This window comes from Nesoenas mayeri (assembly GCF_963082525.1).
Source record: "Nesoenas mayeri genome assembly, chromosome: 3".
Classification (NCBI taxonomy): Eukaryota; Metazoa; Chordata; class Aves; order Columbiformes; family Columbidae; genus Nesoenas; species Nesoenas mayeri.
This window is the reverse complement of record NC_137544.1, coordinates 85458447-85602236: the sequence shown is the minus strand read 5'-3', so window position 1 is coordinate 85602236 and position 143790 is coordinate 85458447. Positions and strand designations below refer to the sequence as shown.

At 39.3% G+C, this 143790-nt stretch overlaps 4 protein-coding genes across 10 annotated transcripts; 2 read left to right on the top strand and 2 right to left on the bottom strand.

The window, feature by feature from the left end:
- Positions 1-54690: 54690 nt before the first annotated feature.
- On the bottom strand, positions 54691-57182 carry NANP (N-acetylneuraminic acid phosphatase). Its single transcript, XM_080341725.1, has 2 exons — positions 56856-57182; positions 54691-56599 (listed from the first exon to the last, which is right to left on the bottom strand). Exons 1-2 carry the CDS (start codon positions 56943-56945, stop codon positions 55904-55906), a joined length of 786 nt encoding a protein of 261 aa, XP_080197851.1. The 5' UTR covers positions 56946-57182; the 3' UTR covers positions 54691-55903.
- Positions 57183-65006: 7824 nt separating this feature from the next.
- EIF2AK2 (eukaryotic translation initiation factor 2 alpha kinase 2) lies at positions 65007-78245 on the top strand. The gene is made up of 15 exons (XM_080341142.1): positions 65007-65038; positions 65805-65919; positions 67077-67243; positions 68048-68174; positions 69003-69085; positions 69971-70055; positions 70525-70553; positions 70728-70859; positions 71312-71431; positions 72588-72725; positions 74284-74500; positions 76443-76568; positions 77129-77224; positions 77974-78036; positions 78120-78245. Exons 2-15 carry the CDS (start codon positions 65905-65907, stop codon positions 78237-78239), a joined length of 1518 nt encoding a protein of 505 aa, XP_080197268.1. The 5' UTR covers positions 65007-65038; positions 65805-65904; the 3' UTR covers positions 78240-78245.
- Positions 78246-79352: 1107 nt separating this feature from the next.
- GPATCH11 (G-patch domain containing 11) lies at positions 79353-85330 on the bottom strand. 6 transcript variants are annotated; one of them, XM_080340780.1, is made up of 9 exons: positions 85199-85330; positions 84677-84823; positions 84365-84591; positions 83572-83613; positions 83372-83492; positions 82556-82646; positions 81338-81442; positions 80450-80531; positions 79353-79904 (listed from the first exon to the last, which is right to left on the bottom strand). In XM_080340780.1, the coding sequence occupies exons 2-9, from the start codon at positions 84721-84723 to the stop codon at positions 79849-79851; spliced, it is 771 nt and encodes a 256-aa protein (XP_080196906.1). In that variant the 5' UTR covers positions 84724-84823; positions 85199-85330; the 3' UTR covers positions 79353-79848. The 6 variants fall into 6 exon arrangements, with proteins under 6 accessions (XP_080196906.1, XP_080196904.1, XP_080196903.1 ...); XM_080340778.1 differs by lacking the exon at positions 85199-85330 and adding an exon at positions 85101-85153; XM_080340777.1 differs by lacking the exon at positions 85199-85330 and adding an exon at positions 84976-85109.
- On the top strand, positions 85170-143361 carry HEATR5B (HEAT repeat containing 5B). 2 transcript variants are annotated; one of them, XM_080340775.1, is made up of 36 exons: positions 85170-85194; positions 87992-88159; positions 88692-88903; positions 90505-90613; positions 91589-91738; positions 92236-92407; positions 92730-92887; positions 93841-94090; positions 95705-95860; positions 97287-97537; positions 97987-98098; positions 99308-99460; positions 99742-99841; positions 100548-100657; positions 101493-101656; positions 103519-103694; positions 104921-105026; positions 106847-107037; positions 108546-108705; positions 111502-111691; positions 112575-112744; positions 115097-115241; positions 116076-116315; positions 118110-118361; positions 120324-120505; positions 121573-121641; positions 123939-124118; positions 125133-125370; positions 126009-126269; positions 127228-127355; positions 127523-127667; positions 132520-132789; positions 134891-135115; positions 137569-137720; positions 140686-140899; positions 142432-143361. In XM_080340775.1, exons 2-36 carry the CDS (start codon positions 88034-88036, stop codon positions 142734-142736), a joined length of 6222 nt encoding a protein of 2073 aa, XP_080196901.1. In that variant the 5' UTR covers positions 85170-85194; positions 87992-88033; the 3' UTR covers positions 142737-143361. The 2 variants fall into 2 exon arrangements, with proteins under 2 accessions (XP_080196901.1, XP_080196902.1); XM_080340776.1 differs by lacking the exons at positions 134891-135115; positions 137569-137720; positions 140686-140899; positions 142432-143361 and having other exon boundaries at positions 127523-127621; positions 132520-132705.
- The last annotated feature ends 429 nt before the right edge of the window (positions 143362-143790 follow it).

The window sequence follows — 143790 nt, the reverse complement described above, 5'->3', positions numbered from 1 at the left end:
AGTCAGTATTTCCACACTGATTCAAATTAGAGAGGAAGGCTTCACTAGGCTCCAGGTGCAGGGAACAGGCTTAGTACCCCCAGAGCTTTGGGTGTGCTGCAAGGAAGGCTGGGCACCAACAAGATGAAGTAATGAAAGTGCAGAGGTCTAGACACAAATGAGATGGTCAGTATTTTCAGCGTTCATGACCCTAAGTGGCAACCGTGCCTGAGAAGGCAGCCCCTGCATAAGCATCAGGGAGGCTGGTGTCATGATAGGTCACACATTAAACAGAAAGTGTGTGGACGTTGCAAAAAAGCAGATGTCTGTAATGGATAAGAAGCAGAATAATATGTAAGATGAGACTTTTCCTGCCTTGATGAAGTCACAGCAGGAGAACTCTGTCGTATTCAGTTTAAGCACTGTATAAAAGAGACATGCGGACAGACTGGAAGGAGATAAGATTAGAGCAGCAAGAAATATAACAAAGTTTAAGAGATGGAAATTCTTTGGCCTGCTTAGGCTGATAAGGACTTCAGTATTTAGGTGTATGTTATAAAAAGTATTGAGGACCAAGGCTTTTTTCTATCTCTAATGGATGTATGGTCAAAACTTACCTGTGCATTACACAAGATTTAAACACCAGAAAAAATTTTATACCAAGACAACAGAGCACTGGAAAAGGTCACCCACTGCTGGCTTTGACACTGGAGATTTTGGCAAGTTAGGAAAGTGTTTGTCTGCCGTGATTGGTGTGTACATGGCTTTACATTGTTTTGGTGGGGGTGAATGGGTTTGACTGTGGCCTCTTTCAGGATTGTTGTGGCCTGAGATGGCTTTGTGGAGCAGGCATGATGGTGGCCCTGGTGCACTTTTATGGACTTTAATGAACTTTCACCAGGCAGTGCAGGTGGAAGGCAGCTAGGGAGCTGCCTGCTCTTTGCAAGCCCATACACCTCTTTTCTTGCATGGGTCTAAAGTTGACTCTTCTTAGTCCTAGCAGTGTCACTCATATCCAAGCGTTTTTTCAACCCTGCTAGTTTGTAGTCTTGTTAGATTATTTTCCTGTGATTTTTAATGTTCACGTTGATGAGCATTCCTCCTTTCTGGTAATGGTAACGACTACAACCCCTTCATTTAACTCCCTTTTAAACTTCTATTTCTAGGAAGCCAAAGAAGAGGTGCAGCATGCACACACCTCTCTGGCCAGTCATCTCCCAGCATGCTGAGCTGCAGGATCTGTGGGTGCACACTAATGCCGCCTCAGTGCACTGCCAGATCGTCTGGCAGGACAAATATAATCTGACCATTCTCATGGTTTATGCCACATGTGTAAGGAGATACGATACCAGTAAGAGCAACATGAAAAGAAAAAATCCTGTCTAGTCTGACATGGACTCCGGATAGGTGACGATATCTCTTCAGAGTATTCTGGATTTACCTGAACTGACAGAGTGAGCTTGTACTTCTACAGTTTGACATAGTCCAGGCATTTTAGATCTATATGCCAAATGTACTTGCCTTGTCGAGTTGTCTTACTGAGTTGTAGCCTGAGTTATTCTGTATGGTGTATAATTCTTTCTCGTCCAGCAAGGTCAGCTGAAATTATTATTTCAGCAGGTAAGTACACAAATTCTCTTTACTAAGCCCACATCAGGCATTTTGAAATGGGTTCTTTAATGTGGTTACTCCTTGACATATTTTGGTCTACAGCATCCTTGTTACATATTACAAGATTAATTTTGAATAGGCTCTTCAGTATTTGCTCTTGATTTAAGATCTAGGCAACTGGCCAGATTATACAGAAAAACAGTTTGTAATCTGGAATAAGTATCTGTCAATCAATTGTACTAAGATATGGAAGAACAATCTAAGTGTAAGTAGCTAACTTACCTCTAAATTCCAGCCAACATTTGAAATAGATCACTTGGGGACACAGATGTATTTGCATAAATGTACACAGATCATAGTGATAATAACGCGAATAACATCTTTGTGTTTTGCAGATCCTTTCGCAATCACTCCTAATCATAGCAGTACAGCACACTTGTGAGGTCAGTAATTATTAAAATTCCATTGTAGAGAGGAAAACACTGAAATAACATGATTAGGGACTTTCCAGAGGCCATCCCTAACATTTTTTTCTTGCTTGGCAGGAAAATCAAATTTAATTACTTCTTTCCTGTACTTTATCTACAGCTTCATTATCCTTTTTTACACTTCTGCTTGGCATTGCCTGTTATACCTAACACCTTTTTACATTCAAGTAGACCCTTGCTAAGTGCTCTGACTGAAAGAGAACCTCTGAAAGACATTTTCCATGTTATTAAGAAAATGTGAGACTAAAAATAAGCATCTTCTATATCAGGAGAAATAAATACATTCACCCACTTCCGTTTTTTTCCCAAGGCTGGTTCTGACAAGCCAGACCTGTATTAAAATCAGCTAGGCACCACACACACTTCCATATTAATGCCAGGTGAGGAAGCTGACTGATGACACTGGTGCACCTTACTTGAAACATTTTCTTGGCGTCTCTTATAAACTCTTTCAGGAAATCCAGAAACAAAACAAAGGTTTGAATACTTGTGGAAAAAATAGTCAACTTCACATTGGGTGAGGGAGTGCATCTTTTATTACGTCGGTTAGGTATCATCTGAGACAAACGAGTCTGGCTCCTTTGTGGACACAGTCATGCTCTGACTCATGGAGGAAGAAACATGCACACAGATCACATGCAGAGACCTGGAGCTATGGTTCTGTGATTCTATGCACTGCTCACAGTACCAGCAACGCATGTGTGAACACCTAGAGAACACAGAGCTCCCCACTGCCACCCTTTGTTCCTTGACTTTGAGTCCCCACACACAAGGTGGAGCAGGTCAACTGGCTGAAAACTACAGCTGGAAATTGCAAAGTGCGAATGTGGAGCTGGAGCCATGCAGGACTCGGGGTTCTCCAGGCATAACACAGTCCACCCTTGCTGGTGCCAAGCCCAGATCAAATATGCCTGTAACACTTGCAATAGATGTGTGTCTGGGCTCTCCTGAGGATCCTTCTCAATGGAGATCCCACTTTGTCCTGTGACAGTGTGTCTGGGGCTTTGTTGCCCTTTCACAAATGTCATACTTCAGATTTCCTTCTTGCAGTTCAGACACATAAATTTTATCCATCATGGACTTGGCGAATAGATTCTTCCATCCAAAGCCTTTTTTATATTTGAAGTCTGCTGTCATGTCTCCCCTCAGTCTTCTCTAGATGGAGAACTCATCCTTCTTGTAGACTGTAGTTCCTAGATGCATGGTGATTCTTCTTAGTTTTTTTTCCCAGGCACCCTGCTATTGCTCTGTGTTATAGCCAGAGCCTAAAACTGGAGAGAGTATCCAAAAGAGTACAAGTGAGCAGAACACAAAGGAGGTTTTGGTGTGTTGTTGTTATTTTTTAAAGGTAAATCTTGTGGCACACAACCCCAGGATTGCTATTTGTATTTATTGTCTTGTGGTTCTCTTTTCAGTGCATGAAGCAATGTCTTGTCAATGTTTTGTATTGTGCAGCAAGATTTTGTGAGGTAATGAAAAAGGTTGAACAAATGCAGTCTGAAGAAGTTATAATAGTTAAATATGTGGATGTGTAGCTACCTTTGAATCTCAGTGCTTTTGTTAATTTATTATCATAACAGTGTTATGATAATTAAGAGTATTTCCTGTTCCTGTGGGAAAGACGCAGGGGTTTACCTGTCCCCAAGAGTGGCTACTTTTACTTTATGGGGAGCTATTTTTATGATCTGCCTAGAAAACACTTTCATTATTCTTGATTTCTTCTCCTCCTCTCCCTGCCAGTCTGTTTTCATGCTCAAAAACATACAGCAGTCTGTGAGTATTTGGATAGAGTATATAGGTAGGACCATCTTCATCAAAATTATTTTTCATTTCTTTCCTTCAGTAATTGTCCATGTCACGTCTTCAGAAATGATCTCTGGTCACCGTGGAACTAAGATATTTCAATAGCATATCTTTTGTCATTTAAAAAATCTGCTCTGTTTTGTACAGAAAACAGACAGAGAAAACTGGGCAGTCATGCAAGACCCTGATGCAGAAACCACTTCCTATGAGGATAATTTTCCTCTCTGAAGTTGAAGTACAGTTGCTCCCTGGCCATAGTACTTTTCTCTGCCCATAGCTGATGAAGAGGACTCAATAATTACTGCACTCAATTAGCAGGCACTTTCCCTATTAGCTGCATGAAATGCAGAATGGCTATGGGATTTGGTGGAAGTTACAAGGCATTTCTGTATACCAGCAAGGTTCTTCATGTGTTCAGTCTCCACAAATCTTCTCTATCTTAGCACATTCAGTAGCATTTCCTTTGACTTGGATCTTCTTCAGAGAAGATGGGAGGATTCAGGCTAAACCTGTGTGTTGGCAGTAGACTAGTTTTTCCATTGTCTATGCAGCTGATTGCTTTATTTTCACTAAAAATGTCTTCTATGACAAAGCCCGTGTCTTCTAGCATGACAGGCATATGCCGTGATGAGAACACCAGCTTGAAAAGATTGTGAGTGAGAATGAAGACAGGAATCATTGGTAAAGAAGCTCATACTGAAAATACACTACAAAAAAAAAACTTGGCTATGCCACAGAAAGTTGAAATAATTAAAAAGTGAGATGTGTCATTTTTTTTCTTCTACAAACAGCATGTGTTTCCCATGTCTCGTATTACAAGCAAATGTGAACTAAGGGTTTATGGTAATGCCACCAAGGAAGTATGATATCATCTCCCCCACGGGTGGTAAGTCAGCTTTCCAAGGTGTGTTTACACGGTGCATTTCAGAGCACTAGCACACATATGAGATGCTTAAGCAATATCTGTAATTATGGAAGAGTTTGAGGAATAAATACTGTCTAGCCAAGTATGAGTTGTAAAACACCTTATAGCAAAATACGTGATGTCATTAATCTTATCTTGATAAATATTTGTTAGGGCATGAATTTGACTGAAGTTAAATGAAGCTGATAAAGTGGTTTATAAATGCACAGCACGTAGATCTTATGTAATAAGACTAGTTGTTAATAAGATAAATACCCTGATAGTGCAGGAGCAAATTTGCTTGTATTTTGACATTTATAACTCTGTATTTCTTGATACTGGTCTGTTTTTATCTAAGTTGTAAACCACAAACATAATACATAGTACCAGATTACTGGAGGAAAAGTGACAAAAATAAGCATCAGTTGCACGGCCAGCTTGACATATTTATTTTTCTTTTGGGTCATCGAAGGACTGAATAACCAAAGAATGTTAATATTATTGAAGTTTTAGATGCAATTTATGTTCTTTGTGTTTATGTTTATTGAAACAATTTCATAGAGCTAAACAGGCTGGAAATGGCACTTGCCTGCTAAGTCTGTTTGCTATTTGCTATCTTTTACATTGGAAGCACAGATATAAAATACGTGCTTAGAAGATGTGAAATGGAGTAAAATGTAGTAACTGGTTCTCTGTATGTCACTTCAGTTCCTGTGCCTGGCTCCAGGACAGAGTCCCAGCTGTCTTTCTCTAGGACCTGGAATATTTTGGTTGGAAAATGGTACAAATAGGACACAGAGAAGGCTCTGTGTCCTACTGCCATTGCGGTGCTGGTTCCTCACTTTGTTTTTCATTGTTGTTTTTCACCATCTGATCCTGTTAAAGTGCCTTAGCAGATGTGCTTGACCACCTACAGCCTTTTTGGACTGTTCTTCTTCCGGGCTTTTCATGCTCAGCTATTCATGAAATCTGAACTATGTGTTGATCTCTGAGGCTGTTCCAACTTCCCTTAATGCAGCAATTATTTAAAGGAAGAAGTAGGCAGCAGTTCTGCAAAATATTTGTCCACATTTCTCTTGAATGCTTTCCTTTAATAAGCAGATGAGGAGGGCATCTGTTTTTAGCTAGTTTCCTGGGGAGGCAAGGCAAGCACAGTACTTGCTGACTGCACATATGTGGGTGTCCTGGTGCTCTGCAAAAAGCCTTTGAACCCATTGGCCACTCAGAACTATGGAGACAGAGATCCCGGTGGTCCTGGACATTCCTATAAACTTCAGCCAAACTGGACAGAAGAGAGGTGGATTATCTAGAGTTTGTTGATGGCCTAACAGGCACAATTCAACCAAAAGGCACAAATCCATAGGGGAAGGTTCATTAGTTTCACTGCTCACATCACTCCTTGTAGGGCAAATGAAACGGTCCATGGTGAGTGGCTTGTGTTTCTTGGCTAGGAGTAAGACAGTGCTTTTGTGGGTGCTAAAGTCTTATGAAAGATCTTGCCAGAGCATATTTCTCCTGTCTTCCACTTCAGTCTCTTGATGAATTTGTTTTCTAGTTAGTTTATGCATCATGGAGCCCCACGGGGCTTAATACTGCATGTACTTTTTATGCATATATGTTGTTTCTCAGTCCAGCTTTTTACTGAAGAGCCATGAGGCATCACTACATCAATCATTCTTCAGCACTCCTTCTTTCCTGATGTGTCATGTTCTTCTCTTTCATGCTGTGCTGGAGTGTGAGCATTAATAGCACACAAGCTTTTGATCAAAAAACAATACTCAGCAAAGCCAAAGTGATCTTTTGCCAATTTTATTGTTTATGTGACAACCCTTTCAGCCTCTATTTATAATCTCTTTTTAACCTATAGAATTGTAACATTACTGATATTTCTTTTCCTTCTTCTCATTTCCAAGAAGTCTCTGATAGTCAGTCATGTCTTTAGACATGGCTTTTCCAATAGGCAGCATCAGGCCCAATTGGATCCCCAGAGGGCTGAGGATGGCAGGTCTCCTCTGTCCCCATTCCCTCTCAGTGGTGTGTGTGGGGCTTCATCAAAGCTGCTGGAGCACCCAGTGCCAGAAGGAACTGCACAGGGTACACAGGGTACACAGTGGGTACGTGCCCATCTCAGCACGCTCATAAAAGTTGGTATCCGGTAATACTCGGGCAGTGACCGCACCTCGCAGCAGTGCAGGGGCAGACTGCTGCCAGGATCATTTGAGCCTTTTCTAAACTATTTAGTCTGCATACTTCGGTTACGGTGAATATGTGCACTCAGGACTTGGGCCATTGGCTTGGGTTTCCAAAGCAGGTGGTTTATTCAAAGCCTGTTGCAGTCAGCTCAGTTCTTTTTCCTCATGGCCTCAGACTAGTCAATCCCAGGTCATATTTTTCACAGTTGATACAACCGGCTTCTTGCTGGGGCAGCAACAAACTCATCTGCAGCTATTAGACAGATTTGCTGCCTGAAACCCTGTTCTCTGTCTTTTCGGCCACTAACTGAGGTGAAGTTGGTAGGGATCCAGATCTAGATGCTCTCAGCTCATCTGCATTTTTTTAATGAGAAAACCCTCTGTTTCTATCCATACTGCATTATTACAGATTCAGATGTAGCTGAATTGTTTCTTGTCTCAGATTAAGTTTTTGGGTTTTGCATTAGAAAACAATAAATGAGGCCTCCCCAAGTCACTGACGTTGCTCAAAGGAATGCAGTGGCTCTAGAAGGAAAGTTAAAATAGCCTGAGCTGTGGAGAACCCAAGTATTTCAGTTTTTGTAATCTTTGACTCTCTAAAAATTAGGTTCATTACATGGATCAGATATTCAGGTTCACTTTTCTGCTAAGGTTTTTGAGATGAAGACTCTTGCTTTTTATACCGTGTAGTACAAACCATTCATGGTAGTTTTCAGTTCTTCGGTAATTTCATAGCTGTAATATGGGAAAATAGATTTTGCTGTGAAAAGTATTAAGCAAACAATGACATTTGAAATCTGAATCTATGCTTTCACTAGAACAAAGCTTGTATTCTCCTTAGCCCAGCATTGCAGTATCATCACTATTCCTCTTAGAAAACACATTTCTTAGATGGACTTGAAATGGTAGCATTGAAACCTAATAATAAATAAAGAAATGTGTTTGAAAGACAATGATTTGCACAACTCTGCAACACTTGCCGTCAGCAATTCTTTAGAAGAGGAGTGAAGTTTCTAACTTGAAAGGAAAGAAGGCAGCACTGGATTTAGAAGTGTCTTAAGGTGACTAAATGCATTACTCATGTTTCATGCACTGACATCAGAGGTGGAAGCCGCTTTTATTAGTGACTGACAGCACAGAGACAGTCACCCAGGAAAGTACCTGATAGTCTAATTTACTCATTGTCTTCCTCAACCTGAGAAACAAGAAGTCTACAAGCAGATGATTTTCTAATGATGCCTCAGGCTGACGCATGAAAAAAAAGCTTGCATTCTCTGGAACATGCTTAGTCCAGCAGTTTGATCTCTGTGTCTTCAGTTATTCCTCACCAGATCTGATGTGTCAGTCCCTTTCTGATTGCAGAGGTAGCCAAGCTTTCCCAGTTTCTTCTCCTAGCACTTGAAGAGGAGAAAGAGGCTGCTCCTGCCTCCTCCAATGCATCCAGCCTTCCACAGGGTGAAAAGATTGGAGCTTTTTCCTTTGGGAGGGCATAAGGAAAAAGGAATTGTATAAAAATAGCCAACACAGACAAGTGTTTAGAGCTGATCAATTTGTTTCTTTTATTACCTTTCTCACAATACAGGAGTAAGGGGACTGTAAGAGATGGAATATGAGCAAATTCCAAATAGATTAAAGGAAATGCATTTTATGTAATGTACAGCTGAAGTTTAAGACTCATTGCCAAAAAACAGCAACTAGGCTCAGGAGTGGGAAGATTGGAAAGAGGACTGGATACTTCTGTGAGTAGAGGGAATCTTCAGAGGCACTTTGAAAAGTCTCAAAAACAGGTTTAGAAGGGATGTAAAACCTGAAATAGTTGTGCAAGTAGCACAAATCAACCCTCTCTGCGTTAAACTTAACACTTAAATGCTCTTCATCATTTGATCTTCTGAGCCTGTAGGTAAACAAACCTGTCAAACCTCGTTGGTGTTAAGCAACGTGTTAATTTGCCTGTGTATCAAGAGTGTGCCTAGCTGCTCTGGGATGCTGCAGATTCATGGACCACGATTTTTCAGTGTCTAGTTTGTGTTTTTCTCAATCTTTGGCTTTTCAGTGTCATCTCCTAAAAAAAGTTTGTTTGGGCGATTTATTTAAGCAAATCCTGTATATTTATAACATTAAGTAAGTTTTGAACAGAGTAGGATTTTTGTGGCTGGTCATTATTGGTACGAGTGCTTGTTGGTCACTTCCAGATCTAAGTGCTCCTGCTTCAAAAAGGAGGATTTTGGTACTTGCTGGATCATTGCAGAAGAGATTTATTGATATGTTATTTTGTTCCTGTAAAGATGTCAGCCTGTGAGATTCTCCCTCCCTATTTTTCACCCTCTGGGCAATTGCATGGTCACTGCTTGCTCCTTTCTTCCAATATTTATCCACTCAGGGCATGCCTCTTTCAAAGGCAGGGGTGGTGTCAAGAGGTTAAGAAGGAATCTACAGGTAAGAAAAGGTGAAGCTCTTACTGTAGGAGAGGAAGGACCTGGCTGTGGTCGCCATGCCCCTCTGGTAAGACCAAGAGATATAGACCCACACTTTTGTCACCTGTGTCACCTGCATTGTGAAATCTAGACAAACAAGCCATAAAGCAGGATGAAAGCTTGCTTTGTCACCTGGGAAAAAATACTTAGCAAACCATAGTGAGACGTTTCCGACCATCTTCTTATTGATTTTAAACAGTTTTATTTCCTTCTAGTATTAGCCATCAAACAAAATGTTTGATGTTTTTAAAAAGCACAGTTATTTTTTTCTTTGTAAATGAGAAAATAAGTCATTAAACTGTAGCTGTCTTTGAGATCTGCTTTGTGATTCAATGGAAAAGAGATGACAGGTGTTTTCACACAGAAATTAATTCTTTCAGCATAATTGTCCAGGTTCTTGAATGATTTATTCCATGTAAAATATTTGGCAAAAAATGAAATCTACTTAACCTGTTTAAACAACAAGGGAAAATTGTTAAGCTAAACTTTCTGTGCCTGGGCGACGCGGGTTAGAAGGCGGCACCCTCACCATTCCAGCGAGCGGTGCAGAGGCTATTAAACTGATACTGGACAAGGTCTCATAATGGGGGGTTTTCTCAATGAGAAGAATGCCAGCTCTTGTTTTAGGCCAGCACCAAAATCGTTGTTCTTGTTGTTGTTGGTTTTCACTGCATTAGAATGGATTACAGCCTTAAAAACAAAGGCCTTCATTCCCCATATCCATTACTTTGTTCTCATGAGAAGAAACCCGTGTCTGCCTGTTATAATAAACTGGTGTACCAGATTATGGTGAAGTTAATCAGAACTGACAGTATAATAGAAGTGATTGCAGCTTAAGTTGCAATAAATTTGTTTGTTTATAGATGGGATTTTGCAACAAAGAAAGTGTTTTATAAGTCAAAGAGATCTCTCACCAAACTTACCTTACTGCAGACTAAAACATTATCTAATAACTACAAAACAGAGCTGTTCTGAGAAGGTAATTTATCTTAATTTCTTTTGAAATAGTTGGTATGTGAACTTTTTGTTTATTTCAGCCAATGGTCATTGCCATTGTTTAATTCAGTCGTACAGTCCCATAATATTCCTGCTCCCTCCTGATTACAGATGAATGACCTTTTGCTTTTGATGAGGCTCGATTTTGCTGGTTTCAAGAAAAACCTGGAGACTGATGCATTTTCTAAATTCTATTATGCACATAAAAATGTCATAAAATTCAATCATTATTGTGACTTGGGGCCAACTCATGTTTTTCTTCCTTCTTGGGTTGGCAGTTTTGTTTTATCAGTCCCACCAAGATAGATCGTGTCAGGACCACTGTCCCGTCTCCATATGTCCCAGTCTTGATCTCTAATTTGCAACTTGATCATAGGAATGATTCAGTAGTTATCACCTCTTGGTCACTGTTACCGTGCGAACCACCTTGGCACTCTTCTTAGCAAGATATTTGGGTTGTGAGCAAATTTGGAGATATATTTGGAAAATACTACCAAGAATTTTCACACCAGTTTATTTGTTACTTCCATAAAGTTAATATTTTGGTTTTTGACGGCGGGACTGTGAGTCCAGGCTTCCAATATAATTGCATTTTAAACCTTCTCTAAATCTACTGATATTGATTAATGAATACTTTAAATTCTTTTAACAACTAAAAATCTTAAATGTGTACAGCAGAAAGCAGTGCTTTTCTCCCTGATGGCTTAAGAAATATGGAGCTATATTAACACAGCATCACAGCATTCTTTCAGTGTCATAGACTGCAGATCAGTAATTTGCAACTTGATCACAGGCAAGTTCTCATCTCCTGCCTGTTGCTACTGCACCAGTCCCCTTGGCTAACCACATTAGCAGAAGCTAGAGGATTTTGCATTTTGATAATGTGCAATACACAAGGCAGCATGGCAGAGCTGAGAAATGCTGCTGACATTGTGTAATAATTTGCAAAACATAAGAACTGAGAAAGGGAAGGTTCTTTTTGATTTTTGCGCAGCAACTCCCTCCCCTCCCCTCCTCCCCACCTCGCTCCCCGGCCCCCTCCCCCCCCCCCCCGCCCCCAATTTCATTTAAAACCTGTAAAAACCTGAAAATAAGGTTAATTCTTAGATTTGGTTGCTTGCCTTCACTGCTCATGCAGACAATCTGGTCTGGAACACTCTCCCGATTGTGAACTTGGCAGGATCTTCTCTTGCCATGGTGCTAGCCCCCAGGTATTAAATAGCAGCAACACCATACCTCAGTTTTTCTTTTGTCAGGATAAATTCCTTCAGTTTTCTCTTGCATCATGCACTGCCCTTCTCTTACTGTCATGGTGGCACTTCCTTGACTGTCTCAGACTGAATTAATCTTCCCTGAAACAGACAGATAGCAAGAACTTTATATACCGTTCTAACTGAGATTTTACTCATCTATGACATCAGCAATAATATTGCTGTTGCTGGAAACACTCTTATTGTTTCTCAGCAGGTAATAATGAGAAACACCACATCACACTCAGTGTAATGCAGTCTAGTTGGCAGGATCCAGTGTAACATGTGCCAGTTTCATAGAGCACACTGTCATTGCCTCTAAGAATCACTAGCAATAACTCACCTAGTCTTTGTTTTTAAGTAATTTTAATTTGATGGTTAAGATTTGTGGTTAGAGACTGGACAAGCCCTGTGCCAACAGGCCTGGTAGCTGCCAGGCCGGATAGATGGAGATAAGGTATAGGCTATGCCTTTCTGAAAATCAACAGCAAGGTTTCCCTGGGAAGCTGATTCTCAAGCTTACCCTAGGTTAGCACACTACATTTTTATTGCTGTGGTGTTTTGTGCTTGTTAAAAATCTCCGTTAGAGGCACCCTGTTAAAACTTGCCAGCAGCTACTTCCCTTTAGCAGCTTCTGAGCCTGGGATGATCTTGGTTTGCGTCTCTGTGACTTTGTAGTGTGTGCGACCTGTCCTGGCTTTGATGTAAGCCTGCCAGGAAAGTGACACTTTGAAAAATACTTTAAAATAATTTTTAAAATTCTAAATACCTGCATTAAAAGCAGAGTTTTGGACTAAAAGCCTGCCAGCAGCAAGGTTTCCTTGGTCTTCTGGAGTGAGGCTCACTGTTGCAAAGTGTCCCAGGATGTGGCTTGTGGCCCATCTGTACTGCAGCGGGTGGCTGCAGCCCCCACCTCCTGCAAAATGTCGGCCTCTCCTCCTCCCAGGACTCTCAGTTGAATTTACTTGGGTTTGCTGACACTGGTTGAGCTCATGAGGACTGAAAGGGACAGGAGGGCTCTCACGAGCCAGGAGGTGGCAGCCCAGACAAGAGAGGGCAGGGACATCTTGTCCCCACACCCCTGTATCGCTCTGGGATGTCTGTCTGCAGCCAAATGTTGTTCCTTGCCACATGCCAGCACTGTCGGGAGTCTCCCATCCATATTCATTCAGGGCCTGCCCTCTCTTCCATGAAACTGTAAGGTTTGAAATTAAACATTGTGTTCTCTGTAAATAATCTTAATTGGCTGCAAGCTTACTGAATGTGGTCTTTTGCATACAAATTAAAACCTACTGTAGTGAACCTGAGACTGTCCTGAAACACTGTCGCAGAGAGACTTTCAGTTTGCGCCACTTCATGTGAATTTGTTTAAAACTGGTTTAGCAGAGCACTGCCTTTCTTCAGGGCAGACCTCTCTTGGGCTCTTCATAAGGGTAGCTGTTCCACAGCCAACACTGAATACATATTTTCCATCCTACAGGGTGTTTGGCCATAGCTTTAATAAGAATCATTTAACTGTGCTTGCAGCAAGAAATTCTGAAGAGCATGTCCCATCATTAGCTGCCTCCAGGATGCATCCACACTCATACCTCCCCAGTTATACCAAGCTTATCTGTTGGCTGTGGAAGTTTAATTATGTACCTGACCATAGGCACTTGCCTCTATCCTGTACATTGGTGTTTCATCCCATTGGCTTCAGTGAGATCACTTCTGCCTGTGCATCCATCTGTACAAAAATATTTGTAGAAGTAGAGTCTAATCTACACTTGGCTTCCGTTTTTTTTTCCTGCATCATGGTCAGTGAACCTTACGGTAAAGTCATCACAGCAATTTCAACCACAGCAGAAATGGAATCACCTTAATAAAATCAGTGCAGTTAGTGCTGGAACAAATGTTTAAAAAGTGGGATATCTACTGCATGGAAATGTAGAGGACTGGGGGATTTGAACAGCTATGAAAGATAATGAGAGCACTACAGTTCAATTTATTTTACAGATGTTTTAGTCTTTTGAACAAAACTTGATTTGATTTTATTTAATAACACAGAGATATCAATTTATCATTTGAATCTGTAGAAATGTGGATAATGCTAGAAGCTGTTGGCAACCCTTGAATTTTCTCCAAATGGCACTTTAAACTGACCTGGAGAGTATATTAACACAGTACAAGTCTGTAGGTAGTTTTTTCATTAAGAGCTTGCACTGCCCTCGTGTTGGTCCAGCATGAAGCCAGCCTGTTTCTGTCAGCATTTTTCAACCATGGTTTCTAATATGTTGACAGAAGATCTTTCATTATACTTCATTCGAAGTGCACTGAACCCAGCAGGAGTCTCTCCGGTGATTTCAGTTGGCTTTAAATCACACTTTTAGACCATGCTTTCCCATGCCAAGATCTCAGTTAAAATAATATAGATTAAAGATTCTACCTTCTCCTGTAGAGCCAGCCTTACCAGTTGGTCTTTGGAAGTGAAATACTACTGAGGTGAGCTGAGAAGAAAGCCACGGCTCATACTGGTTTTGAGGAGAAGCTTTCCTGAGCCACCTCTGTGCAAGGGAGCAGCAAGGAGCCCACCCTGCATGCGGAGCAGCGCTGCCCTCTCCCCATCCCACCAGCCAGCCCCTGCTCCTCCAGCACAGCCCAGCACCCCCATGTGGCTGCACAGGCCTGTGGTTTGGCACTTTGTCCCCAGGAAATGCAGGCAATAGTTCGCTCTCACTAATCTGAAACAGGAAGACATTGGGGTTCCTCGTGTCCTTGTCCTTCTCACCTGGGTGCCAGAGCATGTTTGTGTGCAGTGGAAGCTGCTTCAGCCTGGGGAGGGTGAGCAAGGCACTTCTTGAGTCCCTTATTTTGAATTATTTCAAATAACTGTTCTCAGTCTGCTGAACGTAAATGGAGGATTCAGGCTGAAAGACTGAAGCTTACATAGATACTTTACTGTAGCCTACCTTTCTGTGTTGTTTTTTTTCCCCTGTTGTCTCCCTTTATGAAGAATTTATTTATAGAGAGCAGGAAAAAAAAACCATCAGCACCTACTTATTAAGCATGAAGCACCTTTCCAGCTTAGAACACACGGCGTTATTGCAATACAAGCTTAGTCATATATGGGGAGAAAAGTAAATATTTGGAAAAGAGGGAATATAATTTTTAAAACCTCTCTATTTCAGTTGATTTCCAAACCAAAACCATATAAAGATCTAACGAAAAACAGCATAAAAGAAAGTGCAAGAAATATTATTAGTGAGATTGTATCTACTGAAATTGGCCACGTACTTACACAGTTTGCTGAAAGAAATTTGATGCTTAATTCTTTCAGACAATCAGGCTGTTGCCAGAGGTGGTGTTCCACCTGCCTACAGGAAACTATCTGCAACTTGACATCTCAAAAAAAAAAAAAAGTTTTAAAATTTATATTAATCATCTCATTTACAAGCTACTGGTACTATACATGTTGCTGCAGATTAAATTACTCATTGGCTGGGTTTCAAATAGTAGAAAACAAGGCTCCTCTCCCACATCTTCCCTTTCTATCACACTGATTAGGCTGCTATTTGCATTCTTTTTATCCCATCTGGACCCCTCAGAAGAAGGGATTGTTTAGCCCTGAAAGATTATGATTAAAATCGGTCTGATGACAACCTGATGAAAATGTATCTTGTTTTCATGGTGGCATTTTAGCATGCGCTAGGTTTCCATTAGGTCTATGTGGGTAAACAAGTTACTGTGGTGGTAGGTCAGCTAGCCAGAAATAACAGGTCATGATGATGCTACTGCTCTGTGCTGTGTTGCGTCAGCTCCTGGGAGGGATAAATCCCCTGCATTTCCTATGGGTACTGCAGAGCAAGACCATGTAACCACAGGCAATTGCTGAGGAGTAGCTGATATGCTACTAATTCAAGCCTGGTATCTCCTTCATTTGATGACCTCCTGAGGGAGGAAAGGTGCTTTTGGAGTTAAGACACTGAAGAGGTGTACCCCCGTGTGAGGTAGGTTCTCCATCACTTCGTGCACTGTATGCAGTTCCCTGTTTGCAAACGGGGACATTCCCAGGGGGAGGGGATGGTGCATAGGCAGGGATCCTTCTCAGCCTTGTGGCAGGACTCATGGTGACCAAATTGTTTTGAGCGTTCTTTCCACGCTCTCCTTGTTTGCTGACAGAACTGGACTACCACCTGCTGAAGGAGATGTCTCTTCATGTTGTGATGACTTTCATAGCCTGATTATGAGCAGGCCTCTGAGCCAGTGGGGTATTGCCCTGCAAACTCTTTGGCTGTTAGATGCTCTGGGAATTTGCAAGTCCATTCTTGGATGATTAATTTCTTGTACATATGGACAGGAGACATCTGTGCAGGACAGACAAACATGACACAGGAACTACAAGAGTCACATAATCTTCTGGGTGGCACCTGGGGGCAGAGACACACAGGACATCTCAGACATCTCAGATGTCTCTAAACACCAATGTTTAAGCTACTGCATTGAGATCTAGGCTATGTCTGCCCCACTGAAAAACCTACAACAGAGTAAATAATCTATGAAAGGCACAGGAGGCCTAATAATTACCCATAAATACTGCTTTTGTTTATCTTACACAGCATAAAGTCAGGTTTCTGACAGCAGTTGTTGTTCAGCCTGATACTTGTTTTACATCTTTTTGCAGTTGCATAAGTTTTTGTACCACTAACCACATATCTGCATCTTGAGGTCAATTCTTTGTGGATTTAGAACCACGCAGCATTTGTGTGCCCTCATAGATGGAGAGATGGAGATGGCTGGCAGCGTGCAAGGATACACCAGGCTCCTGGAAGCAGAGCTGCCTTTATCACATCTCTGGGAGCTTCCAGGAAACAGAGAGAAAGGACGTCTCACAGATTAGTTGCTTCCCAAATAACTGGGATGAGTGGACTGGTTATTGACAACCTGCCATTAACTTGTCACTGAAAACACTAAATTGTATTGCTTAAGCTGGTTCTACAGAACAGTTACCATGATGCTGAGAATCAGCAGTCTGAGATGTTTCAGCTCAAATAAGCACGAGAGATATTGCTATCTTAGCTGCCTAAAACATTACCTCCTGCTTTTACTGCAAGTCCTCTGAAGGGGCTTCCTATGAAGCCTTTTGAAAAGAGAAGACCAAGACCTGATTAGAACATTTGGGTTAAATTTGGTCTCTTTCTAGATGCCTGTACTTCCGTCAGTTCCAAAAGTTAATATCCCGTATCACAAAGTACAGGAAAAGTGACATCTTTGGGGGACGTTCACAGCAAAATCTTTGTGTTTCATTAATGGTTTTTGTGCGATACTTCAGGATCATAAAACATACACAAATCTTCAGTCTTATATGCAAATACAGCCTTTTTTGATACAAATACTACTGGAGAAGCCCTTTGGAAAGCATCAGCTACTATTTGCATTTAGTTCTCATTGCTTAGGACTGGCTATTCAACCTCTTTTCCTTACCTCACATTTTTTGGTGCAACAGTACATTTCATTTGTCTGTTCTGAATTGCATTGTTTGCATAAGAAAAACATAGTGTTTAACCCACAATAACATTTTTGTCTGACAGGAAAGGGATTTACTGTTGTTGAAATTCCTTTTTCAAATGTGCATAAGCTACTCCTATTTTATGGAACAGTGACCATACTGACTCCATCTGAGCGCACAAGTTGTAAAGATGAAAACCCACAGGAAAATACAGATAAATATCATGAAGCATGTGATTACTGTTGTGTTTAAAGATCATATTTTATAAGATTTATATGGGAGCACAAAAAGTAAAGGGAGAAACCTAGAAGCCAGTCTGCCTGGGAGAGCAGATTGTTCGTGCAGTTCAAAAAAAACCTCCATGTGAAAGAGTGGTTATGGAAAATACTAACAGAAAAGCCATTGCTGGTGTCTACTGTAAACTGTAAACAGGTAATACAGAGTAAAACAGGTATGTTAGGTAGACATCAAGAAGGAAATGAGGAAAATGGTTACCAAATGCACAGGACTATTTACATTCAAACTCAAGGCTCTTCCTGGTGATGTGAATATGATCTCAGTGGTGCTGCCTAACTTTTTTCAGGTTTTATTAATTTGGGTGGGAATCTATAGGAAGACAGAGGAGTCCATGCAGACAGTGGGCAGCTGAGAAAGTCTGGACTGGAGAGTTTTCCTCTCCTTACTCAGGCCGTTTGTGGCCTCATGAACCTTTTCTATTTGCTTTGAAAAGGCCATTGTACACATCAAGAGAGCATTGGAAAAGGAAGGTTAAAAATGAAGGTAAGAAATCTTATGTTCAATTTACAGCAGAAGAAAAATGAAAGCAGTTGGAATATAGAATGTGATCAGAATATAGTTTTGTACCTCCAAGTGTGAGATCAATCTCTCCTGTCCTACTCTCTCCTTCCTAACCTTCACCATTGCCTGGCCCAGCCTCAGGTATGGTAATCTTTGACAATTTGCTCCTCATTTGCACCACTCCCATCCAGGCCTTTTTTTTAAATCTCTTCCCTATTTTACTGCTACTTTTGGTTCACTCCTGGGGCTGCCCTTGCTTTTTGAATTATATTCCAAGTTTTGTTATCTTTTAAGGCCCTGCAGATAAATATTCCTTGGCATCTCTTCTTACTTCATCATGCTGCATCCATCTGCTATCAGTGCTTCACCAGTTCTCCTTTTCTACCCATGTTCTTCGCACAAAACTGAGAAAACAACAGCAGCCAAAAAAGACCTGAATAAGGACTGTGGATATTACCCACTTTCACCTTAAGAAGCAGTGTTTTTCAGCCCAACGAATTCTGAATACAGACATGGGAGTTCTTAGAAAAGAAAATAGCATTATAACATCCTCTGTAAAGGGGGGCTCATTAGTGCGATAAAGACCTAGCATGTAGGCAAGTGCTGATGAACCTGCTATATCTCTTTCAAGTGCATAAAACTGTAAGAAATTGTAATAAACACCAATTTACCCATTCAGAGCTAGCAGACTTGAAAAATCTTAAATCTCATTTTCGTACAACGTCATGCATAGCGTGTTTCATGTGAAGCAATAGACTATGCTATACCTTCTCTGTTAATTGAAGGTACAAAGCCAGAGAGATAATAAGAATTCCCATTAGCATGCAGCTCCATTATTCACTATTACTTTTCAGGCATAGTCTCTGTTACACATTCCATCATTAAGATAGCAGAAAAAGCATTTATTCTTGGAAAATGCCCTTCACTGTTCCGAATGGCTGTGATCAACAGCTTGGAGATCCTAATTGCAGCCTATTAGGAATAATGAGATTTGCATGGTAGAAGCCAGAGAATTACACGGATAAAGGAAAAAATTCACAACATGAAAGGTTAATATAAACATATACTGCCCGAGAGTGCAAAGGACACATAAATTGGTGGCTCATTACTGCAAACTGACCCATGGGTAAGAATGTCACCCAGCTCAGAGGCTTTCCCAGGAAGTTTGGCTGCAAAAGTTACAAAAGATAAGGACATGCTTGTGGAAACCGCTAAACTAATGAGAGCTGAAAGTTGTTTGAAATATCCCGATGACCTCACAGATGGGATGCTTATTAAGGTATCTGCATCAGTCTCTTTTTTGTCTAACAGACTGTTGTAAAGCTTTGCCGAGGCGTAGCCAACAGTCCGTGAAGGTGTCTCCATGCTTTTGACATACCAAGGGCATTTTTTTTGAATGAATTCAAAATGAAACCAACATGCATATCCAATTTTTGTTTGTGGGCATATTTGTGGAATAGCACAGGCGAGGCAGTCAACTATGATTACTTCATCAACACGGGGTCTGCCCGCTACCTACGTGCCTATCTGCTCGAGTGCGCTGGTCAGGAGCCAACTGCAAATTTAGGTCTTGAAAGTCTGAAGAAAAGTGCTTTATGTGTGAGGGTCCCATGAAGGCTCCGTCACGCAATTAAGCCCCATTTTAACAAAAGGCTAGCCATTTTACTGAGGCATGACATGAGTAATTAAAATATCATTTTTAAAAAGACAAATGAGTGTTCTTTTCTAGTCTCGGATATTGTTTGAGGAAGATGGAAGGACAGGATTATGATTTTTGTTTGTTCCAGGGTCCTCTGAGTGGACAATTCAATGCAACCATGGGCAATGCAATAAGCCTGCCGCAGAACATATCTACCCAGGCTCCTACAGGGACCCTATCACTGTAGCAGTGAATATAACTGAAAGGGCAACAAAAGCTATTTCCTTCCTCTCTGGAAATAAATAGTTTTTCCAAGTGTTTTCCTAGTTTGTTGTAGATGACTGTGTAAGTATTTTAGGAAAATCTAGGCAAGGAGGAGCAATATGAATTGGTACTTGGATTTTGCTTGTAGCAAAATGATGCTGGAATGGCATGAGGTCATGGTGAGTTAACTGAAAGAGTGAGAAATGGCTGTAGGTTAGAAGAGGGGAGCTATAATTCTAGTGATTCCTAAAGATGAGAAAAGAAAGTTAGATTTAGGAAGACAAAGGTTGTATAAGATGTGTTGAAGGAAGCAGATTTCAGCTGCTTAATTTCAGGAACTCTTGTTTGATTGCTTTTGCTGAATCACAATGAGATGTGACTATTGCAGTACTTTTGGCCAGATTGTGATAGATATCTCGTGTGAGACAGAGGTCCAGTGGAAACTGGCTTAGGCTCATTCCTTGGGCTCTGATGGAATTAATGGATGCTATGAAGTCCATTGTGTTAAGAATACACGGTTGTATTGCAGTGAGATGCTGCCTGCAATAAGGAATTCAGTAATAGCCCAGGCACTGCCAAATCCCACTAAAATCTTTGGGAACCTTTATTTAAGGGCTTACATTCATATTTACAAGCCTAATTTTAGTTTCTCAGATGCAAAAGGGTACCTCTCTCTTCAAGAAAACAGCAAACAAAAACAAATTAGAGAGCTGCTGCCTACAGCACCAACTAGGTCTCTCTGGGACCACACAAGCCAACAGACCCCTTCAGTACACGACTTCTGGCCTTCTGGAAGTTTTGTTAGATTGCTGTCAGCAAGGAGCCCAGCAGCAAGGCACAGCAACAAAACTACCTTTTTGCTAAATTCCTTCACTGGATCCCTTTGCCTTTCCTTTCAGGAATGTTCCTTTGCTGAAGTCCCACAAAATTCCCTGTGGTTTCAGCTGTGGCAGGCAGGAACATTTTGAGAAAATGCATAGGGGACCCTTGCCCTCTTCCCATGTCTTCTTCCTACTCTGGACACTGTTCTGAATTAAACCAGCAAAGAAACACATGAACAGCCATTAAAACAAAAATCAGGGAAGGCTGCTGTTATGGCTTCGCTTGCTCTGAATCGCTGAGTATGGATGAAGAGAGGGTGGGCAGGCATCATAACCAGGAATCTCCATTCCCTAAAATTACACTTAGTGGTGTTTAAACCCCAACAAAGCCTTACCCTGGCTGAGGTGGTGTTTTTGAGATGGTCAGCTAGCCAGCCAGTGAAGGTAAGTTTGCAGGAGGTGCTCAACCCCACGCATTCTTCTCAGCTCTTTTCTCCTCCCCTCCTCTCCCAGCCACCCCAGCAGCCATTCGGGGTTAGGAGTGGTGCTTCCATCCAAATCTGATGAGCACCCTGGGTTAAAGGTTGATTTTTCACATCCTGAGGCATTAAAATCCAATAGGTTTTTACTCTACGTACACTGAGAGGTTATGTCCATTTTGTGGATTTTTCTATTCCTGCAAAGCTATTATTATGTATGAATGCATCATGCTATTGCCATTACATTTCTATTATGCTAAAAAATAGGACTGAAAATTATTGAAAGGCTGGTATGCAAATCTTTTGCAATTCCCATTATTAGGAAGGAAAGAGTAAGTTCGTCATTATTCTGAGCAGTTACCAAAAATAGCAAGGAAAGGGCAGAAATTGTCACAATTGAAGCCTGTCATTTCTAAGCACCTCAGTAATACTGCTATTGTACACAAGGTACTGTGTGTGTGGCAGGGCGGGGGCAGGGGAGGAAGGGGGTAGTTGCTACAAGGATTTGAGTCCAGCAAAGGTTGTAATCCAGCTTCTATAACCCTGTGCTGGATCTGAACTTCTGAACTCAGTATTGTCTTGGGTTTGTCCTCTTGCTAGTGTGCCCATGCGCAGCTGCGATACCATTATGTTTCCATTCTCCCCAGCGTGCTGTCACGCAATTGCATATTGAAATGAAATGGAAAATGATTTATTGTGTGGGATCAGGGTTTTTTTTTTCCTCTGCAGTGTATGGATGTAAATCTAGGGCGATTTCCCATGCTCCTGGAACTAGGTTTTGCTTGAAAAAAAGTCTAGAGTCAACAAATGGGAAAACCACTCCAGAGCGCTAGAAAAATAGGAGTGTTTCTCTCTGCCTTCCTGTGTTGGTCCAATGGGGCTTTTCTGAGGTTACTAATGACTGTGAAATGTCTTACACATAAATTCTCTAAACCCCTTCTCAAAATTACATTTCATAATTCTGTGCAACTGAATACACAAATGATGTTAAAATAACAGTCATGTAATACCTCAGAATTCTCGATGTGAAGCTATTGTAAGTTCAAGATAACTGCCACAAAGAGCTGTTTTACAGAATGAAAGTGCTTGAGAAACAGGAATTCAAAAGGAATTGATGATAACACTCATTGTGAATATTACCAGCAGTATAGCAGAAATGCAGCCAGTCAAGAAGTCATCCAGCCATTGAAATAGATGAGCTATTATGATGCTAAATGAGGCACAGATTAAGTATGTGTCATTTAAATTATTAAATATGTGGTAATTGATGTTGTTCTAAGCTTGTATTTTATATTGATATTCTCAGGGGATGAATTTCTGCCGATCTTATCCACAGACCCAAGCAAATCTTTCTCCCACTGGGACTGTTTAATTTAATGATATGTGAGTTTCTTTGTCTGCAATAACATCTGAGTTGTTTATCTTTTTATTTCAGACTATAAACTTGCGGGGTGTGTAGCTGTAACTTATGGACAGCCCATATCATCCCAGGGCCCATGTCTCCACTGGGGCTTTCAGGAGCTGTTGTGGCACAAATCATAGTAAATAAATACTCCTGAGAAGAAAATAAGTATCTACAGCTGGATTTTCACTTTGCCTCACTCACCTACTGAGAACATACTCCATTCTTGACACAGGAAAGTTACTGAGAGGTGAATGATGAGGAGTTTATCCTCAGTAGAGGATCACAGAAGGTGTGGCTAACATACTAAGACTGGAACAGATTTTGTCCCTGATGTTGGCAGACACAATGCTCTTGAAGCCAGAAAGATGTCCAAGGGCTCACGTAGGTGGGACTGATGAGCAAAAAGGCCAAGTATATGGCATTTCTGGTGAGTTTCAAAGGTTTAAGAAGTCTCCTCCATTGATTGCTACCAATGTTGACAGCTGATTTTTGCTTCAATATTTTTTATTTCCAGTAAAAACAGGAAAGGACAGTAAGAGCTTTCTAAATTGTTAAATCTTCTTTTCTATAAGCCAAAAAAAACCTAAGAAATTGAACCAAAAAAAAGGACGATAATTTATTTGTGACTTTTTCTATCTAGGACTGTTCAAAGTGTCCATCTGCACTAGTCAGTGTATCCCTCCAGGGGCTGATTAGGGCGTATAGGGAAGAGGCAAATATGGACCCTGCTGAAACAACTTGCTTTTTCTCACTCGGAAAAAACTGTAGTTTGATAGGCGAGGAGGGATCCTGCAAGTGGGATGAGATGGCAGAAGTGACAGTAATCAGTCTCCAATCTGGCAGGTAGCAGCAAGTTTTGCATCTCAGCTTAGCATCACCTGGCTGTTGCTGTAGCTCTGAATGATTAATTTTGAGGGTAATGACCTCCTTCACAATGCTGTGACCTGTAGCAGCCAGGGCAATGGGCTTCCCTTCAGATCCAATCACAGCACCATGGCTGAGTTGTTTTTTTAACCCTAACAAGAGCTGTCATTAAAAGTTACTGGAGCCTGACTTTTCCTCACTCTTTGTCAGCCCCCCTCAGCCTGGGCCATGGGTCCCACGTCCTTTGAAGCCAACTGAGCTCCCTTTGTTGTTTTTTGGTGCATAATGATGCCGGGCAGCTCTGCAGCCGAGAGTGCCCAGCGAGACCCAATGAACCGTGACTGGAGGAAAGTGCAATAGCAAAGTAAGCCGGGAATTGATCCCCTGCAGTATTTCCTGAGCTCTGCCTCTTGGGATTAAAGGTGGCTGTGAAAAACGTAGTGCTTTTGTCAGTCCTCTGCCAAGGGGAAAGGACCTGAATTCTGTGTTTGGTGTCATGCAGCTTACCGGATGAAGGAAGGGTTTTAGTTCTTTGCATTTAAGGTTATTCACATTATATAACTCCATTAATGACACGATGCTTTTGGCTAGTGAAGACAGTCTTGTTAGCTAGGATGTTCTCTTATTATATTGGTTCAAAATCACAGAACATATAATTTCAGAAAAGGCTGCTTACTGTTAGGAGCACTACTTTCTTAGGTATTTACTATCCCATTTTGCCACACCACAAGTATCAATAATTAGTTCTTTTACATATGTATCAGCAAGAAGCTGACAATGGGATGAGAATACAGAGGATACCAAAGAGCAATGATGCCAATGGAAAGAGTTCCTGTGGGCATTCAAACGGACCCGTATTTGGTATTATACTCTAAACACAGCACAGAGAGAATGGTTTCTGTCTAGAAAATGTCAGCCTCTGAGGGATTAAAAAAATAATAATTTAAAAAGAAACTAAGAGTGTGGAGTCACATGGCACAGACCCCTCCCATGCGACACCTGCTCTCCCTCTTTCTCCCTCGGCTCTGCAGCTGTGCAGTTGTTCGCACCTTGGGATTGCCACTCACAGCTGTGTTCTTACTGCTCTGTTTTCCTCTTACACAAGTAAAGCTGATGCTGTTTGTTGAAGGGGAGAAGACAGATGAATTCTGCTAGTGATTAGTTCAAAGTTCATTTCTTGCAAGAGTCTTTGTACTTTGTAAAACCTGGGTACAGCAAAGAGATGGCCATATCAAGCAACCTCTCTCTGTAACTGGGAGCTGGGCAGTAGTTGCCTGCGTCTCTAGGGCTTTTGGCAGTTTCACCTACTCAGTGCTAATGGGGGATCCACTGACTCTCTATAGACTTCTGGGTGGTTGTTGCCAGGCAATGAGCTCCACCTAAAAATGAAACTGTGGGCCCTAAACAAAGGCCGTCTGTCATAAAAGACATGTTGGGACCCTAAACATGAGGATTTGGGCTCCAAGAACAAGACTCTGGGCACTCAAAAGGACGGGCAAATGCTACAGATGGTGCTTTGGGCCCTGAACATGAGTGGACCCTCTTTGTTCCGACCCGAGCTGGGTTTGGTGCCCATGACCCCACATACCAGCTGTTTGATGTGCTTTCTGACCCCATGGACCCTTTTGTTCTGCCTCCCTTCCACTGCTAAATCCTGCTGTAGGAGCCCGGGCAGGACCTCTCAGCAAAGCATATTTTATTAACGATTTTGCAAGACTGGGTGTTCTACCCAAAGGTAGGCACACAGAATAGGACAAAACCCCCCTGCTTATATCCCACCAAACCTCAGCTGCAAATTCCCTCCCCTCCTCTCCATTGGTTGAGTACTGCAGGGTTTACAGACTACTCAACACCTGCCTCAGTTTACTTGTCTCAGTCATCTAAGTCTAACAACCCTCTAACCTTATTGATTTATTTGAAATATGGATTCCTGGCTCTTTGGTTACCCTTCTCCCTATCTTAATTTTTTTAAATACAGTAATCAGTTTGGATTCTGGGATTATTTCAGAGAGACTTTGTTTTACATTAAGGATTCATAGTCTGATGTCTCTCAGTCCTCCCCCTGCTGCGGTCAGGTGCCAGATCGGTTGTAAAAACAACATTCCCCCTTCAATGGCTCCTTACAACTCCATATTGAAGGAGACGGGAAGATGGGCACACACAGCACACAGCTCTCAAAACCCCATCACAGACACTTCTCCGAATGGGGATTTCACCAATTGCCTCAAAACCCTCAGAGAAGCAAACACCCTGTAAACAACACACACGAGGCCAACAAGAGTTTGGTTTTAATTGTGGCTTTGGCTTTTCTGCCTGCTGGTGCCCAGTGAGTGCTTCCGAGAAGTGATCCCAGCCATGGGACACAGTTTGCAGCTCTTCCTCGGGGGGCCTGTGGGCAGGGGGGCCAGCAGAGCTGCCCATGGCTCTGGAAGGGTTCTCTGAGCTCTTCCTGCCAGAGGCAGCACTGGCTCCTGCTGCCCTTGGCGCAGCTCAGTCCCTGCTGGGGCAGCTTTGGTGCTTCCTGGACTCTTCGTCCTTGTCCTCTCCAGCATCGCAGGCATCAGACGCTGTGTCCTCCCTCATCCAGGCTGCAATCTGCCCCTGTCACCACTGACTATTCTGATCTGTATCTCCAGGGCACTGAAGCCTTCCTGCTCCTCCTCCTCCTCTGTGCTGAGGGGTCACAGTCCATGATCTCCACAAACCAGCTGCAGAGATCATAGCCCCGCTGCTGGGATCTGCTCTGTTCCCTCTGCCCCAGCCAAGTTTGCTCCTGAGCAGCTTTGCATGTGGAAGGACACAGGGAGCTGCCATTGGAGGGCCCTGGTGCTGCATCATCCCTTAGGGCTCAGTGACTCCATGGAGGGCTTGTTCTTCAGCTCCTTGTCCTTCTCGCTGACTGATACTAGTCCATGATCTCCACAAACCAGCTGTGGATATCATAGCCCTGGCACAAGGATCTGCTCTGCCCTCTCTGCCTTGGCTGGGTTTGCTCCTGAGCAGCTCTGGGGGCAGGAACAGACTGGGAGCTGCTGCTGGATGGCACTGGAGGTGCTGATGCAAACTGGGAGATGCTGCTGGAAGGTCTTGGAGCTGCCTCATCCTTGTGACTGCGGTCACAGCTCAGGGAACTGGTTCTCCTCCTGTCTGAGTATTCGTAGTCTGCCGTCTCTACAACCCAGATGCGGAGATTGTTGTCCCACTGTAGGGATCTGCTCTGGGCCCTCTCCCTGGCACCATTCTCCTGGAAGTGGGTAGAAGGGCTGAATCCCTGCTCCTCTTTGCTGCTGTCCTCTCACACAGTGTGGAGCACACGGTCACAGGGTGACAGCACAGCGGGAATGCAATTTTCCTTCTGGACACCAGCCTGATGCATCGTGGAAGAAGCGATGCAAGCAGGAACCCATGGAGGAGCTGGTGTTGATCCCGCCTGGCCAGATGGGGCACAGCTGGCCCACAGCTGCCTCCCTGGCACCTGCCCGGCTTTGCTGGCTGGTGTGGAGCAGGGTTAGTGTTAGGTTAAGATTAGGTTAAGGTTAGGGTTAGGTTTAAGGTTAGGGTTAGGTTTAAGGTTAGGGTTAGGTTAGGGTTAGGTTAGGGTTAGGTTAGGGTTAGGGGTTAGGGTTAGGGTGCTTTGTTCTGTTTTCCTCCTGATTTCCACTCCTTCCTCCTCTGGACATCCCTCAAGTAAGCCAAGCTCTGGAAGCAATGATGACTCCAAGGTGCTCCTGCTGACATGAGTTAAATTAAGCCAATAATTTACAAATCAGAAACATCTCTCTTTTTTAATGGATTAAAACATTGGCTATAAATTCCTTAGTCCTTCTGGTCTGTGCCCAATTAATTTGGTAAGTAAGATCTTGCTCTTTTCCCAAATTTACAGTTGTGCATGACGACCTGCAGAGTACATCTGTCTATAGCTTTATTATTCAGTAAACGTCATCTGCATGGTTCATTGGTAATTAAAGTAATAAACACTATGGAGTCACCAGTTCACCCAAATAATTTCAGAGAGAGAAGGTGAACAGTCCAAAGGAGATCCAAGGTAAACAAGTACAACCACTGAAGTCCCTTTTGCTTATTCTTTTACTGCTTCTTAATTTCTTTGCTTGTTCATGTACTCCTGCATCCATACAAGCCCCAGATTTCTTACTAATTGTATCACTGGCACCATTCATTGTAGAAAGCTTTTCAGCATTGGAAAGAACAAGTGCAGACACAGCGACGGATGGTCCCTACCTCTGATCTGCACTGCCAACAGGTGACCTGTGGTGATCTTCTCCTACCTATTCAACCCCAACCAACAGCTTAAAGATTTGCCCTTGGAAATGAAGTTTAGAGGACAAAAATCATAACCATTAGTATATGAGTATTTTAATACATTTCTTAACAAAACTGTGCCATATGACAAATTGCCAGGACTAGTCCATAGCTGTAGCATCAGGCATCTGCAAGGCTTTTCCAGTTAAAAGGGAGCAGCTGAGGCTGGTCATCTCGTGTAAGGTATTTCCAGGTTAAGAAAAGTTGCCATTATGGGATCAGAATTGACAAACACCTGGCTGAGTCAAAATAATGTAATATAATCAGGAACCTACCACATTAAAACAGACTAAGTAGGACTATAAACTTCCAGTCACTGCAGAAATGAAATGTTGCTGCCTTTCTGCCCAGGGTACAGTCCCCTCTCTAAGCCCAGCAAAACACAGGAGTATCCATCATCTACTCTGCTACAAGGTCTCCCCCACTGTGGCAGCCTGACGGTAATTTAATATTCAGCTTGGACCTCTACACCAGTCCTTGTTTTTCACATCTCTTCCATCATATTCCCAGATTTCTTCATTTTGTGAACCATGTGTGTGAATGATATTCTCCCAACAAAAAGCCAGCATTTTTCTTAGTCATGTCAATTAGGTATTTATCCCACAAATGTAAATATTTACATTTGAGTAAGAGAGTAAGCCTGTTGATATATTTTCTACCCATTTCTTATCTCTGCTCCCATTTTACTGTTTCTCAGTTCTCAGAGGTTATTGGTACAGATGCTAAATAAAACTATTTTCTAGTATCCTACATGAAGAATATGTTTAAATCTAAGTCAGCACATAATTGAATACTTTGTCCACTATGAGAAACAGAATCAGATTACTATGGGGATACATTTCTGCCATTATTGGCTGTTCAGAAAGACAGCACTCGTCTTACCCCAGTCATCTGATAAGATCTACATATTGCTTTGCAATACAGTTATGTGCAGTGGGCCAAAATACCTTCACAGTGGTATTACCCAGAAACTGAAGAATGTACAGGTTTGTGCTTTGGTTGAGGGGAACACAGATACATAAAATGGATCTAATAGCTTTGGAAATGAAGAGGGATGGCACTGCAGATCAGCAATTAAGATGGCAAGGAGGGATCATCTAATGAGCTCTCCCAGGCCTGGCCATGGAAAGCATACCAGAAGCAGGGCTGCCTTTGGAAGGTGGGAAAATCATGTGGTGGCACTCCTGTCCAGAAACATTGCTCTTCGCAAAAGGGGTGTTTTATGGCAACTTGCAGTGCCTAGGAGGATTTACTTGGACTGCTAGAGCAGCACTGTATCCAGGGGCTATAAGGACAGGTCAAAGCCATCTCTGCTTATCTTCTCACCTTTTTGAGTGATTTCTCTATATCTGTAGGACACATAGCAGATTCCCACACTGTGCGTTTCTTAAAATGTTATATTCAGAGACAGAATGTCCTAACACATTAAAATTATTTCAGACATTTTCAAGTGGGAAAAAAAACCAAACCACAAACCATATCCATAAAGACACTTACTATTTTATCACTGGATTAATTCAGGACTTGGCATGAGTAGCACATCTCTGCAGACTTTTAATGGGCAGAAGTCTATTTGCACAACTGCTGAATTGGCGAACAGCCTCTGTGTTGAACAGTGCACAATGGAACTGGAATTCAAACATAATTTCTCTCCTTTAGAAAGTGGCTGCAGACAAGGGAGCATGAGACCAGCAGGTTTTTAGCCACCTGCCTAATCTCTTAAGCCCCAAAATGTTGAAATAAAGCAGAGCTGCCCGAAATATGATAGTTCGGGTTTTCATGAAAAAACATTTTCTGTTTGGATGGTTCCTGCAGGTTCACACCCACTAATGTTGCCCTGGTTTATAGCCTGGGATTAATACAAAATCTCCAAATTGAAAGTCTAGCCAAAATGAGACGAAAGGCTTTATGCCATGAAAAACCATTGAGTTTCAGATGTGTTCCACCTAAACTCATGAATTTCACATCTGAACATATCTGGATAAAAACTAACTAGATTTTCTTAGCTGAAAATTGCAAGGGATTTCAGCTCTCCGTGTCTCCTATAGCACATTGAATCAAAGAGGAATTGGGCCATGCCTGACTGACATTATTAATACTACTCTCTGGTGACAGATTCTTGCCGTAGGACAATCAGGTGAGCAATAAATGAACTTACCATACGTTACTGGTACCTTTATTGTTATTTTTAGCCTGGTTTTATGCCCTTCTTTTGTTTCAGCATCCTCTTATTCTTGCACTCATGTCAATTTATCTCTCATAGACACTTCAAAATGTTTTCCTTTAATCTTCCAAGACTTTTTTTATTCTTTCCATTACTGTATGCTCCATGTAAGGGCAGCACTGAATTCTCTGGATGCCACCTTCTAGCAGGAGCCAATGTTTAGGGGCCCCATCTGTGAATGAGCTGATGTTGCACTTGTCACAAGACCTAACATGGGACAAGCAGAGATATTGCAGGTTCTACCTCTGTGTCTGTTCCCCAAAACCTGGACTGTGAAGAAAAACAGGAAGTCTGTGTTGAGTGAACAAAAATTGATGGCAGTAGCTGACATACAGCCTGTGTAGGGATGATTATTAGGGTAAGTAAATGTGCTATCTTAGGAAGGGGTTTTTATATGTTAAGGTTATGTTTTCACTAAACAAGAACTTCACATTTACTTTGGGGCAAAAAGAACAACACAAAATATTCTGCAGTGTTCAGTAATAAAAATAGTGTAGTTTAAAAAAGAAAATGAAAACCTAAAGAACAGATTTCTGTGAGGGAAGAGAAGTCAGCATTTAATGACTGAGATTAAAATTAATCCTTTCACTTAGAAGGCATCTGTTTCCTATTTGTATGCAGCATATGCTGTTCTGTACAGACGCCACTCACTATATCAAGAGGTTTCTTACCAGTTGTCACAAAATATTGTCAAAACTTCACATGTATGAATTAATTTTTGTTTCCCCCAGTAACTGAAAAAAAATATCTTCAAAGCTTAGAGACATTTTCTTGGCAACTGGATGTGATTCTATAGGGGTGCCTGGAACTGTAAAGGTACTGAATGCCTTGTAAGAGTGATCCACACGGACTGTGTTCATTTGGTGGATTGCCAGTTATGCCTGTGGGCAGTATCACAGCACGGACAGCAGATACTGTGGAATCATCACCTTTTGTACTCATTTCCTCATTTACTGGTGGATGGTAGAAAATTTACTGGTAGAGCATATATGGTCTGTATGCTATTTGGCTGAGCTGAGAACAGCAAATATAGTGACAGTCATGTGGAAATTAGTGAAGCATGCAACATATGGGCCAGCTATTACTGTGTGTAAAGTTGACTCAATCTCAGTGTGAATAAAAAGTGGTGAACATATATATAACTTGAGAAACAAAGATCCGCTACTTAAAAATGAAATTGCAGACTTGGAAGATGGTGTTTGGAAGAACCCTTAGAGAAGATCTATGTCAAGTCCTTTCACCAAAAGAGGATGAACTGCATTTATGCATTCCCTAAAAGGGTTTATCCAGCGGATTTCTGAAAACTTCCAACATCCCTAATTGGTGTATTCCGCTAGTTCAGGACTCCAATAAAAAAGGTTGGTTTTTTTTCCCAATATCCAAATTAAATCTTCTTTGCTGCAAATAAAGATTTGCAAATAAAATTTCTACTTATTTTTGCTGAGTGATTCTGGAGAGAAATTGATGGCAATCCTCTCTCAAATAACCTTTAGACCAATACATTGGAAGATTACTACCTAATCACCATCCCCAAACCTGCCCATGTCTAGAGTAAGCAGGACCAATCTTCTCTCATAGTCAATACTTCAACATCCTGTAACCCAGACTCTCTATTTCCAATTTCTCCATGTCTTTTATGACCAAACACAATATGGCATTTGAGATTTTTTCTAGCAAAGAGAAGAAAGCTATCATTATATCCTGTGAGATATGTATAATGCTGCCCTTAATATAGCAGAGATGAATTAACAGTGTTAAATTATTACTTAATATTCAGCTTAGAATCAGCTTCAACGCCAGCCCCACTTTTTGACTAAACGCTTACTTGTGCATTTGATTTTTCTTTCCCAAGTATTGTGCTGTGCACTGTCATTACTGAATGTCATCCTTGTTTGGGTTTTGCTCTTTCTGATTCCTCACATTCAGTTTGAATTCTAGTCCCATTCTCCAAAATTCTTTAAAAACCTTGATGCGTCACCTTTCAGCCCACTCTCCTCTGTCCTCTAAACTGTTCACCAGAGTATTAATTACAGCTGTGCTCAGGAAAGGCCCTTGCAGGAGCAAACGTAACTCCTGAGAAATGTTCCTTCAAAGTGTTTTTTTCTACTAGCTTGGCACATTATGTTTATACCAATGTCCATTAACTGGCTTTTGCGAGTATTGTGTGATGCTACTAAAAACCTTACTGAAATCAAGTATTATCTATATCTAATGCTTCCAGCTTATCCACCAAGCCAGAGAGTCTGTTCTTCAGGTACCCATGCTGATCATTTTTAGTCCTGTTGATGTCTTCTAAGTATTTGCAAATCGATTATACAGTCGCTTGTTCGACAGCTCTTGCTCCTATTGAGATTAGGATCACTGAGTTACTGTTTGCCAAGTTCTTGCCAAGACAGGCACAACATTTGATCTTCTGCCAACAGAACAGGCACTCCGACTGCTTCCCATCTTCAGTGGTGTCATCGTTTCCCTCTGAAGTTGTCACTGAAAAGGGAAAATATCTACAGTACTATCTTCTCAAGTTATAAACAGACTCTTGTTTTTCAAAGGGAGAAACAGATGAAAAAAACTGTGGCTGGTGAAAATTTTCAAGTGAGGGCTGGAAGATTTGGGTATATTTTGGATGTGGGAGAAAAGACAGTGAGAAGACGAGTATCTTTACAGCCACCACATTATTCCCACCGTTATTCATTAACTTTTAACAGCCTTTATTGATCTGAGAAGTCTCTCTATCTTGTTTTCTAGATCAGATTAATTTCTTGAAGAGCCTTCTGTGAATGAGCAACTTGAAATGCCGTTTAGAAACCCAGTTAGACAAGATCAGTGTGATCTGATTTGTTTGCATTTGTTGCCTTCAGATAACACTAGTAGATTAATTACATACAGCTTCATTTCCTAGAAACCCTACAACTTTTCATTGATATACTGTATTTATCCACATACGTGCTACATATGCTCTTCTTTTCTCACAGTTCCCTGATCTGCCTTGATTTTTTTTTAATCTCTAGTGAAACAGCCAATTTTTACATCTACCAGTATTAACCAGCGCCATTTCTTTGATACGATACGCTGTTTATGCACTGGTTTTAGCTGAAAGAGGTGAGATTCACTGTGTTATGGGAGTTTTACAGTAGATTCTTTATATTTTCTCAAGCCCTCAAAAGCTGATTTCATGTTTTCACAGCCATCATTCTTCAGAATAAGGCAAGATCCTGAAGAGGCACGAATTAACATAGCTCTGGTGCTTTTAGCATTGTGTTAGAACTAGTAAACCTATCCCAAGAGGTGACTAGTTCCCATTCTGTGCAACTAGGACAATGACTTTTTAATTTGGATATCACAGTCCATTTGTAAGAACTAATATTTGACAACTGCCTTCTGTTTGGAAATTGCTTAATCCCCTCCTAAAACCTTGAAGTTTCCCGCATCTTCTCTCCTTTGCTCTCCTCCAGCCTAGTTTCTCACTAGAAACATGCTAGTGCAGTGCCTTTTCACCAAGGGTAGAGACTTCTCTAAATCTGCCTCCAGGACCCCTGGCTGAATCTGATATCCGATATCTTAATTTGTTGGTTGATGTTTAAATAGAGGTGTGCAAGTCTTACGTTCTTTATTCGGGTCTTAGAAAACACCTACCATAGTGAATAGGCAAATAAGAGAAAAGGAGTTACAGTAAGCGCTAAGTACTTTTCTCCATTTAACACTGTTCATTCACCAGGAGTGGATTACAAGAAGGAGCATGACTTCCTAGCTCAGGGCGTTACCTTGCTTTTGAAGGCCAGCAGAGATGATGTGTTGACGACCAAAACTCGAGAATTTCTCATTGTCTTATTGCATTATGGTAAAACCAGAGCCAGCATAGCGTGACTGACTTGCTAAGCCTAAGGTGTAGCGTGCCAGGACTGTTGCCAAGTTTTTAGACTGTCTTAGTTGTCTTTCAGGATGTAGACTGCCAAGATATGTGGTTTTGGCTGAGTGGAAACACTTTTTGTTTCAGAATGTCAATATAGCAGGCTGGTAGATCAAAACATATTATTACTGGATTCCAACATGCATGGGATACTGGCAAAGAAAGTGGTTTCTTTATCTCTTCAACAACCAGGCATTACAGGATGTATTCCTGTCTGTGATGTTTGCTTTTAATTCATCATATGTTTAGGAACACTGATGTGATTGCAAGTTTATATCTCAAAGTAAGGTCATGGGCAGAGGAAAAAGTGGGTTTTGTCACTGGTGACTGGACTTGTGAGGAGGATATTGACTGCAGGTCTTCAGGTGCGAAACTTGCAGAAATGTGTGTTTTACATAACCGAATGATTATTAATTTGCCATTCACTGTCCACTTGCTCACAGGACTGAAAGGCATCTATCTGTGCACTCCAGAGAGCTTCTGGTTCAGTTATGGCTTTTTGTTGCTTTTGTTTTTCTACCAGTTATGCCACTATCACCAAATACCCTCACGTTTGCTATGTATTCATTCTTTGTACACTGCATCCTCCATGCCTATGCTGTAGTGTGATGCTGTGGTTGGGCAGTCTCATTCAAGGAGATGATGGGCAGAAGCAAAGGGAGCCTTCACCACTTGCCAATTCTGAAATTGCAAGGTATAGTGTGTGATGTTCACCTCCATGTCCCAACGGAGCTGTATTTCACTTTCTTCACTGGACTTCTAAAATGCTAGCAGGTAGAAAAGACTATGCTGACTAGAAAGTCAGTGCTCACCTTGGTCCTGTGAGGCTGGAAGCTAATCAGTCCCCTGGTGTAAATCAAGACAGCAGGGTTTTGGCATTCACCACTCTGAATATACAGGATAAGAAGATTTAATCAACTCCTGTAATTTCTAGTCTGTCCCTTCCTTTAGGTGGGTAAAGACAATGTCATCCATAAACATAAACACTTTCTTGTTGACTACTCTTTTTGATAGTTCTGAGTGGTTTTGTTCAACCAGGATTTCCTTCTGAATTCCACTGAAGGTCTGTTCACCTTTCTGCTGGGGTTGAGACTTGTTCCTGAGCAGGAAAAAGATACTATTTTTCTGTGAACTTTATTAAAATAAGAAGCAAAACTGTAGCATTGATCCTTTGAATAGTCGAGATAGTTTCTGGACCTAAGAGTTCCAGAAAATAGATAAAAAGACTGTGCACAAAGGCCGATGTGGTTTCCCTCTAAAGCACCTGGGCCTGCCTACCCTGCCCTGTGGGGGCCCTCCAGGCCACTCAAGACTTCTTTGTAGGACAGACAGCAAGGACATCCATGAGGCTGGTGCACACAAGTACAGTGGGAACCTGCCAACCCCTTGGCACTCATGTGTATGCTGTCTTCTGCTGAGAAAGATTTCCAATTAAAGACTAAATTCCAAGATTCAATTTCCAATTAAAAGGAAAAAAAATTGTTTTGGGTAAAGGAAGCCTGCTCTTTAGAAATCAGAGGCAGACTCAGGCCCTGGGGGACTGACTCTGTTCCAGTTGCAGACAGTGTCTAAAAGACAATAGTCAAGAAGTCATCTGCTGAATTAACTGGCCAGAAGGCATCGCAAAGTGTTAGCGGGGAATTACCAACCCATGGGGGATTTTGGTAAAATGTATTTCACAGGAATGAATCACATGAAAAAGCAGACTGGAATTCACCAGCAATATAAACACAAACTACTGGCTGACTGAAGACACAATTGCACGAAAATTGCGGGAACGGGAATTAACAGCTGAGAGAGGCCACAGGGAGAGAAGTGCTTAGTGGCTCCCTTGGTGCAATAGGAGCAACCAGGCAGCAGGAAGGCCCAGAACATCACTTCTGTGAGCGCTCATGGGGCTTGTACCAGACAGCATCCATGTCAGGGGTGCTTGTGCCTGAGCAGAGGCCCATGGGGGCTGTGGGGTGCTGAGCACCCCAGCACCAGGAGTGCAGGATGAAGCCGAAGGGCACAGCCGTGGCACCTCTCCCTGCCATCAGCACCTGCCCTGGGCTGGGGTTGGCTGCAAAGAGCTGGGGAGAGAGCAGTGGTTTGGGAAACGGGAGGCTGATGGGCGTAGTTCATTTAACTAATTAGAGAGAAAGCAAATGGGTAATTCAGTTGGAGTCTGAATGTGTACATGAAGGTGAGGGGAGGATACTTGAAACTATGACGCTCTTTAATCTCACAGGTAAAGGCAGAAAAATATTTAGTTTCTCAAAGCTGAAGTCTGCTAAGTTTAGGACTGGGTGCAATTAGCTGCTGAAATGGCAAGAGGTGAGAAAGTCTCTCGCACTTGGAGTCCCCATGGCAAAGCTGGATGTTGCTGCAAGAGACAGAGCATCACTTGGGCACAGATGGAAACGGAACATGTCAGATGCTGGCCAAGTGGCCACAGTTTGCGTTAAACCAGGAAGCCTGCTACACCGTCACCCAGTCTCTGTGGGTTCTGTATGTGGATTTGTGACCAACCTTTGAAACCAGGATCGAGTCTGATGGTCAGTACTGGTTAGGACGCTGTTTGCTCTCACAACTGAAAGTTATCATTAGAACTATCATCATCATCATCACCATTGTCCATATTCCTACTGTCTTTAGTATCTGAGCTACTGTAGGTCAAGACCACTTTGTAATGAGGGCTGTAGGGACACACTGTGGCCACTAAAGCAACAAAGAAAATTTCCTTGCCTGTTAGCTAATAATACGCATAAAAGAAATTGCCTAGTAATCTTCCCTCTCCTCTTTTTTTTCGTTAAAGCCTTATGAATCTTATCATATAATCAAAGAATACCAGGTTGGAAGAGACCTCAAGGATCATCTGGTCCAACCTTTCTTGGCAAAACACAGACTAGACAAGATGGCCCAGCACCGTGTCCAGCCAAATCTTTAAAGTGTCCAATGTTGGGGAATCCACCACTTCCCTGGGGAGATTATTTCAATGGCTGGTTGTTCTCATTGTGAAAATTTTGCCTCTTGTGTCTAATCAGAATCTCTCCAGGAGTAACTTGTACCCATTACATCTTCTCCATCTTCTTTGTAGCCATCCTTTAAATATAAGACCATGGTGATAAGGTCTCCCCTAAGCCTTCTTTTCTCAATACTGAACAATCCTAGTTCTCAGCCTTTCCTCATATGGCAGCTTCCAAGTCCTTTATTCATCTTTGTGGCTCCTCTCTGGACCCTCTCCTGCCTGTCCTCATCTTTTTTTTTGTACAGCAGGGCCACAAATGAACACAGTGAATCACAGTAGTCCATTATTGAAAAAAACCACCCCTGTGTCAGAAAAGTAACTTAATCTTTATATCCCTTTCCATTGCGTAGTGGGAAACATAATCTATACTGCCCAGCTGGGTGTGTTTGGCTGTTCCTCAAACTAAATCAAGACTCATAAGATTAAAGTGAAGCTTGGCTCAAGATCAGGTGAATCAGCACAGCTATAATGCCATAAAATGGCCTGCAGGATGGCCTTCTCTGTAATTATACAGGGATTTTTTTTTTTTTATGCTGTACAGGCAAAGGAAGTAATTTAATTCATCTGTTTTAATTAAATGTGTGATACTAGGAAGCAGTGATATTTCTGTTTAAAACATGCTTTAGGTTCTTTTGGAGAGTAAGTGAATGGACTGATTGTAGCTACTGTGCTCTACTGTGACTGTATCTTTCCTGTGAATGCTTATGCTCATAAATGTCATTTATGGGACAAATGCTCATGGCAGGTGTGGGCTGATACATGGGGTGAGACTTCATGCAAAGAACTGGACTTAGAATATGAGTATTTGCTCCTGCCCTTTTATACTGAGTTTATTCTGCAACCTGAAGCAAGTCAGTTGGAATAAATTCTCATACCTGTAAAAATGAAATGAAATTGTTTCTACAGAACCACGAGCACTGAAGATATTTGGGAAAATTAATTCTGATAGACTAGTGGAAGCCAGGTTTGGCCCACATGTAACTGTGGTCTCAGCTGGGAAACAGTAATGCTTCTTTAGGTGTATTTGGAGGCTGACATTCAGTATTTCTTTTCTCATCTGTTGATAAATGCCTGATCACAAGAGTCCTGCTTTTGGTTCAAAAGCCAAGGTCAGCCCCGAGCTATTACAAGAAGATGCTAATGGGAAGAACTGGAGAGGGGTAGGACTGTGGTAAGGCAAAAGTATTTGAGGTTAAATTGTCAAATACTGATCCACACAAAAAAAAATTAAATAATCAGGTTCTCTCCCATTGTGCCTGTCATATCTAGGGCCAAAACAAGCTGAAGAATTGCATGAGGGCATTCATTAAATATCAGCATTTTAAGACAACTGAGAACGTGCCATCTTAACATAGCACTATGTGTTTTGCAGATGCTTTCCCATATTTTTACGTATGATTTTCAAAAAAGGTCCAAGAATCTTAAGACCCGCCCCATCAGTGCCGAGAACAAATGCTTTTGAGGAAAAATGTTTTTCTGCTCTTAGTGCTTGTTTGCCGTTACCTGGCACTGTTATTTCATGATGCATCATTGGTTTGTAATTGTGTGAGATTTGCAGAAAGGCTCAAAGTTACAGGTGTTTAGAGGTGAGAAAATACACTGTGAATTGGACTACAGCTTTCTGCTGAGGATTAGAGCGAGGCTTTGTAGGAGGAAAGAGAGTATGTGAAAGCTTTGGTTCTGCTGACTGTGGTATCACGCCCAGGGATCCATCCCCGGCTGACAGCTTGGCCTGGAAACTTGAAATGAAGATAAAAGAGAAAGGGTGTTACCTGTACCATCCAGGAAGGCTTTGGCAACATTACCCTTGAAAGCTACCAAAGCAAAGTGATATTTCTGGGAGAAACTAATGGCTTAGCTCCTAAAGCTGGTGGTACTAATGACTTGGAGCGTGGGGCACCTTGTTTATGTAGCCAAATACTTTTTGCTGACTGTGGTCAACGGGTTCACCAGGGCAGAGCCTGTCCTGAGGCTTGCTGGCAAGCCAAGACAGGGGCGAGGCCAACATCCACCTCTGGCTTTCAGGAAGGGGGTGCACAAGCTGCCAGGGTGGAGCCCCCAGCTAGGTGTCTGCTGGCTGCAGGGTGATGCTGCCAGTACGGGGCAGGTTCGCTCCCTAGTGCCTGCTGAGAACAACACCAACTCCTGCCAGTGCCCTCCATGCCTCAGGTGCCCCAGGATAAAAGGAAAGGTACTTGTCTCTGGCTGCTGACATACAATTCATCTACCACTGCTGAAGACTGTGAAGTGCTTGGGAACTCAGCAGCACCTCCTCTGATCCCCTGGACTACCAGTGACGGGCCTTGGGGCTCAGACAGCCTATCCTTTTTATTTTGAGAGATAAATATGCAGCGATGCTTACAGTGTGAGCTGGCAACAAGAACAAGGTGTTTTCTCTTCTCCTGGGGCTCTGGAGAGGTGCAGCTGTGGGCGATGCGGGATTTTGTTGCTGCCATTTCTCCAGTGCAGCAGGGCAGTGCCACCAGTGGGAGAGGAGACTGTGAAGGTAGGAGGCAGCATGAGGAAGGGGAGAGGAAAGACGGGGCTGGGTGAGAGGACAAGGCAGGTTGGTGATAAGAAAGGAGAGCAGAGACAGGATAAAAGGATGAGAGCAGGGAGGCAGGAGATGTGTGGCTAAGAGAGATGCTTTGAAAAGCTAAAGGAGATGGGAATAGCAGCCCTGTCTCCATGCCAGGGTCTAGGGGAAGGAGTTTGGCTGCTCAGGTGGGTTCACAATCTGTAAAACTAAGACCAAGACATGAAATGATCCCTGAAATGCTTCAATGACTTGCTTGCAAAAGCAAAACCCAAATGCTGCCACTTACTTTACACAGTCAGGCACAGCAGTGAACACACACAAGTGGGTATGCTTTTGAGAAGGGTCTGCCTGTGCGTGTTTAAATACCTGTTGATAATGTTGCTCCTGCTGTTCTCAGGATAATTGTTTCTCACAAGGGCACAGCAGCAAACAGGGACATTTTTGTAACCTAGCTCAGTTCCCAACCATCCTGCAAGTTTTCCCTCGGTAAACTCTTCCCAGAGCTCCTGCCTCCTGAGATGAGTCAGTAGTGAAAGCCTGATTTTGCCAACATGGTGACTGGTGACAAGGAACATAAAACATGGAATATATTCAGTCTTCTGAAGGCTTTGAAATAGCTGCTAGCACGACAGCACTCACCTGCATGCTGTGCACTCTGCACACTCAAGGTCCCCTTTTGAAGGCTCTATTTCTGTGTCTGTGTCCTGCAGCGCCAGCTGGCCCATGGGTCATTTTTAAAGGTCACTTTCATTATCCTTATAGTGATCTTTCCCACTATTGGGAAAGTCACACAAGCCCAAGGAGAACAAGGAGCATCCTGGTGATAATGTTGGAGTGAGAACTCCTCCCTTTAGAGGAAAAGTCATTTTGTGAGAAACAGTGATACTCAAGGATTTTTTGGATTAATGGTCACTGTCATCCTCACAAAAATATTTTGGGAGTGAAAGAGGGGAACCACTTTGCCAGCACACTTTTATTTAAAAACACAAGGTGGGGACCACTTTCCACGTCCTCCAGAATCATCTGCAGTCCACAGTCTAGGAACTACGCATTTGTTTTTTGTTGCCTTAATGTAGTTTTTCTTAAATGAAGCATTTATTAGACTGGAAAAAAAGAGACCAGAAATGTGTGAATGACTGGTTTCTAAATTCTTTGACTGAGCAGGAAAAATAAAAATACAGTTGCCTTCACAGTGAATAAAATATGTTTGTTCAACACCTCTTACTTTTAAAAGATAATTTAGTCAAATTCAGCTTCAGAGTTTTCTTTGGAAAACAATTTTCAAAAATGTTTCCCAGACATAATCAGCATTCTCAACTCTTCTTCAAACTGTTAGACTTGAGATTCCTTTTTTTCTTTTTATAAACAAGGTGTTAAAAAAAATGCTCAGATGTAAAAGTGATGCAACACTTCAATAATTTCTAAGACAAAAGCTATTAAACAGTTTTGTGCTATTAAATGTGATGGCAAGGGTGGCAACATAGTATTGTACTCCAATGTAATTAAGTTCTTTCAATTTTCCCATGAAACTTGGCAGCTTCAAAGTGTATTCTCAGAAAATGCTAAAACTTCTCCAAGCAAGGTAAATCATGCCAGAGTGTAATAGTCTCTACATTATCCTCATTGTCATGTAATTAGGTATTTCAGAGTCTTTTTTTTTCAGGACTTTTCAAAAATAGAAGTAGGAAAAGTCAAGAAATAGGACTGGTAATAAGGAGTTAAATAATTAGAATCTTCATTAGAACATAATACACATGGAAAAAAAAAAGAATAATGAAAATAGCAAGGGAAATTAAGAGGGGAGGGAGGGAGGGAGGGAGGGAGGGAAGGAAGGAAGGAAGGAAGGAAGGAAGGAAGGAAGGAAGGAAGGAAGGAAGGGTGGGTTTCTCTCCAGCTGGGAATACAACGAACCTGAAGAGACATCCCTACCATGGAAGCTGGGTCAGATGCTCAGCTGACATACACCAGCAGAGCTTCCCTGTTTTCAGTGGGGCTATTCCAGCTGGCAGCAGCTAGGATCTCACCCATGACATTTACACTTCCCAAGCAAGCCAAAGTTTACTACTGCCAAGAAAGAGGAATGGTAAATGCAACTTCCATTTACTGCAGAGGAATCAGGAGTCCTGTAAACCTGTGCCTCATCTTGGGACGCAGAGCTTGGGCCGCCCTCCTCTTGACATGGGTGAGAGACATAGGAAGCCATGTGTTCTTTTCAGCCTGGTGAGACCTGAATCTGAATGATGTCTGTTAGCAGCTACTAATTAATATAGTTAGCTAGCTAACTAATTAGCTAATTAATATGCACCGTTGCTAGTCTCCAGTTAAAAACATTTGGACTTTGTCACCAATGGAACTAGCTGTTTTGCCCTAGTCTGAAGCCCAGCAGCAAACAAAGCCTATGCAATGTGACTAATACGTGATCAGAGCTCCAAAATAGGAGCTGCTTCATCTGTGACCTGAGATATGGAGAGGCAGTACCACTAGCTGCTAGTCTCTGAACACACTAAATCCACTAAATTAAACTCCTCTGCTGTTCATTTGTGCAGCTTATTTCACCAAAATTATCTGCTGTTTCAATATATTCCAGTAGTACTTCTGTCCTACCTTCTGGATCCTTAAAATAATAAATATATTCTTGGCTACAATGACAGTGGGTTATTTAAATGAATGTGGGGAGTTGCTGATAAAGGGGAAATTCCAAACGCAGGCAAAAAACATTTGGGAAGGCTTTGTGTTGAACAGGCCAGGGCAAAAAGCTTGTTAATAATATCATAATAAGTTCATAATTTTCTCAACGAATAGGTTAGGTTTTCATGACCCACAGCATTAAAGTTCTTTTTAAATAGACATCCTTATTTAAAAGATCTGTCTTTGCTTGTGGCTGGATCTGTTTGGCTGAGTTGGATAGTACATTATCAACATGTTGTGAGAGAACAAGCCGTTTAGTTTAAGATCTCAAAATATGAGATTTACTTACATACAGAATAGGGAAGTTATTTTGCTTTCTTAGCAGGAGAAGATATCCATCAGAATAAGGTACACTGTCACCAGTAGGGTCGGTTTATCACTGCTCCGTTATCAATCACAGAATTTTGCCTTTTTGTTTATTTAGAACTCCTGCTCCTTTGTGTAGGGACCATATCTTCTCAGGGCCACGTATAATTGAATGTGTACATATTTTCATTTCTGGTATATGAAACAGAAATGCCTGTCAGCTTTTGAAAGCAACTGTTTTTGCAGCTATGCTATCATGGCACAGCAGTTCCATATAATATTTTATCCAGTTCTTTTAACACAGAATGCAGATCATTTATTTGTCATTCACTGATATGTCACCCTCATTAAATTAATAGCACATTAAATTCCTGTCCAGCCATGGTTTCCAACACAGGGAGTAGCTCTCAGTGCAAACTGAGGCCTCAGTGTTCCCCAGCTCCAACCTGGTGATTTGTGGAGTTCTCCTTTGGGCCTTTCCATAGGGACTGAGGCTGCCAAAGCCCTCTCCCAAAACTGGGTTTCCCTAAGATAGGTAACATTCACCTTTGAAATTATGCTGGTTGGCTTTATAATATACATTTTGTCATATAACCTGAAGACACGCTTTATTCAAATTTAAATGTTATATATACCACTTGAAGGTGGCGATAAACTCAATTAACTAGGCTGATATAAACCGTATTTAAATCAAATTAAGTGCATTTCTGCAGCGGTTAGCATCTATTTCATTAATTGTGAATAAAAACTACTTGGGAGGTAAATTGGTATGACTTTGAATATAGATAAAGCCAAGGGAAAACGGAACTGGCAGCTGAGCCTGAACCGGAGTGGAAAGTTTGGGGTCCTTCTTTGTACACAGAACATCAGAGCTTTGTTTTAATTAAAACTGGGATCCTGCAGAATGTAATGGATGCTGTTTAGAAAAGCTGCCTGCTTGTTTATGGTAATTGGATTTTTCTAGCCCAGATTAATATCCTACCATGCCTATTCCCTCTGTCTGAGAGGATTCCTCCAAATAATTAAAAAATGAGTGCTGGAGACTGTAACCATCTCATTAAGATAAACTTACAACAACATCTTAGGTTCATATAAGGAATTCCTTTCTTATTTTCTGGAAAGAAGCCACAGTTTGTTTAGCCTGGCGGTGGCGAGGAACTGATTTTTGTGTGTGCAGAAAAAGCTTTTTAAGCTGTTACTGCTGAATCACTGTGTCCCAAGTAACACAAAATTGGACTAGAAAGCGTTGACAGGGGTCTGTGAAAACCAATTTTCAGATGAATACAGTGACCAAATAATGAAAAATAGAATAAATGTGAAAGTGTAAATATTTCCAGAGAACTTCTGGCGTATAGTCTCACACCAGAGACTGACAAACACATCTGCCGATACTTGATGCTAGAAATAACAGCTATTCATCAAAATGATATTATCTACTTGTGGTTTATGCTTAATATATTTTGGAGTAATTTATCTAGTGCTGTTTGTTAAGAAGAAGAATTGCTTACTGTGTGATCAGCTGGTATTATTATGGCAGATCTAATTCATAAGTGCCATTTTTTGTCAGTTTCTACATTTTTTGCTAAAGAATCGATACAGAAAACTTCTGATGCAATTCAGCCCTAAGAAATACACAACCCAGGAAAGCTGGTTAGCCTGTCTAGGAAAAAGCTGTTGGAAAATCTCAGTGGAAAAATATTTGTAGGCACTGGAGGAGAATGGAAGGGGCAAAAAGGTTGATGCGAGTGTTTAAAATATATATGAAGATGACCAGAGCTGTATCAATGAACAGGGCCAGGGGGTCATCTGCAGTTGCACGTGCTTGTGCTTATCACATATGCAAGTCCATGAGGCTCTGCTTAAACAGGGTACTAAGGTGAAAACCCATCTTTAAACCTGAGAGCAGGCTGATGGCACTTACACATGTTGAAATCTTTGTAGGCTCGCAGGGGCTGCCCTTGCTTTGTGAGAGCCAGTTTCAGACTGAAACTTCCGCAGAACTTCTTCCCAGGGCAAATTTCACATTAAAATCTGTAAAGTTCAGTAATGTCACATTTAGAGAGGCAAAATTTTAGCATCCACTTATTGAAATATATTATTTTAAAGCAATATTTTTAAAAGGTGCCAGCTGGCACAGTGATTGTGTCTGAAATACCTGAACTTTTTGTTTGGTATTCTGAGGTATTTGTCTGCAAGGTGTAAGAAGCCTCATATCATAATATTTGCTAAATAAGAAGTACAAGCTATATGCAAATTATATAAATTTGATCTTAATTATGGGGATACTTTTGGAGGGAAAATATTGTACATCTGTCTGGGACAACTCAGCAGCTCAGACTCAGTCCAGTGTGCTGTCTGCAGGAGTGGAAAGTGGGAAATGACTGAGGAGGAGGATGGGAAGTAAGGCATTTTCTGGGCTGCTCCTTTCTCTGGTAAGCACTTCTAGCTGCTGGCTGTAGATGAGGCAGAGACTTCCAGAGGCATAAGCTGGATCCAGACCATTCTGTTTAGCATGCTATTTTAGATGCATCCTCCACAAATTGATTTAACGTTTTTGAAGCCGTTTATACTTTATCAGTCACAACTTCCTATAGGAATTAATTCTGTATTTAATACATATGGTGTCCTGAGAAAGCACCTGACTTATTTGTGTATACCTGTTTCCTGATATTAATTCAATTCCCACTTGCCTTGTGCTCATCTGCAGAGATCACAGGGCATCACTGCCCGGCATTTCTCTATTTTCCTCCCAGCAGCGTTCAAGTTAAAGTGCTCACTACTCTACATACCATGTTCGTTTTCTGCACGCCAGACTGCCTCACGCTGACAAATACCTGCCAGCAACTACGGGTTTTGTCTTGGGAAATTCCAGGTAAACCTGATCCCTCAGCCTCTCGCAGGTAGCAGCTGCTAGTTTTGCTCAAAGGGAATTCCCACTGACTTTGATCTGTAGGAGAGGACATCACTCTGGGTTTGCTTCACTACAGTGAGGTAACAGACATTAGCTAAAATCTTTGTCAATGACATGTGACAGCAGTTACTTCACAAGCAGCAGGCCAGACTTCTCCACTGCTTACCTTAGTCATAGGCACTTTGCTCTTAACAGAGTTCTTCTCTATCCACCCCAGTGAAAGCATGGCCAGAGTCTGAGCCAAAGAGCAGCAAGAACAGGACAAATAACAGTTTTTTTCTCTGACATGACCTGTGGAAATCTGCAGGCATGTTGGATTTTGGCCTTTTTACTTTCTAAATTTGCTGTTCTCAGTGCATGGAAAAGCACTGAAGCTTTGGGAGGTCTGCTTTTCATTGCATAATGAAGAAATATTGTTCATTAAAACAAAACAACTATTAACCGTGCTTACTTTGGGCATGATGCATTGACCAGCCTCATAGGCTTATTTAATTCTAGGCACTGTAGAAATTTGTAGTAAGACTGCTTGCCCAAGGGAGCTTAACAAGCACATCCTGAAAAGTGGATGAAATGAGAGGAGCTGGATGGGCAGAAAAAGGAAAAGCAGGGTAGAAAATATAGCATGAGACATATAATTCCTAGTCAGTCTTGTGATATAGCCATTTACAATATCGGAGGCGAAAGCCGCACTGACCATTTACACTGACTCTTCCAGACTTTTGGCATCAAAACGTTAGTATTTTGCATCATTCTAGCCTGAGTAGGGCACAAAGATTCCTCAAAATCATCGCATTTTCCCACATTTGGTGTGTGTGTGTCAAACAGGCAGACATTTGGGCAACGCAGCAACCTCCCTTCTAGGTAACAAGGAAAGATCTTGGGGACTGTCTAAGAGCATTTTCTCTGTGTACATCTGATAGTATCATTTAACATGTAGAAAGGCCTCCTCTCACACTAGGCCTCTTGAGAAAGTCACAAAATTTTCCAGGCACTTTCAGGAGAAGACAGGCAGTCGGTGCAGAAATGGATTTTTCTGACTGTGTAGCCTAGTTCACAATTCCTTCTCAGAGGTGCTTCACTATAGCAATACATCTCCTGCACAGCCATGCTCTCAGGTGAGAAGAGTTGCTGAGTGCAAGTGAACATTTTGAACCACTCAAATGATGCTCTGTTTACTCTTATTATATGGGCAGGCACTGCCACTGTGTTGTTGTCCTTGGCCTGGGAGAGCTTCAGAACAGGTCTTGCCTCATGTTCAATGGCCAAGGCCACCTTTCAAGGCCAGACATAGCTGTGTGTCCATCCCAGGCTTGCTGTGTGACTATGGGCCAGTCACTCTGGTTTTCTGAGCCTCACTCCATCTCTGTGAAGATGGAGACAGCAATATTTCTGTACTGCACAGTGGGAGCACCCTTTATCTCTCTGGACATGTTCTCTTTGTCTTCTTATAAATTCTGTCAGGACAAAACATGTGAAATTCTAATACATTTTTCTATTATGGTTGACTGGAGCAGATCCAGCTGTGCTGCTGGTGATCTGGCAACCCTGGAGCTCCAGATGGCTCAACAGCAGCACACACAGAGGCCCATGGCAGGCATGTTGGGCAGTTGTCCTGCCTGCACACCCTGCACCTGATGAGTGCCAAGTATACACTGTGTAAGATGCACTGGGCGAACCCTATACGTTGTGGAACAAGTTTCTGAAAGGAAGAAGCCCACTGCAGGTGTTGATCTGTTTGTCTGTGCTCTTAGGGTCAATGGGGTTCCTGTGGTGGAGATACCCCTTGTGGGCTACTGCCGAGATGTTGTGACCTGTGGGCTGGTTGTCCTCCAAACTGATCCTCAGCTGCCACCTGCTGAGCATTGAGAAAAAAATGCAGCAGAAATTCCTGCCCATGTTCAAGGCTTCCTCATGACAGGACATGAAGCTGTCAGTCACTGAGCACCAAAATTCATGGCAGTAGCCAGGAGGAGATGCTAAACACAATGTCACTGGGCTTGTGAATGAAAATTAGCTCACCATTTCAGGTGCCGGAATAGGAATGGGGCCACTGACTTTACAGCCATGGCCTGAACTACTGGTCTGGGATGGAACTACTGGGATGCAGCCAAGAACACCATAGACTGAGGAAAATACGATACAGTAGCAGGTCATTTCTATGTCATAGAAATAAAGTGCTAGCCTGTTGCCTAATTATAGAAGGAGGAGACCATCAGGAGAATTTTGAAATCTTAAAGATCAGCTGTAGGAAAAAAACCATTTTTCTTAAATCCAATACCTACATGATAGAAATCAAAGTCAGCTCAAGCAGAGTGCACCTGTACTTTAGAAGGCTGGATTTGGTTTGGCACCATGATACTGTGACCAACTTGTTGTTGATCCTCTCAGTCATGCTCTTTTTCAACAGTCTGTTGTGCATTTTGCCACAGATCCTCATACTTAAATATAATACTTATCTGCCTAATCAAAACCTCTTCTAGGCAGGGCTATTTTGCCCCGTGTGTGTATAATACCCAGTAAAATAGGATCTCATAATTTATTATGTCTACAGGGTAGCGTGAAATGAAAACTGCTCTGACCTCATTTATAGGTACCAGTTATTTTTTATTTTTAAAACAGTGATGGAGAAAAACAATAAGGAGAATAGAAAAAAAAATCACAACAGAAACTATGCGGGTATGTACATCTAACAAACCTCTAATGCCACCTGCTGAGGAAACACTGAAAATAAGAGTTAAGCCTCCAGCAGACTACTAATTGCATTTTTCTTGTTATTGATTTATTTTAAAGTGTGTATTATATGAAAATTCTGAAAAGATTTTAAGAAGCTTTGATGAGCAACTGTGAGCATAATAAACCAGGTGTATTTTTAAATACCCAAATGATAGGAGTTCCTTTTCAACACTAGTCCAGACACTAATTCCTTGTAATCAAGAAATAGTCCTATTATTCAACTTTAATTTTGTCTTTCTTAACTCCTAAATCAGACACCCTAAAATTATCCTAAAATATATTCACATTTTTTGATGTGGAAAGGATAGCATATTAGCAGCACTGTGACTCCTTAAGGCCATCAGTTTAACACTCAGCAATACAGAAAAAACAACAAAAAGACATTTTCTTAACCAAACCCCATTATAGAGCAAACGTTTACAACCCTAAATAAACACTGGTCCTTGGTAACAGGAAATAGAAATAGAAAACCAGTGAGGCCTAATTTTTAATATCCTTAAGATGCTTTATGACAGCATGAACCTGCTGACACTGGAACAGTTGTACTGGGGCACTAAAATGGAGAATCTAGGCCAATTACAATTCCTCCTGGCAGTGTATTATAAGATTATTACACAGCACTCAAAAGCATCTTCTTTGCTCATCATTCACTGGTGATAGAACTTAAGCTACAGAAGAGGCTATTAGATCAACCTGAAAACCGGCAAGTCCTGTAAAATGCTGGGAATGCAAAACCCAACACAGGGGATATCAGAAGCCAAAGGTTTTTTTTTTCTCTGTATTTTGCATACATCCATTGTGTGCTGCTCACCCTGCAAATACACACAAACACTGCTGCTCCACAGAAAAGAGAAAAACAGATGGGAAGTGGTTTGGGTGGACAGAACATCATTAAACAGGGGGCACAGTATCCAAAATAAAACAAAAATAAATTGTTAACTAAGTAAGATTTATCTCAAAGTAAAATATCTCTGAGGTAGGGGCTTGTTTTCATTTCAAGAAACAGCATAGAAATACAGTGTGAAACTATAATAATAATATAATATTAAGATGTCCCTCTGGCTGCCGCATTAGCAGTTTTTAAAACAGACATATAACATTTCGCAAAGTAACAGGATAAAGATAACAAGTATATTGAAGTGGTTTAGATATCAAGTTATTATTACCTTTTAAAATACTTTCAAATGAGAGCAAAAAAACTATTTTTAACCAGTTACATTTACTGAAAGAAAAATAAACAAGCTGTTTGTGTGGTTTATGCATTTTCTTCCTGAAAGGAAAAAAAAAGGACTTAGAACATTCAGGACCCTTCTCATTTAAATGTCTGAAACCAAATACAATGGAAGGCATCAACAATTTGGAAAACAAAAGCTGTCAGTCCACTCATTGCAGACTTCCTGACAAATCCTAACCCCAGTGAGATTCAACAGGCCACAGCGCTAACAGCAGAGACCACCCAACCAGCAGCGCAAATGGAAACGGTTAAGCCTGACTTCATCAAACAGAATGACAAATCATCAGTGCTCTGATGAAAACTGCACAGTGACTTTGAGGACGCTTGTTGGCCTAATTCACAAAAAGAATGAAGGACAAGAATACACTGAGATTGTTAGTACTCACATAGCAAAAGAACTGATAATACATATCTTTCAGTAGCTGATAAATTTTGACACATAATGATTTCACTTCTAGTTGTACCTTTCTGTTACGTTGGTTACTGGCTTGGGAAAATGGCCTTCCCAAGTCACCTGAACGCAATACCACTGAGCAGACTCAGCAACAACACCAGTAAATAACAATGTGCTCATCTGGTGCTCACCAGGCTGAATTTTGACTGAAAAGCAAGATAAGTTGAAATGATTTCCAATTCATCTTCATTCTTCCCGTCTTCACTTCTGGGGAAACTGAGTTGTAACTATTTTAAGTGACTTCCTAGAATCACTAAGAAGTGAAAAAAAAAAATCCTAGATTCTTGATCTACAGCATACCTCTTAGATGATCACAGCTGTATACACTCTGATACATCTCTGTACCTTCCTGGCTCTGTGTTTTATTGCATTTTGCAATATTGATAGTGTAGCAAAATAAACATTTCCAGGGCAAAATACAAAAAAAAGAACAGAACAAAAAAGTGCATTAATACATTAAATACTTTAAACAAGATATATGTTAAAACAGGTGAAGCTACATACATAGTTTCTTCCATGTTGCCTAGTAATATGTTATTCCCAAAATATAAAGAGGTTGAATTTTCTCAGTGTGACAAAGTTGTTCTTGAATGTAGTTGATGGAAAAATGATAACAGACTGAACAGACACTGAGAAGCTGCTGAAATGATACGTAGTGTTTTGTTTCCCTCGCAAAATTCACTTCTTAAGTCAACTAACCATCAACATTTATGTTGAAACTTAAAGTATCTCAGATTTGGTATTTTAAACTTGCCTTATAAACCTCGATGTCTATAGGTGACTAACAGTGGATTCTGTTTGGAGGCACTTTTTTCCTCCCACATTTTTACTTTTTGTTTTGTTTTGTTTTGTTTTGTTTACAAATTGACAAATTTGCCTAGTCTGTGTGACATGAATGGAAGTTTGTTTAGAGGAAAAACTGTTTAAAACAAGCACACCCAAACACATACTTGCAGCACGCAGCTGTCAAGGAGCTAGTACTAAGTGTATGTACTAGCATGATCTTGCTACAAAAGCTGGCTCTCTTCCATTACTTTTTATTGTGGTCATCTGCAAACTTTGTCCCAAATGCTAGATACTGTTGTGATTCAGAAAGATATGGAAATGCATCGATGTATTTAGTCAATTTATGGCAGAGGTCAATTAGCTGAGGGAGAAGTGAAAGGCAGAAGCCACTTCCAGATTCTTGCAGGTGATCTTACAGAAATGAGCATACAAATCTTACATAAACTTGTGAAGTTCCACTGATGTAAATGGCAACATTTTCCTACGTTAAATTAGACCCTATGCAAAGTCATCATCTGGCCTTTGGTTAGGTGCTGGCTTGACAAACATGGCTTGTAATTCTGAAGGACTGAAATTTCATGTATTAGCACCATAATTTCATTTTGTATTTTTAAAAATGCATCTTTTTTTCTGGCATTTGAGGACTGTTCAGTAGAAGGCTTTCATGCAATCTTGTTTTTAGTAGGTGGAGTACAAGGTCAAAATATGCTATATGGAGCAGGCAATGTGATTCTCTGTGTCTAGGTCCCTTGCAACATAGGCAAAAAGTTGCAGTTTTTGCGTTAGACACAGCTGACATCATCTCTGCATTGTTATGTCTCTTGTATGTGCACAGCGTGATCTAGAAAGCGAGTTATAATGGAGACAATCCCACTGCAAGGCTGATAGTAAAAGCTGTGCACAAAAGAACAGTATACCACTATATACAGCAGAGATACATTGCATTTCTATTTGTTGTAATTCTCAGTGTGTTCAAATTATTTCCAGATGATGAGTTTTGTTAGTATACAATTAAAATAGGATTTTAAATTTCATTTAAAGGTCTCAAGATAACCTGGGGGTAAAAAATACCCACATTTTAGCACAGAAGTTGGAAAAAGAATCACTACACGTGAACAGGAGAAATTGCTCTGATGGATCGGACTACTTCAATTTAGTTCAAAACCCTATTGATGGTGTTGTAAAGTAACAGAAGCTTCAGAGGAAAAGTCAAATAGAACTGGTTGAGGTTAGCAGGGGCACAGGATGTTGTCTGTATTTCAGGAAATGCAAAACCCTTTAGTTGTTACCCCATTACCCACTATCTCTTTGAATTAACTTAGTATTCTAATGGAACGCACTTATCTCCTGCATTAAACATTCTGGTCACCTTCTAAAAACTCTAACTTTGTGTTAAAGTTTTTCAAGTGTTTGAGAACATGTCCTCATTTCTGAGGCTCTCACTGTCCAGCTTAGTGCCCTATACACGTACAAAGCTTCCTCAATGAGAAGCGAGATGCTGAGTAGTGCAGGTCTGTGACACTGCAGACAGCTGGCTGGCACAGCTGAGTGCCCACGTTGGAAGCTGAGTCCCTGAGTGTCTTTAAGTAACTTTCCACCTCTCTCCATCTACCTCCACAGGTCTGGAAGACGGGCAGTTGGTTCCATTACCTAATGGAAAGTTATCGGGGACAGTTTGCTTTTCATTAGGTAAGAGAGCCATGAGGTGAGCAACCTCCTGCTTTCCCCTCTCCCAAGTCACACAGAGGTGAGTGTAGCAATAGCTCAGAAATGGCTTTCTGCACCCATAACCTGCTGAAATAGGTCCCTGCACTTGGGCTTACTGTATTTATTTATCTGCTTTGCAGTCTGTTCTTATGCCATGATGTCAGGACATGTAGGCATATCTGAGCTGGCATTCAGCTGGGCAAGTCAGGTTCAACCAGCAATGAACTGCAGTTAGGAATTCAATAGGGTTTACACAGTCTGGCCAAGAAGCTTCATAAATACATAATTAAGTTCCAATCTCTGTTTGAAATTATGGAAACTACACTCAGTCACCACATCTAGACATGAGGTCACAGATTTTGAAGCTTAACTCTATGCTGCTTTAAAAAACAAACAACTCTTGCCCTTTGTTGTAAACCTGATCACAAACGTTGCTATCCACAGTAATACAGAGCATTAAAATAAATGTTTTATAAACAAAACACTTTTATTAGACTAGTAAACAGGTTATTTTAAATCAAGAATTAAAATACAGTTGGTATTAAACTAGTGTTTCAGATCATTTCACTAAAGTCAAAGTTACTGTAGATTAATCTCAGGAGGTAATATTTATCTGTAAAAAAAGTATTTTAAAAATATAGATTAACTTATTTTTCTCTTTTTGTTTGATCTATTTTGGCAACATAATTTAAACTAGACAGCTAATAGAGCATAACATTAAGCAAAACCAGAACTAGAACTGAATATAGACTGTTTTATTGATCTGTCCCTGCTTTTGATGTGAAAATTATCCCATCACTATATGTATTTCTCCATTTCCTTAAGTATAAGTATTTTTCACTAGACTTTCTGTAAGAGCTCCATCCAAGAAAAACAACTGGAGTATTTAGTGATACTCCAGATATCTAATCCAGCTTATTGGGTAACCGCTTCTAAAAAGACCCCTGGATAGACAAATCCTTCCTTTGCATCTTCTTGCTTTGTAGAGGTGTCATAACGCTATTGCCCTCTCTGGGCACTGGTAGTCACCTCCAGCCTGGTACAGAACTCAGCAATAGAAAAAAAAAATATATATATATATACTTGGATGTGGCCTCGACAGACCACACCATCACCTGAGTGTTCAGTTACAGTGTTTTTTTCATAGATTTAAGAAAACCACTGGCCACGTGCAAAACAGAGAGCAGTTTCTTCTAAAACAAGAGACCCTTTGTACAATAAGCAGGCTCATAATCCCACTCCAGCATGATGCAGGGGCAAGAGAATGCGAGCCTCAATTTATATTAGAAAATTATAACCTGGTGTACAAAGATCCTTCAAGCCTAAAGAGAGAATTGCAAATTATTACTATATCTGTTATTTTAAACCTCAGCTGTATCAGAAACCTCATTCTGACCTAAGTTCTGTTACCTGATGCTGCGCAAACAGCACAGTTACACTGCAGCTCCTTTGGGATGCTGTTGTAAGCAGAGTTATTGCTTTTGTATCAAACAGTACAGTTAGAACAGATTACTTCATTATATTTTCAGGGATCCATCTAACCTTTTGCATACTTTTTATTTTTACACAATATTCCTTGTATGCTTAATGATCTTTATTATTTTTCTCTCAATCCTCGGTTATAAGGAACGTTATTAACAACACTTTGCTCATCTGCTAAACCAGAGTGACTGCTCTTCTCAATGTAAAATATGCTCTTCTCAACACAAAATGCTCTTCTAGACACAAAATAAAATCTTAATTTAGGCCTCTTATTTCAGTAACAAAGGTATGTCAAGTCACTCCCAATGGCTCATGTTACACATGGCAACTTAGTAAACTGTAATTGGATCATTTTTGGCACATGCCCATTTCCTCAAAGGTATAGGTGAGGCCTGCCTCTCTTCTCTGCATTCATCCTAATGTCTCAAAGGTCTTGACTAGGTAACATGAAGAACTTGGACTGCTTTACCTTTTTTAAGGGACAAGTGGATAAAAGGGGTTCAAACTTTAAAGAGGTTTGTTTTGTTTTGTTTTTTTTCCTTAATGTAGGGGTGACATGTTTTGATGCAACCTAAACTCTGCCAGATAACTTAACCCAGGTCAATAGCATCTTCCTCTAAACTGAACCTGTCATCCTATGCAAGACTTAACTACATTAACTTAAATTCACGTCAAATTAAACAAATGAACCTTTCTTGTATAAAGGATTCCTTCTACATACCCATTTCCTAGTACGTTTTTGTTCTTTTTGCTGATCTTTTATTGCTGCGCACATGCCAGATACTCTTCCGCCAGCAACTCAGTATCCCTGTTCTCAAAAGACTTGTCATGGATATATCCTAAAATACAAAACGTGATTGCTCATATATGGTGAGATATTAAGCCCAAAGTGTATATAGAGCAAATAGGTTTTGACAAATGCAAATTTTCCAACAAGTGTTTACATTTCCATTTAATATGTGAATACATTCTCATCATATAGTAAGAATATGAAGTACAGAAAAAAATAAATTATTAAGATCATGATCTGTGAAAGAGAAATCTTAGAGTTTATAGAGTCGTCTCCTCAATCTAGTGGAAATAGCACATAGACATTACAAAGTTGTACACAGTACTGTAATACATATGACATTATTTTCCAGTTTCCTGGAAGAGAGTCATGAAAGCCACTTACAAACAACTAGCTCTTATTTTCTCCAGAGCGAACGACATGACATACATGTAGAAACTGGAGTAAGGAGGGATTGTATAGCAGTGCCATTAAAACAGTCAAAAAAGCACTGATCCTGCAGTTGAATCTGAGTAGTCATACACCTGAGCAAGACCAATAACAGTTTTTACAAAAGGTCTGATCAAACTTCACAAATAAAATCAGACAGAACAATAATATTAGCCTTTAAAGAGTTTCACAGTACAGTAAGAAGACCATTGAAAACATCACACATATCTGTATAAGCACCAAGATAATATAAAAACTTATCCATCAAGTCTCTTTGGTAAATGGTCCCCTATACAAATTCAATTTTTTAATGTACATTTAAGTACTTTTGGAAAGAGGTACAGATTCCACAAAAGAAGTCACTGCAAAGTCTGAAAAAAAATTCTAAAACTTGAAAATATATCAAAGGTAGAGCATTTTCTAGTGGTCTGATACGTAATAAATTCTGTTAATACATTCTGGTTTTAGAAATAGCAAAATTCACTCCAGTTCCTGAGTGGAACCGCAGACCAACTGTGAATATTTACTAGATTGTACCACGCTCTTTCTCACCTTTCTTTACACACTGCAAACAAGGTCTGAAGCTTCTGCTAAACTTACAAGTCAGCAAAGCATGTGAAAGATCAAAACATTCACATTTTCTTTTCCACTATTTAAACAAGAGACTGGCAACTTAAGTGAGAGACAGATAGACTTTAGCCACGGTCTGTCAAAATAATTCCCAGAGGCAGTTGTTTTAAATTAACTGCACATGCATCCGCTAACTCTTTGTTTTTATCTTGTTTTCACTGACATCTGTGAAAATTCATTCACCTGCTATTAAAAAAAACAAACCATACCACACATTAGTTCAAAATCCTAGGGTCAAATTTTTAACAAGAGCGTGAGTCACCTAACAGCTCAGCACGTCCCCGATCATATGCTGGAACCGTCAGTGTGCTTCATTACTACCAGCTGTATGGTCAGTTCCTAACTTAGCATTAATTTTGTGCTCCATCTTCTGTAAAACTGCTGGAAGATCCAGAACAGAAGAAATAATATAATGAGGTACTGGGGAGGTATCTACTGGGGTTGTCATTGCTTTGTTTAACCAGACAGTTGCTTTCAAACCAGCATTCAGGCCTCCTTGAATATCTGTATCTAGAGAGTCCCCGACCATAACACACTCCGCGGGCTGCACCCCCAGGAGATCGCAACAGTAACGAAATATGGATGGCGCCGGCTTCTCTTCTTTCTGCTCTCCTCCCACAACGATGGCATCGAAGTAGGGCTGGCAGGCGCACGCCTCGATCTTCTCCCGCTGCGTCTGCTTGTCGCCGTTGGTGAGGAGCAGCAGCCGGAGCCCTTTCCGCAGCTCGGTCAGCATGTCCCGCGTGTCCTCGGCCAGCGTGAGGTGCTGCAGCCGGGTGGTTTTCCACAGGAAGTAGCACTCGGCGGCCAGGTCGCGGTTGGCCTCGCCGCCCATCGTCTCTTGGATGGCCTCCTCCCAGTGCGAGATGCGCAGGTCGGTGATGCACATCTTGGCGGGATCGTGACACTCCTTGAGGAGCTTGGCCTGCACCTTGTCGCAGATGAGGCGGGCTTCGCCCTCACCGTAGTGGTGCTTGGACTGCAGCGCGTTTATCACCTGAACGGACAAGGGCCCCCCATCAGCGCGCTGCACGCAGGGCCTGGCACCGCGCCCCCCCACTCCCAGCGCCGCGACCGTTAACGGCCCCTTAGAAGACCCCCGGCTGCCTGTCGGTGCCGGCCCGTTAACGGCCCCTAAGGGGCCTCCGGCTGCCTCCGGCTCCCTCGGTGCCGGGGGAGCGCGGCGCCGCCGGGCCAGGGGAGCCCGTGGCCGCAGGCCCCGCGCCGGAGGGCCGTGGGGACAGAGGCAGTACCTCCTCGATAGCGCGCCGCCCCGCCGCCGCCGTGTCGATCAGCGTGTTGTCCAAGTCGAAGAACACCGCCTTGACGCCGTGCACCCCCATGGCGCCGCCTCTCGCGAGAGCCGCCCCTCTCGAACGGCCGAGCCGCCAGGGCGGAGGGGAGTGCCCCGACCGCCGCCACAGCCGCCCGTGCCGGGGCACAGCGGGGCGGGGGCAGCCGGCCCTGTCCCGGCCCCGCCTCTCGCTGGTGCCGGGCGGAGCGTCGGCCCGGCCGTGGGGCGCTGCGTCACGCCCGTGAGGGAGGTAGCGGCGGGGGCAGCCGCCCCGTCATTCTGCTCTAAAAAAGGGCGTTTGCCGGTGCGGGTGGAGCTCAGCTCCGCCCCGAGAAGAGGGCTGGGGTTACGCAGGGCCCTGGTGTGGGGCTGTGAGGAGACCCTGCCCAGACCGCGGGGGCTTGTGGAGGGCTGGGGCGGGGAAGAGCGAGAGCCGCCGCGGGGGCAGCTCCCGAGCCCCGGTGCCAGTGGGAGCCGCAGTGCCCTGCGCGTCTCCGGCCGTGCACGGGGGTGCGGTACGCCAGAGGAAGGGGAGCCGCGGCCGTGGCGGCGGCTGCTGAGGCGGGGAGGAGGAGGCACCTGTCCGGGGAGTGAGGGGTGAGCGGTAGTGGGGCCTGTGGAAAGCGGCGATACGGGCGGGTCCGCTCCTTGGTTTTGTGGTTTGTTTTTTGTCCTTTCTCTGTTAAGGCTTGCTTTCATGATGAGGCAACCTAGAGCTGGCACCTGATTTGGAAAACACCTGTTGAAATGCTGCCAGGGGACAGCTTTACCATGAGAGGATTTCCTCCACACACACCGTTTCCACCCGGGAATGGTTGCGCGGCAGCCCCGCGGTTCTCCCGGCAGCTCCTCTCCCTGCGCCGGCCCGGGGCTCGCTGCCTTCGTGCCGCCGTGCACGGCTCCCGCCACTGGTGAAGCCTGTTATCACACCTGCGAAATGCTGTCGTCACGGTGTCGCTGCGTGGCGCCCGAAGATGCCAAAGTCCGTAGGTTTTGTACTGCGGAGCATTCCTTGAAGAGGCGTTGGTGAGCAGGAGGACGACACACACGAGAGAGAGGCGAGCAGGCACTGCCCCTTCCCCGGCTCCGCTGTCGCCTTCTGGAGCGTGTCCTCCTGCAGAGTCACCTGGGGGCGAGGCAAAGTGCGATCTGTTCCACAGCACCTGCGTGATTTGTTCGTGATGAACTCAAAGACAGTGACTCCGCTATAAATACTTCGGTATTGGGGGAACTGATATATTAGAATGTTTGAAATTCCGAAGGTAAATATTTTCTAGAGCAAATGAATCCCACAGGCATGACAGAAATGGTTTTACATTAGTCTGTACCACATGCTGTTTCAAAACAGATCGTTTTCACCAGGGTGAAGGTAAACAGCAAGCTTGATTGCTCAAGTAATGTTCCTATTGTTCTTTTACAACATGTTTTGATAACACACGGTGTCTTTTTTTTTTTTTAATCAACCAACAAGCAGTTTTTGTTGATTTACTTGCTGTTAATACTGCTAATGCCGATTAGACATTAATAATTAAATGCAATTCACAAACCTACAGGAAACTTTATATATCTTACCAGAGAAACTGAAAGTTCACACTACGCCACTTTCAGTTCTGAAAACTGCACCTTTGACAGCAACTTCCTTGTCAGATAAAATACATTGGGTAACCCATAAGAAAAAAAAAATCGTGCAAAAGGGCTTGGCGTAAGGCAAGTGAAACTACAGAAGTTAGTATTTAAGGAGAGGGAAGGTCTCTGAGAAGAAGCAGACATGGCTAAAGATCCTGTGGTTAAGGAAACAGGTGGAGTTTTAATAAAATTACTCTAGTTGACTTCTTATAAAATGTGCTAGTGTCATTTGATAAAACAGAAAAGGTGTTGGGTGTGTGGATTTAATGTGCCTCTACTGAATTACTGTTTTTCAGAATTTACACAAAGAATTTTTAAAAATAGCTGAATTTCTAGGATTCTCTTCTCCTTAAGAAGATGGTATCCTTTTCAGACAGCCCTGCTTTCCAGTCAGTGAGTGCTGGATCCCATGAATATGTACCTTTCAGAAAAGGTACACTTGATATGAAAGTAATCTTTATGGTTTCAAAACCAGCTTAACAGTTGGTCAAAGATGTCATAATTGGAAACTAAACATGTCTTAAAAGATTTTGCAAGATATAGATCTTTACTAGAAGCTTTCAGAGATAGAATTGAAGCAGTTAAACCATGGATTATAGTTATATTTCAACTTTATTTTTATTATTTTCATTTTTTTCTTTAAGTAACTGTGTGGGGAAAACATTCCCTTCAGAATAGGACTGCAGTAGTAAAGTGTGCTTTTTTGTATACTTGTAAAAGTCACTGCAAGGTCATTTCACTTCAAATCAACCATTTGTGATGCTCTGTCAGTAAATAAGGCTACTCATGACAGCTTTTTGTATCCACATGTCAGCATGCATGATCTGTGTGTAATCATCTTAGGCTTTCAGACATGTGTATTACTTTCTCATTGTTCTTTCTGCAGGCTTTCTGGAGTCTGAAAATGGCTCACAGAAGCTCAGTGCCAGGAAAGCAGTGGTGATCAGAAACCTAATTAGGAGCCAAGTTGAAACATGAGGTGTATTGCACATACCAGAAGTTATAATGTAAGAATGCCATTTTGGTATCTCTCAATTAGGTCCATACATAGAATTATGGAATTTCAGTAGGTGGGTTTTAACAAGGAAGAGTGGTGTTTTTCATATTTTCAGTGAAAACCTGTTTTGTTCATACATACATAAATAATACTTTCAAAGTTAGGAGACTCATAACTTGTGGTGTGTTTTTTTGTTTGTTTTGTGGGGGGTACTTTTTTTTTTCTTGTTTTGTTTTGTTTTATTCCTCACAAGGTTATTGTCCTTAGAAATTTAGTGTTTTGAACTCACTGATGTTTTCCTCTGTATCCCCACTGGTGGCTGAATGGGTTCCTTGTTGGTTATGTCAGTGCTGTAGGAGAGCAGGTGTGCTTCCTGGTTGCTGGTGGGTGCCTAAGTCATTTCCTCATACCAAAGATGACACCTGAAGCTTACTGCTCTTTTCCTTCTCTCCTTTACAGCTGTCTGGTTTCTCCTGGCGAGAGATCTTGCAGGGGGTGTTGAAGGGAATCAAAGTGGAGCCCAAAAGGTTGTGTATCTGGATGGTCAAGAATAGATGTAGAGTGCCACAGTGAGATACATCTGCTCCATACTTTAGATATAGCTTCTGGAAGCTAATGTTGGAGATCTCCTATTTTTTTTTTTTTTTTCCCTTTTTAAAAATCCAGAAGATATTATTAATTTGGTGGATGATTTTCCTTTATCTCAGTAAGAGATTTACTATGAAATGCCTTAATGTTCAGTGATACCCATAACATATTTTAAGTTTAAAGAAGGGCTAAACAATGAGAGATGAGAAATAGCTCTCACAATTTAGGTGTCTATTTGTTGGCTGAGACTAAAGCAAGACTGTGAGGAATTTAAAAATATCTGAGCAGGCTGAGTGGATTGGCTAACACCACTCAGTACTGATAAATATAGACAATGCAGGCTGGAAGGAAAAACACTTAAATTATGCCTTTTTTCCCCCCACTTTTCTAAATACAGTATGTGCATTTTTTTCATCATCTCTAAAAAGTGGAAGACCACCTTTGTGAAGCCAACTCTTACCAATACAAGAGTAATGCAATGAAGTGGCATGTAAAAAAGTATGTTGATTTCCATCCCCCCCTTAATTAAAATGAGTGGTACAGCTTCATTTGGAATCATTTGTGCTTACTGATCACATAATTAAAAAATTCCCACAGATGTAGAATTAGAAGAGTAGAAAAGGCATTTAAGGGCTGAGGAAAAATTTAGAGAGATTGCAGTAAATTGGGATTCAATAAAGTAGTAAGATGCAATAAAATAATATCCAGCCAAAAGGTTAGCAACTGAATTGAAAATTCAAAATGTATAAAAGGAAATATATATTTTTTGTTATGTGCCGTAACTATGGTTTGGAATAAATTTATTTGGGAAGCTGCTGACTTTGAGACCATTGCAGTGTTGCAGAGTTGTGGGATACCGATGTGACCACTAAGAACATGTGGAGCTCCAGTTAATTCTGTCATACTTTGTAAGGGATATGAGTGGTGACTGGCTAGTTAGAGAGGGAAAAGGGCTACTAAATATATGTACGTATGTATATTTGTATGTAAGTGGGAAAAGCTGGGTGCGCCACTACTCTTTGTTTTCCATATAGATGAGCTATAGTATGTGGTTACTGTAGCTTCCTTGTATAATTTGTAACAGGAAAAGGTAGCAAGTACTCGAGGCGGAAGTACCGCTGGGGTGACACTGCAGGCGTGTGGAACGTCTTTGGGAGGCGATTTCCTTGCCCTGCAGCCCTCACTTCAGGAGAAAGCCGGGCTGGCCGGGCCGGGACAGCAGACGGTGGGCAGAGCGGGGGTCCCCGCAGCCTCGGGACCGGGGGCTCGGCTCTGTCAGCCCAGGCGGCAGAACCGCAGCTCGGCGGTGGCCGTCCCCACCGTGCCGCATCCGGGTCTCCGGCACTGCCGCTCGCCCTTTCGGTTTCGCTTCCAGCCGCGACGGGCGGTAATGCGGGAAGCGAAACGGGGAGGTCCGCCTGCGCCCCGCCCCGCCCGTGTGCCGCCTTGCTGCTCCGGCTGCTGAAGCTCTTGGGGGCCCCGGGGCGCCTGCCGCGGCTCGGAGGCAACCCGTCCGGTCCCGCCGAGGCAGGCTGCCCGCACTCCGGCCCTCACGGACCGCGCCGCCAACGAGAGCCGGGATTCGTTTTCGGTGCGTGTGACTGAGCCCGACAGTCATCGCGGTTTGAAAGGGTATGTTAAAATGCCTCTTGGTTGTCCTCTGAAGGAATCTGTCCGAAGAAACGTTGTGGACCCGCGCCCCTACACCCCCCAGGATTCGGTGAATGATTCAGCCTTTTCCCACCAAAAAAATCTGCTAAGAAATCTTCTCTAATCGCAAAATTCTCTGCTGTTGCTTTCTAAATCTGTTATTCCAAGCAATGACTCTTAAAAACCATTTGCAGATCAACCACTTGAATTAGAAATTAGAGTCAGTTTTCTGTTAACTTTGTCTGACTGGCACTGGTTTTCTATTTTAAATCACAGCAGAGCTCTGCCAGGATTAGAGGTTGTCACTATACTATGCCTGGAGGCACAGACATATCTTTGAATTTTGCTTTGCAGAACCTTTTGGAGATTTTGTCAAAATGGAACGTGAATATATGCAGAAGATAAACCACTACTGTCAAAAGAAGGGACTTCAACTGCATTATGATGATGTCCACATGACCGGCCCAAGTCATTGTCCTGAGTAAGTTCACTATGCATGTCAATAAACATCAGGACTCTTCCTGCAATGAAGGAACTGACTAAAGCTTGCAATCACAAAAGTTAATTTGCTGAAGGTGTATATGTGCCAGGAGAGCTGGCTGAAACCACCCGTGGGTGGGGAGGATGTCATGTCATATGGTTTGGGAAGAAACTGATTTCAGAGTCGATGGCCCTCTTTTGGAAAGCAAAAGCAATGCATGTATTATCGGTAACCACATTGTGTGTATGTTCTGCATCTGCCACGAAACCTCTCAGGAGGTGGGGTGGGTTGCAGCATAATTTCAGTTTATGGTTTATGCTAACGTAAGTGTTTTGATTTTTATTTAGTTTTACAAAGCATGGAAATTATTTGTGATTTATTATTGTGATTTATTATTGTGATTAATTTCTAAGCATGAAGGTTGGGGTATAAATTATTTGATACCAACATGTTTTACGTGTAGTTATCTTTTGAACATCTATTACAAGAGAAGGGTCTTTTGCTTAAGCTGTTTTGTTTTTACTTTTAGAGACAATTACAGGTGATGGAATATGTTTTATTTTTTTAACACAAATATGGTGTTTCACAGATTTTTTTTTTCCCTTGACAGAAATCATAAATACTCAAGATCTATGATATCTCCTTGTGACTTTTTTTTAAAAATTTTTGCTAGTTTGCATGAAGACAAGCCTTATGCTAATAATTAGTATGTTTCTTTTAATGTCTTCCATGTTACCAGCCAGTGCCATCTGTGCTGACTTATTATTAGACCTGACCATAGTCCCAGTACGAATAAATAAGTATTATCTGAGTCTCAAATGTTTGTCAGTTATGATAATTCTTTTTCATCATGCAGCTCATGTAATTCAAAACAGTAAAGCTTGTTGAAGTCATGACCAGAGCTGTGGTCACACAGCAACATCTTCATGCTTCAAAAGTGATGGCATGGGACTACCAGAATTTACATACATTTCAAATTTACTCATTTAGTGGCCTCTTTATTTTTTTTCTCTGTGCTCTGCTACATTCACAAATATAATTCAACCCATTCTCCTGTATCTGTAAGTGATGTGAGGTGTGATAGTGGTATCTAAGAAAATCTTGGATAACTTGGGCTGTTCCAAGGAGTACAATGTAAAGTGTCTGGCTACAGTGCTGAGTGTGGTAAACCTCTTTTGGTGCCCTTCTGGTGCTCTTTCCCAGTGCTCTGCCTGCCAGTGGGATGCATTGGTCACTGCTGGTCCTGAGTGTGCTCCTTAACTCTGCTGTGCTGTGTTCCACTTCGTAAGTCCTTCCCTACTTGTCTGCGGCATGATGCAGAGGCACCTCCTGTCATCTCCTCCTACCCTATCCTGATTTTGGTGTTGTAGCTCCTTCCTCTGCAATGTCTGTCAGAGTCAGTGCTGAATGCAACGTGAGAAGGTTCAGAGAGCCCAGGCTGGCTCAGTCCTGAGTGATTGTGAGCTTTCTTGGGCTGGGAACGCAGTGTGTGGGAACAACCAGACCAGCTGTACTTAAAACTGTCCAATCTGGGCAGTGGTTAATAACTTCGGGTCTGTGGTGAATAAGAATGACTGTACATGTAAGACCAAGTCATGTAACACTCATTCAGACAATCCTCAACTTGAATAATTAACTTCATGGGTCACTGAGACTCAGACTGCAGGTTTCCCCAGGATGCTTAAATAAAATGGTAGATTTTTGGATGCGGAGTCATAGCTGAATGTGTGTAGTATTCAGCACTTAGATATGGGTTGGGTAACAAACCCTTTCCTAAAAACCAATCATCTTTCATGCTTTTTCTTGATATGCTTTTGTGTTGAGCATGTGGCACACTGGGGTGTGCCTGGTCCTACTGTTGACCTCCTTAAGATCTCTCATTAAGGCTTGCTTATGCAAGCACTATTCTGCATCTGCATTGTTTTCCACCCAAACGTTTCACTAAAGGGAAGTGGAGAATGAAGTTGGAATAATGAAAAAAAAGTCAATTCCTGAAGTCATTCCACTGTTCAAGACAAATTGTCCCGCAGAGAAACTCATGGTGCTATCTCTAGACTGTTTCTTTGTGTGACTCTATCTTGTTTACTGTGAACTTGCTCTGCTGCAATCTGAAGTACAGACGTACTGCGAGGTTATAATAATGGTCACTTCAACTTGATGCAAGTCTGTGCTGCTCTGAAAAGCAGAAATCTAGTTGTTTTCCCCTCTGTTGCTTTTTGTGCAAAGGCAGCAGCAGAAACATTAAGGATTTTGCAGCTGCAGGACCAGTTTGATCTGGGTAAGAACTGATTTTGGCTGAAAACCAACCATTTGTTTTTGGGTCACTGTGGTGGGTTGACCCTAGGTGGCAGCTCAACCCCCATCCAGCCACTTGCTCACTTACCTACAGTGGGACTAGGAAAATAATTGGAAGGGTGAAAGGGAGAAAAACTTGTGGATCGAGCTAAAGACAGTTTAATAGGTGAAGCAAGGCAGCATGTGCAACCAAAGCAATATAAGGAATTCACTCACTACTTCCAGGAGCAGGCAGATGTTTGACCATTTCTAGGAAAGTGGGGCTGAATCGTGTGTAATGGTTACTTGGGAAGACAAAATTATAACCCCGCATGTCCCCTCTTCCTCTTTCTTCCCCCAGTTTTTACTTCTGACTGCAATGCCATAAGGCATGGAGCATCCCTCTGGCCAGCTGCTCTGGCTGTATTGCTTCCCAGCTTCTCACAACTGCAGCTTACTTGCTGGGGAGCCAGAGTAGGGGAAAAAGAAAAGGCTTTGATGCTGTGCAAACACTGGTCAGCTATAGGTAAAACATTGTTGTGTTACTGACACTGTTCTACTCCCAAATCCACAACATAGCACCATACCAGCTGCCATGAAGAAGGCTGATTCCATCCCAGTCACACCCAATACACACAGTCCTGAGCTGCATCAATTCCCTCTTCCGACTTACGGCATTGCTGTATGGGAAGCGGTGTGTGCACAGTTGTGCAACAGAGGGGGAAGGCATCAGTGGTTGAGTGGGGAAGGGCAGAACTGTACAGGGTGTGTTTGTTTGTTTGTGACTGACTTTAAATTCATGTCTTAGGAAGCACCAGACACGTTTTTGCGCTCACTAAATAGCACGTGTAGCAAAGATGAGTGTAATGTCACATCTGGATTCATGAAATCAAGATTAGCTAATTTTTACATACAGTTTTGCAGTGCTGAGATATGTCCTGGTGTTAGGGCTTCCTGACTTTGTCTATAACAATTCTGACCTTATGCATTCTTTTGCTTTAAAAAATTTAAATAATTTTGCGTTTAAAAAGCAGTTAGACATTTAGAAATACTGTTAGAACTAATAAAGTACATGCATTTGTGACTGAGCAGGAAACACTTATAAATATTTTTACTAAAGATTTATGATAATCAGGAGTTAGATGTAATAAAAACACATGAATACTTAAATACATCCACAGCTAACTTCTAATGCTTTGTAGATAATAAAAAGGACATTGAATCTGAGAAGGTTATTGAGTATATATGAGACAAAATGTGACAGTGTTTTAGAAAAGTTTCCTTCATTGCAGGTTCACAGTTGTGGTTAAAATAAATGGTGAAAATTATGGTAGTGGCACTGCTAAAAACAAGAAGGAAGCAAAAGCAATAGCAGCAAAAGTAACCTGGGAAATGATTGAGAGACAGGTGAGTAAACTGTAGGATTTTTTTTTTTTTTTCCTAATAAAGTTTGGAGGTGAATCTCTAAAAGTAGACCGTAAAATACCATTGTTTTCTTTAATTTGAAAGAATTTCTAATTATTTAAGTTGTCTTTGTTCTGTCTCATTGAGTACTTTTCTACTTTTTACCACTGAACAATTTTCGTTATCGTTCTACTGCAGGGTTGGTAATATTGAGAGAGTTTTGTCCCCTGCTGTTATGGGATGATGAGGAAATGTGTTTGCCTTAGTATAAGCTGCCCTGGTATATGCGGAGTGGACAATGTTCCTTTCCATCTTCACAGCTGTTCAGTAATTTGAGGTCTTTGAAACATTTGTAAAGGCATTGTTCAGTGTGCCTGTTGCCGCTCTGCTCATAAAATTGCTTACTTTCACTTGATCCGATTAATCTTTGTTTCATTGTCAAAACGCTCTTTGCGGTATAGCTGTTTTTATACTCTTTATCCTCCTTGATTTAGTCTAGGTTTGAATTTTGCTCTTCCGTTTTCTGCTATGTGTTTTTTCGTAGCTATTCTTTTTCTTTTTGATTCTGAATGCTTTTTAGCACCTTTTAAGTGAAATCTTTCCTTCCATGTTTCCATATGCTTCTTACTGTGTCACCATCATTACTTTATGAAATTGCTGCATGGTTGTTAATGTATTATTAATGCTGCCTAATCATGACACTGCTGAGAAGTTCTGCTTTCTGCTCTTGTATGTGCATTGGAGCTTTTGCAGCTCTTGCTAATGGCAGCATCAGCAGCACTTCGCTGCCATCAGTTTTCTTGCCTCTGGTCAGGCTGTGAGAAAATTCAGAAAGCAGCATTTGCTTTTTTAAAATGAGACATTTCATAGCTTGTTTCCTGTATTTTCTTAAAAGAGGTGGGAGGAGGCATGGTGATAGGTTGTTGAAGATATTGGTGCAATACTTGAGAAACTGGATTTACATTTATTTGGGAATTCAAAGTGTAGTAATTCTGGGTTGAGACGGCTGTCCTTCGTCACAAGAGACTCTGTGAATGCAAACCTGGGATTTCTTAAAAATGTTTTGAAATGCTTACAAACCTTGCAGCTACATTAGATCTTGTGTACTGTTTATTCATTAAGCTTAAGTTTTTAAGTTAGCTATTTTGCTTGTTTTATAGCCAGAGAGTCCTTCAAATATGCAAGCTGCAAAATTAACAAGTCCAATGACCGCATTAGCTGTACAAACCAATGACTACGTCAGTCTACTGAATATCTATTCACAAAAGACATCGCAAATAGTTGATTATTGTAACACAAACCGTACTGGAGATCCCCATGCTCCCATGTAAGATGTACTTTGTTTTTGTACTTGCTTTTAATACTTCTTTGTCTTTACTAACACTACCATTGGTTATCCTGAGTAGTTTTAAATGAATCTTTAGAAATACAATAAAAATGTGGAGATATTCTGGAGAGAATCCAGTGGAGGGCCATTAAAGTGGTTAAGGAGTTGGAGGATAGGACATAGGCAGAGAGACTAAGAGGACTGAGTTTGTTTAGCTGGGAGGAGATTTCATGATGATAAAATGGTAGTCAGTGTTGACAAATTGTCAGTTATCTTGGTTGTAGCTCTCCAACTTTGTGGACCTCTCAGAATGTATTTTGGAGACTTTGAGGAAGCAAATGCCAAGGAGAGCCTGTTTGTGTCCCCTACCAAATGTGTTGCTGTCAGCGAGTTGTAGAAATGTTCAAGTTAATGAGAGCTGAGGAATGACAAGGAATATCTGCATATTTTAACTCTTGACAATATCTGCTTGAAAACCCATAATGACTTCCCTGCAGTATCAGCCATTTTAAAACTTAAACTGCAGATCATTTGTGATTGTGGGTGCGTATGATATGATGCTTTTAGGAGTTCAACTTTAAAAGGTGCTAAATATTTGCTCTCTGAAAACTGGTTGTCTTGAAGGCATATCAAATTAGTTATCTGCTGTTATTAATTAGATTAAATGTATGTTGGAAAGATTGTCCTGAAGATGTATATTTCAGATTTTCATTCTATAATGTCAATTGACTGTAGTGTTTAAAATAATTAAATTAAGGCTTATCATATGGAATATAAAACTTCATTCCCTGTTGTATTTTACAGGTTTTCTTGTAGCTGTACAATTAGTGGGTTTGTGTGTGGAATTGGCACTGGAGCTTCTGTAGGTGCTGCAAGACAAGCTGCTGCAAAACAAGCATTTGAGAAGCTAAAAGAGGAAGGCTCTCTAACAGTATGTGTTAAATTATAGCCTTAAGACAGAAGCTTAATTCTTCTGTCCTTAATTTTTGTACAGATTTCCTCATTGTATTTAAAAGCATATTCCATGGATTCCACTTACAAGGGAAACAATCCATATTGTGGTGGGTTGTTTGGGCTACATGATTCTGTTGGTAAAATCTATGTTGTGGTTCTATATTCAGTTGCTGGATTAAATAAATACCATGGTTGAGATCTCTGCATATTTCAGAGTATGATCTGATACGCTGTCATTTAATGTTGCATTTACGCTCTTATGATGTGAAGCCAAAAAGAAAGAAAGAAAGAACCTATACTAAGTATTCAGGATTAATTTTTTTTTAGTCAACCCCGGTTTAGTAATCTGGGTTTTGCAGGTTTTTCATGCTGAAGACATTGAATGTCTTTTTGTACAGACTCAGATTTTCAATTCTGCTTATTACATATACCAAAGCCTACATAAATCTTGTTTTCCACAGACAATTGCATATGCAGTAAACAATGAAAACATTTGCTTTTAATAACTGTTACTCTTATCCTGATTTTTTAATAGTTCCCAGAGTCTACTTCTGCAAATGTGTCTGTATAGTCTCAATATGACTAGGAAAATGCTCACTGTGACAGGGCCCTGTGTTTCATTCTTCCGGGTGGAAGCCAGGCAGATACTTTTATTCTGCAGGGCTTTGAATGTTCAGTGCTTCCACTTACGACCTTGTAATTTTCCTTTCCACCTTTCTGAATGGCATCTTTTGCACCATGCATTTTTTAATGTGATTTTGTTAACTATTCTTGTTTGAGTTTTTTGTTTTGTTTTGGTTTTCAGTTGGGAGGTGAAAAATCTGGCAGCAATTCTACATTTAGCAAACATAGTAATTCCTCTCAAGTTGCAACTCAGTCTGACTCAGAGTAAGTTTAGTTCACTGATAATGTGATAAAACATGTATTTACTAATCTTAGAGGGTCATGTCATCTAGTTGTAAATCAAATCTGTCATAATTCCTTTATTGCAGTATAAAGCCATTTAATTTGAGCTTGTATTTCTTAGACTTCACAGCAAAATTTGTTGTACTTGTGCAATTTTGAGTCCTTATGTGTTAGCTTATAATAATTTTAGAGTTTTCTGATATATTTAGATTTTGCCATGAGTAGTTCTTTCAGAAACATTTTTACTGTGATGTAAATGGAATAATCTATCTCATTCAGCAGCATTATTTTTTCATGCCATTTTAAACACTCATTTTTCTATTGTGCCACTCTTGTGAACTCAGTATAATTCCATTTTGGTACTTTCCTGTACTCCACATCCTGCTTTCTTCTTTCTTCTCTCTTCCCCTGCCCTCCCTTTTTCATTCTCCATAAATCCTCATTTCCACCAAAGGGAAAATTTGCTTTGTGAAGGAAAGTGAAAATGCTTAAATTGACTGTAGTGCCCCTATCACTTCTTTTATGTTCTTTGTATGATTGTAAAGCAATCATGCTAGAGATGGCTGCAATGCCTTGAGATGAACCTCAGGATTTAACGCATTTAATTAAAGGATATAGTAGAACATATATTACATAGATATCTAGATATAATGATGTCAGATCATAGAAATAGAGGAATATATTACAAAATGTTATTGTTGTATTAGCTTTCCAGAATAAAGCTTCATAGTTTAAACCAGTCATGACTGTTAATGTTTCTTCAGGTTTTGCTTTTTTATGTTTCTGGTTTTTTTTTTTGGTTTTTTTTTTTTTTTTAATTATTGTGTTACTTTCACCTAAAAGTAGCCTATTATTTTTCAATAACAGCAGTATTTGCTTTGAAGACTCAACTCCAAAATTAGTAGCAAAAATGGAAGTCATGGCAGTACATGAAAAGCCTTCACCTTCTCAGGTATAGTATGAAAACAGTCTTCCTCATAATTACACTTTAGACCCTGAACAGAGCAAGCTTCTTGTCAGAGTGTAGCATCAGTTTGTTATTTATCCACTAATCACTAGAAAACACGTGCATTTTTCCTAAGACCATTCAATACTTCCTACCGTTAACCATTATTCATTTACTTCTGGGCTGTGGACCCAATTTATGCACTGTTGACTGAGTGGGCAGTACTCACAAGAAAGGGGATCAAACTGAGATCATATTTTCCTGTGGGAAGAATGATGATGTAATACATAGCACATGTGAAAAATTTTAAGCTAAGATACGGCTTCATTCTTATTACATTGTTTATATTAGGTATGAACACATTTACAGACAATTCCTAGATACATTCTCAGACACATTTTAAACTAAGTATAGTGAAAATATTCAAGATATCTCAGGTTTGTTTTTTTTTTTTCTCTTTCTCTTTTTCATATAGAGAAACCCAAATGCCGTGAAACCCAAAAGGTATGTGTTTATTTCTAGGTTGCTACCTCCCATAAACTATATTGCAAATCGTTTTAGTGTTTCCATATCCAGCAAAGAAGTGCCACTATTGGGAGGTACCTCTCCGCTCTGTTCTCTCCTCTTTCATATTAGATAAATGGCTCATCCTATGTTTTGCTTTTATCGTTGTTAAAGAATATTGGCACCTAATTTTGGTAGTAAAAGAAACAAAGAAGAGGCAAAAAGGATGTCAGATTCAAATGAAAGCTTGGAAGATTTGGATACAAATACCAGTGAGAACAAAAGTCCATATACTGTGAATAAAAGGTAAGAAGGATTTTTTTTTGTTTTAATAAGACCTATATGGCCATTACAGCAGGTAGTAGTCTAGTTGTGCTTATTTATAATAGGAAATACTGCTGTAAAAATAACTTTAGAAGAAAATTGTTTTTTGAGTTTGTTCTTTTTTTTTTTATTATTTTCTGAAAATTTCAAATACAGTATAGTAACAGACATGCAATGATATTTAATGCTTACAACCAAAAGTCATTTGTGTGAAGATGAGACGGTAATTACCCTACATGCTTTCAAGGGTCAGTTTCCCTTGGTTTTTAATCTACAAGATTATGATTTAGACCTGTAGAGTTGATGAGTGATCCCTGTAGAATGATATTTCAGCAGATGTATTAGATCTGTCAGGATCATTTTTATACCTTGTACATTTAATGCTGAGTATACTTTAGTTATCTCTTTTTTTTTTTTTTTTCCTTTTAATTAAGATTTCTTGAGGATTTTAAAAATATAGAACCTGTTGGTGAAGGTGGTTTTGGGAATGTTTTCAAAGCCACATCAAAACTTGATGAGAAAACCTATGCAGTCAAACGTGTTTGCTTCACAAGGTATGTACTGAATGTTTACTTCTGTTTTTTTTATTTTAGGGCAACCTTAATCAAGATTTAAGTACTTTTTTTTGTCTCTTTAATAATCCTAGGAGCATTTAAGCAATTTTCATTATTAATTGTGCACTCTTTCTGGTAAACTATTTTCTTTATTTCAAAGTAAAGCTGAAGATGGCAGGCAACTTTGTTAATTTTTGCATGTACTGCAATAATTTCAGATGCAGCTGTAAAAAAGTAGATTTGTTAAGTTCTACTTTTCCTGAATACACTAGTGCTCTGGTTATTAATACTGTTGCTTTTGACAGGTTACATGGAAAATTTACATATCAGTAATGCATAATGACTATAATTGGGGAAAATAGAGAAAAATGAAAGTTATGTATTTTGCGGTTTTTAATTGGCAAATGCTTTGTATGTGAGTCATGTAGCCATTATTCTCACAGTGTTACTTGTCCTTTACAAATCTCAACAGAGAATGATGATCTTTTTTTTTAAGTAATTTTCTGCAACCAGTACCTAGTGGAGAATTTTTATTAGCTGCTAAAAACCTTGAATTTCTTTTAGGTAATGTATTTGAAAAGTTTCAAGTTTTTGGAGATTCTTGTCCCTTACATTGTGTAACTGGCCTTCAAATTCTTGTGTTTTTTTCACAAATGTGTGTTATTTTCATTTATATTGAAATCCTGAGAACTATACTAAAAAACATTCTTTTCATTCTTCATATAAAAACAAAGAAGTGCAGGCCAAATTTAGTAACAGTTCTTCATGAGTATTTACACTGACTTCCGTATATGTAAACAAACTTTATAGAGGTAAAAAGAAAATATGAGTCTTTGCTACATTGCTTTTGGCCACATAATGTAATTATGCATTGCAAATGTCTGCTCTTTTTGGCTTTTTTGAGTGGGGCTTTCATTTCTAATTTGGTTTAAATGTTCTTGCACTTTGAATAACTGAGAAGATGAAAGAAAACCCACAGAATTTGTAACTGCAATTTTGAACTTGTATGAAGGAGAATATTATGTTATTTTACTAAAGTAATGTAAAACTGTCTGGATACTGCTACTTGATATTATGTCTTAGAGTTAGTATTACATTTTTATGGGGAAATGCCATTCAAGCTTTTATTTTCCTTTCTTTTACCTCTTCCAAATAGAGATGTGAGGCGTGAAGTAAAAGAACTTGCAAGACTTGACCATGAAAATGTAGTGCGGTATCATTCTTGTTGGAAAGGATACGACCGTGTAAATTTGCCAGGCTCTGGATATGACTCTGTAACTTGGGCAGACTCCAGGTAACTACAAGATAGTAGTTTGCACTCACAAACTTGTTTGCCATAGTGGATTTTGTGTTGTAAAAAGAAAGGCTGATGATTGAGTATAAATCATTATATAAATATAAATGCATACACATACATACTTACTGTTAGGAAAAAAAGGCACAGTACTTTTCAGCGGCAGGTCATATATATCTTCTTGATGTATAAGATTTGTTACATAATTTTAGCTTTCTTCCCTCTCTTAATATATAGAACTTGCTGAATCTAGAGAGGAGTGTTAAGAATGCAGAACTCAAAATTTGGGGCTAGAATTAACAACAGAAACTAAAAAATTGCCTGGCAGATAGCTGCCAAATTCCTGACTGAGACTTTCCTTTTTTTAATAAGTACTGGTCAGCAAGTAGCTCTCATAGATTTAATTATTTCTCTATGTTAGCATTTTAACCATGACGCCTGAAACCGTTTTGGATGTTAAGAACAGATACACAAAATTAAATGCTTTTTCATTTAGAGGTAGTCTTTCAACACAAAGACTTCTGGGAAGACAGTGGTGAGAGTTTTACTAATAAGTTAGATTATTAACTTTTCAAAGCTTCTGTGTTTTTTTTCACTAGCTGTAAATTCATACCCTTTGGGTAGGTTGCCACACTTACCTAGAGCCATAAAATATTAATGGATTCAAAGTTACGGTTAGCATGGTATCTGTCCAGTGTGCTCAGTGAACAAGCAAAAAAACGGGGGAAAAAAAAAAGTCTATGTGTCAAAATCCAACCGTTAATATGTTGGAGTCTCAATATCAACTATGCATTTTGCATTGAATGGTTATAGGGTAAAGAACAGTAAAAAAGCTGCTCAAAGCTGAGGTTGCAGCCTGGAATTCCACTTAGTGTCATGACCTCAAGGCTACAAAGAGCTGCGAGCCACTTAATGGCTGTTCTTTCAGTGCCTCAGGCGACTTTATTCCAGGGCACGCAGATCATGCAGTGCATGTAGGAAAAAGCGGTGTCGCCTCCTCTTCATATTGGCCTTCCCCTCACCATCTCCAGCCTCAGCCTGTCTTGTGGGCTGGTGGGCTGGAACTCTTCTGGACAGTATCAGCCTGTCAGGTTGGTGAATATATTCCATCTAGATTTCCAGCTCTCGGAAGGGTTTCTCTAACTCACAGACTGATGTTAGTGATGGTCACCGCACTACCTTCTTGAAGGGACCAAGTTTGAAAACGTGATCATTCTGGATAGGAAAGGAAGGCTAGTGCTGTGTTGTTCGAGCAGAATAGAGAATACCTGCCAGGAACTTGCAGCAGCTCCTAGAGGACAAGACGGGAGCCAAGGACAGTGCTATTTTTTTCCTGTATAGGACATGCCTCTATGTATGATGGGAGCAGAATTTGGGCACTCAAAAAATTTCAGTGTGAACAAGGAAGCAAGCAAAACGTTTTTAAAGTCAAGGGACTTGCAGATTTTGTTTTGGGGAACTCAAAAAATAATAATAATTAACAAAAAGGTTTTTTTAAAGAAGAGGAACCTGAGAATCAGTGATGACTTGTGAGGAATGGCATCTTGCCAATTTCAAGATGGTATACAATTTTCTTTTGTAGGCAGAAGTCAGACAAAGAAATTCCCTGTCTTTTCATCCTAATGGACTTTTGTGAAAAAGGACCATTGGAAAACTGGATTACAAAGCATAGACAAGACAAGGAGTATCACAAGATGGCAAAAAACAAATTTTTACAAATACTGAAAGGAGTGAACTATATCCATTCCGAAGGGTTAATTCATCGAGACCTCAAGGTAAGCAGGATAGGTAATTTAAATAAAAAATAGATAAAAATAGTACTTTTTGGAATTTCAGAAAATGTTAAATTTTTCTAGTCTTTGTTTAGTCTATTATTATGTAGCCTGGTAATGTGCCTCTTCTGACACGGTTAGTGATTGATTTTTTTTCTCAGCAACTGGCTGGACTTCATCCTAAAATCAGGAGGTGAACTGAAGAATCTCAGAATGTAGTAGTTAATAAAATGAGTAGTCGTCAGTTAACAGGCATTTTCAGTCTGTGTTACTGGGTCACAAGACTGCCTATTGGAAAAATAATGTACTTGATAAATTCATTAAAAGAATGTAAGTGACAAGTTGAGCCTGGAAAGTTTGTTCTTGCCGTATCAGCTTATCTATGCTAATACGTGCTGTGTTTTGTAACAACACATGCTAGTTGCTCTTGTGCCATGTATGCATACGAATATTTGAATGCTACTTTGTTGGACGGAATTTCAGTCTCTACAAGTGCACAATCATGGAAAAAAATTATTTCAATATAAAGATTATAAAGGACAAACTTGGAAGTTTTCAGGGCTTCATATGCCAGCTATAATGTCACTCACTTTGTGAAAAAGTTTATGGACTTCTTGAGCAATTTTGCATTCATGTTGTAGTTCCAGATCATGTTCACTGCTCACTCGTAGAATCTTGTCTCACGGACAGACATGTTCATATCTTCTAGACCTTTTCTATCAGGCATATTGCTACAATACTGTAATGAACCACAAATATACTTTTATTATTTTCCTTAGATGCCTAGGAAAAAGAGGCCTTATAAGTGCCTCCTCTGCTCACCCATTAATTTTTAGCTCTTCCCTCTCTGTGCTTTGTATTTTCTTACTCCTTCAGTTCTACTTTATTTTCATCTCAGATCAATCTCTTACTTTTCCCTATTCCTATGAATTTGCTGCGCCAGTCCCTTTTCCATGGCATCTGGTTGTAACCTGCTTCCAAATCCTATTGGTAACTTGTCTGTCTGCATTTGAATTTAGGAATTTTTCTCCCCACTTTGATCTGCTGTCAACTTAGATGCTTGGCCATCTGAGATCTCCATGTCCCAAAATCAAAGCTGCAGGATAGGTTCAAGCTGAGCTGAATCCCATTTGTGCTTTGTATGAAAAGAGTCTTCAAATAGTGTAACCAGGTATAGATACTGTATTAAATGTGTGTGGAAGTGGCCAAAGTTGAACAAAAGAACTGCATTGGGCATTCTTGACACAAACATCTCTTCCTGTTAAATATGAAGTCTTTCCTGGCCTTACAAGGCACTGGAGCTTCTTTGAGTAGAAGATGGCATCAGGCTATTTGGGTTTTTTTTTTTTAATAACATTCAGAAATGTAGTTTCTTTATTTTCTTTGGGAAACTTCATCCAAGCATCTACAATTCTATTTTTAGTTGCTCATGACTTTGTTGAATTTAAAAATGGGAAGTTCCATGGAAACTTAAAAGTGATACTGAGATGCCTGTAGTAAGCCCTAACTCTGCAACTGACTTAGTACAGATAATCCTGCTGTGCCTAGGAGAAACTGATTTCAGTGGAATTCCATGTGCATTTACCTGCTTTGCCCAAGTGTATCAAATCCCAGGGCTAGAATTGAAGCCTAAAAAGCACTTTTGGATTTGAAATGTTATATACACAAGGTATTTGAAGAGCATTAAATCATGATATGGCTATGACTGAGCTAGTGAAAAAAAAAGTTGCTGTTACTATGCCATGCACTACATTAAAATTTAGTTTCTGTTTTAAAAATTAATTGAACATTTTTTTATATTTCCCACCCAATTGGTTTCTTGATGCTAATTTCTGTGAACAATCACCAAATTTTATGGGGAGCACTTCTGTGGCTGATTATGCTTGATGATAAACCTTGGTCATACAGTGATTTTTTTTTTTTTTTTTTTTTTTAATATATATAGCCTCAGAATATATTCATATCGCATGAAGATAAAATAAAAATAGGTGACTTCGGTCTTGTGACTTCTCAGGCGTCTGAAACTCTGACTAAGAACAGGGGAACAAAATCATACATGGCACCAGAACAGGTAATTATCCTGCTATATCAATGTCTCTGTAACTAGATTTGCATTAGAAACTCAGCAGTGGATTCTAAACTCAGTACTAAACCAAGTTGCCTGAAGTTCCCTGGTATGACTGTATGCAAGGATAACTATATTCTGGAGAAAGCTGTTGGCAAGTGTGCTGATATTATTTTGCTGTGCTAACCTACAGGGTCTGACACTGTGTGCTGTAAGGAAAGCTCTCGTCAAACCAAGCTGCCAGCCATTTATTTCAGTTTCCGTTTAGGACCTCTGTTAACTGGCATTTGAGTCCTTCTATTTGTTTCATTATTTGTGACAGAGATATTAGTGTGCCTTATCTGTATAGATCTGCAGGAGTCTTAATTTCAGTGTGTGTTTAATGTGACATAAGAGTCAGTGTTTAATAGGTTTGTAGCAGAAAGAGTTAACAACTAGTAACAAGATCAAGTAGGGCCAGTCCTGTAGCCTTGGGGTGGAAATGTCTAATGACTTCAAATTTTACTTTAAGAAGTGCCATCCAATTGGATTTGACACCTATATTGTTCTTGTTCTAATCTTTGTAGTTTGGGGACACATATGGAAAGGAAGTAGATATTTATGCACTGGGATTAATTGGGTTTGAAATTCTTTCGGGAATCAGCGGTCATGAGAAAGCGAAGGTATGTAATCTTTAAATTAAAAAATAAAAAAAGTCTCGTCGTTGTTTTGCCTTGCTGCTGGTATCCCGTGCTGATTGCATGCCAGAAGGAATCTGTATATCTGGTGTACTATCTCTTTACGTTTCCCCTTGATTCATTTATGTAAGGCCTGTAAGTCCTCACACCTCTGTTGAAATGTAATAACTGAAGAAATGTTACTGCTTTTATGTCATGTATGTCCTACTGACATACATATTAAAGTCTCAGCATGCTAAAGAATGTCTAGCAAAAAAGATTTCAAGTTTCTGATAAATCTTTTTGTTTGATCAGAGTATTTGAAGGTAATATTTTTCTAATTTTACAAAATAAAAATTATGAACAGGCAAGTTTTGTCTCTGCCACACTTTTGTCTTCACTGCACAGTGGAGCAAGAATAAAGTTTCTATCAAGCCAAAACATTTGCAGTTTTCCAAAATGAAAACAAAATTCTGAAACAGAGAGGATTGCTGAAACAAACACATCATTGCAGAGTCTAATGCTTTTAAGCTTAGAAAGGGACAACAGCTGGTGAAAAGACCATAAAAACAACATGAAGTACAACTAAATGGAAAAAAACCCTTCCAGACTGTTCACAGTTTCTTTTTGAAGCCTTACCTTTTTTGTAGATTTGTATTTTCATAATTACTTCAGTAAATTATATGGGTCATAAGGGCAAAGCAAGATATAATCTATGAAAACACACTGAAACTGTTACCTTTTATGAATTTCAGGTATGGCCTAATATCAAAGAAGGTAAACTTCCAGAGCGCTTCACCAAGGAATTTCCAACTGAGGTATGGGATTTTAATACATTATTTCAGTTTGTTTATTTACTCATTAAAAAATAATGTATTGATATTTAATTTCTCTTTTGCAGGCATCCATAATCAAAAAGATGCTTTCAGGACAGCCTAAAGGAAGATACTCTGTATCTCAAATACTTGAATTTTTTGAGTCTGTTGATAAAGACAATTTACTTAAAACTCGTAGTTATTAAACACCCTTTTAAAAGGGCATTTTGAAAACTGTAGGATTTTGTTTGTTTGTTTTTCCTGAAAGGAACACGCAAGTTCCTTAATAGAGCAAAATTCTCCAGTTTCCTCAGTAATAACAACTTGAAATCCTGTGCTGAGAGAGCACCTTAAAGATTCTCTCCCATGCTGCCACTTTTTGATCCCTTATTGTAATATTGAGGCATGCCTTCACTGTAACAAGTGTAGTGAATACCTCTGATGACCTTACTATCATCCTCAAATAAGGTAACAGCAGTTTGCCTGTTACTCTTTAGTTATATACTTCAAAGAGTTCCAGCCTGACTGGACTGGAAGAATTGTGTGTGTGATGGTGGAGAGCAGGGGGGAAAGACGGGCACATTAGTCTTCAGATGCTTGTCTTTGAGTTGTATCTTGTGAAACTATTCATTGCTGTGGAGCCCACAGAACTCCATAAAGGCAAATGAGCAGAGATAAAATAGGTGCTACGTGTAATAAAGTACAGTATGATTTTTCTGAAATGTTAAATGGGTTAAAAGTGGATGCTTGGTTAAAAGGAACACTATGAATGCATAGTGACTTTTTTATATTCTTACAGAAATTATTGTTGATCTGCTGCAAGTATTTGTTGCTAAATAAGAAATCTGATTTTACATCCTTTTGTAAGGCCTGAAGTTGTTCTTTTATCCTTATAATGAATTACAAATACATAGAGAATTTCACAATTCTGGACTAATTAGTGTTTCTTTACAGTGGTCAAGATCTGGGAGAAATTATATCCTGACACAGACAAAATACCACTAGTTCCACTCCCTCTTCCCTTTCACCCATAAAACTACTCTTATAATATGAAAATTGATATGTGACAAACTTTTGTTGAATATACTTGACAGTTCTTGCACAGAGCACCCACGATGCCATTACCTTCTTACTGTTAAGTAATATTGAGCTTGTAATTTTTGAATTTTCTTTTTTTTTTAAAATGTATTTGTATACTTCAGCAGTACTTTTCTATTAGGGACTGTTTATAGTAGCAACTGCCATTCCCTTAAAATAAAAGGTCTATTAAAATGTACTCATTATATATTGAAAAAAAAACCAAAAACCACACAACAACATGGTCTGTTACTATTTAATTATGAAAAATATGCACCTTTACATACAAGAGAATACTGGTTCAAATAACATCACTGTAATGTTTCACAAGCTTTTTTTCCTCACCAGGTCTAAGGAAGGGAAAAAAGTCTGATGTTTAGTCATGTCTGTAAAACTGGAAAAAAACAACCAACCAACACTATTTAACACATTATACAACATAGTAATTAACCAATATTTATTCCCTTCCTCAAACCTGAATCAGCTGATGGTTCAGTTGTGCAGAGCATAACCAGAGACTGTGGAAGGCCTAACCTGCCTCTCAATTATAAATTCAAAGTTTTAATTCTTATTAAACTGTGCATCAAGCAGAAAATCCATAAGATGCTTCAAAATGTGATTTTTTTTTAACCTTCTGCATACTTCGGTGTGAATTTTTCAGTACAGCACAGATCCAAACCTTCTAAAAGATGTTATGTACTATACATACTATCTAGGAATCCTTCCTTCAAAAAGGCTTTAGTCGTGATCTGCAGCACTGTCTCCAGGGCAGTTTGAAGATAAATCTTCAGAGTCTACAGGATAAGCAGAGGAAAAAGTGAGTAATTTCAACTCAGAGGACGGAAAAAAAAAAAAGTTGCTACAATTATTTGAAGAATCCCCATAAAGCAAATTAAATAGAATTCAAGAAGGTCTGCAAGTTATTAATTCCAAACTTTGTTTTAAAACAGTGAACACAAATTGCACCTTCTTTGGTACAGTAAAACTGGATAGTGTTCTAACTACTTCAGAAACACCTGCAAGCTTTTGCCAATTTTTATGATACTGGTTTTAATACCTGAATTTTGTTTTCTCAAAACAAAATTAATATACCAATTCAAATAAGTGCCAATATGGTGTGTTTTGTTGGTGTGGCTTTTTTAATTTTGTGCATGTAAACACCAAAAATTGCCTTATAATCATAATGTACAAAGCTTTGTGCAGAAACCAGCAGCCTGGAAGGAGAATTTGCTATCCAGATTTAAAAGACTGCAGTAAGAGAGACATACAGGATATAATGTAGTATTTGAGTCTAGCTGCATAAGAAAAGTAAAACACTTGAAGACATGTTTACTCTCACCTTCATAGGTTGTTCCACACCAAATGCAATAGAAGTGTTCTTCTCTCAAATAGGCAGTCAGGTTGTGTAGCTTTTCTGATACCTAGAGATACATACAGATATGCAACAATCTGGGATTCACGTGACATAAAACAATTTGAGCTACTAGCTTCACTGAAATAGATTGTTTAAACTTTTGCTATGGAAAAGCTACACAATACTGTAGCTCAGTAAAGAATGAAGTTTCCCAAATTTGTAGCATAGGCTACAGGAATTCATGATCTCTGGAAAGTGGCTGTTGTTCTTCTTCCCAACTAAGAAACCTGCACTAAAGAGAGAGGTGAAAATATTACCTGGCTACCCTATTTCAAGTATATGATATTTTTGGTGGAATTCTTCGCACTTTATCTCCGCCAGTCAAACACATAAGGCTAACAACAGCTGTGTAATCTAGTTCTTGAAAATACATGAATTTCCAGTGCCCATCTTCAGATAGTCTGTGAAGCATTTTCACAAATTACTTAGTGATTCTAAAATTCAGCCTAAGACATGAGATGAGGCATCCAAAATTAAAACACAAAAGCAAGTAACTTCGATAAATTATGTGATTTTGCACAGCTTGACTAAGACACAAAAATGTTTAGAACCTAATTTCTAGGCTACTTTTTCCAAAAATTAGCTTCAAAACAGATAAGCCATAAATCAGTAGTTTAATGTTTTATATCTGATCATGTAACTGCTATAAAAATCACTGCTCTAAAATTGCAAAGAGGTCATTCACTACAGCTTGGAGTATGACATGTATACATATATCCTTTATACATGTATGTATGTACATATACCTACCTTTTTAAAAGGAATATTAAATTTAATTCTGAATCAAACCACTAATTTAGTTGCAGAGCTTACACTTAATTCTGAGCTTGTGCATTCATCCTCCTTGTCTTCCTCATCCTTTTTGTCTTCCTCTTCTGGTTCTAGCCAATACCATGTCTCCTTGGGAACATCAATAGCCTTAAATAATGAAGAATTTAAATGAAAACTATCTGCCTTTGTAGGTTTTCTTGTAAGATGCTGGATAAAACCAATTTTTAATAGGTGGGATGTTAGGTTTTAAAACTCTCCTGTATAGTATAACCAAGAATTACTAAAGCTGTAGTGGGAAACAAAGTACAGTAATCCACAAGAAGGATGATCCACTTTTTTTAAAAAAAACCAAGTAAATGCATGATAACATTAAGTTCTATTCCATCTATATTCAGTATGTGTAAGGCTACCCAGCAACAAAATCTCACACAAAGGCTGTGACCAGACACTCTGTTTTTATCCATTGAAGACATGCTGCCCCAAGTTATTTTTGTCAAGAGATCACACAGTTCTTCCTCATCCACCTCAGGTAAAGTTAAAAGAAGAGTCAACAAAGATGATCTAAGCTAATTCAACAAACTTTGTCTTGGGGTGGTATTAACTTCTAATGGGTTAATAGTGAAAAGAAAAATACTTGAAATCACATGCCAAAAAATTCATGGTAGTTCACTGCTATCGCCCATGTTATTCCTTGCAAGTGGAAGATACATTGTTTTGGGTTTGTTTTTATTTAAATACTTATTTGGCGAATCTGCTGATTCCCTCCATGAACCCCATCCTTGGAGATACTAAAGAGCTGTCTGGACACAGTCCTAGACAACCTGCTTTAGGTGCCCCTGTTGGACAAGATGATCTGCTGAGTCCCTTCCAGCCTCAACCGTTCTGTGATGAGGTTTTTCCCTCACTTGAGGCAAACAGCACCATCATTTAGGAACAAACTGACATTGGCTACTGAAAGACACGCAACCAGCTCCAGCACAAGAATGCAGGTTGAAAAAGAGGTGAGCTCTGATGACACAAATCAACATGGGTCCTCACATAAGGTACCATGAGGTTAGTTTACAACTTCAAATATCTTAATGGTGCACACATACTCTTCAAAATATTTTGACAGGATTGAAGTGTTGCTGAACACTGAGACTTCAGGCTAGTTATCCCACAATTTTAGAGAACTTCCAAGAACTGAATCTCTACTTTGTTTGTAGCCTATATCTCTAACTTACAAACATTCCTTCCAACCCCCAAAAATTCAGGTCTTACTTTTTGCGCATCTAGTTGCTGGCAGGCCCTCTGGCTTTTTCTAAGGTCCCCTTCCATCTTACGTTCTTCTTGTTTGTTTTTGAATCGTATTCTGTAAAGAAAAAGTAGGTAGCTAAAATAAGCAGATAGACAAACAGTGAGATGCATTACAGTTGACAGCTTTGATTACATAGAATATCTAAGATTTTAGCCCTACCAATCATCTCAGACCAGGACAACGCTGAAGAAGTCCTTCTGACATTGTTTCTGTGGGAGCACACATGTATTTCTTGGGAATTATACCTTCAAGACAGAGCTTTTGTAATCACACTACACTGACTGTTTCTCCAGCAGGTTTTCATAAGACATGAAAAAAGCAGTTCACTAAACATCTGCAAGAGATACAGCCTTCATTAGGTTTTCCTTCTCCACATATAACAAGCAATCAGGAGAAAATAAAAATAATAAAACATTAAAAAAATTATGCTGATTTTTAAAACCATCGTAGCAACACTGCAAGATTAGCTGTGGTTATATTAAAAAAGATGACACGATTTTCTGATTAAAAAAGTTGTAAATGACTTGAGAAAAGTTAGTATGTACATTGTTTGCATTATTAACATTTACGAAAATAAATGATGCAGCACATACTTTTGTCATTACAGTGTTCATCTGCCTCTTCTTTAGAACTGAGAAACAGCTAATCTGCAGTTCAACTCTTAACTGTCATTCAAACAACATTCAAAAATAGTAACACACTAAACGAATAACCAAACTTAAAGCAGGAAAAGAATGGCTATTTAGACATGGCTTGGAATACCAGTTACATCATTTTACCTGAACTGATCTGCAGCTTGCTCGTTTGCTTGTATTTTCATATGGAGTTTTTGTCTATAGTTTTCCAGTTTTTCTTCAGCTTTTCGCTTTTTTAATTCCTCATGACCAAGCCCACTTCTACCTATGTAAGTTAAAAAGCTGAATGTAAGCAGTTGAGAAACTCTCATGTCCCACTAAGTAAATCAGGAAGTATCACAAACCTGTTTTAATGTTCAGAGGAATAGGTTCAACAATGCCTTCGCCTGTGAGGGAAAAAATAGGCCAATTTAAGAAATAAGGTCTTTCTCAAACTATGATTTGTACAGTATATTCAAGCAGGCAAGCTGCTTTTGCCATTAAATACATACATTATCCTCACAGAATAACCGAATCACAGAATGCTTAGGGTTGGAAGAGACCTCTGGAGCTCATCTAGTCCAACCCATCTGCTCAGGCAGGTTCGCCTAGAGGATTTTGTTGGCAGTTGAAAAATCCCAACTCAATGTACATTTAGTGCATTGAAAATGACCCAGCTGAAGAGGAATTCCCTCTCTTTTTTGGCTTGTCTGCTGGATTGCCATATACTTTTTTGAAGACACTACCTAACCAAAAGAAAACGGTGTTGATTTGGCAATTGTAACATACCTGTGATGAAAACTACTTTGTTACAGCCTTCTGCAGCATTTTTCATTCTAGAATCTATTAGCTTTGCAAGACCATCAAAACATCCTTAATGCAATTCCTGTAGGCATGCACATCTGGAAGTGCATTTACTGAGTGGCAAGTCCTGCTGCTTCCTTTCCATCTCTCAATAGTAGTACTGCATTAATTTCAGCTTTTAGAGATCTGCTCTCAAGTTTTCTTCTGCCGCTATACATTGACAGTTTAGTAACGTTAGGGTTCTCTGAGAGGCAGCTATTGACCCTGTCTATAAATGAAGTGGCAGCTGCAGTCTGTAAAATATCCAGGTACATCTGAATACAGGCACGCACTTCCTGACAGTGACAAGCTTACCGCTTTTGCCAAGGGCCTGGCCACTCTTGTAGCCCATCTTCTGGAGCAAAGCAAAGCCTTTGTTCTCACTGCCCAATGCACTTTTCAATACCAAGTCACGCCTCTCTTTTTCTTCTTCTTTTATACTCTTTTGTCTGTTCTTCTCATTGGCTTCTTTTTGCTTTTCTTCTTTCTGAATAGCTTGCTTCATCCGCCTCACCATGGGCAAGCCTGGCCTTACATCCTGTCTAAAAGTTAGTAATTCCAGCAAATATCAGTTTTATTTTTTCACATAGTCTACAATCACTTAAGAAGTAAAAAAGAGCCACCTACTTAATAAATGAATCAGACATGTAGTCCTCCTCTTCATCTTCCTCCATGTTTAGCACACACGCCCCGCACCGACCCCTTTCCTATAAACACTGTCGCTACGCCTTATCACGCATTTTATTTCTCCGCGGGTCACCTGAAATGCAGAACCTGCAAGGAAAACTCGCCGCTTAGGTCTGCCGCGCTCCGTACGCAGCCGGGGGCGGAAGGGGTACGGCCCTGATGGATGAAAACACGGGAATCCGGAGAAACACGGGAACCCGAAAAAATAGGGGCCACCCCCTCCTCTCCCCTCCCCTCACCTCCCTCGGGGCAACCGCGCCGGCGGCCAGGAGGCCTCGCAACCCCGAAAGCCTCCGCCCGTTGCGAAAGCGGCCGCCAAGCCGGCGCGGAGCAGCGGGGGCGGCCCGGGCAGCCCCGCACTCACCCAGCTCGGCCCGGCCCGCTCGCGGCGCCTGCGCGCGGCCGGCCCCCGCCCGCCGGCGCCTGCGCGCCTCGCACTTCCTGCTGCGGGTCTGCAGGTACCTGCGCGGTGCTGAGGTGCGTCGGGGCCGGCGCCGGGACTGGGGGCAAAGCCGTTCGTATCCCCCCCGCCCCGTCGGTTCCCTCCCTGCCAGCCGGGCGGGGCACGGCGGGGGCTGCAGCAGCCAAGGCCGCTGGTTGACGGCCCCTCGGAGGGGGCGCCTCGCTGCGCGGAGCTGGGGCGGCGTGGGTGAGGGGGCGCGTGCGGCCGAACGTGTCCGTGACCGTGTCCCGCCCCCCGGGGGCCGCGGCCGCCTTGTCACGCCTCGCGCAGCCCCGAGCTGGCCGGACGCGGCCGCCGCGCGGTTAGAGCGTAAGACGCGCGCCGTGACCGTTAAGGACGGCAGGGAGGCGGTGTGCGGCGGGCAGGGGCTGCGGCGGAGCGGGCCGCTGTGTCCGCACTTGCCCTCCGCGGCTCGGCGCCGCTGCCCGCCGCCCGCGGCTGCCCCGCCAGCACAGGAGCCGGTGCTGGCGTGCGTGTGTGTGTGTGTGTGTGTACATACCCGGGGGCGGCGCGGGTGTGGAGGCAGCACGCTGCTGGCTGGTTGTTGGGGTCATTCCTGTGCCGAGGTACTGGTGTGTAGCCGTGTTCAGCTGGCTTTGTAACACAGTCTGGAAGGGTTAATTCCTGAGGGGATTTTGAAGCAGCCACGATGCATCGAGAGAGATGCTATGGCTTTATTAAAGTAGCTGATATGTGTGGAAGGAGCCAGGCACAAAAGCCTTTTCACCTGCTGCAGTTCCTCAGGATGTCACTTCTATACTTGCCTGTTTTTCAGCTTTCTCAGTCTGCTGAAGTGCATGCACGGTGGAGATCTGAATGGTTGATTTAGCCTTCAGAAAAAGCAGCTGGAAAATAGAAGGGAAAGTCTAGTATATCTGAACATTTTATAATCACTATAATTAGACACTCCATAACTTACTGAATGCTAATTGGCTTTGGTAGGCCTTTTGCTCTGCATCCCGTGGGAGATAATGTTGTATTTGTTACTTGTAACACACTCAGTATGACCCAGCCCTCACCAGAATCCGTAGGACTTGATAGGCATTGTTTGCTGAAATTTGGAGCAAACCTTTGGCTAGCATAGATGAGCTTTGGACTGCCAGCATAGCTGTGTGTTTTGACTCCAAGTCTCCAATTAGCTGAACATTCATGTAATTGTTATTGTATCTGATCCCTTGTGCTTTGGTGGCACAGCTGAATGTGTGTGTGGATTTGGTAACTCAGAGCTTGCGTTTCCTAATTTTAGATGAAGAGATAAGGGAGTGTGTGGAAGGTGTATAAGGGGTTTATGGCTCTAAAGGCCAGCAGAAAATGAAAACTTTTATTTGGGGAGGAAAAAGAGTCACGAGCTGTGCTGTCATACGGTACGTGTGTGCTGTGTGGGTGTGATGAGAGCTGTAGATCTCTGGGATGATACCCAAAGAATCACAGTGCTCTCATTTGTTGTGTTTCTTTCTGCTTTCATGCGAAGGTGTTTTGAGACAATATGTCTGTGCGTTACCAACGGGCGATAGTTCCTCAATTCTCAATGACTTTAAAAGAAGAAAAAAAAGCCAGAAGTCACCTTTCCAGGTGTTGGGGGCAGGGTTGTATATGCTTCCATATGTGGCTCTTCCACTTTTGCTGATTTATTGCTAGAGATGTGTGCAGCGAAAAATATTATAATTCAAGTTACCAAAGAATAGGGAACAAGTTTAGTGTTACAGACCTTGTGGTGCTTTAGTTTCATCAGCATCAAATCATTAAAGTTAATTTAGAGCCATAATACAGTTGTAGCATTAGTACATCACCCTTTACTGCTGTCTAATCAGGACGGTTTACAAAAAAATATTTAATTTAAATTGCTTCATTTGACTTAAAGAATTTTTTTGGGTTTGACCGTGAATGAGGAAGCAGCTGTGAACACGGGAGAGCACAGGTGGAACAGTGCAGCTGTCAAAAGATGATATCTTGCATAATACTCTTTAGCAGCTTTGCTTTTTTTGTTTTTTCCCAAGATCCTAGTTTTAGAATCACTACATTAAAGTTTAGGGATGATGGTTTGGTTTTTTTCCTCTTGATTTTTAGATAAGTTTTAGGGTTTTTTTTTTCTAGCTGCTCTGCTTTAAACAGCTATGCTTTGTTGAAATGTGGTTTGCTAAGGATAACTTGTCTGTGGAATGTTTGCTTACAATGATAGCGTGCTTTTGATAGTGCTCTGCTGACTAGCATTCACTGTTAGAGCAGGATCTCGGGTGTTTGATCTGTAACATTTTGCCTCTTGGGGAGACTTGCAGTTGTTTGGCTGCTGCTTGTGTTCCAGGCTGTAGCACCTAAGGCTTGCTGGGTTGCACAGCCCTTAAAGCAAGGCTGGTGGGATCTGGGAGGTCTTAAGTCAGTGGCTGTTGAAGATTTTGAGAAGGTGGGCAGGTTCACACCCAAGATTCGAGACTGTGATCAAGAGTTTTGATTAGGGACAACCCTTATTCTGTTTTATGTAAGAAGAGACAGTGAGATGACTCTTTTATCTCTCTTGTGTGTGGGGTTTTTTTTCCTTTTTAAACGGGGACTTCAGTATGTTTTTCTTGGCTAAGAGTTAGCATCCTGAAGTTTCCTGTGGTGGTGGCTCTTTTTAACATTATCAACTCTGTTTCCTGAAATAGTAATGGAATGTAACTCAATTGTAAATATGCGAATAATTTTCATATGGGACTGCTTAGCTGATACTGCAATCTGTAGATTTCATATTTTCATTTGATTTTCAAAGCTTCCTACTGTTGTACCTTATACTAATATTTACATTTTTGTTTCAGAGTTGCTACAGAAATTTACAATAAAACTGAAATTTAACCAGTATGGAGCTGGCTCATAGTTTGTTACTGAACGAGGAAGCATTAGCTCAAATCACAGAAGCAAAGAGACCAGTCTTTATATTTGAATGGTTGAGATTTTTGGATAAAGTGCTGGTAGCTGCTAACAAGGTAATATTTTTTCCCCTTATTTCTAAAACACTTGTGTTCACTTCATGCTAGAGAAACATCACAGTTAATGGCCAGTTGATAACTGTGTGATTTCAGATTCAGCCTGAAGAGCTTCTATATTAGTTTGTAGCTTTTTAGTGTTTAATTGTAAACAGTCAGTATGAGACTATCATGTAACAGTTTGGTTGGAGATCTTAATTGTCTTAAATATTTGGAAGGCAAAACTTTCCATCCTAGAGTAGGGGTTCTTGATGCTAAAGTGGCTTAAAAGATGTTCAAGACAGGTATTACTGTATTTCTAGTAAGCATTTAAGAAAAAAAAAATTAAGTAGGGCAACAGCTAATTCTGAGCATCTAGCATCTGTCTCTGCTATTATTGAATGTATCTCAAATCTCTTTGAGACAAGCCATTTGCTGAATTACTTACAAGTGGGAGTGGTATAAGATTTACTTAAAGCTCTTGTAGGTTTTTCTGGGTGTTGGAGGCAAGGCACAGGATTAAATGACTTTTTTATTTTTGGTCCATTAACAGACAGATGTCAAAGAAAAACAGAAGAAGCTTGTAGAACAGCTAACAGGACTCATCAGCAGTTCCCCTGGGCCACCTACGCGAAAACTACTAGCAAAAAATCTTGCTGCTCTCTACAGCATCGGAGACACATTTACTGTTTTTCAGACACTTGACAAGTGTAATGACATCATCAAGAGCAAAGATGATACTGCAGCCTACCTGCCCACAAAACTGTATGTTTAACGTTCTTGAGGAAAGGGGAATGATTTTTGAGCAAAGTGGTCCTAGATATTACAGGAGAATCTGCCTGTACATGTGCCCCTTATATTTACTTGTAGTTTGCATGCTTATTTGGAGCTCACATATACTTGATACAGCAGAGGAAAGAGCAGGAGTGAGATTGTGGAGGGCAGGACTCAAAGGCAATGCATACATGGCTCCCTGAATGTGAGATGCTTTACTCTGGTCAAGGGACTGTCTTATGTTTTTTCACATGCTTGTGTCATGGAGAGGGTAACAGTTGATGAAGAAATTCTACCAGTGGGATTATTGCTGATTGTGCTCAGGTGCCCCATTTAAGATGGAACCTGCAGATTGCCAAATGAGCATTATCTATGCCCAGAGAATTGTAACCAAATATTCAAGTTTTTTTCCCCATCAAATATTGCCTGTTTGTATTGCCCTACTGTGATATATACTGCACAAGAATCTCAAACAGAGTCTGTATATGTGGATGTGTGTGTACATGTATGTGTGATCCACTTTGTCTTTACGTGTAGGAGCAGTCTCACTGGTGGGCATTTCGTTAATGCTACAAACAGCTTCCACGGAAACTGGTTTTAGTACTTTCCCACATGTGCTGTTTGATATGTTCACAGTGTCTAGTGAAGCCCAATTTGGGCTTGCCTTCAGACGTTTTCATAACAATAGGATTTAACAAAATCAGGAATAGTCACAGTTTGGGCAGATACTGTCCTCCTTTTATTTGAAGTTGCTGCAACTTTATGAGGAACTTGTATGGGAGGGGGTTTGTACTATAACATGCTTTGGAACTTCAGAAGGGTTTTTACTAGATGAGTTTAAAATACATGCCCATTAATGGGTAGGTTCTAATGAATTTGTAACAAATAGCTTTGCTAAAAAGTTGTTCACCCAAGAATTTGAAGTTTTCAAAAAAAGCCTTGTTCCTTTCTGATGAGAAAGTACATGTTGTTAGGAGTTGCTTCTGTGATGGTCTGATGGTCCTGTAGAAATTTGTGTATGTAACTGTAGTATGGTGTTACGTAAAACGTTCCTAATCTCAAATGGCAAGGAAAGGAAAATATGTATACAACTGTTTATGAATCCAGTGATTTTTTTACAGTGTCCATAACTTTTCCTGTGTTATGCAATAATTTATACATCTTAAGCTCTTAGGCTTCAAAACAAAAAATACTATTCAGTATCTACAAAAAAATGTATCAGGGCATATTAAAAGGTAGGTGTTATTTTCTTTACAGCTTTGCAGGTGTGTGGAAAAGAGAGTTTATTGAAACACACAGTGCCCTAATTGTGTTGAGATTTCAGCACAGATTTCTCCAGAATTTCTCACTCTTTGCATGGATCCTGTAATAGTACTCATGCAAATACATTTTGTGTTCTTAGAAGCTATTAACTTTTTTTGTGAACAAAAAACATGATTTAAATGCACAGTGTTAAACAGCCAGTATAAAGAGTGGATAATAAATAGATTTTTATTCATCAGTGATTTTTAAAACATATATTTCTGTTTAAGTATTTGTCTTCATTTATATGATACAGAAAAAGAGTACACTGATTATTGCCTTTTCCATAGGGCTGCTGTGGCATGTGTTGGAGCCTTTTATGAAAAAATGGGCAGAATGCTGGGTAGTTCTTTTCCAGAAACAGTGAATAATCTTTTAAAGTCGCTGAAAAGTGCAGAGGTAAGTTTCAGATTATTTTATATAAGTGATCTTGATTCCATTTAAACTGAAACCTGCTTCCTCCAAAAGTGCTTGCCAAAATGCCTGGATTGTTTGCTTTCTAAGTAGAAAAATTCAAATCACTTCCGTAATTACTATCAAGTTAAACATGTGCATGTATTATTACTGCAGAGTTTAGAATCTTGCCATATGAATATTATAATAGTTGCTTCATAGTGGTATCAATAATTAAAATTGTAAAATGGTTGTATGTACCATTTCTAACTACTGTGGTTAGGATGTGTACCATGAATAAACATTCAGTTGTTTAAAAATAACAAATAGGAAAGTTTTGCCACAAAGATGTTACTCTGCATGTGAGCAGGATGCATTGTGCCTTGAAGAGAGGGTGTGCATCATAATATTGAGAGAATAAAGAGAATGTGTCCTGGGCCATCAGTGGGTCTGGTTTGGTGCAAATGGTTCTGTTGGGATTTTGTTTGTTTTTCTTCAGCTTTTGTACCTGTGTGGTTTTTTTGTGTGTCTGGTTGTGTTTGGTGGTGGTTGTTTGGGTTTTTTTGTCTGTTTTTTTGTGCCCTCCAGTTTAAGTTCCTGTCTGTGTGCAGGTATCATAGGAAACTGTTGACTACCTGGGCTTCCCGTTCTCTCATATCAAGTATTTTTTTCTTTTTTCCTGAGGCTGCAGCACATAAATGGTGGGGCAGGACAGAAGCATCTTGTCTAGGGCAAATTTGTTGGGTTGCCTGGGCTCATCTTAATTTATATGACAACTGAGGCAGTTTTAGTAAAGCTGTTTATAGTGCCTACTGCTATTTAAAACCAGGTAGGTATTGGTTGTATATGACGTTAGTGAACTATATTATGTTTCCAGAAACATTCCTACACACAAACAGGAAAATCCAGAATTATGCACCTGGTTCTTGATATGACTACTGTGTCCACATTTTTGCATGAATGTTTTTTTTGTGTGTGCAGTCTCAGGGCCGCAGTGAAATTCTGATGAGTTTACAGAAAGTCCTAAATGGTCTTGGAGGAGCAGCAGCTTCTTGTCACCGTGACATTTACAAGAATGCCCGATCTCTTTTGACGGACAGATCTATGGCTGTACGATGCGCAGTGGCTAAGGTGGGTGTGTTTCTCAGCATTTCTAGAAATTCTTCTGCTGTGACTGTGAAGTACCTGCAGTTGGACTGTGACCGGTTGTTTATGATGGGAAATTTGATGATTACTTGAGCAAGGTAAGTCCTTAGTAGTTTACACTCAAAGCTCACACTTGTGTCTTATTTCTTGTAGAAGAAGGCACTGAAATGTTGTCTTCCCCACTTTGTAAACAAATATGAGATAGAATATATTACCTGTTAGCATCAGTGGGAGAGGTTTTTGGTAACACAGTTCTTGTGTTGTGCTTTCCTCTTTTAATTTGTATTTATGTGTTAACTTATTTCATGATTCTTCAGATTGTTTACTTGGGTAAGTTATTGGGTAAATGAGGTGGGGGGGAATAACTCTTTAAATATTTATATTAAAATATTTGATGAATAAACCTGGCAACTACGCTGATACTTATATAAAAGGTAGGAATGGTCTCCACTGGTGCTCAGCAAGTCTTTATTTTCCTACAGTGTCTGCTGGAATTACAAAATGAAGCAGTGTTTATGTGGACAGCTGAACTAGAGAATGTTGCAACGCTGTGCTTTAAAGCTCTGGAAAACTCAAACTATGGTGTGAGAGTTGCAGTGTCAAAGCTTTTGGGGACGGTCATGGCTACAGCACTGATACCAAAACAAGCAACAGGTACAGCCCTTCTGGATTCCATTTCCAGATGGACAATCTGCACGGTACATTGTTATTCCAGTAGATGGAAGCTTGTAGTTGGATTGTTTGGTTATATAAACTGTAACCTAAAAAGAGTGAAGAGTACAGATTCCCTGTCATAGTCATGCGAAGAAATAGAGAACAAACTATCAAAATTGCCTTAGTCATGAAAACAAGCTGTTATCTGAAATGTTAGGTAGATTTTTGCAAGACAACTTTAAATTAATATGTCTGGTTTCAGGATCATTTCTTGTATTGGTTGGAATTTGGATTAAATGATTATTTTTTCTTTTTGCAAAAGTGATGCGACAGAATGTGAAGAGAGCCACACTTGAGGAGGTCTTGGAGCTCATGGCCACTGGCTTTCTACGAGGAGGATCTGGTTTCCTAAAGAGTGGTGGAGAGATGCTAAAAGTAGGAGGATCTGTCAACAGGGAAGTGCGAGTCGGTGTTACCCAGGTTTGTGATAAGCTGTCTTTTTTTTTTAAATAGCACACTGTTTATACGTAACTGTAACTCTTTTAGTAGAAAATATACACGCTTATGTTCTTCATTTGTTTATAAGTTAACTTACAAATCTGGTTTGACTCACTTATTTTGTGAGATATATATGTGATGTTATTTACATAAGCTACGTTCTTTTATTATTGATGTGCAGTAACAATAGTTTAGGTGCTAAGAAAAGCTTATTGATCAGTGGGATTAGCTCACAAAAATATTAAAATCTTATATATATAAGACTTTAGCTCCCTATTTAAGTTTTATTTCTTTTTAGAGGATACACTTTTCTCCTTTTGCAGCCCAGATTTGTTAAACTATTCCTCCTCTACATATGTCTGTCTTGAGTAGTATCTGAATGTGGAAGCTCCGCTTGTCTGATAGAGAAAGGTGACATCATCTCTTCAAATGCAGGCATTCTCACTCTGACAGATACTTCAATATGCTGCAGTAACTTGTCAGAATCTGTATTTTTTGATCATAGGGTATTTTGTGAAACCCTTTTTTTTTTTTCAACCTGTCAGCTGAACTTGGCAAAAATGCCTGTTCTTCATTGTGAATTAGAACTCATGTTGTTGCTGTTACTGACATTATGTTCTTAAAATTCTTAGAAACAGACAAATTTAGAGCAATAAACGGAGTGTTCTTGCAGTCATCCAAAGAGTATTTTGTGCTTCACAGTATACGTAGCAGTATGGGAGCTACTCTTGACACTGGAAACAGTTTTGTGTCAACAAGAAAGACCTGGCTAATGGATTGATTCATCCTGCTAACCCTCATTAGGGTTGCTTATTACTAATTGGTATTGCTACTGTACTGTATTATGCATAACTGTAGCCTTTAGTCTTCTGTGACTGAATGTAGTATTTTGTTTCTGTTTTAATTGGGTCTGTCTGTAACTTCTGAATTTGCAGGCCTACGTTGTCTTTGTTACAACGTTAGGAGGTCAGTGGTTGGAACGCAATTTTGCTACGTTTTTGTCGCATGTGCTTGATCTGGTCTCCCATCCTCGTGCAACTCAGACCCATGTGGAAGCAGTTTACTCTCGAAGATGCGTGTCCTTTATCCTAAGAGCAACCGTGGGCAGCTTACTCGGGGAGAAAGCACAGATTGCAGCTGCCAAAGATGTGTGTCAAGCCATTGGTAAACAAATGAAGGCAGTGGGTGAGAACCATTTTTCTTTATTTGAGACTGGTTTAAAGTTACTGTTGTTTTACTGGGCTAATTTTTTTTAGCTTTCTTCTACTGCAAGGAGTAATTTTGTTGTTATAAATAAAATATAATTCAACTACTTTCTGCTTGAAGTATGATATCCAAAATGTAAGTTCTACTTGACAAGTGATTTTTGTAATACTGTCTTGTTATCCTGTGATGGCTTTTGACATTGCATTTGCTTAGAATGGAAGTGGGGAAACAAATGTGCATCTGCAATCTGTCTTGGGATAGGTTCTACTGAAAGTCATATGGAGTTCTTTACTGCCAGTGTTAAAGATCCTGTAGGTCAGGATCTTGTACGTCCTTGTGTATCCCCCACTAATATCCACACTGATATCCAGTTAGATTTTATAGGTGACAAATAAAGATTTAGTCTGAAGACTGGAACTGGAGAAGATAAACATGGCCCCTTTGCAGAACGTTGCAGAATATGTCATCACTATGAGGACGGACACAACTCTAGCATTTGTTTCTTATGAATTAATTCAAGCTAGAGATTGAGAAAGTAAATTGGAATTGCACAACAATGTATTTACCAAACATCTGTTTCTTCTCCTTTTCTACTGCCTTCTAATTTGAGTTTAAAATAATATTTAACATATAGAAATGGAATTGATTCTGAAATTTTTGCAGATTCTTCTCATAACTGTTTTTTGATAGTGTAAGTATGTTTTGATAGGGTATGCATGGAACCTTAAAAGGGTTCTGATCACAATAAGTATTACTTCAGGAAAGCGCATATATTGGAAATGCTACTTCTGAGGTGAAACAGTTGTAGAAATTCTTCCTGCCACCTTGCAGAAGGTTCAGGAAATACCATTATATATTTGGATGATGGAAAGAACTTGTTTCATTTTTTTGAGCATTTCTGATGAATTTGATGATAAATTGGAAGGGTTTTAATTTGGTAGTGGTTGCTTTACTTCATATAGTGGGGGTTGTTTTCTAAATTTGTACTGTAGTAGACATAGAAACATCAAGCTGATACCAAAATCTCTTTTATTTGAAGTCATAGTTGCAGCTTCTGGGATATCGGATAGGAGAAGGAACATACAATGGGATCTATGAACTTAATTAACTTAATTGCATGACTTTAAGATGATTAAAGGTTGTGGTTAATTATTTACTGAAGTTCTGGGGTTTTTTTTGGTTTTTTTTTTTTTTTCCTTTTACAATTGTATTCCAAATATACATGCATGCAAACTTATATGCAGAAGCCAGATATCTAAAGTTTGTATTTTTATTTATTGTGTATACATAAATACAATACACACAGGCTGCATTTGTGTAGACTTACTTTTGCTTTATTGTACTATTAATCCTACCTCTTAGTGTGCTGCCATCCACAGTAACTGCTGGGATTCTGTTTTTGATGGTCTTTGGATGATTGTGTTTGGTTGATAGTAGTAAAACTATTTTTCTTCAGAATTGAGTGTTTGGTCACTATGACGCAACTTGTTTTGTTTTAATATAGAGTTGATGTCAAAACTGTCCCTTTCTGTCTTGCATATATTTAGGTGTGATTCAAGTGGTAGTTAAGCAAGATACTTTTGTTTTCTGCAGAAGCGGTAGTGAATGATGCTAACAGTGAAAACAAATCAGGAACTGCTGATGTATCTGCAAGCCAGCATGTAATGGTGTGTGCCCTGCAGGAACTGGGTAGTTTGGTTCAGAGTCTGAATGCCACTGCATCTCCTCTTATTCAAGAACCCTCTATTGGTATGCAAATAAATTTAAATAGATTAAATGAGACATTTGAGCAATTAATATGAAATATAATTAAATCTAGTTAAATAATAAATTAATATGTAAGAAATAAATTGGTGAAGCTGCCACTCCCTGAAGTATTCCAGGTAATTAAGTTTGTCCAGCTCATTGTGTTTAGTACCCTAGCTTTAGTTCACACATGACAAAATATTAAGCAACTGTTTTGATCTAAGTATGCCTGAAGCTCTTTTTTGGGGTGAATAAAATTGTAAAGTTTTGATTTTTAGCCTTGATTTGCTTCTGATTATGGTTTTATAGGAAATACATTGTTTTGCTATATGAGCTCTGAAATATTCATTCCTGGAAAGCTGTATTGCCTTCAGATGCCAAATTTTTGTGGGGAGGTTAGGGGGGTTCGGTCAAGATGAAGCTGTGGATAGTCCCATTTTAAAAAGCTTGTTGTTTGGCTTAAGTTGACTTGGGTTTATGTGCGATTTTCTTCTTAACACATGAATCCAGCTGCAGTTTTCATTTTTTTTTTTTTTTCCAGTTTGTGGATGCCTCTGTTTTTTTCCAGCCAACTCCTTTAAACATTTCATTATGTAGATTGTTGTCTTGATGCATATGACATTCTTCTCATAGTGACTTTTGCCCAACTGTGTAGTGGGGAAGACTGTACTAATATTTATTCCTTATGGCTGCTATGCCCTATAAGAACAGGGAGGACTGTATCTCAGTGGTATTTCTCCTAGCTGCTATGGAATAAACAGATGAAAGTTGTTCACTAGCTACAGAGAAAGCAAGAGATAAGGCGGCAGTGGGAGCTTTGAAGTAGGAGTTTGCAAAGTTAAGAGGTCTGGACAAAGGAAGGTGTTGGTGTGGAGACAGATTGGACTGAAGAGCTCACAGTTAGGAAGTGGGATTAGCTGGGCATGAAGGTTTGGAAAGGGTAGAAGGATGATAACTTGGTGCAGGGGAGACAGCATTGTGTCAAAAGTGGAGGACAGCAGTCAGTGACATCTATAGTATGTGCTTGTCTACAATGTGAGACAAAACCAAAAATCAGTCTTGCTGTATTATTGGCAGTCTATGTAAAAGATGAGCAGACTGTAGGAATAATCTCATCCAGTGCCTGTTCCCTTATATAGGGTTACTGCCTCTTTCCAGTTGTAGTGGAAGTAGTGGAAGTCAGTGCTATAGCTCTGGCAGCTCCAGCTTTACTGGTAAAACCTGCTGTGGGGCAACCTAACGTTAATACTTCTGTCTTTCCTTAAAGAGAAAGTCAAAGTCATAATATTCAGGTACTTTAGTTCTGACTTTCTTCACTTTTATGTTGCCTGTCTAATATTGGTTCACTTTGGTTGTCTATATATATATATATATGTATGTATATAAAGGCACATCATAACTTTAAGACTGTAAATTCTCTTTTCTGTAGGTCTGTTGGAGACAGTAACTTCGGTTCTTCTTCATCCCAGCATGGCTGCTCGACTTGCTGCCGCATGGTGCCTGCGGTGTGTAGCTGTGGCATTGCCTTTTCAGTTGACTCCATTTTTAGACAGATGTGCAGAAAGACTCAACAATCTAAAGACCTCCCCTGAAGCTGTTAGTGGCTACAGTTTTGCAATGGCTGCTTTGTTGGGTGGTGTGCATCAGTGTCCTTTAGGTATTCCTCACGCCAAAGGAAAGGTGAGATAATGAGTGTTTCATCTGTAAGTGTACTAAAAAGATACCTTTTTATCTAGAAGTAATAGCTTTGCAAAATGTATGTCATGGTTAATGAGTTAAAGCATTATTGAAATTGAACTTATGCCTAATAAGAAAGCAATGGCCAGCGAGTGTGTTTGTAGTATTTCAGTTGCAATACTTACCAGCTTTTTCAGCCTGTCCTTCAAATTTTCACTCTTGTTTGGCACATTATTTAATAATTACTGAAGAGAATGTTACTGTCTGTATTGTCGTATGCACAACACTAATCATCTGCATTAAAGGTAATCTGCATTCGTTCTTTATAGTAGGTCAGTTTAAATGATTTGAAAGCATCTTTACATATAGTCTGTAAGGGTGGCTGTGTAGCAGTAGCTTGCAGTGGCTTAATTTTTATTTTTTGAATCCACTGTTTTTTGTCATTGGTGCAGATGGTGGTGAGTATTGCTGAGGATCTGTTACGAACTGCTGTGCAAAATAGCAGACTCTCCTTGCAACGAACTCAAGCTGGATGGCTTCTACTTGGAGCACTTATGACTTTAGGTTTGTAAAAACAGCTGCTTTTGTTTTAGTGCTTGTCCAACATTTCTGATTATTCACTGTGGCAAATGGTCTCTACATATAATGAGTCCAGTATCTAGCACAAGAGTATTTATACCAAGGGAAACAGAGTGTTAGTGCATTTATGTTAGCAGTGTTGTTTGTGCTGGAGAGAACTGAAATATTTGTTTTTATTTAAGCTGAACGATAGTAGAAGGTGGTGTAAAAAAAAAAAAACTGCTCTGTTTTTAAAAACTCACCCTTTAGTCACTCTATGAAAAAGGTAAAATTGCCCACAGCCTGCCTGCCTTAATACTATGGTGTAGAAGAACTAGGCTGTAAATAAAATATAATGAGCATTCAAGCAAGTTGCATGTGTGCCTCTGGGTAGGCAGCAGTACTGATGAGAAATGTTACCAGTTTAAAAACCATTCAGTTATCTTTTAAAAAAGCCAGCCTCATGTTTGTATCTGCCATCACAGAAATATAAGAAGCTGTATTTTGAGAGGTGATAAGTATACTCTTGAATATTGCAGCAATAATGTCTGATGTGTTTGGGGTTTTTTATACTGGAAAATATGATAAGGTTTTGATGTATTCTGCAGTATTTTGATCTCAGAAAATAAAATCTTGTATTTCATTTTGCTTCTCTAAATTGTCCCTTTTTTGCCAGCTTATTGTCATGTTTTTCCAACAATGTAGCACTATTTTGATTGACGTCCAGTATATTTTTAATGAACTTGCACTGGATCTTCTGGAGCTTTTTCTGAAGTTTTTAAATTTGGCTGTTAAGCTAGTTACATAATCAATAACTGTCAGTTATCTTTCTAGTAGTTTTATGAACAAGTTAGGATAGGCTAAAGAGTTTGCCTTCAAAACAGTAATATAAAAAAACCCAGAAGTCAGAATAAAACGATAATAAAAAGACAATTGGCAGTGGTTACATATTACTTGACAATGTATAGAATTGCCTACTTCGTATTTTTAGTACTGATACCAACAAACAGACTTACCTATACTATTTATTTGCCACACTTTCAACCTAGAAATGAGAATGAACTTCCTTTGTTTTCGTTATTCAAGTAGGGAGAAAAGGAAGAAAAGTTGAAGTAAGATGAAAAATAGCTTAAAGAGCAAAAGCCTTAATGGTGTATTTTTCACATTTAGTTAAATACAAGTTTTTATAATACTGTCAATTATTTTTTTGCATAGGTCCTTCTGTTGTTCGGTATCATCTGCCTAAGATGTTACTGCTATGGCGAAATGTGTTTCCACGTTCTCTGAAGGAGCTAGAAGCAGAGAAGGCGAGAGGGGATTCTTTTACCTGGCAAGTAACACTGGAAGGTCGGGCTGGAGCTCTGTGTGGTAAGAATTTCAAACTTTGAGATTACAGGTGTGCAGTAAACCAAAACATGATCCCAAGTATAGATAAGACTCTTGTAACTTTCCTGCTTTCTTTGAAAAATAATAAAATTTGTCAAATTTTCATCAATTTTCATCTGGTTTTGGCATATAACATCTCACACAGTCTTTGAATAAATACTTTTAATTCCATTTTTTTTATATTCTCTTAGGGTCTGTATCTTGCTTATGCTTTATATTCATTAGTGTCAATAAAATTTTAATTTAAACTACTTTGTTACTAGCTATGAGAAGTTTTGTTGCTCACTGTCCTGAGCTCCTTACTGAGGACGTGATCAGGAAATTGATGACACCCATAGAATGTGCCATGACAATGATGTCGCAGTAAGTAGGCGGTTCATGCGCTTTATTCACTTTTTGTCTTTTCCCACAGCTAAAATACTAGAACAAATTTGTTTTAATTCATATTCTGAGCCAGTACTGTGCTGTCGCTGCTTTTCCATGTTGAAAAAAACTTTTAATGAGCATAGTGTTTATGGTCGTTAGCTTTGTAAAAAATATATATTGCATAACCTGTGATGAAGGGCCTACTGTAGTAACTTTTGTTAACTGTATTGTGGATTTCCAATTCAGTGAGCTTTTGAATTAATGGTTCGCTATTATTGTGCAAGAAGTGAAAAACCTAAGATACTGGATACTAGATGTTAATCAAGGAATTCTTCTTGTAGGAAATGTAATAATGAAAAGACTTTAAACATTTTAAGAATAAAAGATAAAACACAGTTCTGGGTTAACTTTTGTGGTTTGTTTTTTTCATCCCCTCCACGTCCCCCGATTAAAGGTAGAAGTTTCTTCCAAGAAAGCATATGTCTCCAATTTACAGCAGTGTGTGATTAAAAAAAATAGTTTGCTCAATAGAACTACCTCTGAAAATGCATTGATACCTAGGTGTAATGCTGCTCAGAGGAATTATCTGAACACTGTTTTCTTGTCTTGGCTAGAGACATATCTTGTGAAAATAAATCTGAAAATACTCTTTCTGGTAACTGCAATGTTTCTGTCTGTCTGTTTTTATCTTTTGCTTCTATAGCATTCCATCAGTAATTAAAGCCCATGGAGCTCACCTCAAAGCTAGTGCAGCTATGGTCCGTTTAAGACTTTATGATATATTGGCTTTATTACCTCCAAAGACATATGAAGGTGTGTACATTTTAAACAGTTTTTATTTAAGTAAAAATTCTACTTACTCCTTTGGATAAGTCTTTGGTGCTTGCCTTTGAAGCAGATAAAAGATGCAAAATAGAAAACTAGCGATCTTCAAGAGTCTTGTACTATGTACCCTATTTTTCTCTATCATCTTGACAGTATAACTGAAGAGTGTGAATATTGCAAAATGTTAGAGTAACACTTAAGAGTTTAAAAGTTACAGTCTTGTTTATAGGATTGAGACGTGTGGAGATCATGTTCTGAAATCCAATTTAGGTTTTTTATGTCATTGTTACTTAAAAGGTAGAAAGGTAGTGAGCATTGTTTCTTAGTATATTCAAAGGGCAGATGGGAGAGTGAAGATTTAGATTTGGTTTCCAGTTTGGTGTGTGTTTGGTTTTTTGTTTTGTTTGTTTGTTTTAAAACTTGATTTGATCTATTAGACAGATTTATGCTATAGTTATTAAATTGCCAGGCATTGTCACATGATCTGACACATTTGCTTTTTGGGGTTTCATTTGTCTTTTGCTAATTCATTAAATTTACATGATCATGTGGATGAGCAAATTTTTGCAAAATCTGGATTGTCATCCTGGAAAGGATGGCCTAATCTGTTTTTAGTATGTTTAGTATGTTGATTTGGGAACTGGGAGCCCAAGGTTCTGTTTGAAGCTTTGCTCGCAGCTCAAGTCTTGTTAGGTTTACTTTATCTGTTTGCTACCTGTAAAATCGAAGTAATGATACTGCTTTGATTTGTAGCTTCTGATGTCTAGCTGAAATGTCTTGGATAAGAAGGAGCAATGATTCATCTTAATGTCCATCCTTTTAGGATCATTTAATGCGCTTCTTCGAGAGCTAGTAGCAGAATTCACGTTGACGGACAACTCTGCTAATACAACCACATCACTCCTAAGGTCTCTTTGTCATTATGATGATAGTGTTCTTCTTGGCTCTTGGCTGCAGGAAACGGATCATAAGTCAATTGAAGACCAGGTAATAACCTGAGAACAATAATGAATTTTCTGTACTCTGTGTGATGTTTGTGTATGGGAAGCCTTCTAAAACTGAAGCTTCACACCTTGTCTTTAGTCTTATTTCTGAGGTTTTTTAGGTGTAAGTCCTTCCATCTGCAGTGTACTGTTTTGACCAAGAGCTGTATACAGCTGAGATATGAGTAGTGTTATGCAATATGTAGGATTGTGATTAGTGAACCAATTTCTTTAAAACAAAACATCTCTCCTGATCTTCCTAGTCTAGCAGTTATTCTCTTATATAATTTTTTGGAACAGGAGAAATATAAGTTCCACCTAATATGTTTTATAATGAAACTGCTGTCAAAATATCAGTATTGCAAACGGTATTGTAACACACAAGATTTAACTGGTTTTATAGGTGTAGTATAAAATATTGACACATTTTTTTTGGCATTATAAGGAGTTTCCCACACTTCTAAAAAAAAAAAAAGTGAGTCTTTGAAACATAGGAATTAAAAGTTTTAAAAAAGAAGGCAAGCATTGCTGTGGGATCTCTCTTAATCAAATTTTTCATGTCAACTAGTGATGTTTATTGGGTTATAATTTTTCATATGGCCCTTGAGGAAGTAATGTAGCATAGGAAACAATTTCTTAAATGGCTTAGGAAATTATCTGGTAATAGCCTTCTCTTTGATTTCCTAATTTGTGATGACTAGGAAGATATTTCAGGACTGAATGACATGGAGAAAAAAAATATTTGTCCTTCTGGGTATACCCACCAACTCTCTTTATAATTCTGTCAACTCTGTCTTCATAATTCTGCTCTGATTTTTGATTTTTCAGTGAACTGTATTCCCTAGGCAAGTAACTGTTCTGAGTATTTGCTGAACTGTGCCTTCATAAACTTTGCAACTTGGCTTCTCTGAAGTTTCTTGATATAAGAAGGGGGAGCTGAAAATGTCTATTCTGCCACATAATGGCAAGGTTTTTCGAAGGGCAGCTGTTTTGATTGAGCAGATGAAAAAGCCAAGATTGATATGAAGTGTGAGAAACCAAGGGGAAGCTGTTTCTGAGAGGAGATCAGCATGTCAAAGTGAAAAAGGGTTTTATAAACTCGTCTTCTTTGTTGTGGTGGACATAGTAGACTTCCAGGGCTGTCTTCAATTCACAGAGCTTTCTAGGCCACTCCTTCCCCACCTCCCCACCTTGGCCTTGAACCTGTAGTGCCTCACAGGATTCTCTTGTGCTCAGTCACATGTTACTGACATGGGGGTCTCAATAAATGTTTGTTCACTTTCCTGACTTTCTAAGAAGAATACAGAGATACTAGAAGAATACTGAGATACTTAGATTCTTATGAAAATAAGTTTTTCTTCAGAGAAAATGGGTGATTGTTTAGTTGTGTTTCCTGAAATAAAGATTGTTAGGAAGTATTTTCATGTTGATAGCAATGTTAATGATTTCAGTACTGTTTCTGAATCTTTCTGTGTAGGGAATCAGTACAGCCCAAACTGAGCATTCAATATACTGTATTGTAACTCAGTGCTGAATGAATAACCTTTTTTTTCTGAAATATCACTTTGTAGTCAGTGATTCAGAAACTACTGTTAGTATCAGAATTAATTAGTATTTCTCTAATTTCCATCTCTTACTACCAGGAGTGATAGTTTATGCGTTTATCCAGCTGTTAACTGCTTCGACCCTCCGGGATTTAGCTGGCCTTGTAAACACTAGAGTGTATATGCAGGGGGACACTACAGTTGCATTCAGGTGTTCAAGCTATTTTATTGTTCTAAGCTACTGCATACTTGTTTTTGTTATCTCTAGTTCCGAATTTTATGTGCAAAAATATATTCAGAGGTATTATGTGGTGTTTTGCAGCTTCAGCCAAACAGTGCATCTGGAAGTGGTGCCTTGGAACATGATCCATCTTCTATTTATTTGCGCATCCCTGCTGGTGAAGCTGTACCTGGTCCCCTTCCTTTAGGAGTATCTGTCATTGATGCATCTGTGGCTCTCTTTGGTGTGGTTTTTCCTCATGTCTCTTACAAACATAGGTTAGTTTACATCAGTGTTCAATTTCAGAATGTAATGTTGTGTGGATAGTACTATGTTTTGGTCTTTTTCCTTGAAATAATAATCTGCTTTGATACAAACTATTGTTAAGTTCACAGTTCAGTATTTGGTGTTCGTTGTGTCTCAGGATACTAGAATATGTCCACTCAGTTTAGAAATAAGGCAATTTCCTCTGTTTTATCAGTTCTGAAGATGAGGGTTCAGAGGTGTAGGCTTCTTCTCTTACTGCATCTAACAGTAGTAATGTCTCTGCAACCAAAATTTCCTGCAAAAATGTCCATTGCAGTTAACTGCAAATCAGCCTTGAAAACGTAGAAGTGGCATCTATTGAATTTCATTTGGCTTCCATGAGTAAGATCATTTGTTTTATACTCAGCAAATGATTTTATGCATGATGAAAAAGAGAGAATGGAATTCAACTTTGTTTCCTTTGTGTTCCACATTACCTTTTCAGAGTTATGAGTTGTCAAGACTACTTTTGTCATTCAGTTTAGCTAATTTGTCACTGAGCACAGAGTGAAAGCAACTCTATGGTGCATTTTAAAGTAAAATTATTCTTCAGAACAATCCTGATGGGAACAGTTTTTTCTTAGCAGTCAATCTAATTTTGCAGAAAGTGCACGACACACTTGAGGCGAGCTTGCAGTAATTCAACTTGATCTATATCTGTTGTTAGCTATGGAAAGATTTGTCTGGGGAACTGCTGAGTAGTTAAGAATGCAGATTATCCATTATACTCCTGTTCTTGGTATCTTGTAAGGAGTACTCGTCTTCCCAGTAATACTTTCTGGCATGGTTACATGGGGGGAAATTGAGGTTAAATGGAGAAAACAATAGGAACAGGAATATGGTGGGTAACACTGTATTTGAATGGTGGTGGAGGCAGCATTTTTCCACTCTTATCCTCATAGCTTTCTAGTTATATAACCAAATGTATCTGAAGACTCATTTCCTCTTGGTGGTGTTTTCTTCAAAAGGAATAGTAGAAATTTGTGGATGAACTAAAAGAACCAGCAAAATGATGTTCAGAATAACAGTACACTTTCTGTCTAAAGTTAATACCTTCAGCCCTTGAAGCATAAATTCTGTGACTGAACTTAAAAGGACCTTTTTGTTGTGTGTGTTTGTTTGTTTGTTTTTACCAGCTGTGTTTCAGTTTGTATTTTGAAAGAGCATCACTTAAATTATGTTCTTTCTTTTGTTTCAGATTACAGATGTTGGATCACTTTGCTGAATGTGTCAAGCAGGCTAAAGGTGTTCGCCAGCAAGCTGTGCAGCTTAATATCTTCACTGCTGTTCTTAGTGCCTTGAAGGTAAAACTTGTAAATTTGTAATGGATGCCAGAGTTCAGCAGTTTGATTCATTGATTTGTATTTGGTACAAAAGGCTGTTAGAAGAACGTTACTACAGTTACCACTTAAACATTCCAAATTTTGACAATACCAAAATTGAAGTTTTTTTTCCCGTATTCTTAGTGTGAGCTCTTGTCTGCATGAATAGAGGAGGCTTATGTAGTCAGCACTCTTAGTATTCAGGCTTTCTTTTTTTTCTCTCTTTTTCAATCCTGTAGTCTTCTTTACACTGTACTCACGGATTTAAATACTTTTTCATATATATTCAAAAAACCCTTGTCATAGAATATTGTGCAAATGAGGCTTGTGGAAATAAAAACAGATTTGGGTTTCCATTTTGTATGTATTATGTTGTTGTTGTTGTTCTTAATACTCCCTAATTGTAGAATCAAAGCATGGTTTGGGTTGGATATTGCATGGAATTCTAGATGCTTCTGTCTAGTCCCACTGACTTCAGTTACAGCTCTGTGTTCTCTATCTACGCTTGGAAATGCAGACTCATGTCATCAAATCAGAAAGTGAGCCAGCAATCACAAATAATATTCCTGAGAAAATATGTGGTTTCAGTGACTTGCATTGCCTCATGGCTTTGTGGAACAGCGTCTCAGAGTGTAGGATTTTCTTTCCACTAGTCAAGTTTCTTAAGGCATTTCTGTTGTTTTCCTGATGCTGTTTTATATAATTTCCAATTCATCAGTCTGTTGGACAACATCTGTCATTGTCATCCTTGTTGATCTTCAAAGCAATTAAGGTCTGTGCACTGAGGAAGCTACCATCATAGAAGTGCCAGCCTGCAGTTAAAGACTGGATGAGTCTCTTCATCTGACTTTTGCCATATAAAAATGACTGCCTAATTTAAACTAATTGTTACCAGGACTCCAAGTCCTTGTTTAATGGGTAAAATACATTGTCAAAACAGCACCTCTCTTCCTTACTTTGTTCTTAGAAATAAGAACCGTGTGGCTAGAAGTTGAAAATTAAATTCTGAGACAGACGCCTAGCATTTCCCGTGCCAAATGGCCAAAGAATTGTCAAAATTGTAAGAGCTGAAACAAGAATCTCAGAACAGTGAATGAGTATCTCTGGTAGAGCCATCAACTTCTTTCTCTCTAATACATGCAGTGTTTATACTTCACATGTGTTTAATAATTTTTCCTAAAGTAAAAGATGATGTAGTGAAAGGTGATGTGTTATTAATGAAATATGGGAAATAAAGAAGCTGCAGAAGCAGTGTTTAGTGTTATTGTTCTGTAGAATGTTCATTTAAGAGGCTGTTTAAGTGTTTGCAAATATGTGATTGTTAAGAAAAAAAAATGATGTGCCTAGAATATCTTTGATTTGAGTTTTTCTTGCAGAAATGTAACTGAGCTGTGGTTTTCCTGTCTGACAGAAAGAGATGTTGCAGTTAGATTTTAAAGTGCTTTTTTTTTTCTTCTGGGGTATTCTGTGTAAGCTAGATCAAATTCAGTAGTGTTAGGGTGCATCTAGTGCTATAATGCATTTGATAAAAAAGAATGGTGCAACAGATCTTCCTATATGTGCCATAGGTAGAGAGTTGGCAAACATAAGACTCAGTATCTTGTTGATTTTTTTTTTTTTTTTTTTTGTGTGTGTGTGTGTGTGTGTTTTTAATATTTTCAGACAGTATATTTTAGGATAAATGGCCAAAGACATAAAGTCAAAAGTTAAGTGTGTAATTTTTAACTGAAGATCTTGAATATAGTGAAATTACTTTTATGCCTTCCTTTTCTCCCCTGATTTGGTATGTTTTTTTCATGTAGGGTTTAGCCGAGAATAAAAGCACATTAGGACCAGAAGAAGTCCGCAAATCTGCTCTGACTCTTGTAATGGGTGCCCTTGATAATCCTAACCCTATTTTGAGGTGTGCAGCAGGTGAAGCTCTTGGCAGAATGGCTCAAGTGGTTGGAGAAGCCTCTTTCATCGCTAGAATGGCTCAGTACAGTTTTGATAAGTAAGTTGGTTTTGACTCAGAAAATGAGATAAAAGTATAATTTAATGTAGTTTGGAAGATGATTCTCTTCATGCTTGATTACTATGATTATGTAGATCTAACATACCTTCAGACGCTCTTCTTTTTTTGATTTATTTCATGTGATTCTTCCTGCAATAAAAGCTGACTTGTTAAACTACTTGGAATGTGAAATGATACCAATGAGTACACTTTGATGAGTTACCTAAGGTGACTAAACTGCTTCAGATAGGTAAACGCAGGTTACACTAAGTATGTCTGTAATATGAATTGTGCCATAGTGTTTCTATTTCAACCAAACATCCTCTTTACATATTGATTTATCTACTGGCCCATAATTTTTTTTTGTTGTTGTTAATCTTAGCTCTTTAGAAAGATGTCTAGTAGATATAAAAAGTAAACATGTTTCCCAGTTTTGGGCTTAAATTTAAGACATGAGCCTATCTGTGAATCAGAATGCACCTGCCTCAGGGTGGCAGCCCATGTTTTTAGCCAGCCAGGCTGCATGCACATGGCCTCAGTTCAGCTCTCCTACCTCTGGATAATTCAAATTTTCCCATCATTTCACTTAGTAAAGATTATGCACTTTATTACAGTCTTTCCTTCATTTTCTATTACTGGGATTGTTATCTGGGATTCAAGTTGTTTATGGTTGCCAGTCTGTTGACACTGTCAAGTAATTTTTTATTTATATTTGAGATTTTCATTTGCTTTTTTGTTCACTGTTGGTGAAGAGCATGCTCACCCCTCATACACAGAAAATCAGAAAAAAAAATTAACTGTCTTTTTTTCTAATTAGAATATCCTTCTTTTCTTTCTCTTCCCCACTTCCCAGTTTTGTATGTGACATGCATTTAGAAGCAGAGGTATTGCAGAAAATACTAAAGAAGTCACCACTTCATACAACTAGGTCATTCAGAATGCTTTTCATTCTGGTTTAGCTTCATTAATAAAACACTATTTAAAAAAAAATCTTTTTTGGAAAAGTCATGGAATTCAGTTGTAGAGGAAAACAGCTGTATTAAAAAGTTATTCAGTTGACTTTGCAGTGGAAGATGTAGCTGTGGATTTCTTTGTAATTTCTTGATATGTGCTGTCATTTTCCCATTCTTCCTTTTCACTATGGTGGTCTAGCTGTGGCTTTTCTGATTATCTAATTAGTCTGCTGTGAAACACTGGAAAACACCAGATGCTTTTCCTATATTCTTTTACTTCCAAAACTCTTCTTCATCTAAAATGTCAAGATCTGATTAGGAGAAAATAAAAGAACTATGAAAATTTTTTTTTTTTTCATTTCTCTTATATGTAATCTGTTTTAATAGCTATATAGGTTAAGTACATTGGTTTTGCTTTTCTTGTTAAGGCTTCTCGAGGTCTTGTGAGGTGGCCTGCAAAATTCTGTTAGTCATTTGCACTGTTATGGTACTTGAAGGGTTCTTTGTAACAAACTTAGTGAATTACATGATTTCCTTTTATTTAAACATTGATAGGTTAAAATCTGCTCGAGATGTTGTATCAAGAACAGGCCATTCTTTGGCTCTGGGCTGTCTCCATCGGTATGTGGGTGGAATAGGTTCTGGACAACATCTGAAAACTAGCGTCAGTATTCTCTTGGCTTTGGCACAAGATGGAACCTCTCCTGAAGTCCAGGTAAAAAACACAATTGTCACAAAACTACTTTAAAAATGTTCAGGATTAAAATTAAAAATGAAATTACCTGTTCAGATGTTCTTTAACAGAGATTGTCACATGCAAGCCAAATCATATGGATGTAGTATGTACCAGGGAGCATGAAGAAAGTGGAACTTGCTCTATAAACTCTTGCAGTACAGAATCCTAAATGTGTACTACAATTAAAATGTAACCTTACTGTTAGGGAGGCAGTTGCAAGTGGTCATGTTACTTCAGACTGACAAGTATCTGCTTGTGAGCTGAGCCAGAGTATCACTGTGAGCATATTCCTAACTGACTCTAATTGTAGAGTAAAACATGTTAGTTGTACCTTAGCTGCCTTAACTAAAGATTTTAATAGCTGGCTAATCATTAACATGTCATCAGTTATTGGATTCTTGGGTGATGAGCAGTAGTTTTTTTTGGCAAGTAATTTCCTTATATGTGATATTGTGAATACAGTATGGCAGTACATCATCTTTAAGGGATTATATTATAACAACAAAAATCTGTTGCAAGCTAAACTGCAGTTAGGAAACAGAAGGGGAACTAGCAAGAGTCAGGTCCAAGACAAACCAAAGGCAGGAAGGGGTTTCTGTCCACTATGGACTATAGATGTGTGGAACATCTCAGAAGAGCACAACTTGACTGCTAAAAGTTGCTGTTAAAGTAAAAAGGAGATTAGATGTGCTGCTGAAAGAGCAGTGCTTCTGGAGTTCCTGAATGTGTAAACACTGTGCAGTTCAGGAAGTTTCCTAAGTTGAAAATTCTTGAAAACGGAAGAATACACTGTCTTTACTCTCCCAGGAGAAACCTGAGGGGTCATTGTCTAGGTCTGTCTTCATTCTCCCTTAAGCATCTGTTTGTGGCTGCTGCTGTAAAAAGAAAGAGAGGGCTGGATGGACATCTGGACATCTGTCTTTACATTAAGAAGTTGAATATTGGAGGGAAATGTGCTGTTTTTTTGTTTTTTTTTTTTCTCTCCAGCAATGAAATCTGTTGAACCATTAGAATAAAAGATTCACTACAGAAGGGCGGGGAAAGAAAGTAGTTTTTTGAGTAAAATCAAGGGTCTTGTTTGTAATTGTTCTTCAAAGATTATGGTGTAAATTGCATGATGTAACAGGTAATCTTTGTCATTCTTTTCACAAGTTACTGCAAGGAAGTGATTACCTGAAATAGTGACTATTATGCTTTAGCAGCAGGAAACTGTGGGCACTTTATACCCACAGACTGAGAAGATGAAAGCCCAAGTAGTTATACAGAATCATACTTCCACCTGGGTTTAAATTATTAACTTGATACAACATGTAATAGTATACCTTCCTATTTCTTTTTCTCAGGGAAATAAAAAAGAAATCAAAATAATCAAGCCTTGTTACTTGGGAAAACAAACCTAGTTTTGTTTGGAGATAATGTTTTAAAAATAGGAAACTTTAAAATCTCTTTTCAGTTTCATTAGTTTCTTTAAGATAAGACAAAGTTCAGTTTGTATATGTAACTTCATGTATGAGTTAAGTATTATAATGAATAAGTAATAATAATTTTGAGGCATATAATTGTGTACCATGTATTTGAATAACAAAATGGAAAGAATTGGTGCTTTATGAAAAAAAAGTCAAGTATAAAGCAGGGGGAGCCCAGATGGAACTTGCCTACCTGCCTTGTTTTCTGTTGAGAGTACACCACCAGGCCCCTCTGAAAAGCTAAGCTTTTAAACCTCATCCCTTACTAGATCAGGGTGGGTACACAGGAACAGTATGGGAACACAAGTAATAGAAATTTGCAGGAGTGAAAGGGTAAGCTGTAATATGCTACTGTGTGCTTAGGACTGTGAAAGTAGTTACATGATTGCTAGTGCTAACCCTTTGTGGATTGCATCGGAGAGGATTAAAAAGGAGCAGTTTTAAAGGCAGGTTTTCCAACTCACTCGTAAGAGTCTAGCTTTGTAACTAATACTTTTTTAACTTAGTCCTTTCAGTGCAATTGCATCACATATTTAATGGAGGAAAAATCTGAAATATGATCATTTAGTAGGATATTATGGAGAGATATATAATGCATTCAGGTCTGTCAGGAGAATTTATTTGCTATGAAATGTCAGTGACCGAAAAGACTGTCTTCTTGCTCCCTTCTTGCTTTTGCAATTGTAGTAAATGGTTTTGCTTGCTTATTATTTACTTATCTTGTGACTGAAATAGGTTGATCTTTCACCTTTTTTTTTTTCCCTCGTCCTGTAGTATACTGACTGTGCACAGCACTCCTTTCTTCTCTTGCATCCTCTAATAAGAAAATTAATTGGAAAATACGTGTGAAACTTTCAACTTGTCATGGAAATAAATTTCTACTGCAATTTCAAAGGCACTCCCCACTAAAGACTTTGTCAGCTCTCCATTTCAGACTCTACATCCAGTTTTACAGCAGAACAATTCTCTCTCCTGCCTTAAGAGTCACTCTTCTTTTTTCCTTTTTTGTTTCAGTGGATGTGGTGTTTGTATTTTCCTTCCTCAAAGTACGTAACCATTTTTTGCTCAAATTCTTTGTCATCTTCATCTCTGTTATCCCAAAACCGATAGCCAAAGAGTATGCTAGAGATATTTAAACACTCAGGTGATTGCTTGAGATTCTGAGACCTTTAGAACACTTCTGGAGCCAAGAGTTGCTAACTGGATACATTTAAGCAAGCACATACAAGATCTATGCTTAGTTTGCATACGGAACTGTTTAAACTTCATAAATGTTTTACTGAAAAATATTCCTTTGTTTTTTTGATAGACCTGGTCTCTCCATTCACTTGCCCTGATAGTAGATTCTAGTGGACCAATGTACCGTGGATATGTGGAGCCAACGCTTTCTCTAGTTCTTACTCTGCTCTTAACTGTTCCACCATCACATACAGAAGTACATCAATGCTTAGGTCGATGTCTTGGAGCTATAATAACTACTGTTGGGCCTGAACTGCAAGGTTAGTGGGAATTTGAAGAGAGCAAAAAAAAAAAAGTAACTTGCGTAAAGATAATATATTGCAATCTTAAGTGGAAGAAAATAAATTTTTGTTGCAGTTGCAGGTGGGGGGGTTGGTGGTGACAAATTCAGTTACAGTCATGCAAGCAACCTCACTTCTGATTCTACTTATGACTGCTTGGGGCTTTTTTGACTGCAGTTTGAGATTTGTATAAAGAAGTTGCAGTGATGTATGGCGTTCTGGCTAATGGCAAATTAGATGAAAAACACTCTTGCTGCATATATTTCCACGTACATTTTTGTGTGTAGAGGGGCAAGAGGAAAGATTTTTTTTTCCTCTGCTGTTTTAACAAGTGTTCATTTTCTTTTTAATTTATGGCAAGAGCTTAAGTTTGATGTCATTGTCAATGATGTGAACTATAGCACGTTTCCACTCATTCTTAAAGCTCTTAAATCACTGTACCTTGCTGTAGAGAATAAGATCTTTTCATGCCAAACACTATACCTGGCATATTAGGAAATGGTTCAGTGTATGAAATGTTGCCCATATGTATAGAATGAAAGAGACTTTCAAAATCGAAATTTGGATAATTTTACTGTTTTCATGTCCTGGGAAGATATTCTCGAAGTATTTCTGACTGAAGGTTATAGATACAATATTTCATTTGAACAGGACATTGTTTGAGTTAAAAAAGAGATATTGAAACACTCTGTAGTGTTTCTTTGAAGTTGCATATAAAGTGATTTGTGGTAGGAATTCAGAAAAGTTGCATGTTAATCTGTGAATTTAAAAGCATTAAAAATTCTTGTTTCTCAAGGTTTTAAAGTCTACTGTTGTCGTACAAAGATTTTGCTGTGTTAAGGATATCCTATAAAATCATTAGGTAATGGAGCTACAATTTCAACAATCCGGTCTTCCTGTTTGGTGGGATGTGCAATCACACAAGACCATTCGGACTCGCTTGTTCAGGCAGCTGCCATATCCTGCCTTCAGCAGCTTCATATGTTTGCGCCACGGCATGTCAACCTATCCAGTCTGGTTCCCAGTCTCTGTGTGAGTACAGAATGCATCCCTTTTGTTCCTCAAAGTTTCATGTATGTGCTTAGTGGAGGACAGGAGAAGCACTTAGCAAGATGGCAGGGATACACATGAGTATAAGCAAGCCACATCTGCAAAAACACTGAAGTGCAATAAAAAGATGTCTCTCCTCAAGCCATTTTAGATCTTTCCAGAATGCTACCCAAATTGAAGTCATAGGGTCTGATGCTCTTTCACCCTAGACAGCACAAGATAGCAAGGGTAAGTATATAATATGACTGAGTAAAAAGATGCTGAAACACTCTGTTTCCTCCGATTGCATGCACAGAGGGCAGTGAGTGAGTTGGGGAAAGGCAGGAAATTTTGGATTTATTTTACCACTGTCAGCGTAGCAGATGCTGACATTTAAATTCTTGTGCTGCTGTTGTTAGCATTGCTTTCTCCCTCCTTTAGTGTTCTGTCAGCAAGTCCAGGCCTAAGCCTGGAAGTGAGGCAGAGGCTGGAACCCTAAACATGCCAAATATGACTGTGGGAGGAAAGGTGGTGTGTGTGGGTGTGTGTTTTGGTTTTTTTTAGTTGTTATTACTATTTAAAAAAATATTTTTAGAGGGTCCGGCAGTCCAATAAAGAGAAATTTGAAAAGTTTCTTCCTGATGTCTGTTGGATGTTTTGCAAAGTGCTTTGTTCATTAATTGTGGAAATGGTAATTGTGTGTTACCTGGAGGAATGTAATCCTACCTAGTCAACATTGAAAGTTCTTAGCCTGCTCTCCAGACTTTGCCTAGGGCAGCCTCTCATTGTCACATGCTTTGCTTTTCATGCTTACTGTTGCTTCCACCCTACACTTTGGGGTGCTCCTAGGAGTGCAGTGTGTTCCCAGAACCTGTCATTGGTCCTTTCACAAAATTTTGCCTGAAATAGGTGCCATGTACCCAAAAGTAGGTTGACCCTTTTGTAAGAATACTGTGTGCAACATGTGAAACAATCCCTATAGCCATTTACTCCGCAAGTACTGGAGGGTAATATGGACAATGAGGTTCACACAGCAATGACTAGTGCCGTTTTGAAAACTTTTTCCAGGATTTTCTGCTGTCAGTTTCCTGTTCTTTTATGGTCCTCCACTGAACAAAAACTTATTCCTTCTTTTTTTCTCGTAGTCCTTTCTTCCAAGTCATACTTATTTTGATAAGTTTTCCTCTGAATTGTTTTGGGCATTTCTTTATACTGCATAGTATCCTGCATAGGTGTTTTCGCAAGGCCTACTTTACCTGCCCCATTAACAAACCCCTCATTGCCTTCAAACTCATTTTGAATGGAGTTAATGCCAGGTGTCAAAATTAAGCCACACAGTTCCACAGTCCAGCTTAGTTTCTTCTTCCTGCATTGGCTTCACAGCTACTAGTTGTTTTGTAACTTAAACCAGGGAATACTCTTTCCATTAATAAAGTCCCTCAAATGTTCTGTGTCTTAGTTCCCTTAAAACAACCTCAGTGTGATATTTAGAGGTTCTTTAAAGTCTGCTTGTTTTTTCAGGACTAGAATCTTGTATATTCATATGTGGAATAGAGATCTACTGTTAAAATGCTTTATAAGCTATACAGCCGTTTCATTTAGGAAAGCAATTTCTATCCACATAATAACCTAAAACTGAGAAGGCAAATGTGTATTCAGTTTATTAAAAACAAATTCCCCAGGGTAACTAAAGAATCGAAGTTTCTTAAAGATCACACTTCATCTCTTCCACTGTGGAAAAACATACAGTTCTCTGTGCAGTTACTTCCTTTCAGGAAAATATGGACCATGCACAATTCTTCTCTAAGAAAAATATTTGTTTGTACTTGAGGTGATTCAAAAGGAATTAGAAGCCAGTGTTGGTTAGCAAAGAAATCTGAAGCTGTCTTATTGAGAGGCACTTATAAAAATGTATGCTATAAATTTCAGTACGAGTTTGAAATAAAAGTTTTTATGATAGGTGTCATGCGTGGGGCACCTGATGATGTCTTTTTGTTTAAAAGAATGTGATCTACAGGTATAGCAGAGTGTGAGATTGAGTGGTACAGAAGAGTCTAACAGATTGGAAAGTGTAATTAATCTAAATCACACTGTTACAGTAGTTCCAATATTTGAGCTCTTATCTCTTCAACCAGATAACAGCTGTCAGCTCTGTATATGTCAGATTTATTTTCGTATTTATACATTATAAAAAGTGCTTATTTCTGGACTTTCAAGTTCTTGTAAAGAGCTTGGTACCCAGCAGCTCACACATGGGCATGTGATTGAAAAGTAGAATGCTGTTAGTCCTCTAGCACTGATGTATTGATATGAGGGTGCAGCTGTTCACTCACCTATAATGGTTCTGATTTTTAGGTTCATTTGTGCAGCTCCCACTTGCTGCTTCGCCGAGCTGCAGTGGCGTGTTTACGACAGCTTGCTCAGAGGGAAGCAGCAGAAGTATGTGAATACGCCATGAGCTTAGCAAAAAATGCTGGAGACAAAGAAAACAGTGGCATCAGTAAGTATTTTTCTCATGTGGCCTTTTTGCAACAGTTGAGTGCACATATGTGAGTGTTTGTGTGCTTTGCCTTCAGAGAGGGGTGGGAAACTACCCTCCCCCCACCCCAGCAACAAAGCACAAAGTTCAAACCATCCTTTTCAGCTCAAATAACTTCTGGCCACATTCTTGCTTACCTCATGAACTTCACTTCTAGTTTAATTTTTTGTAAAGTTCAGACTAAATTTCTCTGCTACATTAAAAGTGGCAATCAAATAGGTAACTCAGTGTATATACAATGGAAACATTTCATAGTTTTTCTGTTATTTTAGGTCTTGCTCTTTTGAAAATTGACTTAATTGTATGCTGTTTGATTGAGATATCTGGTTGTGGTATATTTTGTTAGCAGCACATCTGCAAAGCCTGTGGACTTTGCTGGTTGGTTCAGTTCTGACTTGTAATTTTATTCTGAAAATAGGAGGCTCAACAGTGCTACCAGAAGAGTCTCCTACAAATGTAGAATCATGAGCTTACTTGTATTAAATCACACATCTGTCTCTCTTTGGAAAGATTCTTTAGAGTTCAGTACTAATAGGGGTTTTTACAAATTCATGGGGTAGGTGTCTTGAAGAGAGAGAGACTTTTTTCTTGAAGTAAAACTAGGAGGAGCAATTAAATTAATTCCTGTATTAAAATCTTTCTAGTGCTAATTTGGAAGAAATTCAGTAACATCTTGGTGTATTGTTGCTTGAATTATAGGCACACAAATACAGAATGTCCAATTGTAGGCTGTTATTCTAAATTTTAAAACTGAGTTTCTGATTTCAGAAAACATTTCTTACTATCATTTTGCAGATATTAATCCTTTTGCACCAGGACCTGGTTCTCGGCGAGATGCTCATTCCAGGCATCAGGGGGTTAATATAACAGAGACAGGCCTCGAAGGTGTCCTTTTTGGAATGTTGGATCGGGAGACTGATCGGAAGTTGTGCTCAGATATCCATGATACTCTGGGACATATGCTTTCATCACTGGCAGTAGAAAACCTTTCTCACTGGCTAATGCTTTGTAAGGATGTCCTTGCAGCTTCTAGTGGTAAGTGTTGTATAATGTTCACGTAAAAGACAGGATGTCCTTAGTATTAGCATCTTCTGGCAATATTTGTTTGGAGTTTGTCTTTTATCCTAGTTAATACATAGCTTACATTGTAGCTACAACTTTGGTTATAATGCATTAAAACTTCATTAGAAAGAAGAAATCGTCAAAGTTAAGTTTTAGACTATTGCTTTTAAGAGTTAAAAAGTTAGCTGCCTTAAAGTAGGATTTCCGGTGGAGAAACAGTGTGATTGTTACTCTGACATTTCAATATCTTAATGAAAGTAGACATATTCTTTTTAGCCTTTATACATCAGGACTGTACAGAAGGAAGAGTGCTGTACACACTGAGCTTTCTTTTATGAGGTTTTGCGAGTTGCTGATGTGATGTTGGGTTACCATGGTGATGAAACTTTTGCTGCTTGTTCAGCTTAGCAGACTTGTTTGCACAGATCTTGTTCTCTGAGACCTTATTCCTGTTTTTCAGCTTGTAGGATAGTTGTGACGCAGATTCTGCTCATTTGCCTTGCATTTATACTTGTTTATTGGCATTCTGTGAGTTCATCCTGAAAGTCTTTCTGAATGTTACCAGTTTTACGTTTACTGATAAGTAATGCTACCAGTGATTTCTTTATGCAATGTAGTTACCATATATACTGGTTACCGTGTAGTTACCATATACCCAGAGAGAAAGACCTTGTTTCCCCTGTTTGACGTTGACATGTCCTTTTCTTATTTCATGTGGGCTGGGTTTTAAAGTTTTAACATGATTATCCAATCTCTTATTTATTAGTAGGTGAAATAATGTCTGAGAGATTTTTATTTAAATAAATTTCTCTCAGCTGTACTGTAATAAGCTGGCAGCTTCAGTTTGAACTCCTTTGATCCAGCTAACTGGCATGTGAACAAAATCTGTTTTGCTTTTTAAACAGAGATTTACAGATCTGCCAGATAAGTTTCTGGATGCCTTCTCAAAACACTCTTGTTATGATTTGGCTTCTTCTGTGTTTCATTTGCTGTAGCCTCTTTCTCTATTGAATGGCTTGACTATTCAGCTGCTTAAATTTAGACTTTATAAGGTGCATGCCTTAGTTGGAATGGGTTACTCTTGCAATAATTTCTTCTTATTCTCCTCTAATTATTGCCAGAGTAATTTTAGTCAGTGTCTTGGCATTTTGCTAATATAGACCTTGTCATTAAGACAAGGGGATTTTTTGTGATTGCTGGAGTAAATTTTTTTTTTTTTTTCCTGAAATGAAGTCTCACAATCAGAGAAAATAATTTTTTGAATGTTAGGCCCATTCGTGGATGCCATAAACTGCCTACTTGACCGTGTATCTGTCCCACGGTATGGAACTTTGTAGTTTTGTTTCAGTTTAACATGCATTCTACTTTTTACTTGAAACAGGAGCTGAGCAGTTCAAAGACAAGCTGATTTCTTGATTCTGAGCCTTGTAATTTCCTTACCCTGTGTAGTGACAATTTAACAGGTTAATTTTCAAAGCTGAGAAATTTACATATGGGATTCAGCTATGCTTGGTATCTGTAGAGCATTAACATTACAGGATTGTTTTTCATTTCATTTAAACCAAATAAAGGGCAATACAGCCCAGATTAGAAGTGAGAAACATTAATTTTACTGATGTTCCTATGTCTTTTTACATTTTTTTAAAATATTGTTGTTTCAACAGAGTAATTGGTGTGTTTTGAATCTGGGTGTTACGGGAAGGCTCGAATATGTCCTTCTGTAGATTGTAACTGTGGGATATTTTTTTTAATTGTTCTCTGTTGTAGACATGAGCACAGCTGCTCCCTTGGGAGGAGGGAAGGATGAGGAAGCAGAGAAGAAGGATGAGATGGATGACGATACAATGTTTACCACCTTGGGTGAAGAGGATAAATCCAAGCCTTCTGTAGCACCTCGCTGGGCAACTCGTGTGTTCGCAGCAGACTGTCTGTGCCGTGTTATCATGCTGTGTGAGAATGCGAACAAGGCGCACTTTGATCTGGCACTGGCTCGTTCAGCCAGACTCAAAAACCCAAAAAGTAATTATAGGACACGCATAGCTTTTTTAGTATTTTTTGACACCTTTTTACAGCTTAAGATTACATAATGAAGGAAAAAAGTATAAGCAGCTATCCTTGCATTCAAATGATTAGAAACAAAGGAAATGACTGGCAAAAGGCAATAAAACTGTAGTTTAACTGTAACCGTTGTAGGTACTGTACCATGAACACAAAGAATGAGGTTTGCTGGAGGATATAAATTCTGGCAGACTGATCTGCTTGGAAAAAAAACCTTTAGATTTGGAAACCATTTCTCTAGTCTGAAACAGAAGCAGTGAATTTCTAGATAATGGTGAGCTGGTAACAGTTTCTCTAAGTTTAATGTAATGATTGCAATGACTTGGACTTCAGAGGTTATATTTGCATCTCCAGACTGAAGGGATGCTAGGGAAGAAAAGAGATAAGGCTAGTTAATTATTGCTGTGGCATTGGTTGTGGAGTGAGTGATGTGAGAGAGTTACAGAAGGACAGCTGCTTTATAAAGATCATTCTTTTGGTATACATGACAGTGATGAATATTAGTTTTAAAGCTCATGTTTTGAAGATACTCTTATGAGTCAGAGGATTAAAATTGAGAGGTCAGATGACATAGTTGTTTTGTGAAGAAACATTTTTTAACAGATGGTGGGAAGTTTCTGTCCTTGAGTCGTCCATGTGTATTGGTTCTGGTGCATAGTGATTGTTTGCTTTCCCCATGTGGCGCTCATGAGGACTTTGTGGTAGGTAGGATGAATATTGTGAGCATCCTAGAATGCATGGGATTAATGGGTTTTAGTGTCTGTGTTGTTGAGAGTGTCTGGTATGGTATGGAGATTGATTTAGGCCTTTGCTTATGTTGCTTTGTTGCAGCCTAGTTCCAGCATTGTGTATTGGTTTTGCAAGAATCTCGTTTCTGATTTGATTTCAGGCTGAGATCACTGTTTGAAGGCTAAGTGGGAAAAGTTTTGGGAAAGTTTGTTTTGAGATAGGGTTGTATTACAGAGAAAGTAATAAAATTACTGCTGCTAATAGGATCCTGTAGATGACTACATATAATAATCTTGAGAATATATGTCTCTTTATTTAAAGTGCTCTTGATGTGTTTGGTATCATTGTAAAAACTTCCAAAATGCTTAAATTTTACTAACATCTGTGATGGTCTGAAAAAGTAAACACAGACTTTATCACTTCATAATTTCTAATTGATTTCCAGGCTTTTTTTACTGACATGCCTCTGAAAATTTTCAGCTACAAAATAAACTTTTTTTTACCTTGTGACTTGAAATAGGTAGAGCTGTCATAACTTGTGGTTTTTTGTTAGTCACCCTTGACATTATACTTTTAAATAATTTGGTTTCATATTGGTTGTGCAACATCTGGCAATTTCAAATTGAGAGTGAGGAAAGAAGTGAAATTAATAAAAATAGAGGAGAATAATCCTTCCAGAAATGTTACTTAGTTATACATTGTTCTTTTCTGCATGTTTTCTGCCGCTTACTTGCAGCCTTGGATGTGGAAGTTTTTAGGTGTTTAAACCGGACGAGGTTTTCCTTTGTCAGCAGGGGTCACTATAAGCATAGGACTCAAACAGGAATTGCCTTGGAGATTTTCCGTAGGTTTGGGGGACCTCACTTAAAATTAGCTTTACTAAACGTTCTAATCTCTTCTAAGGTACTCAGCTGTATATACATACTCAGAGTAATTTCTGTATATCATATCTTTAATTTTGTTTCAAATTTGGGCTTAAATTTTAAGGTTGTCTTAGGAACAAAAGTCCCTGTATCACTTTAAGGAGAAGAAAAAAATAGATTATTTCCTACCTTCTTGTGTACTCTAAATATGGACTTTTAAAAAAGGTAAAATAGGCAAAATTTGTACATGTCAGTGAGGAAAATGTTACAAATATCTGTTATGGTAGCTATCTTTTCAGTTACTAAATAGTTCTTTCTGTTTCATTCTAAGATGACTTCTTAGTACTCCATCTTTCTGACCTTATTCGAATGGCATTCATGGCTGCGACTGATCACAGCAACCAGTTACGAATGGCGGGTCTTCAGGCTCTTGAAGACATTATCAAGAAATTTGCATCAGTTCCTGAGCCAGAATTTCCAGGCCATGTGATACTGGAGCAATATCAGGCTAATGTGAGACCTCCTTTATAAGTTCAGGAAACTGTATATTTATGCCAATATGCCAGTATTAGCTTTGAGAACATTTTGTAACTTCAAAAGAGATTTGTGTATGTGTGAAAATGTAGTAAAGAGACTTTTTTTTACCTCTTCAAAATTTATTTTTCTATTTCTTCCTATTTATTATAATTTAGTAGCTTATGAAATTTAAAAATTCAGTACCTATTGATTCTTGAAAGCCAAATTACAAGTTACATGTAATTTTTCAAAAGATTGGCATTTCATTTGTGGAGTTAAGAATTGGGAAATAAGGCTGATTCAGTTCCAGACTGAGTCTCTTAAATGTATTTTCTTGGGAATTAATGAATATACTTCTGTTTAAATAAAAACTACAAAATATAGGAATGGAAGGTGGACAGCTGAAAATTTATTTTGGGGCATTATTGCTTTATGTTGTTGCATAGGTTAACTCTTTCACCTCTTTTGTCCTCACTGTGTCTTCAAGATCTTTGCAAATGCTTTTTAAAGTAAGGCTTACATCCTTTTCACTTCTTGCCTTTTTCGTCTTCCTGCTGTAGTGTTGTAACAATTGCTTCTGTGTCTTTGACTTGGTTCCTTTTGTTTCTGAAAAATGCTGCCTTTTAACAACTGCCTAAAAGGCTTTTTTTGGTCAGAATTTCTCATCCAACCATAAATGTTTGATTTCATATCATTATTCCTTTGGACATCAAAAAGTCATCGGCTTCTTGAGCCTTAGCATAAACTGCACCTGTGATACTTTCATGATTAAAAAGATACTCATTAACAGAAGAAAGATAATATCACATATTTGACAAAGGTAGTTGAAGCTAAAAAAGGCAGTGGGCAAGAAGAAAAAATCTGGTTTAGGATTCTGTTGGTTAAAGAATACTATTGCAAATGTCTAATAGACAAGAAGGATAAGTTTGGGATGTAACTGTAATGCCAAAATCATGTCTTCTTTGTTCTGTATGTGTATTTGAGTCTTAAAGAAGGTGAGCTCCAGAATGTTGCATCAGTATTTTTTAAGTAGTTGGATTTTTAATCTTTTTTCCTCTCAACAGGTTGGAGCTGCTCTGAGGCCAGCCTTTTCCCAAGATACACCGTCTGATATAACTGCAAAGGCCTGCCAGGTATGGAGGAAAATGTTCAGATAGTATAAGCCAAACTGATTTTCCTTCTCTTTGGAAGAAGCTTGCAGAAGAGAAGTAGTAGCAAATGGCTGGAAGAATTTGCAAAACCAAAGCCGTGATGTTTTTGCAACATTTTTTTAGTCTCTTAGTAATATATTTTGTTCTTCAGAAGTGCAGAAGTCCTTTTTAGGAGCTACATGAGAGAATATCTAGTCTTCCTGAAACTAATTATGTCTCCATGTCAATTCTGCATTTGTTGCTAAAAGAAAAACAAAACAAAACCAACAATAACAAAAACCCAACCAACCAAAAAGACCCTACCAGCCCACCACCAACAGAACATACACACAAACAAAAAAAGACAAAAAACCGTGAAGCAACAAAACCAAACAAATGTGAAAATCCACAACCTTTCTTAACGGGACCTATAGTGATGTATTTATTGAGATGCCTTTCAGTCTGATCATTTATTCGGATTGCTGATAATTTACCTTTAAGCTCAAAAGTTTTATTGACATTAATACACTCTTTTACATTTTTAAAACCAGTGATCATTCTCATTACAAGCATAGTAACAACCTCTCAGTGAAAATTCAGTTGAAGAGTATTTTTTTTTTGTGTGGTTTTTATTATGTGTTGTCTTGTGCTACTATAGTTTAGATCAGCTATCAGTACTGTAGCTGTAATAGTATCTGGCATGTAGTTTACACAGCTAAATTACTATTGTAGTTTAAAACACCAGTTTGTTTAGTTATGCCAACATCAGTTTTAATATGATAATTTTGTGTGTGTGACTTTTGTTTAGTAAATCTTGGTGTGGCAGGATTATGATTTTGTGTTGTTATTATATAGTCTTAATTTACAGCAAAGCTTGTAAGGATAGATCAAATATGGCCTAATTTGGTATCTATACATGCGAAAGAATATGTTCATGTTACCTTATGGAAAATTTCTGTGTATTTAAAGCTGTTAACTAGATGAAGAGGCAGTTTGTGTGAAAACGTGTAACTTTCTTTGTAACTTGTTAAAATCTTCCCTATTCAACCAGTTTCGAGTGCATGTGTGCACTTACAGGATCAAATGGTTGGGGTGCTTAACTCATTCTGTAGAAGTTACGTGGACAGAGATGAGATACACTAAATGAGTTTGATGTTGTTAGTTTTATGTCATTAATGAGACACCATTGACTTGCCCAGCAGCAGGAGTGAAAGCTGGTCTTAGTCCTGCTGTAAATGAATTATGGATTTGTGACAGCATCCTTGTCCTGTGCACCTTTGGGACATTATTTGTGTTTACTTTGAATATATCCGTCATTCCCAATTGTGAGCCCTAAAGGCTTTAGTGGAACTGGATCTATAAAAGCAAAATAAATACACTGGAGATAGGACAAAAATGCCATGGAAAAAACGGATTGTAAAACCTGAACCACTTGCATTCTGTGGGGTTTGTTTTTGTTTTTGTTTTTTTTTGCTTCTGTTCCTCATCCTTGTAAAATCACCACCAGAATCCAAAGCAACTCTTCTGGAAGACTTTGTCCCTTTTAGTAGAAAAGCAGCTGCACCAGCATTCTTCTATTGCATGTGTTATGTCTGGGCATGAATGTGTTTCAGAGGATAAATGCCAATGTGTAGCACTAGACAGGAGCAGCTGATCTGTACGATGTTTAGATTTTAGGTACCTGTTTGTGCCTATTTAATTTGAAAGAAAAGTGAGGAGACACCCAACTCTCTCTCTACCATGTCTGGTGTTGGTTGTTCTGGAATGTGGTACTGTTGGTTCCAGATCAGAGCCCAGTTGTTTAATGATTTTCATCTTCTTGACATCAATGATCTTGAAAGCTTCTTGTTAGTATGGAGACTTAGTATATAATTTGAGAGGTGTAGGTTTTTAAAGATGTACTTTTATTGATTGATCTCCAAGATAGTGTTCACAGTGAATGCAATGACCCATTACTTGAATGATTTGAACACACACTTGGGAACAGAATACAAAAATTGTTATTACCTATTTATGGAGTACTAAAAAACTATTTAAAGTATTTTCTATGTCTCTTTTAAGTTCCATTGTAATATGCTTTGCAAATATAACCTTTGTAAGAGCAATTCTGGTGTCATGGGGGATGGCAGGAGGAAGAAAAAGGAAAACCTTGACTTCTTTTTTATTGAGGAGGAGGGCTTCTAATATTTTTTTGTGGTGGTTCCTTTGGTTTTTGTTTTCTTACAGATTTTTTTCTGTTACATTTATAAGGTTGTTGGGTTTTGTGCTAGTTTAGAATGATTCTGAACTTTGTTGTCTAGGTGTGTAGCACTTGGATAGGAAGTGGGGTTGTAAGTGACCTGAATGACCTCCGCCGAGTTCACAACCTTCTTGTCTCTTCCCTGGATAAAGTGCAAGCAGGAAAGGGATCTTCTAGCCAGCTTTATCGAGAGAGTGCAACTACGATGGAAAAACTTGCAGTTCTGAAAGCATGGGCTGAGGTAAACACTGACCGTTACATCTTTAAAAGTTTGAAAATATTTTGCAGCATAATAGCAGCCTTGCACCTCACTGGCTGTTCAGCCAGTGAACTTTGCACCTACCTTTCTCCTTACCTGTTGCAATTCCAGTCCTGGGGTGTTTTCATCTCTATGTATTTCTCTGTTCCTTTTTCTTCCAATCTGTTGATCCATATTTACAATGATGCTTGGTTGTTCTTTGTTTTACTGTACTTCTCTGTGTATACACTCATACCCTATCAGCTTTTGATTTTCTTCCCATCTTGTTGATCTTAAACTGAAAAACAAACCAAAAACAAAGAAACCAACCAACCAAAGCAAGCACACCACCCCCCCGCCCCAAGACCAAACAACATTAAATTTTATTCTGGTAAATTATCACAGTTAATTAAGTAGAAGTTTGAAAAAGTGTTAATAATAAGTGGCAGACTTAACGTAGATATTGTTGGGGAATGGCTGGAATACCAGAAATCTTCAACTATGTACAAAGGACAGAGTTAGCACTATTTATATTGCCTTGCTTCCTGAAATGTTCTTGTGTGCTGTAGAGCTGTACATATAATTATGCAAATGGTAAGCCATTTTCCTGTCTCTATGATACCTAATCTGGCCAACTGTAAGTGACAATCGCTCTAATTTATCTAGTAGCTCTTAATGTAGGTGAAAGAAAACTTTGCAATAAGGATGCAATGATTCAATGAAATCAGGTGTTTAAATCAATATGTCTGTGTAGAGCAGCAGTAATTGACACTTTTTAAGGAAAAAAGTGTGTAGCCAGATTGTTTTAGGAAAGTGCCATTTATATCGCTGTTATATACTGGTAGAAATAAAAGAAAAAATATTGAAATAAAAGGTAACTGTAAGTCCCTTTTTCCCAGTCATTTTCCAGTCAGCCATTTGTGTATTAGATCTGTTACTTTCACATTTGAAAGCTTGCTGGTTTTTTTTCTTTTTAGGATCTCACAGCATGAATTTTCATATCTATTTTTCTTCTAGGTGTATGTTGTTGCCATGAAAATTAAGAAAGAAGCAGAGACCAAACCAAAGCGTGTTTTAAAGAGCACAGAGGAGGATGAGGATGATTTTGGTACTATAGACGAGTTGCCAGCAGACAGTTTGATAACGCTTGTACAACCTGAGCTGCCTGCTCTTAGCCGTCTCTGGTTAGCTGCACTGAAAGATTATGCGCTTTTAACTTTACCAGCTGAATTTGCTACTCAACTTCCACCAGATGGTAAGCACTGGAATTAATTTTTGTGTTGTCATGAAAACCAGAAAGAAACCCTTAGTTGAAACTTCAAAATTATTCTATAAATTATTTGGAAGGCACATTTTTTATGCAAGTGATAAATTTCTGCCTATGTGTAATAAGAATATATGTTTCAAGTTTGAGTGTTCTTTTTTTCTTCAGTCTGCAATGAAGGTATTTATCTGAATCACAGAGATCATTAAAACTGTGTCTTTTTAGAATTAAGAATACTTTTACACCTCTAATACTTTTATATCAAATGCAAAAAGATGTTTACTCTGAGAAAAACATAGCCCTTGAGATTAGAGGAGATACTGAGTTATAATGTTTTACTGATTTAAGAACGAGTGTTCTGTATGGAAAAATGCTACAGAATCTGATGAGTTTGTCTTTCTTGCTCTCTTACTCCTTCATCGTGGCTGTTGCACTTTCTTATGAGAGGTACTAATGTTGCTCCTTCACAAAGAGAATTGGGATGCACTGTCACTAACAAGGATTACATCTAAACTTATATGTGATCAAATATACCCAGAGTAAATAAGCTAATAAAATCAGAGTACATACTTTTTGTCAATTATTTGCAGAGAATTTCAGAATTTACCTTTGCTTTGCTAATTTAACAGGGGGAGCATTTTACACTCCAGAAACAATTGATACAGCTAGACTGCATTACCGAAACTCCTGGGCTCCCATACTACATGCAGTGGCACTTTGGCTAAATAGTACAGGATTTAATGCTTCAGAGTCAACAGAAGAGACTGCTGCAGCAATGCCCAATTCACAGAAACGTGCTACAGCAATTATGTTAAACCAGACACCTGGAACTCCACCTACCACTAAATCTTTGCCAGAGATAAACAAAGATCGAATGCACTTAATATTGGGTAAGAGTTACAAGTTTAGAATTCAGCACATTATGCTACAAAATGTTACGGGGATAAGAAAATATATTTGCTTGAAAAATGGGAAGTTCAAAATGCATCACATGTCTGGATGGTAATGTTTTGAAACATCTCGGTCTCCTTCTCTCTGTATTTCTCTGCCTCCTGTCTTCTATATAGCTTTGACAGAGTATCTGTCAGTGTGATTATTGTGATTTTTATAGACAAGTCATATATCTAGTTTTTTAATGTAATTGAATAAAATGGGTAGGAACTGTTCTATGCTGAAATATAATTCAGATGATACAAAATGTTATGCTTCAAAAACACAAAAGTTGTAAGTTTAATTAAAGCACACACCCTCATAAAAACATGATTCAGGAGAGACCAATATTTGACAAGTCACATGCAGTACCTTCTGCATCAGTTTTTCGTCTGTGACTAGCACTCACTGTTTCTCTTCGTAGTTGTCTAACAACTTTAAAAGGTGGATATGATAATTTACTCTGAGGGATGCCAACAGTTTGCTGAGATATACAGATATTTAAAACCAGAGTTAAGTGCTGTATGTATAATATTAATATTGCATAATTTTTAGGCTTAATTTCATCTCAGTTATCTTTAAAAGAGTTCAATAAAACTCAATTTACAACTGAAGGCTTCAGAAGTCTGACTCACAGATCTTTAGAAGAAAGTGTGGATTTCCATTCAGTAATCTTAAGTTGCTTGCTGTCACTGTTTAGTATTTTTCCTCTCAAATTTTGGGGAAGACTTGATGCAGAAGAGAAAGCAAATACAATTCTGCTATTTCTAATACATAAACTCATTTAAAGGAAGAATTGAGAAAAACATGTATCTTTCTGAAGTTGTTAAGAACCTGCTATACTTGTAAAGAAATTTTTAAAAGAAAACTTGATTTTATGATGATGTGAACATTCTTTTTAATTGTTACTCTTTTCAGGTGTTAGTATACAGTTTCTGTGTTCCCCACGACCTGAAGAGCCTGTTGAGCATGTTACATCTTGTTTACAGGCACTTCATACTTTGTTGGATTCCCCTTGTGCCAGGATCCATATTGCAGAGGATCAGGTACTGTATGAGTGTTGCAACAATCAGCTTTTTTCTAGGTCTTGGTCTTTCACTGTAATTATTTTTGCATGAAAACAGTATTTGCTCATCATAAGCAAGTGACTTAACAATTAGGAATTGTTAAGTCCTAATTACTTTTTTTTAATATGTATTTTGTTTTACTGTAGCTCCTTGGTGTTGAACTCTTGAGTGTACTTCACCGCCTCCTCCTGACCTGGGATCCTCCTTCAGTCCAGCTACTGGTTACTGGAGTTGTCCAGCAGATAGTAAGAGCAGCTCAAGATTATTTGCAGGAAAAAAGGAACACCCTAAGTAAGAATTTGAAAACACTGCTTGCTTTGCAGAGCAAATAGGCAACAGGTTCTTGTATTTGGAAAAGAACTTAAATAGATTGGAGTATGGTTAAAGAGAGAAGGAAAATGCTGAGTATTCCACAGATACTTTAAATGTATTCATAATCTTACCTGCTGATTGTTTAACTCTTGCAGGATGTAGTTTTTCTTATTCTGATCATTCTGGCAATTATTCTTTTCATCACATGGTTTTCATTCATTTTTCTTGAATATGAGTGATGAAAATTATACTCAGGACACAACTTCAAGTTTTACTAATACCTTGCTCAGTTTCCTTAATGTTTCTCTGTTGATGGCCTCATAGCACTTCATTTACCTTTTTTCTGAAGTTTAATGGTTCAGACCCCAATGCAGGGTCTCGTGGTGGGTCCCTGACACAACTGGCATTTGTGAATCCACTGAACTGCTACTGGAGCCAATGTGAAAAGTTGCTTGTCCAGGAGATCTTGCCAGGAAGCTGAGCAGACTTGCATCTGAGTTCTTACTTCACTGACATTCAAGGTGTGTCAGCAACCAGAAGCTCTGGGAACAGGGTGTGCAAGCAGGAGCAAGGCAGTTGGCATGGAAAGGCATGCTCATGCAGCCCAAAAATGCTGCTCAAGACTGCTTGAGTCAGCATAATGATGACAGTGACATACAGCAAGACACAGTCTGCTGGCTGAGCAGTGATCACCTCTGGCACATCAGAGGTCTAATGACCTGACTTGAAATTGGGATGAAAGTCCTGATGCGACTGTCCCCCAGGTGCTTGTCTGTGCAGCCAGGGCTGGAGGTGACATTGGTCTCTCCTGTGAGATGTGAAGGAAATGCATGTGAAGGTGAACAGATTGTATAGTGTCAGGAAAGGCAAATGGAAGAATGAAGTGTTCTTCATAGAGATCACGCAGGCACCAGAGCCCAAGCCACATGTGTCACAGAAGGAGGGACAGCCGTGTTTTGATACAGCCCTGGAGGATGGGACTCCCACAAAGGTGGAGGCTGCAAGGTTGTGACTTCCAGGAACAAAAGGCTTTATCTCCAGACATCCAGTAGGAGAACACTATAGGGATCTGGCAAGAGGAGAAGAACAGGCTGTCAGGGTAGGTATCTGGGCCAGCCGTGCCTCTCTGGCAGGTCAGAACTGGCACCACTAAGAGGAAGTGAAGGGTGATACCAGTCAGGAACTCCCATCTTGTCTGACTGCCCAATCAAGAAGAGGGGATGGGTGAAGCCATATTAAACCAACTGGAAGAAGCCTTGCAATCACAAGCCATGGGAGTGTCATGAAAGACTTTTACAATCCAGACATATGCTGGAAGGGCAGTACTGCAAGTTGCTAACAATCTGAAGATTTCAGAAGTGTATGAGGCACAGTTTTTTTCAGTGTGAATGCTGGACAGTCCAAATAAGGGAGGTGCCCAGTGGATTTGCTCCTGACTAATACAGAAGAAATGGTTATGAAGGTTAATGGTAGCTGTCACTGTAGCAGCCATGAGATAGTGGAGTTCATGTTCCTGACGGAAATGAAGAAAGCAAGTAGCAGGGCAAAAGCTTTGTCCTGACTTGGCAGACTCGGGCTTGTGCAGGGAGCTTGCAGATGAGAATTTGCAGTAAGCTTCCTAGAAGGGCAAAGGAAAGAGTTGGTTCACCTTCAGTGACAGAAAATAGGTCATTCAAAAGTGCAGGATGTCAGACAGTCGTGACAGGAGGCTGACTTGGCTGAATGGTAACTTCTGACTGAGCTCAAATGTGACTAGAAAGTGTATGGATGGTGGAAGTGGGAGCAAACTGCCCAGGGATTCTTCTGAAGATGTCTGCTTACGTATGGAGGAGTGGAATTAAGAAAGCCACAATTTGGCTGGAGCTGGGACTGGTGATGGACGTCAAGTGTGACAAGAAGGGCTTTTATACATATGTTGCCAGCAAAAAGACCAAGGAAGTTTGGACCCACTGCTGAATGGACTGGATCTAGGGACAAAACATCAGGGGGAAAAACTAAGGCACTGTTATGTTCTTTGCTTAGTCCTCCTGTGTTTCTGTGTCTAGTGAGCGAGTTTAAGGGAGATAATTGCTGCCTACAGTAGATGAGCATCAGGTTAGAGACTGCCTAGGTGAAAGTTGGACATACCCTGGGACCAGATGAGATGCATCTGAGGGAGCTGGCTGATGACGTGCTAGGGCTCGTGCAATCATCTTGGTAAAACTGTGGTCCTCAAGAAAGCTTTCCAATTAATGGCAAAAAGTGGACGCTATGCCTAATTTTCATTAAGTAAAGGCATGAAGGGGGTTCTGGGATACTACGTGCCAGTAGGCCTACTGTGTGTGCTGAAAGATTTTGCAGTAAATCACCGTGGAAACCACTTCTGAGTACATGAAGTAGAATGTGATTTGAAATAGTGAGCACACACTTAGCAAGGACAAATAATGCCTGATCACCCTCTGTGATTAAATAACTGGCTTGGGTGAAGGGGGAGTGGTCGATATTGTTTACCTTGAATTTTGCAAGGTTTTTGACCCAGTACCACATAGTATCATTGTCAAATTGGAGAGATGTGGACTGAGAAGTGGGAGGTTAACTAGATGAACTCCTGGACTTGAATGGAATTTGTTGATTCAAGTCTAACTGGCTGGTTGTAACTGGCATTCCTTAGAGTTCAGTCTGGATGATAGGACAGAATGTACCCTCATCCGATTTGTGGATGGCACCAAATAGTGAAAGTGGTGGGTACACTGGAGGGTGGATACACTGGAGGGCAGTGCTGGCTTTCAGGGGAATCTTGAGCTGCAGAACTGAGAACCTGCTGAAGTTTGGTGAAGACAAATACAAAATCCTGCATTTGGGATGAAATAACCCTGTGCATTGGTATAGGCTGGAGGGCTGATTGACTGGATAGCAGATACACTGGATAACGAGATGAATGTGAAACCTGGGTGTGCCTGTGCAATGCTGAAAATTGTTACTGAGCTGTGTTACAAAAGCATGACCAACTTGAGCTTTTGAAGATGCATCTGGAGCAGTTTCTACCTTTTGTTGCCTTTCCCCCCTCATCCTGAATAAGAGAGATGTTGGCAAACTCCATGAAGTCCAGTGGAGGTCCACTAAGCTGCTTAAGGGAGATGATGTTTGTGACACGAAGAGAGGCTGTGAGAGCTGAAATTGTGTAGTCTGCAGTAGAGACGATTAAAATGGGATAGAATAGCAATCCTCCTTGTTAAAGGGGATTTAAAGAGAAGACCAATCCAGACTCGTCTACCCACCATATGACTTTTAGAAAAGAGGCAATGGACACAAGTTGCAGCAATGGAAATCCAGATGGGATACAAGGAAAAAATTTGTCACCATGGGAATGGTGAAACAGTAGAACAGATGCCCAGGGATGTTGTGGCATCTCCATGCTCAGAGGTATTCAAAACTGAATCAGCCCTGAGCAACCAACTCTAGCTTTCAAACTGTCCCTATTTTGAACAGGAGGTTGGACTTGGAGGATTTACGGAGGTCCCTTTCAACTTAAATTTTTCTGAAATTCTCTGAGGTGTTGATATACCTAAATCCTCTTCCTCTACTTTTATTGAGCTTTAGTGAAATTAATTCTTTTTTCTTTGGTCCTTGCTTCTTCTGGTATGATGCTTCAGCTTCTGATGTTCTGCTTAGGCTTTTCATCAGCATGTTTTGTTAGTTTGTTTCTACTTTATGTAAGAATATCCTTGATAAGGGTATTAGCATCAGTCCAAAATCTACTTTCTGAGGTACTTTTAGAAACCTTTTCCTTTTAACAGAGTATCTCCCTGTTCAATCATCCCTTTACTATTTATTTTAAAAAATGTCACATTGGGTGTACTGGTTCCATCGTTGCCAGGTAAATTAATTTCCAAGTGGCTACCTGGCAAATAGTTCATTGATATCTGGTTAGGTTAGGTCTGACATGTTTTCTTTTACCTGAAAGAAGTAAAATAAAACACAAAGAATATTCTCTTACTAAGGAAAACTACCATCTTAGTCTGGCACAATATACTGTTAAGAAAAAACAAACAACCTGTTAGCTTTTACTCGTTTTCCACACAACAACAGAGAGAGGATTTTGCTGAAACTTGAGGAACCAGCACAGCTAAAAATGCAAGCTCTGTTCCTTCATATGAATTAATGGAATTGTTTACTGTAGGCCCAGTAAGTTGCATTTTTCAAATTGGTGAATGTGATAACACTAGCAATCATTTAAATTCATAGGAGCTCCATAGGGGTAGTTCAGGCCAGCTTTGACTTACTGAATCTCTGTTGCTGTTTAATGGAAGAGGGAAAGACTGCAGCTGGCCAAGCTGCCATTCAAAAGAGAGACTTTTTGAACTGAATGCACTGAAGTCATGAACTCAGACATAGAATCCTACAATGCTTTTCTGTTCTCTTATTTCGTAATCAATTTAGGCTGAAGTAAAATTTTGTCAGGGCAGAACATTTAATTAGTACCCATTAAATTAAAAATATATTGTCATGCCTATTTATTTGGCAGTAATTTCTGTTAATTTTATGATCAGTTTTAAAAGAAACAGAATAATTCCTGCATTTTTATTTTGTGTAAGTATGACTACTTACTTTTTTTTTTTCTAGTTGTGGATGGATTTTTTAAGTAGTGCTTCAATTGCAATACTTCTAAAGTATTTTAAATCCCTTTAAGTCATTCTAACTAAAACAGTTTGACATGAGCCATGTTTGTCATATCTTACTGTCAAGCAACTTTTTAAACTTGATTTTTAACATTTTTACAAAGTGTTTAATGTAATCTTTCTTATAGATCTTTAACTGTCTCCTCAGACATTTATTTCCTTTATTTTTTCAGATGAAGAAGATATTGAGGAAAAAGAAAATCCTCTTGCTTTAGGAGAGGGTGGTGAGAGTGGTGGTCTTGTGCCTGGAAAATCTCTAGTCTTTGCAGCCATGGAATTGCTTATGTTTATTCTAGTACGGCACATGCCCCATCTGAGTTCAAAAGTGTCAGATTCTCCAAGTCACGTTGCTGCCAAATCCCACCTCTCTGAGGAAAGTGCTCGTCTTGTGGCCGCCACAGTGACTATACTATCTGATCTGCCTTCTCTATGTTCTCCAGCAGGTAAGGTATTGTAACAAAATACATATGAGTGGTTACTGTAGTGGAAGCGTAGTAAGCACATGATGCTAAAAGCAAACTAATTGTATTTTCATGGGATACTTTAAGGGTCATCTGTTGAAAATTACTGTTAGGTTCTAAAATTAATTAAGAATTTAGGCTTTTCCAGTGAGCAACATAAAGCAAATTATTGAATTTTAAGTTTGCACGTATGCTGCAGGTTTGCTGAGGAAATGGGATCTATATAACTATGATTTTATTGGTGGTTTTTTTCCCCTTCCTTTTTTCAAGAGTTTGAAACCTTTTGGCCAATTTTAATCATGTTGTAAAAGAACATAGACATCTCAGAGATAATTAAATTCCTGAGAAGTTCATGAAAAATAGCAGCTGGATGAAAAGAGAATCCTACTGAGGAAAAAACAGCACAATTCAGCTGTGGTGCACTTGGTTTTGCAGCCGTTGGCTGTCAGTCATCCCAAATGTGACTCTAAACTAAATGGAGCTTTCTTCTGCCCAGGGAGACTGTCACAAAGAATATGTGTAATCTAGGGTAATTGCACTGAGTGGAGTTCAGGGGTAAAGGACACAATTGCATGGGAAGCTGTGCCCTTCGAGTTTTGCTTTTCAGACAACAAATTGCTTAAGAGTTGTCTCGTGGATCTCTGGGAAGGTTCATACGCTGATGTAGATAAGACATTTTAGAGGTTGGTCCCTTAAGGAGATGCATGGTAGATAACATGTTTGGACAAATCATACTCAGAACACAAGATAGACTGTCATCAGATGGACAATTTGAGTCCTACAGTTCTTTCAGAAATAGTAGATTTTGAGCTGATCTGGTTTTATTTGATTTGTGGTTCTTTTTCTTTTTGTTCTTCCCTCACCCTCGGCTCCCAGAGGGTGGGATGTGCAGAAAGAGTAACAGTATTACTTCTGTATTGACTGAAGACATGATTCCCAGCATTTGACAAGTGGCCAGTGAAAGTAGCTCAGAAACTATGGTTAGTCTACAGACTGCTAGTTGGTTTTTTTTATGTCTCATCTAGATAATGTAGTCAGCTGATAGCTGTAGGGAAGGGCAGTAGTATATGCACAGACATTTATGTTAATTGAGCCTTTGGATGTAAGGGAAACTGAACAAAGATAATTCATCACTTTGTGTGACTGAGTGGGGGTTTTATATTTCTTCCTCTTCCTTTAAAACATGAGCGTCTTGCAGTCTCCATTGGACAAGATCCTGGGCTATCTGATCTAGATACTGTTGCTTTGAAAAAGAGGAGATTGGACTAGATGATCTCCAGCAGTCCCTTCCAGTCATAATTATTCTACTTAGTGTATTTATCCTCACAACATTCCAAGAAGTAGGAAAATGGCAGGATTTGAGTTTCCATGGTTGTGATAAAATGATGCTTAAAAAGATATGGAAAGAGACTTGACTGTCTGAAGTGAGCTACAGATTGATGCTACACTCCTAAACCAAATAGCACCCTTCTTTCAGTCCTACATGGGCTTAACATCTATGTGTATTATTGAAACTCCTAATTGTCTCCTTTGTAGAGTGGTCAGATGGCTACAACTTTTGCCCAGGATGTCAGATACCCAGATGACTTCCTTACTTTGTTTCTGAAGCTTGTACCTCACACCAGCTTCCTTGGAAAGTGCCAAATGTCTGCAATAACTTGGTTTAGATACCCATTTCCAGACCTCTTGTTGTTTATTTAATAGGACCCTAGCAATATGCAGATCCTGTTTGAAGATATTTAAAAATCTGGATGTGTTCAGTATGACACATACCATGTATCACATGCCATGTAGGGCAGGACTTAATTAGCTGAGTCATCATTCCTGAATTGACAGCAACATTTTAAGTGTTGGCTTGCATGATTTGTGCTATGATACACTTCACTAGTACTGATAAATGAGTTTGGTGATAAAATATTGAATGGCACATATTACTTGTTACCTGAATTGCAGTTTATCTTGGTGTCTCCTTTGTCTCCTAGCTGTATATATCCACATTGGGAAAGCTAAGAGGTTATCTACCATATTTGTTCATTTGTTGGAATTAACTTTAGAAATTCTTTTTTTTTTTTTTTTTTTTTAGGGTGTATGACAATCTTACCCACTATCCTATTTCTGATTACAAGAGTATTGAAAGAAACAGCAGTAAAATCAGCAGATAATCAGGTCCCACCTCCAGTCAGTGCAGCCCTTCAAGGAATAAAAACTATTGTTACTCTTCCAACAGTCAAGACTGATGAAACTCAGAAACAATGGACAGGTCTTATCCGCAGCACTCTGGCATCTATCTTGGAATACTCTCAACCTGGTAAGTGGTTTCCCAGTGTAGGAGGGTTAAAATTAAGAGAATTAGTTTTTGCTGTAACGAAAAGGCAAGTATTGTATCTGCCTGTAATTTAATAGGCTTCATGTCAGAGCTGGGGATTAAAAGTGGTGATGAATTGCTTGTAAAATTGAAATGGGAGAAAGACCTGAGTGCACACTGTGTAACTACTCAGAGTTGCTTAAGATGTTCTGTTGAAGACAAACACAGCATTTACTTTAAGAAAATAGAGTTACATTTCATGAGTTCTCATGCTGGATTTGTCCTCATTGGTTTGTTTTATGTGACAATATCGATCATAACTTCCTGTTAGAAATTTTGCCTTTTGCAACTCATCTTGCAGCACCGCCTCACCTCAGGTCCTTTCCGTAGGGTCTTTTTCTGTACTAGTTCAGACTTTCCTTTTCCATTTGGAATCCCATTATGATGTAATTATTTAATGCTTTAGATTTTCCTTAGCTTGACCTTCCCAGTCTTCATTGTTTCAGCTAGTGACTTATATTTGGAACTTGGAAATCTACCTTCTGATATTAGTCGGTCTTTCTGAGATCTGCTGAATGTCTCACAAGTAAAATCTGAAGGAGTTCTAAGCTGAATTCACTTCACTTCCTGGACCATGCCTCAATTTCTGTGACTACCAGCAACTCTAGACATGTTGGCAAGGCCTGAGCAAACTGTCATTTCCAACCCTCCTTTCTTCTTTCCGCAGAATACCTGCTCGTTTAAAGGAAAGGAGATTTTAGTTGCCAAAAGTGTTTGTAGAGGAATCAATCTCTTACTGAATTTGTAATTGTTCAATATCATACATAGATGTGACACCTTGAATTAGACCTCAATAAAAATGGCAGTCAATGTATCTTTTAAGTGTTTGCTGACACGATTCGTATGCTCTTAACGACCGCGAGTGTTGAAGGTGAATGAGTGTGAAGGCAGCAAGGGATAATCATGTCAAGGCTCATACTGGAGTAGGATATTCACAATAGAGTTACAAGCTTTCAGTGGTGAGCAAAAATTCTCCCTCTGCCAAAAAGAAAAAAAATCTGTTACCCAGCAGCAGTTTGTCTACTGCATCTCTTTAGAGAACTGCAGGCTTCTGCTCTTGGTTCACATTCATACTTTGCCTTGCCCTTTGAAAAGCAAAAAAGATGTACAGTCTCAGCTGTGTAGTTAGTAAAACAGAGAGACAAAGATTTGTCATTTGCATACTGGTATTTCAGCCAAAAAACATCCTGTTACATCCCCAAGGAGCCATTTATAGAGACTGAAGAGTGGCTTGAATGGAGTTACTCATGTGAGAGACGAGTAGTGAGTAGGTAATTGCAAACGATCCTGAAAATGTCTGAAGGGGAAGGATCAGTAGATTTGTGTTAATCATGTCAAACTTCTCATTTGATTTGTCACATCAGCTCCTGTCTTCCAGCCTTTTGTTGCTGTAAAGATTTCCCAGTCCTTCTTTCCAGAAACATTACTGGCTTTAGGCTTTTTGGCAGACTTCAGAAATCTTCCTCAGGTCCTTGCAAGAGTCTATGTTTTCCTTTCTAAACTTCTGTGGAGTGGGATACATCACACACACAAGAATCTAAGCAAGGTCTACTGCATGTGGTTTCAAGTCTCAGAATTCAATAAAATTCAAACACATTAAAAAAAAAAAATTTCTTACTTAAAATGCTCGGAGTAGTTTTTCAAAGTGAGGTTTCACATTATGGTTAGGCCGATTGAGTGACTAGCTGACGTCTGTAAAGGGCAGTCGTGCTGTTTTTCTTTCTGCTGACTATGTATCTGCTGTTTCTTTGTGCCTCTTAAGGGAGACCAGAAACAGTGTGGCCAACAAAACCAGCAGAACAGTACTTTATATGTATATTATAATAATTATTTGTGGCAAGTACAGACTATCTGAAAACCAGGAAAAGATAAAGTAGGACCATTCTTATTAGTGACAGATAGCTGTCAGATCAGCTAGTCTGTGAAACCTCGTGATAAATAAAAGCTGTTGCCACGCTGGTTATCAGTTTCTTGCTCTGCTGTATCAGCTGAAGAGATTAAAAAAAACCAAAAGGCTAAGTATATTTTTTAATGGGGAAAAAATCTAAAAAACCACAGTTCTCCGCTCTTTTGCACATTGAAAAGAGAAAATATGACTTGGTTAGAGAAAGCATTTGTGATGTTTTCTCCTTGATGTTTAAGTTTCTGAAAGTTTGATTTACTTGATTAAAACAACTATTAGAATAGAGTTGCTCAACTTTTTCTGTCACATTTAATAAGGATAAAGTGATTTTTTTTTTTTTTTTTTTAGTAAGCAGATGCATATTTATATGCACTTGCAAGTAAACTCGAGGAAATAAATGTATTTGAAATCATCTGTGTTCACTGGCTTTTATTGAATAAATTCTAAACCCTTTTTGGAGTAAGCTAACAGCATCTTTGTTTTTGTTTTTCAGAAGCCTCTAAACCTATTCTTGATGAAGTAAGCATACTTACAGCTATTGCTCTCTTCCTTTGGTCAGCAAGCACAGAAATAATTGGAGTGCAGTCTTTACAAAATGGATGCATGAACAGATTTAAAAGTGCATTAAATTCCTGTGATCCTTGGGTAAGACCATGTTATAGGAATGTGAATGATATATAGCTGAGAAAAACTAAGTGTGATGTATATACCGTATTTCTTGAATGCTTTGTGATGCCTTTACTTCAGAGACAGATACTGCTTGTCAAGATAACTAGAATTTTCAATGGTGCATTATAGAAATTCTTTAGTGAGCAAAACAACCCAAACTAAGTGCTGCTGGATAATGTGCATTCATGGCCTTGTGCCAGGTTCTTGACTTGCAGCTTTTTAAAAGGAAAATAATCTTTGATATGTGAAATTTTAGCAAATGAAAAGGTTAATTACCAGAGAGTGGTGACATTCCTACATTAATGTTGATTTCTTATAATATGAATTAGACCACTGTTTTTCTGTAGATAAAATTACAGCCCCCATTTCTCATGGATTTTGTTTGTGTAAAAACCTGTGCTTATTTTACGTGTTCATACAAAACTCAGTTTGAGTGCAAAATGTAATTTTGTGGTCACCATCAGAACATCTAAAGATTGTGAATCATCCGTCTCCTGATTTCACTTCTGCCTTTTGGTTTGTCTTTATTGAGTTATCTTCTAAATTATTTTCTCACTAGAGAGGGAAAGTAAAATGTTGTAGACTTACTTTGTTCAAGCAGGCAAATGTACTGTCTAGTTAAGCTTAACTTTTCCAGCCATGTATACATCAGTTTGTTTGAGCGTATGTAGAAATCTGCAGGTGGGAGCTGAAGAGAAAAATCTATAGTGTTTCTACAAGTAAGCACTGCAAAGATTCCCAAGAAGAAAAGCATGCAAAAAATGCTGATATGTTTAGGGTCACAATGAGTTATTTAAAATCCTGTTTAGACTGATAATTCTTCTCTGCAGCAGAGCTGGCGTTTTCCAGCGTAGACATAAAATTCAGTTGGTTTTGAAGCCTGACTTTGGGTGGAAAGCTACTTAAAATTTTAGTGTGTGAATGGAAGTGTCAGTTGTATTAAGCAGAAACTTTTATGTCATACTCTCAGCTCTTTATAGCACATGAATAGTGAGAGTAGCACATCTTTGCCCACCACCCTGCTGGAAAGCTGTCAGTGAGCTGGAACTTACCACTATTTTTGTAATTCACAGCAAATGCTTTGACAGCAGCCAGATTGTGTCCACTCTCCTTGTTGATGTGCTGAACATATAATCTGTAATACTTGTTGTGTGTTTGTCTTAGTTTTTTAATACAAAACATTAATTGTTGGGGTCAGTAAATAGGCACTTTTTTGTAATAAAAGCATTATACTGATTGTACTACAAGCATTGAACCCATTTTGGAAAAAACTTCTGAGGAAATACCACTGCCTCATAAGAAATAAAGGAGCGTTTTTGCAACTATTACCACCTGCAAAAGTCTGAAAGGTTTGGTATCATGTATAGTAATAACCAGAAGGCTGGTGAGCAAAATTTCGTTTTGCTCCAACAAGGAAACTATGTTAAGAGACCCTTTTCTCTTGATGCTAATGGGTAAGTGTTGTGTGAAAGAGTGCCTTACATGCTTCAAAGAAGCCCTGATTTTACATTTCAGGAATGTTTGTAGACTTCTGTGAATGCCTAATAGTCAAAAGATTTATATAGGTGGAATAAAATAAACTGTGATGAAATTGTGCTGTCAGATGCAGTTGTAAAACTCTTATTTGAATTGTGCATGCATGTAAGGAAAGAGACATTTACTCCTTATTTTGAAGGTTAATAATCTTAACAGCTAATCATGAGTAAAGTTTAAAGAATGCAGACAGAAAGGGAAGGGAATTATTTGGAGTGGTATAGAAAGATAGAGGAGTAATTTGTTGAAACAGGTCAAAGATGATGCTGAGTAAGGCATTAGAAGATGATGTTCTGGACAGCTCTCTTAAAAAGCATAGAAATGGTATTAGAAGAAGTGTTATTATTTCAGGCCTTAAAAATTCAATTGTATAAAAATCTGCAGCCATCTGCAGTGAACTAACAGTGACCTGAGCTGCACTTGTATTTTGTTACTATTATTTTTTAATATGTATGACTTATATTTAATGATTTTATTTATACATCTGTGTTTCCAGTCATCCCCAGATCTCCTCACAGATCACTGTGTTCAATAATAGTTTCTCTAGAATGTTTCTGTTCACATTGTGCTCAGTACTTCATACTGTTCAGACTTGAGTGCAATTTGAAAGCGCATGCAATGTTTTATCCTTGTATTTGTGAGGCTTTTTACCTCTTCAGAAATTCTGGGTTATTTGTATGGGATTTTGGAGGACGACTTTTGTATACCCAAATCAAACATATTTGTAAGTTCATCTAAACAAGATCATCAGTGAGTCATTTTCACAAATATTGACTGCTTTGCAGAGAAAATGAGGGGAGCGGGGTGGAGAAAATGGAAGGAAGAGGAGGAGAGGGTTCTGCAGTCCAGCTCACTGTATTGCCCCATGTGTACTCCTGTACTACTGCCAGCATAAGATCGAGAATGAAAAGGAAGGGCGGGATACAAGGTCTGCCACTTCTGGTTACAGCCATGGCTCATGTTAGAGCAATAAGATCGCTTTGATCTGAGTAATTTTATGGCCTATTTTACCATTCTGAGATGGGAATAGCATTTTATGATTTTGCAGATAGATTTACTTTTAGTACTGGTAGTTCTGAGACTTGAAGATGTAGTTCTCTGAGACCTCTGTGACTGCCTTGTATGACATTAACTATTCCTTTCTTTTTCTCTGAGTTCATATGGTTACTACTATTTAGTACTTGCATGCTCTTTGTAACTTGCCTTCCTTTGATTGAAAACTGGGCTAATATTATTTTAGCAGATGGGCTACATTGCTGCTTTCCTCTTATGCAGCATGTTTCCCTATGCTTTCCTCTTCTTTTTTGATATCACGTGTACTTCACATACATAGATAACAGAGTTTATTAGAATTCCCTGAGTTAACAAATAACTTTCAAGGACAATGTATTTATCTTGATTTGATCAGGTTCAAGCCAAGTGTTACCAGCTTCTGCTTTCTGTGTTCCAACACACCAATCGTGCCCTGTCAACTCCATATATTCATTCATTGGCCCCTATCATGGTTGAGAAGTTGAAAGCTGTGGAAAGGAGCCGCCCGAACAACAACCTGGAACTGTTAGCTGTCCAGGAAGGAATTAAAGTCCTTGAAACGTTGGTTGCCCTTGGTGAGGAGCAGAATAGTAAGTATTTCGTTTTTCTAGAGAAATGTGTAATGCTAAAAATAGGATAATGAGCATTAGAAATCTTGCAGTTAGGAACTTGATGGCATAGTCACAAATGGACCACATCTGTTCAACATGGTTTTGTAATTCCAGTACTAGAACTTTTCTATGTGTGGCCTCGTATAGCACATACAGTATGCTATGCTATTAGCCTTTGTATTTCTGGTGATTGCAGGAAAAAAAAATCTAAATGCGAACTGAAATAGTGAGTGGTGTTTTCTTCTGTTTGTAAATGAGCTGTTCATGCCATTTCAATTTACTTTTTTCTCATTGTTAACTTTTATTTATTTTAGGAGACTCATCACTTTTATCATGTTGCTTCTACAGGCTCAAAGTTTATCTAAAAAGCTCAAGAAATTGTACTGGTCAGAATACCTTTATTGTAGATGGAGCCTCCTGTTTGCTTTAGTAGATAGAATGCAGTGTTTACAGTTTAAGTTCAGGTATTCTCTAACTGAAACAATGCCGTTTCTAAAGAAGTCTTTGGCTTTGAATGCTGATCAATTTCCTTGTAAAAATATTACTGTTGTTTTTGTGGTGTGTTTTATTTAGTTTTCCCAACATACTCCCTGTTGGTATTTCTCTTTGTTGTTGATAAAACAGTGAATGTATGTTTGCTTGAGCCCCAGTCTGCTTCTGGCACAGTTGTTTAAGACACATTTAAAATGAGAGAGTAAGCAAAACATGATTTTTGTTAATGCTGGCTGGAGACAATCACCCCATGAGTATGAATTTAATCAAAACCTTTAGGAGAAAATCATTAATTTTTGTAGGCTATCGGATAAATGAGTTACCATTAATGTTTAAGTTCTTTAAGCTTAAAATTTACAATTAACATGTTACACATTTCGCTAGACACAAAAATTAGCCCTATTGATTAGGTTCAGCTGCTTTTTTGTTCCCTTTTGATAAACCCTTTTGATCCCTGTGCCATGTTAGGCTGTGGCCTCATTAGGTCGTGCTAGCCCAAGTATAGCTGTGGTGCTAGTTTTCAAATTGGAATCTTCCAGGATGGGCTAATATAGCAGATAATTGGTCCTGACTTTTTCATGAATACTTGCATACTAATGGCAGTTCTGTTACACTCACTGAGGAGGCTGATATTCAGATTCAACTGAACAATATTTCTGTGTGCCTGAAAAGTGTTCTGAAATCCTTTAATGTGATAGGCACTTTACATCTTATGATCTCTTGTCAATGATCTGCAATCTGATGGTGCAAAGGCATCTTTAAAGAGTGTCAGGAACAAAATAACTGTGGTAAACAACAAGAGAAATCTGAAACACAATCCTGGTAATAAGATTTTGGTGACCAACAGACAGGAAACCATCTACATTTCAGTTTTTATTTGATCATCTTTAATTAGTGTGTTTATTGTCAATCCTGTAAACAAAATTGCCCTTATCAGTCTAGTAACTGATAAAATTAGTTTTCTTCTCTGATATTACATATCATTACCTAATATTACATTTTTTTTCTTTTACTTTCAGGAGTCCAGTTGCTTGCTCTTCTGGTTCCCACTCTCATCTCCTATTTACTGAATGAAAATGCATTTGCCTCTGCGTCTACAGCATCTAAGGATCTTCATGAATTTGCACTTCAGAATCTAATGCACATTGGTCCACTTTACCCACATGCTTTCAAGACAGTAATGGGAGCTGCTCCTGAATTAAAAACACGTCTAGAAACTGCAGTCCGAGCAAGTCAGGCCAGCAAAGCAAAAGCAGCTGCTAGGCAACCACCACCCACAGTACATTCCACCCCAACAATTAAACTGAAAACTAGTTTTTTTTGAATTACTTTTTATTATTTTTGGACCATTAAGTAGTCAGAAGCATTACATTATCCCTGATGTGTTACTGCATATATGTCTGTAATTTTGTGTAATTTGTATGTGAAAGGCTGTCTAATAGAGCTTTGTGTAATTACTTGAAATCAATGCATTACAAGGGAAGTGGTTTTACTTGTATAGATTTTTAGGAAGTTGAATGTGATCATATTTATGAATTTCTGTTATAAATTATCCACAAAAAAAAACCTATTCTCTATCTGACTAAATAGTTTTATTTATTTTTGAAAGCTACCCCAAACCTTTCAGTGTTTTTTGAAATCTGATGATTGTTATCCTACCATTGTGCACACTAACACAGTGGGGACAGAGGAAGAGGGGAAACTGTTACGCCGCACTTACCATGTACCATGGTGTAGAAGTATGCACTTTCTCCTTCTAAAAACAAAGAAGGGAAGGGGATTCTCAGACCTTGTAGATAATTTCAGCTTGCATGAAAAAAAAAAAAGCAATTTTTCAGCCTTTCTCAAGGTGGATGATCAAGCATGCTGTTGTCTTTCTTTCTGTGGTGTATATTTCGTTCAGGTCCATTTTCATGCTTGAAAATTAATAAAGAATGCAAAGAATCTGATCCCCTATCTCTTTGAAGATAAATTTTAAAGAATGCTTGTGGAATTGAGTTCATAAAGAGAACTGCCTGCTATCTGCGTTTTTGTAAGTGTAGATTTTGGCCCTTGTAAGGTGCTGTGTGTTGGCAGCCTTCCTGCTCTACCAGACACCAGTTGAATATGATGATTCAGTGCTCTGCTCTTTGTCCAGTCTCCTAGGTATTTATTTAACCTTCTTGCAAGATTTTTAGTCTCATTGGATATATCTTATCTGGAGTCTTTGATAAATTTTGCAGAGCCAAATTCTTTGAGCACTTTGCACCTGTACTAAGCGGGCAGAACACTGGTGAGAACCAAGCTCCTCCTGTTTTTCTTTCCCTTGCCAGGCTTTTCTTTTTTGAAAAGCATGTGGGTCCCCTCACATCTGAGACTCTGATCTACAGGTTTTGGAG

What these genes read in the sequence shown, in the direction of transcription:
- NANP (XM_080341725.1), bottom strand. Translation starts at nt 56,945, where the DNA reads ATGGGGGTGCACGGCGTCAAGGCGGTGTTCTTCGACTTGGACAACACG. An exon ending in GGCGGCGCGCTATCGAGGAG is followed by an intron (nt 56,600 to 56,855) that starts GTACTGCCTCTG and finishes TTGTCCGTTCAG; the next exon opens with GTGATAAACGCGCTGCAGTC.
- EIF2AK2 (XM_080341142.1), top strand. An exon ending in GCAACTCAGTCTGACTCAGA is followed by an intron (nt 69,086 to 69,970) that starts GTAAGTTTAGTT and finishes TTTCAATAACAG; the next exon opens with CAGTATTTGCTTTGAAGACT. An exon ending in AAAAGCCTTCACCTTCTCAG is followed by an intron (nt 70,056 to 70,524) that starts GTATAGTATGAA and finishes TTTTTCATATAG; the next exon opens with AGAAACCCAAATGCCGTGAA.
- GPATCH11 (XM_080340780.1), bottom strand. Translation starts at nt 84,723, where the DNA reads ATGGAGGAAGATGAAGAGGAGGACTACATGTCTGATTCATTTATTAA. An exon ending in ATGTCTGATTCATTTATTAA is followed by an intron (nt 84,592 to 84,676) that starts GTAGGTGGCTCT and finishes ACTAACTTTTAG; the next exon opens with ACAGGATGTAAGGCCAGGCT. An exon ending in CCAGGCCCTTGGCAAAAGCG is followed by an intron (nt 83,614 to 84,364) that starts GTAAGCTTGTCA and finishes TTTCCCTCACAG; the next exon opens with GCGAAGGCATTGTTGAACCT.
- HEATR5B (XM_080340775.1), top strand. Translation starts at nt 88,034, where the DNA reads ATGGAGCTGGCTCATAGTTTGTTACTGAACGAGGAAGCATTAGCTCAA. An exon ending in AGTCGCTGAAAAGTGCAGAG is followed by an intron (nt 90,614 to 91,588) that starts GTAAGTTTCAGA and finishes TTGTGTGTGCAG; the next exon opens with TCTCAGGGCCGCAGTGAAAT. An exon ending in CAAAGAAAACAGTGGCATCA is followed by an intron (nt 115,242 to 116,075) that starts GTAAGTATTTTT and finishes ATCATTTTGCAG; the next exon opens with ATATTAATCCTTTTGCACCA.